General features: G+C 42.2%; 6 protein-coding genes and 1 long non-coding RNA gene across 7 annotated transcripts; 3 read left to right on the top strand and 4 right to left on the bottom strand.

The window, feature by feature from the left end:
* Window positions 1-25,371: 25,371 nt before the first annotated feature.
* On the top strand, window positions 25,372-67,923 carry CEP295 (centrosomal protein 295; the record flags this gene model as incomplete). Its single annotated transcript, XM_080613802.1, has 29 exons — window positions 25,372-25,396; window positions 27,453-27,586; window positions 29,310-29,510; window positions 30,718-30,842; window positions 31,734-31,827; window positions 35,527-35,640; window positions 36,992-37,132; window positions 37,913-38,096; window positions 38,986-39,159; window positions 40,088-40,309; window positions 40,400-40,503; window positions 42,055-42,267; window positions 43,078-43,175; window positions 43,302-44,331; window positions 45,300-45,471; window positions 45,599-45,751; window positions 47,258-47,458; window positions 50,933-51,039; window positions 52,541-52,679; window positions 54,133-54,357; window positions 55,679-55,833; window positions 58,607-58,769; window positions 61,218-61,843; window positions 62,601-62,774; window positions 64,117-64,234; window positions 65,505-65,708; window positions 66,668-66,767; window positions 67,237-67,336; window positions 67,876-67,923. Exons 2-29 carry the CDS (start codon window positions 27,479-27,481, stop codon window positions 67,921-67,923), a joined length of 5,493 nt encoding a protein of 1,830 aa, XP_080469928.1. The 5' UTR covers window positions 25,372-25,396; window positions 27,453-27,478.
* Window positions 67,924-69,182: 1,259 nt separating this feature from the next.
* On the bottom strand, window positions 69,183-71,219 carry LOC308219239. The gene is made up of 3 exons (XR_013956466.1): window positions 71,144-71,219; window positions 70,127-70,182; window positions 69,183-69,308 (listed from the first exon to the last, which is right to left on the bottom strand). It is a non-coding gene; the product is annotated as an uncharacterized lncRNA (long non-coding RNA).
* Window positions 71,220-76,027: 4,808 nt separating this feature from the next.
* TAF1D (TATA-box binding protein associated factor, RNA polymerase I subunit D) lies at window positions 76,028-81,118 on the bottom strand (the record flags this gene model as incomplete). The annotated part of the gene is made up of 6 exons (XM_080612992.1): window positions 76,028-76,153; window positions 78,050-78,254; window positions 78,594-78,651; window positions 79,910-80,085; window positions 80,316-80,781; window positions 80,886-81,118. 5 exons carry the CDS (start codon window positions 81,116-81,118, stop codon window positions 78,135-78,137), a joined length of 1,053 nt encoding a protein of 350 aa, XP_080469118.1. The 3' UTR covers window positions 76,028-76,153; window positions 78,050-78,134.
* A 1,936-nt stretch (window positions 81,119-83,054) lies between these two features.
* On the top strand, window positions 83,055-94,036 carry LOC308219093 (ester hydrolase C11orf54 homolog; the record flags this gene model as incomplete). The annotated part of the gene is made up of 9 exons (XM_080613644.1): window positions 83,055-83,094; window positions 85,767-85,890; window positions 87,963-88,061; window positions 89,118-89,191; window positions 89,953-90,054; window positions 90,989-91,165; window positions 91,889-92,038; window positions 92,868-92,984; window positions 93,863-94,036. Exons 2-9 carry the CDS (start codon window positions 85,833-85,835, stop codon window positions 94,034-94,036), a joined length of 951 nt encoding a protein of 316 aa, XP_080469770.1. The 5' UTR covers window positions 83,055-83,094; window positions 85,767-85,832.
* A 485-nt stretch (window positions 94,037-94,521) lies between these two features.
* MED17 (mediator complex subunit 17) lies at window positions 94,522-106,619 on the top strand (the record flags this gene model as incomplete). Its single annotated transcript, XM_080613113.1, has 12 exons — window positions 94,522-94,753; window positions 95,071-95,237; window positions 95,948-96,167; window positions 97,387-97,523; window positions 97,625-97,709; window positions 98,650-98,802; window positions 99,710-99,840; window positions 101,218-101,402; window positions 101,958-102,095; window positions 103,135-103,252; window positions 104,404-104,563; window positions 106,414-106,619. The coding sequence occupies 12 exons, from the start codon at window positions 94,522-94,524 to the stop codon at window positions 106,617-106,619; spliced, it is 1,932 nt and encodes a 643-aa protein (XP_080469239.1).
* Window positions 106,620-111,414: 4,795 nt separating this feature from the next.
* On the bottom strand, window positions 111,415-116,308 carry VSTM5 (V-set and transmembrane domain containing 5; the record flags this gene model as incomplete). Its single annotated transcript, XM_080613471.1, has 4 exons — window positions 111,415-111,458; window positions 112,988-113,128; window positions 113,229-113,558; window positions 116,224-116,308. The coding sequence occupies 4 exons, from the start codon at window positions 116,306-116,308 to the stop codon at window positions 111,415-111,417; spliced, it is 600 nt and encodes a 199-aa protein (XP_080469597.1).
* A 13,435-nt stretch (window positions 116,309-129,743) lies between these two features.
* Window positions 129,744-137,215, bottom strand: LOC308219036 (high affinity choline transporter 1-like; the record flags this gene model as incomplete). The annotated part of the gene is made up of 8 exons (XM_080613573.1): window positions 129,744-130,265; window positions 130,706-130,923; window positions 131,813-131,966; window positions 132,949-133,092; window positions 133,594-133,742; window positions 134,215-134,370; window positions 135,917-136,030; window positions 137,038-137,215. 8 exons carry the CDS (start codon window positions 137,213-137,215, stop codon window positions 129,744-129,746), a joined length of 1,635 nt encoding a protein of 544 aa, XP_080469699.1.
* Window positions 137,216-144,179: the final 6,964 nt, after the last annotated feature.

Here is a 144,179-nt window from a genome sequence, read left to right as displayed (position 1 = left end):
GTATATTAAATTCCTCCTTGGGCTGACTCAAGGTATGAAAAAGCAGCCCAGGAAATGTAAGGTTAAAGTGAATGTGTGACTCTGCTATATATTCCAGTAAAGCTGCTACACTTATAAAGTACATACATTTTTTGTTATTATGTATTTATGCTGAAGTGCTTCAACAAAAAACTATACCTAAACTTAAATTTGAGCAATAGATCATCTCACACGGGCTGGCATACTGTTAATTGCTACTGTATTCACTCCAGCTTCGGCAATGCTCTCACAGCAGGACATTGCCATTTAGGAAACACAGCTTCATTTCTAAGCTTTAAGCAGAAGGCAATATGTGGACTGTGTAGGATTTTCCAATCTGCATCTGTCCAGAGGAGATATTATTAAGTGCATTTTTGTTTAGATATTGATTTCTTCACCTGGCTTCCTCAAATGTCAGATATGTGTAGGGGTTTTGTCCAAGAAAAATAGGGCTGTTTGGAGTATTGATTGCAGCAGTGGAGTCTGCAGTGCAGCTCAGTAAAAAGGTTTGGTTCACATTTTAAGACATTGCACTGTTCTTTAATAATCCTGCACATCCTTTGGATGTAGATGTAAAATCTGCTGCCAGGATTATATTATAATCTTTATTATGTTATTTGTAATCTAGAAAAGAAGTCTTTTCAGGTTGAGCTATCAGGTTGTGCAGTAATCTTCCCTTAAACCTGCCCAGAATTTATAGGGGTTTTTATGTGGTACTGCAAAAGGATAGGAAATGCTATTACGGAATTCAGTATTTTTTCCTTTTGATATATCCTACTTTTGTGATGGTAGCAGCTTGGTCTTTTAATGAATACAGATGTTTTCACATGTGTGTGTTCGGAGAGAAAGATGAAACATCACACGTAAACAGTAATTGAAGTGCAGCAACTGTGGGAGGAGTTACAAGTTCAAGTATACAATGTAATTGTATGGGTGCCAATAGGTATATGCTACAAGGGCCTTTCCCTGGAGAATTTTTCCTTCCATAAGAACCTGCAGTGGTAAAACCTGCCAGACAGTATCATTCCCAACTGTCAAAATATTTCCTTATAGTAAGAAACAAATGTTGCTTGCCAAGGCTCTTTGGATTCGTGATTTTTCACAGACTCCAGCAGTTCTGGACCTCTTTTTCTCCAAAGGGTGTTGGAGCCACAGCACTCATACAGCAAATACTTCCCACCTGTGTGCAGTTCCACCTCTGGGGTTTGCTGTGAACTCCTGTGCTTTTGATTTCTTTTTGGTTCCACACTTTCAGATTTACTCTAGGCTCTTGTTTCCCTTATGCTCTGTTCATGTCGTACTCCTGTGTGACCTCCCCTGAATCACATCATTACAGTCATCTTTCTGTCATGTTAAATGGAGAGATTTAACATGGAAATATCCCATATAGTTATCTGAAATGTTGAAGCTAGGTAACATTCAGCTGTCAAGTTCTGGATGGGAGGGATGTGCCATAGAAGTGACTATTTATCTTTTACTGACTATAAAAAGTACATAAAAAGTAAATCAGAGTTAGACATTTAAAGCAGGGTGAGATAAACTCATCTTACGAGACTTCTCTGTTGCCAGTGAAGTCAAAGACAAACTCTGAGTAATTTCAGTACTGAAAGATAAGGCCCAGAACTTTTTTGTCCTGGTAACAATAGTACCTGAGGTGATGGATAACGAATGCCTTCTTTTCTAGCTCAGCAGCTACCTCAGGACACAAGTGAACATTAGTTATTACTATCTGAAAGTAGTTTGGTAGTGTCAGAAAAATGAGACTCTTAATCTCAATTCTCAGAGATGACTTCATGATAGATGTCCCAGAGACTATAGTTCTCTTTGTCTTCTGGAGAGGAGATCTTCAGAGCTCAATCTAACAGTGGTAGAACAAGTGCATGAAAGAGATGCTTTCAGGAGTGAATCAGCTGTGAAGTGGAAGTACCTGTGTGGGGACCAACATTTCAGGAACAGACTTTTCAGGCTCCCAGGTTAACATTAAAGCTCAACAGTCACCCTAAGAATGGGATTTAAAACATGCAAGTAAATAAATCAGTGGAGTAATATACACCTGGTATGACTTTTAATGTGTCAATACTGGTAATGTCTAAATTGAGACAGGATGCTTTCCTTAAAAAATTCATACAAGAATTGAGCCCAGAAATCGTGATGACCTCTATATATACAGAAAATCAGAGTAAGTGATGACAGTGCTTTCTTCTGACTTTACAAACTATGGGATAAGTCCTTCAAACAGAAAGCCAGTCCCTATTGTCAAGGTAACAGAAGTGGTTTGCACTGTCACCATTCTGCAGAACAATTTTTTCATGAACTCTGGGTAGCAGTTTTACAGTCGAAACTGTTCGGTCAGGGTAGAATCTAAAATAGCTTTTAGAAGAATATGTGAATTGTGATAGAAAACAAAAGACTGGATTCATCTGCTGGTATTGTCAGGGAAATTACATTGATTTACAAAAGGAAACATTCTGGTCTATGAACATTTGAAGCTAAGACTGAAACACACCAAGATCCTATCCTTTTTCCCTAGAGCTCCATGGCACAGCAGGACTCTTGGACTTCAGAATTCCTCTTTCAGCAGGAAGCAATGTGTGATATTCTGAAAGGTATTATAGAAGTATGCTGTCACCAGAACTTTGGCTGATCTTATCTGAAAAGCATAAAAACGTTATTCAAAACTGGCAGATAATTTACATTTGGTATGTTGGATACACTACAATAACTCTTACATTTTTCAGGCTAATTCTGTAGTGCATGTTTAGTCTTTCTACATTTCATTTGCTGTCACAAGTGATCAAATGACAGATAAAAAATTTACTTGATAATAATTGAGTATGTCATCTGCTTTCAAAGGCTCACAGTTCCAAAGCTGAGAAAGACTGAAAGAAGATGTATCTATAGTGTTACATTATACTTTATCTTTCACGTAGCTAAATATTGTGACTAAAAGTCAGATTAGACAGTTACATCTGCACCATGTTTTACAGAAGTGGAAAGATAAGTCATGGACATTGACAAAGGTTTTTTCAATACCCGCTATTGATATAAGTGCTTTAATATATCTGCTTATAATTTTTCATGCTGTCTCCTCTTTTGGCAGTGAACTATATGGGATTTACAAAAGCCACACCTGCAGCTCTCTAAATCACAACTGTTCTGAAAGTTGATGTCTACGTATAACATTTTAACATTCAATCAACATAAATATATTAATAGTTACGTGACTTACAGTGAGTCCCTGAAGATGTACACTTGAGAAAAGATTTTCTTTGCTTCAAGATGCCTTTCTCTCTGAAGAACCTGTCATACCAGCCAGACCTTCAAAATCTCACTATAAACACCATGGTGTAGTGCTGAGCAACTTCCTGCAAGTTACGAAATGCTTTCAAGTCCTATTGATCTTTTAGGAATTGAAGGAAGTGGACTACTTACAGGAAGAGCTGAGACTTTTAAAGAATCAAATGCAAATTAATTCCATTAGCTTGCACATTTGTAGTTACTTTTAGGTATAGTTTGACATTTTCTATTTTTTATTCTTGACATAAAAATATACTTAACTGGCAAACACTTACTGTCACTTCCTTTAAGATTCTCACACCAGCCATCAACTTCTGTTGCTGTTGATGCTATCTTCAGTGTTAGAGGACAAAATGTTTTGGAGAAACTTGAAGTGTAAAAAGCTTTTAGTTCTCAAAGTTCATGTGCAGTTCCATGACTTTCAGCAGATAATTTGCCTCCCTTAGGAGTATAAAGATACTGATGCTGGGAGCTCTTCTATAATTTGCCTAAATCATAACAGCCAGATATCCAAATGGCTGATTCAGTTATGGACTTTTCTCTAAACAGTCAGCCTAATTCCATACCAGAGCTGTTACTGCTCAATGATCTGTTGAAAGAGTCAGTAGCATTTGGCACATAGATATTATTTACAGCATGTTCTTTATTCTTTCTGGCACATAAAAGTGCCTTCTGCTTCCTTCTGTTTCCCTGATGATCACCTTATTGTGACTGGGGAAGCAAAATAGTGGAATTAAAGGGAGCGTAGGTATCCCCAGGTGACATTAGAAAATCACACAGCAGTATTAGACCTCTTTGAGCTTTGCATGTTCAGCAGAGATGGGTCCTGTGCTTTTTTGACATAGATGTCACTATAATTCTTTGTGATGGGTCTTCACATTTGATGACACTGCAAAATCCAAAAGCTTTAAGTCAGAGTGGGATAGAGTCAACCTTGAAATACAGTGCAGTCTGTGAGAATAATTAAGCAGTGGGTGCCTTAACAAGGCAGTGTACATCAGTATAAATTAAAAGGCTTAAAGTAGGACTTAATATCTTTTTTTACAAAATACACATTAATCATGGAAGAAATTTGCAGCCTGTGCTGAGGTTATGGGCTGGAGACATTGCAGTTCCTTTGAGTCTCAGGAACTATGAATCTGTGAAGCGTTTCCTTTCTTCATGGGTCATGGTATAGTAAGCAGAATTGTGTCCATAGTCCTTGCACTGCTCATAGTACTTGCAGCTCTGTATTAGGCCAATGTCTGTAATTAAATCTCATCTCTCAGGACTTAAGATGATTAGGGGATTACACTCAGGTTTGTGTAGAGGATTCTGGCTGTATGTCCGATGGATCCAGTAATATCACAGATTATGTCACTATAAGATGTTTCCATACATAACATGATAAAAAGTTTGGTTCCTGTTTACCTGCTACTGAAAAGAGATTTGTAACTGAACAATAAAGACCTTTCCAGCTACCACACTTCTGAAAAGCTTGGGCAGAGCCTGAGAGTTATATGGTCACAGAAATTGAACTACGTGGTAAAGACCTGTCCCTTATAAAATTGTGCAAGTTTACTCCCAGCCTAAACCCCTTTTCATTTATTAATACCAGACTTTGAGATTTCAGGAGAAGTGTGAGAAACTCTGTCTTGTATCAGCAGTTCTTTCTGGGCTCAATTCCAAAGTCCTTCTCCACTTGTATCCGTGGATATAATATCTAATACTGTATCTCTGGATGTTCTTATCAGTTCAGTCCTGTAGATCCCAAAGGCCAAGTCCATAAACTTTCTTTTCTTTCCCCCAAGGTTTTAGATTTATAATGAAAAGATATATATTGCACTTTTTTTGCAGTATTGCAAGAAGTGAAGGGGGGAGATACTCTTATCCTCTGCTCCTTCAGTATAACGTGCTTGAGTAGGTGCTACTCAGCACGAGCAGTGACTAGAAGCGCAATCTCGCAGTGACTAGAGGCGCAATCTCACAGTGATGAGGTGGGCATAAAATTCTGTTTCAAAACTGGACCCACACAGAAGCTCACAGTTGGAGGTGGTAGGTATTTGAAACAGTACGTTCCTGATGGCTTCAGATTCCAAGTTCTGGTTTCGGATCTTTTTCTGGTAGAGATAAGTGTGATTATGCACCCTAGCAATTCCAGTAATCTCTAGTTACATTTGGACTCACTGATTTGTATGTTTCCTCTCATATAAAATATTAGGGATTAGTTCTCTTTGCTTCCATCTATGTAGTTGTGGGGTTTTTTTCTATCAAATTCAATAACAAGAAAAAATCCAGTGCATTTATACTCAGAGAAAACCAGTCATGCAAAGCATTCATTTATGAAAGAGAGATGGTTACACTGAGTCAATACTAATACAATTACCTACTTGAACAAGCTCAGCTACTCTATGCATTACCTAATTCTGGCTCTTGAGAGTCTTCTCTTTTTTTTTTTTGCTGTAAGGTTTTCTTTCTGTATTCTCTTTGCCTTGTGTTTTCAAGAGCCACCACAAGCTGGAAATGTAGAAGTACACACTGTTGTAATGGAAAACCTGGCTTACCTATACAGATATCGTACCATCACTGTAAACAAAAAACAGATGCCAGATCAGCAAGCTGTGTTTACAGCTCTGAGACGCAGTATTCTATTGGGTAGGGTTGGCTGGGAAATATTCTTTTCAGGCTGGGAAAATCTTAAAATAAGCTTTTCTCATCCCAATGGATCAGAAGTTTTCCATTCCAAGTGGGACAAACGCTTCTTCTCCTTTTTTTGAAGGGCAGGGAGGTGAATGGGATGAGAATTTTCTCTGTTAAATTGTTAATTAAAAATGAATTAATTTGACATGAGTACCTTACCTGCTCCAATATTTTGTTTCAGTTTAGATTTCTTTTGTATGAGCTCTGCAACTAAATGGTGAACACTATTAAAGTTAAACATTTCTTATTTGAAGAATACTGAAAGAGGAAGATTTTCACTATTTCTTAATAGAAATAGATAACTTTGCATAAACCTCCACTTCTATAGAAATAGTGATTTCCAAAGAAAATTATTTAGATTAAAAACTGCGACTGATCTAGTTTATCACTGACTTAAAGGTGAAGACTGGTGGTTTGGAATGAGTAACTTTTGTGATCCGATGAAATCAATGGGAATCTTCTTTCTGAAGATTGAATCAATCATTTTTGCTAAGTGTTATGTGTCAGATCATTTTAAAAATCCTCAGAACAACTGGAAATAGGCTTCACTTCATCTTAGAGACCTACTGAAGATTGCTATATCCTGACATTGCCCAGCAGTATAATGGGAACTGACGTAAATGATTGAACAAACCCTCTGTGCATCCAAGGAGCATGTAGCTGCCTGATTCTTCTCTAGTTGTAGTTACAGGAAGTTACTCCACTGCGCTACAGCTGTGTGGCTGCATATGATTTGATCCTATAAAATTGTAGATTAACCTGGAGTGTTGCACTGAGCACAGTTTGAAGTCACTTCATAAGGCACCAGAATCCAATTGTGATTGACACTGGAGAAGCAGGTGGTAAGGATGGTCCTTTATCACAGCAGTTCACCTCTGAGTTGTGTTATGACCAAATCTAAGTCTGTGTCATTGTGCATTGCCTGTCTAGCATTCATCTGAAATTTTCAATCACGTACTTAGTAAATTAAGGCTCATTACTCCCTGGAGATCAGAGAAGAACCCCCATCCCCTCTCCAGGTTCCTACCTTAAGACACAAGCCATATTCTCTCAGGTCCCTGTGGATATTAATTATTCTATGCAGAGTGGAACAATGTCAGCAAAGGTGGTTAAGAGAGACATTCAGAGTGCTCTGTAACTTGGACATTATGGCACTTTCACTAGAAAACAAGCTCAAACCCTTAAGGCAAAAGAAGCAGCTGGGGCACTTGTGTCCTGGGCTGCATTCAAACTCAGATCCTTATCAGTGAGCTGTTAGATAAAACACTTATCAGAAGCATCCAGCAGGCCCAGCAGAGCTTAGCCATGAACATAAGCTAAGCAGCCTCCTAGCAGAACACTAGGCACAGGACCACTGCTGATATTAACATGCTTTACTTTGGTGTTAATCATTATTTAGAAGTGATCGCTGCAATATCTTTTCTTTCCACACAGAAGGAATGAGGGTGAAGCATCCTTAATGCATGCTGTGCTGCGAGGGGAATGTGAAGGAGTGGCTCTTTAGGCAAGCGTGCTGCTGGAAGTCTACATCGGCTCAATCACTGCAGCTCACAACTGTGAAATGGCCTGTTTTGTCGAGCTTGTCAGCAATGTGCATCCTTCAGTTGACAATACAGAAAGCTGTGGTTGGCTCACGCACAGCAATTTCCAGTTGACGAGTTGGTTCAATGGATACATTCACTTGGGGAAATGAAGTAGGAATATTCCCAGTTTGAGCAAGACTACACTGCATGAATATCTCCCTCATCTGAGAGAGAGATGATGATTCCGTACAAGATGAGGCACGATTAGCAGGAGGGAAAAGAAAGAAACAATGTATGTTTTGGAGAGAATTGTTTCATTCATTTTTTCCTTTATCTTTTTGAAGGAAATTTTATTTCCCTGATTGGTTATATATCTCATTCGGAGCCAGTGGGAATCTGTACTTCCACCCTTTCCCATGTACACTCCACAGCTATGGGTTCAAGTCATGCATGAACTGTATTTCTTCTCCCAAGGAAAGGATTCACTGCTTTGTAAATACAGAATTAAAGGCTCAGGAATTAATGACTCTCTTTGACAGTGAAGAAATTGCAGCTGGCCACAGTAAGGATGGAGGGTATGGAGGGCAAATGTAATCTCTAAAAGGGATTCAAAAGATCAGGAGTTATGGATCAGATACCCAGCAGTAAGTTTCACTCCACTGCATGGATTCTGGTACCTTGGGAGCAAAGAGGGTTGTTTTTGAAGTTGGCTGATATAGCATTAATAAGAGCAATTCATGGTTCAGCACTGCTCTCCTAGACAGTACTTCATCATGTTTTTGGTGCAGGGAAAGAAGGAGCTCTTGGCTTTGTGTAAAAATATGTGGCTCACACAGGAGGAATTCCTCATGTTTTATGTAGTCAGTTGCTGCTAGCTTTTTAGGGCACTGGCATTCAGTCTCCTTCATTACTGCTACGTTTGCCACAGGTCTAAGCACGTAATAACAAGGCAGTACATGTTAGCAAAAGGATCAGAGTGGCCTCCTGCTATATAACTTGCTGCTAGAACTGCTGCAAGAACCATTTTCTATTCCTGTTTCTGCTCAGAGGAGAATCTTTCCTGAAAACATTGAAATAAATGTTCCCAGTGCACACCATTTAGTGTTAAACTTTCCCATTTTAAGATGATTTTTCTCCTTCCACTTTGTATACAGAGTGTGTGTCATCGGCAGCCTTACAATCCTGCAATATTAATCAAACCATCCAAACTGTGGGCTTATTTTGTTTCTAGGATGGATACCAATCCTTAATTACTCCGGGCCTGTTTTAACTACCTCAGCACATCCTTATCTGTTTTGCTGCACTTCATTTCATATTACACATTTCCAGTTGGAGACTTGACAGGAGGCAGAAGCAATCAAACCATATTGTCTGGCATAACAGTGGGGAAACTGCCATGTCTCTCATGCAAAAGATTAATAATAGACTGTGTGCTGTCTTTGTAAAACAAAAACATGTCTCGCTTAAGCAGCTTAAAAGTTACATCCTGTGTGATGCTGTCAGTGTGGGGGCCCAATGTCAGACATCTAAAGGAGTTTTAATCTTTGAAGAAGCAGCTTTTTTTTCCCCCCTTGTAAATCATACCGTACGTTGCTGCTGCTGATCTCAGGGCAAGATGCTTACATTAAACTGTTGCTGCAGATAGGAAGCAACAAACTGTTGCTGGGCAGATGAGCGTGGAAAGCCACAAATACCTTAGTGGAGAGGGAATAGCCTGCTATTGCCAGGCGAGGGAGCTGTTTAGGTGCAAGCTTGGAGTTTAGATCCACACGTTATCTCTGGAATCTAAGGAGCCTGATAGCATTACTGCTGCCTTAAAATACGTGTGAGAGCCAGGCACTTAATTAACCAGGTCTGAAAACAGCTTGGAGAAACCTACACAGGTGCTCTCTCCCTCTTTGCTGTGTTTGATCTGAGGAGGCAGGGATATGTCTGGAATTATTAACAGGAAAAAAACCGGAGGAGTAGCAAGATTTTAGATTGGGGTTTAAAATCCCTATTGTCACAATTTCTGTGGAAGTCCAAGGGTATGTGGGTGGTGGAAACCCCTTGCAACCTGCAGGACTGGACTAAATGACTTTAAAGGTCCCTTCCAACCCAAACCATTCTGTGACCGGGTGTGTGTGATTTAAGAGGAGGCAAGAAAAGTTTAGTTGGGAGTCTTCCTCACAGAGCTGTTAAGAAAGGTTTCAGAAATGCATGAAGTCATTCTAGGGATTGATTTTCAATCCAGGAGTGTAACTACTCCATATTGCCTTTGCTGTGATCCATCTTGTCCTGAATACCTGAATTAAAGGTAATGCAGCACAGAAACACAGGATTTTATTTATGTCACCAGAGTACAGAGAAATGGCTGAACATAAAGAAACCTGCAGGTGGTGGGGAGGAGGTAAATGCAAAGTCCTGGTGATCTGCTTGCAGGAACATATAATCTGCACTAGAAAATTCAGAGCCTGTCTGCTTGGCGTGGATCCTAGCTGTGTAGCAGTTTGTTTAGTGATGATGGAAAGCTCACTCTACATTAATTCCTAATGGATTATTGCAAAATGTCCTGTAATGATGACGTGCTTGAGCTGTTAATTGATTATGAAATGCCTTAAGAGCTTTATGAAAAGCATAAGATACAATTATTATTGGATCATGCTACTCATTAACTTTAAAGAAAATAAATGTGCTGTAACTCCAACTGGCCCATGTATCTCTTTTGTTTGGAAATAGATTCATGTCACCCTTTTTCCCTGGTAATATCAATGTCTGCTGCTTGTTCAAATGGAAATACATTTAGGGAGATTAAGGGCCTGAACCAATGTGACTGAAGTCAACTGGAGCTGTTCCTATTGACTACAGAAGGAGTGGGAGCACCTTTTTGGTCTGTCCACGTCCAAAGGAAAGGAAGGTCTGTGGAAGAGCACAGCAGCCACAAGACTCTCTGAAGAGAGGGGACCTGTGAGGATTCTTATTTCTGAAGTGGGAGCATTACTTTATCCTGGAAGTGTTTCAGGCTCCTGGCCATCTTTTGTTGTCAATATAATTTTGGTTTTGAATTGTGAGGTATAGGAGATTTGGGCCATATTTGCGGTGGTAACGCTGTGCACATTCATTTAGCTGCTACTACAATACTTGCACAAACTACTCTTACAGCACTTCACATTCTGTTTTGTAAGGAACTTGTGAAGTAAATCCTGGGTGTAAGCTCAGCTTGACAGCATCCATTTTCCTCTGTGCTTTTGAGAGCTGCAAATGCAACTAAGAGAGTGCAATTCTGAAGGAATCAGAAGCCTGTATCTCGGTTGAGAATGGGCCTGATCCTGCCATATCCCGGATTGACTTGTCACTTTATATTATGACAAGCCTCTGCTTGGAAGCAAGCTCAACAAGAGGCTGAGTGCTTTAAATGTGGGTGAATGTAACCCCTGGGTAAGTTATTCATGCTGTGGGTCTGGTGGTACACCAACCCTGAAAAAGAACACTGTCACCCTGTGACTCTGTGACCGGTGTCGGGGAGAAGGCAGAGAAGGACAGAAGATCCATATGCAAGTTATAGATTTTCCCTAAGGAGAATGTATCTCATTCTCGGTATCTCTGCTTTTAGCATCTAACCCCCTTTGTGTTTTACTAGTGCAGATAATTAAAAATGAAGGTGAATATGCCTTAAATAATGAAACATCGGCCAGTGAAACAATTCACCTTCAGGGCTGTTTTGTACTACAGTTCAAGAACCAGGAAATCCATAGGTTTTCTAATTTATTGTACAGAAAGGTTGTTATTACTGTTCACAAAGGCAAAGTTTCCCACACAAAAGCTGTTAGACTTGCCAGCATCTCTCACACATTCAAGTGCTGCCATATGAGACAGAGAAAAATCCCACCTGATGATAAACTGTATTAGGAAAGAGGCATCTCTGAGGCATCGCTGTAGTTTCTAAAATGCTGCCTTTGATTTTGGGGATTAGTAGGGTTTTCTCAACCTCTCATTCTTGTCTCTGCACATTTTTGGAAATGGACTACAATCTCCAGAGATCTGCTAACATCTGAACGGATTTAATTTTCTGGCTCAAAATAGGTCTTGCATAACTGGTTTTCTTATACACTCAGCTTTGGAAGGTGTTGCATGTGAATAACAATTTGGGAAGAAGTAAATGTTTTATTTCTATTTAGATTTTCAGATTTTAAACACTAAAGTATTTTATATCTTCAGAAGCCTGTTAAATCCTATTGGAATATTAGTTCTAATTTCAGCAGACCAGAGGCTGTATGAACTTGCAGTGTCAGTGATATCACTGAATTGGCTCATAGGTTTTGGCCTCCATGTTGGTCTCAGACCCAGAAAGCAGTTTTTCAGTCAGCAGATCTGATATTATTTCACCTGGAATACTCAAGATTTAGTTACAGTTACCTTCTCACCTGATTTCAAGGAGTTTGAATTCTTAGCATACTGTTCAGCCATGGAAGGGAACACTGGCTGATACATAAGGGCCACTCGGAGCAAGGAGTTACTGACTGGGACTTCAACCTTATTTTCAGTGGGGCTTATACAGAAAGCTTCATACTGATCCTCTGTGTAAGGCCAAATTTCAGCTCTAGTTCCCAGACTTGCAGTGAGTATATTATAACTGACAGTTAAGCATTTTATAATGGATTCAACACATGATAGTTGTATTTGTGTTTTCAAGTCATCCTGCTTCAGGAATGTTGCTGTTGCACTTACCTGCGAATGAACACGAACCTTGCAAAAGATTTTCTGGTTTTGCAGCAATAGTGTAGACCCCTCATTTCTGCAGAGCACTCTGACTTGAGAAGTCAGCAGAATCCCACTTTACTCCAGACCTCAAATGCTGACAGGAACCACCAGGACTTTGGAATAACTGTAAGTGGAAATTGAATTCTGGGTATTCATATGTAAATGGAAATAACTGATGTCCCATTGTGCTTTTGCTTTCCAAAAAAAATGAGGAAAAAAGGAGAAGAAAACCCCCAAACATAATGAAGTATTTGCATATAAAAAGGCTTTTAACTCACATTCTTTGCTCATTGGCAGTCTCTGGAAGCCCATTATTCTTTTCTGCTATAAAATTTTACCGAGAAAAACATTCACATTTCTGGACAAGTTGAAGTTCATAAAAATAATTTATTCTCATTCATTTATTTCCATCGGATGCAGACCTTTCTAGACAGGGCAATTATTTCTAGACACCAGTGGGAGAACAATGTAAGCTTCTGTGGTGGTGTGGGGATTTTTTTTACATTACCCTAGCTAAAGGTTTAGAGATGCTATTTCAGTAGACAGTCTTATTGTAACAGCAAAGGAAATGAGGATGTCTTCAGTTTCTAATCCTGAGTGTGCGGGTTTGTGACTGGATAAGCAGGAGCAAACGGCTTATTCTTTTGAGGACTAATATTAGTCTTATTTTGTCTGCTGTAAATCTGGAGTAACTCCACAGATGCCAGTGGAGTTTCAATGCTAATCCGATGTTGTTTCCTCATCTGTAAAAGAAGTTAATGAGCTGCTTCTTTCTCGGGGGAATCTGGCAAGGATATTTAGTTAATGTTTGACTTCACTCTGTAGAATGTTAATGTATTGTTCTTGTTAGTCCAAACTTTGTTCTGTGCAGGTGAAAGAAACAGTTAACACACAAGGTACTCATGCTTAACACACTCTGCCAAAGACACATCACAATATATTGGCTTTTATTACATCTCAAACAATTTTCCCATTACTACTTTCATTAGGTAAGGAAGCCTGGTCTGTTCTATTAGGAAAGCAACCAGATGCATGTAAATAAATTAACACCGAAAGATTACTAAGTGTAAAATGTGCATATGTCCTCCACTGTGCTGCTTGTTTACGGACAGGTCAAAAGGGAGCATTGCAAATATAAAATGAATGGCTTTGATTCTGCCAAGTAATTTGTTGTTATATGTACCCTGAGAGAAAAAATGGTGGACAGATAAATAACTATTGGCAGAAGTGATGTGCAGCTTTCAAGCAATCCTTTTAACATTTTTCTGTCTCATTATTTCTGTATATAAATGAGAAACGTCTCTGTAAGAAGTAGGAAGGATAGCAGGGCAGGAAAACCTTAATACATGTCTAAGCAAACAGGAATGTAACTGTTTAATCCTTAGTAACTCAGAACTAGCAATTTATGAAGTGATCATGGCGTGGGACACTGTCACAAAGCAAATAGAGGCCAGTAAAACTGCAATAACAATATTTCCACTCCTGTTCTGGGGCATATGGTGATAGTTCTCAATGTGTTTTTCCAAAATGGGTTCGTTATTCCCATTTTGCAGCTGTGAAAGTGATCCCAGTACGAAAAGTGCCTCGCCTAAATGTATCAGCAGGTGACAGGGTAGAAGGAAGCCATGCAGCTGAGCACAGGGAAGAAGAGGGTGGGAGTGGGGCTGCCATTTCCAGCTGCTCCCATACCTGCTCTTGCAGTTGGAAAGAGAACCTTGGCCTACCAGCTTCCATCAGCCATCCACTGACATTAGATGGAAGATAGAAAACAGAAGGATACCACATAAAATAGCTTCAGCTTATTACAGAACCCTTCCTTGTGAAAGACTGTCTCATGTTTGGATCTTCCTTTTTTTCCCCAAATACCACTCTTCTCAACTGTGTTTCAACACATTTTGCATTGTGCCTCCAACTGACAACTTACCAGTTTGCTTTTTTATCCCTTCTGCTAGTGCTGCAGTGATGAGGAGGCCAAATGAAATCCTTCCTCTGTGTTGTTCTCCTTGCTCTAATCTTTCCGGGGGGTCAGCTATGTTCTCTTGAATTACATCTGCAGTACACAGCTTTCCATTGTGGACCAGCTCAGGTTTGTGCAGCTTGCAAGGTCTAGTACATGGTTAAAGCTTCCTTCTCTCCTAGCCAGCATGACTGTGTTCCAGAGAAAAACATGCTAAACCAGCTCTGTATTAACCAAGAATGTTTTTACACTGAACTCTTGAGCTGGCAGTGTTGCTGGAGTAGCTTAGGCACCAGCTGCCAAGTATTTACATGGCATTTCCAGCTGGCTTGTTCAATTCACGCTATGATAGCTACATTGCTGCTGGCTCCTCAGTCATCATGCTACTTACCTTGGTTTTCTTAACATGATATAAGAATGTGCTAGACTTATCTTTGTTGCCAAAGCATTTGCAAGAAAAAACAAAGATCATAGAATCATAGAATAGTTAGGGTTGGAAAGGACCTTAAGATCATCCAGTTCCAACCCCCCTGCCATGGGCAGGGACACCTCACACTAAACCATGTCACACAAGGCTCTGTCCAACCTGGCCTTGAACACCACCAGGGATGGAGCATTCACAACTTCCTTGGGCAACCCATTCCAGTGCCTCACCACCCTCACAGTAAAGAACTTCTTCCTTAGATCCAATCTAAACTTCCCCTGTTTAAGTTTTAACCCATAAATATTACCCGTGATATTACAACCATCACTGGAAATTACACACTGGGGAAATATTTTAGTTCCAAAATAAGGCTTTTGTATATTCACGTGCTAAAAGGAAAAGAAGCAACAATATTTCTTCGGAAGTTTTGATTTAGGAAGGAAATCAATAAAGTAACTTTTTCTGTAGCTTCTGTAAATCAGCAGTAGCAGTGTTTTGGCCCACTTGTCCTGAAACTGAGCTCATTAAATCTAATTGGACACGCTGTACAGCAAAGAATCATATTATAAACCTATGAATTTTATGTCCAATTAGAAGGATACACTGATTCCAGTGGTGGATGTCTGCCAAGATACATTTAACTGAAGTGTACATGTGGGTTAGATTAATACATTTTGAGATAGACTCAGCCCTGACAACAAGGAAGTCATCTATTATAGGCAACAACTCAAGATCACAGCAAAATTGCTTGGTAAAAGAAATCATAAACTCTGGAAAATACCAATGTTTATTAACACTTACTAGCTCTGATTTAAATACATGGCTTAATAGAAGAGATGAGGATTTTCCTAAGATTTTGTAACTTTACTGCAGTGAATCAAAATGAACGAGCACATGCCTTGCAAGTGGGAAATAAGGCTCATGTTGAAAAGCAAAGGGAAAATGCACACTTAAATGCTGAAAGATGAGATCCAGAGTGCCTGTTCATGCACTTGCAGGCATCACAAAGCCTGGTCTCAGCAGGGTGAATCAAAGAACTGAAACTACATATATAAGGTCCATGTTCTCAAAGGAAAGAATCAGACACTTCCCAGGGTAGCCAAGAATGCCACACAAGGGCTTGGTGGCTGGCCAGTATGAAATCCTGAGAGTAACATGTCTGATCACTTCTCTTTTCCTGGACTTTGGAGCATCTGCCCACCCAGGATACATAGCACAGAGCCTTATCCCCACTGTAATGGCCTAATCGAGCAGGGCTCATTCTTTCTAGAGGAATGTAATGGCTGAAGGACAAGCCTAACTTGGTGTCTCAACTCCCTCATTAGCTTTGAATGTTCATCTCATGATTACCTAATGTAAAATGTATTGATAGTTCAGAGATCAGGCAAGAAGAATTCAGTCTTTGCCTGACTTCCAGGTCCCTCCACCTTTCCTCCAGAGCCTGGCATTGCCCTGTCTGCTTTCCTTCCAGTCTCATTCCTGGGTGCACAGCAGCCCAGATAGGACAGGATGTGCCTCAGAGAGACTTTCCTAGCCTTAGGACATTTTCAGGCTAAGGCTCAACCCCAAACCTCCACTGCCCTGGGTAACTGCTTTGACCACTAAGCAACAGCACTGAAAAAGCAACAGTAATATCACATTTAAATAGGGTAACTTGGCTGCCGTGCTTTACACTGAAAAAATACAGTCCTTGTGTGATATAAGTTTATAGCTTACTTAGTCATTTGTGGTTGCATCATCCCAACTTATTGTCTCTAGGCACTGAAGGAATGTCCCTAGAACTCCTCCTGGCTGCAAGGCATGGAATGTCCTAACAGCCCAGGATGTGTTTGCACACTGTGTTGGCTAAAAAGAAATAGTTTCTTGAGACCTTGGCACAGGGTAATGCTTGTGTGGAGAATTAGATCTCTCAAACATGATGGATGGTTGTTGAGATGGCAATGGAGTGACCATTGCAAGGAGTCCTTGCAAGAGCACCTTAACTGGATCATGGGATCCAGCTTCTTAAACCACTGTTTTGCTCAATTCTTAGATAATTTAACTGGCCAGTGGTGCTCCAGCACGTATAGGATCCATTCCTATAGGGGATCTTAAACTCCATACAAAACATTTCCTAACTGTCATAAGTATTACAAAGATCCTATGTGACTTGTTTTGTATATGTAAGAACAGTTTCTACTACCTGTGTACAAATGTCTATGTAAAGTTTGGTCAGTTCTGCAGCAAGAACCATGTAAGGGAGCCTCTTGACCACACTTTCCACTCAGAATGTCAATCAACACATGTAGGCATATAAATTGATTTAGGGACAGCAGGAGCTGTCTGGGGAAATCTCTAGGAATGTCCAAAATACCTACTGGGAGAGCTGCTGTGAAAGCCCGATTTTAACTGTGAAGGTTGCTAGAAGTCCAGTCAATCACCTTGTCTCATGTCAGTCCGTTGTTTCAAATCTGTCTAAATCATAGAGACAGATGACTGGCTGGGGAGCTCCTAGGGATTTCATGATTGAAGAGCAATGGGTGTGCATACAGGAACAGCCCTGATACCCAGCTATAGCACAGTTGCAACTGAAGGACAAACCTGCGTTTCATACTTAAAACTTCAGCTCTGTAACTCTTGCCCTATTTCATTAGGCCCAGGCTGTATGGTCAGAAACTCTTCAATATGCTGCTTCAAATGCCTCCCTTCTCTGGATCAGGATTTCTCAGAACAAAACCTCATATTAAATGTTTAGTAGGGGAACAGAGTATTAGAATAGAGATTAAAATACCATATCTAATATGAAAGCTAGCAAACAAACAAGAAACATACATTTTCAGTAAACCTAGAGACTTGTACAATTCCATCACTACAATATCTGAAAGAGTCATTGCCTTTATACCTGATTAGTATTAACATCAATTTATATTTGGGCAACTGAGGCTCAGGGTTTTTGAGTGTCTTCCACTAGCTCAGGCATTCTGCTCTTAATTATTACTTTTTCTACTACTGTTGCTTTTACAGATAAGAAAAGAAATGAAAAAGAATTTCAAACACATAAACCTTGTCTAATTCTGTCTCCTTTATTCTTCAACCACTTTTCATTCACACGGAATAAAATGTAACATTTAGCAGAGGACTGAGCAATAGACCTGAGCACTCTGGCAAGTGCTGACTGGTCTTGCGTGCATAGAATTCAACCTTGGTCAGTCTTTTTCATCCCAACAATACCACTGTCTGGCAGTGATTCGTTTCTAGCTGTTCTCTGCCACCTGCAGTGGAATGAGATGCCTGACCAGCCACCCCAGCCTGCGTGAGAGGAAGCTAACAGATAATGTGCAGTAGAGCTTTATTTTGTCCCCAGTATGTGTTTACTCTGCATCACAGCAAAACCATTTGTCAAATATTAATTGAATTCTCCAACATTTGGTGTATTTGCATAACTATTATGAAATGGAGTATTATCTCCCTTGGTATTATACCCATTTCCCTTAGCTGGTGTCTCTTTGATCCATTAATCATGTTTCCTGTATCCTCCCACAGAAGCTTAATTGCTCACATCCTGTAGAACCCACTCACAAAGAAAGAAATTAGCTCTATGTAAATCTGAGGCTATTACCTTGCCTCTATAAATGTGAAACAATGAAATTATCCCCAACAAAGGACAGTGATAAAATTCCAGATGAGCATTGATCACCCAAGGAAGCAGATGGAGGCAATTTTATCAAGCCAGTGGGAAAAAAATGGTTCTGCACTACCAAGGACGTTACTGGGGCAAATGATGTTCGTGTCTTCCTTCACAATGTCTGCTGTCCCCTTTACTGACTTCAGTATTACTTTAATACCTGAAGCAAAGGGTCAGATTTGACCCGCAGGTGTAAGTCTTTCTAGGAAGATGGGATCATCTGCCTCTTCCTCTTAAGTCATGCCGCTGCGTGAAACATAATTCATTACTCATTTCACCATAGAGAGAGTGAGCAGATGACTGTCGGGCTGGTCTCCAAGTGCCTCTTCTCTCCCATCACAAAAGAAAGTAGTAGCGTGTTTTGGTCATTCCCCTGTGCAGCTGATGTGTTGGATGTACTTTGAGTACACTGGATGTTGACTTGTATTAAAAAAAAATGTAATTCCTGAATTTTACTCAGGTTTAGATTCTGAACCATTCAGTCCTGTCAACAATAGAGCAACTTGAGCATGGAAAGCCAGCAAGTCTAGAGGCTCATGGATCCTTAGGAGTAAAAAACGCTAACTAACTTCCTCTAGACTTTAGTAGCTTAGCAAGGCTTTTCAGGATCAGGAACTGGGACTTAGTTCCATTTATCAGATCAGTCACAAAGAGACTAAGCCAAGATCTCAAGCACAAAAATCTATGACCTTGCGAAAACCTGAAACTCAGACTGCAGTTTACCAAACTAGCACCAAGTCATTGATCAGCTTCCCTTCCATTCTCTTCTCTCAGACTTCAGTTTACCTCTTTCCTCATCACTAAAGACCCTTTGGTTTTTTCACCCCTCCTTGGTTTCTATAATACTTAGTAAAATTCTGTCAGAAAATGTCTCCATGTCTGTAGACTGATTTCTGTTAAAAACAGTAAAATGGGAGCAGTAAGAACCAGTATATCACTGCTCCATGTTCACTGCTTTCTTCTAAACACAGTTGTTCACTTTGGAGCTTTTCCGAGTTCCTCCTCTTGGTGCAAATTCAGTCTCATTCCTGTAAAATTTCTTCACCATTCGTTCTTTTTGTAAGGTTCTTTTGGAAACATTTCCTCCATAAAGCTTTTTAATGACTCCGTCTATCTAATCAGTTTCTTTCTCCTAAAGAAAACATCAAAGCTAATTTGTGGTAGAAGTGTAATGGGGTATATCACAGGTCTGATCATACAGTCTGTTTGATTTACACTGTGGAGGTCTTGATCAAACCAGGATCCACTCTTTTTACACTAGGGACATTTTGCTGGTATTTCATAAACAATATGCAGATATTCTAACAGATATCCAAGGATAATGACATGTGCTTTCCTGAAAGGAGACCTGCATTCTGGATCTTACCCTGTATGTCACTGTCGTGGTTTAAGCCCAGGCCGTAAATCAGAACCACGCAGTCCACTTCCCCCCCCACCTTTCTTCCCCCCGCTTCTGGAGGGACAGGGAGGAGAATCGAAAGAATGCAACTCCCACGGGTTGAGATAAGAACAGTTTAATAACTAAGGTATAACACAAATCACTACTGCTACCACTAATAGTAATAATGATAAAGGAAATAACAAGGAAGAGAATACAACCGCTCACCAACTGGTACCTTGCCCCCACCCTGCCATGATCCAGCCCTTCCGGGGACTCTCAGTTCTACATCCTGGGCATGACATGCTGTGGTATGGAATACCTCTTTGGCTAGTTTGGGTCAGGCGTCCTGTCCCTGATTCCTCCTGGCTTCTCCTCCTCCCTGGCAGAGCATGAGACTCACAAAGTCCTTGGTCAGGGTAAACATTCTGACCCACAACTGAAAACATCGGCTTTATCAGTATTATTCCCAGGTCAAAAGTCAAAACACAGCACTGCACCAGTAGAAAAAATGACTGCTACTGCTAAACCAGGACAGTCACCCACTGTAGAAGTCATCAGAGAGACAGCAGAAGCAGTAAGGAAGGACCTAGCACACATTTTTAGTTGCTTTATTTCAAGTCCAAGTTCAATGGGGCTTTGAGCAACCTGGTCTTTTGGAGGGCTAGAATGAGAAGATCTTTAAGGTCCCTTCCAACCCTAACTATTCTATGATTCTATGTACAAATAACTATTAAGACATCAAAAGGGATTCTGAGATTCTATGATTGAATCAGTCATTCAGTTGGCAGGACCTGACCATTTACTTCTTTATGATTTCATCCAGAACCTTTAACCTCTTCCGTGACAATCTGTAGACTTAAAGCCCTAAGCTATTCTTCAGGATGTTCTTACATTGATTTAATGCTTGTAACACAGCATTTGGATGTACATGTGAGGAAAACTGAAGCTTGTGAAACCCCAGCACCTCCTGTACACAATGTAATAAACATGAGCAATCAAGAGGAGGCAAATACAAAACAGGACAATTCAGATGGGTGAAAAGGTAATGATTTTAAAATCGGGAAAACCAATCATTTTCTCCCAGTTTCATTTGTACCACATGCTGAAAATATGATGCTTACTACTAATGTAGGACTAAACTAAAAAGGCATTTTTAATCACATAAGGAGGTCTTTTTCTACATGGTGAAATATTAAGCCATTTGAGAGACCTTGCTGGAGAAGAATCTGTTATTGAAAGGAAATACCAGAAAATCCACCAGAAAAGTCTGTGTTCTGCCTGAAACTACCTGCAATAAAGCAAGTAATGCTCAGTATAGTTTCTGAAATTGAATAAAAGTAGATATTACAAGAAGAAACGAAGCAAGGTTAGCCAAAGGAGATACGGCACAGTAGCTCAGAGAAGCTGGCAAAGGTCAGCTGTAAATTCACTGGACTGAGAATAATTAGCCTATCTGTGCACATAGTTACTGTGCATATTATAACAATTGGAGAAAGTTCTATGTATGGCTCCAAGGCTGAACAAGAATTCTAGTAAATGAATGTACACACCCCAAGTTTGTGTTGTAGAATTGTGCGTACACTGGCATCAATAGGTAAATAGGCAGAGTGGTTCAGAAGACATGCAGCACTACAGCTATGCAGGGCTCCATTTGTTTGTAAAACCCCAAACCCAGCTCAGTTCTGTTAGTTTTAAGCATTGGGAGTTCATTTGTTTGAGAGTTTGAGAGCCCATTTTAAAATTACCCTATGCAGCACCATGGTTCATGCATGAATAAGAAGTTGTTAAGCACTTGGTGCTGCTCAATCCCAAGGCTGGTTGTTTTCCAGAGATCCAGCCACAAAGCTGGGTTAAGGACGCTGAGTGGAGTCCCAGGGGCATTCCTTACAGAGAATGGGCATTGCTTGAGGTTGGTCTTGGCTCCCTAATAACAGCTTCTGGACCAATGCAATAAGAAAGCATGCAATTTTTTTCTGTAGGACACCACCATTTATATCTTAAACCGGATCTGAATTTACAGCTATTTCTTTGTCTTTCCACAACAGTGATTTTGTATTTCATTTAATTACATGTAATTATCCTTTTACCAGCTCCTTACCTTTCATGCCTTGTATTTTATTTAATTTTTCTTGTTTAACTGTAACATCTTTTTTTCAAATAGAATCTGTACATTGAGAATTTGTCCAGGCACAGCTGTGGATACAGTCGCTTTGGTACTGGAAGGCATAGATTTCTATTACATGACACAGAGTATAATAACAAAGCTACCCTTCCACATCCGTCAAGAAAATTTATCTTCAAATCATTCTCAGGCAGAGACTATTATAGGTTGTGCTCACATGGGCTGACCATAGTAGATTAGTCAGTCTCAAAAGTAAAGCTTAGCCCTTTTTCCTTGTTAGGAAACTCCATACATGTTTGCAAAGCTTACACATAAAAACTGTGCTTAATGCAAACTATTTAACAAAAGCACTTTGCAGCTTTGAGACTGTATGAACTGGAGGATTACAAACCTTTGTAAAACCACATCCTGTTAGTTCCCAGTGGTCATAATAATTAGACATGGGGTGTCAGGTGCTGAAAGAGATAAAACAGCATGGGAGAAGTAATCACAGACCAAACCAAAATGAACCACAGGGAAAGATGCGATAATGTGGTGTGTGACATGGAGGAATATACAGAATGCAGAGAAAGACCTGTTCAAACTGAGAGAAGCTGTCATTTCATTCCAATACGTCAGTGATCAGCAAGAAGGAGACAAGAAACTGAAAACTGCATTACTGTCTGATGAGGTGTTAAGAGGACTTGGGGTGGGAGTTTAGCATCTGAACATGACACTTTCTTTAAAGCTCTCCTTTCAGAGGTTTTCAAGGAGAATACTTAATTCACACAGGGTGCCAAGTCCTGCACAAGGGTCAGCTGTCTGGTGGTTGCACTGTTCCATTACGGGATCTCAGGAAACCTATGAAACCAGCACTTCCCTGCTGAAGATGCAGAAAAGCCTGCAAGGTTATTCTTCCCTTGTGAGACTGAGAGACATGAGTGAATTTCTAATGAAGAAAGAAGCAAGTGCTCCTGTGTGGCACGAAGAGGTACAGGTTGTATATATGCTGGTCTACTCGGCCTGCCTGTGAGACAGGGAATCTTTTCTCTCAGGGCACACAAAGGCAACTCCAGTCTTGCTAATCTTACATTCAGACTAAACGTTCCCACAAAGCACACGAAGGTAACCTGCCTGTGCCAACACCTCCTGCTAGTAGTTCATCAGCTGATGGAATAAACATCTTCTGTGTTAGGGGAGTACGGACAGTCCTACTCTGAAAAGCCATTTCTTGGGACAGCAGAAGGCTGGTACTGTGATTTTTGCACTGCAGGCCACCTCAGCAGCAGGCTTCACAGTCATACAAGCCCTTGGCAACTTCAAACCCATGAAAACGAAAATGATTTCTTTTAAATCTAGGTTTTCACATAGATTCACACTGCAAGACATTTTTTATGTATGGGAAGTGTTCTGTTCCTGAAAAGAAATTCAGATTTCCCCCAGCTATCTTGGGAATTTGTAGATAACTCCTCCATGTATCATTCTTGTCCCCCAGGAGAAATGTGACTATGAACTGAAGCACAGGGGAGCCATTATCTCCGGTTTTATATATGCCTGGCTAGATGCACTGATACTGCAGCATCGCTATTCACCTTTTATCAAAGGAACACCATCTACTTCACAAGGGGAAAGAATTAATGCAAGCCTGTGGCACTGTAATTCAAACAGGTGTAGTAAGAAGTAGAAAACATTCCAGTATTAAAATGACTGTTTACTAAATCCCCTTTTTTTTTCAGTATATGTAAATTAAGTGGTAGCAGAAGTAATTCTGCAATACATTGACCAGTAAACACCCTTAAAAAAAATTCTTACCCAGCACATGTAGGTTTCATAACATCCCTTTTTTCAATAGTATAATTGAAGAGCATATATTTGACCTATTTCACATTTTATAAGTAGAGGATTCTAAAAATCTGTAATCTCAATTACTCTCTTAATAAACTGTCTTAAGGTTTGTTTTTACCTGTTGACCTGCAGGATAAAGCTATTTAGAAGAGATGTTCTTGTGGAGAGCACTGCCATAATGAAAATGCTGAAGGACAAAAAAATCCAATAAAGGGACTGGAAAACCCATTTGGAAGTGCAGTGCTCAAGTTTAATTTATGCAGTATGCATACTGTGAAACATCTGGGTGTCTTTAACGTACAATCCGGTATTAACTTGGTACCAGCAAGTTGCAAGCACTTGACAGACAGGAGGAGTCTGTGAATAAGACAGCAGTTTAGTATGAAAATGTGGAAGGCAGGGAAGAAACCCCATTCAGCTGCTGTTGCCTCTTCTTCCTGCGCTTATGTCTTTCATTTTGCAGTTCTGTGTTTTTTCAGCGTATTTCATTATCATTTGGTGCATCCACATACACCATATCACCAAGTCTTACCAAGTGATCTCAGCCTTCCTGGTTTTGGCCCCTTGGGGCACAACATAGGGGGTTACTACAGCAGTTAGCTCCTAGTATAAAGTTATTTTTCCCCTTTTCTAGAAGAAACTGCTTTAGAAAGTAGCTATACTTTGCACTCCCATTTCTGCTTAAGACAACCGCTCATCTCCTTTGTACCTGACACGTTCTAAGTATTTCTTCCATTTTTCAGCAGCAAATGGGAACATACTCAATACAAAGAAACCATCTATCACAGCCTCTGTTGCTTCATCCATAACCGCAGAATTGCTTCTCCCCACATGAACATAACAAGTTTTTGCTCAGCATTATGTTCCTCGTGAATCCAAGATACCATGACCCCACATTCAAACCCCAGCTGCTGCAGGTCTGGCACATTTAGAAAGAATGTCTGGTCCTGTTTAGAAAGAAAACTAAAACACGAGGACAAAGCAAAGAAGCAGACAAGTATTGTTGCAGACGTTAGTTAAAAAAAGAGGTTTATAAAAGAAAGATCAGCACTGGTTACAAGGCTGAGGCAGCAGCACAGATACGCTCATTTATCTAAATTTACTCCTACTCATAGAGTGCATCCAGAAGAGGTTGAATACGAAGTTGCATAGAGGTAGAACTAGTGACGTAAAAGCGTTGAGCTTTATTCTGCTCCCTCACCATGTGCAGTTTAGCCCAGAGCCCTCCCACAGAAGCTTTGGCACTTAGAAACCCTGACTGAGGAGGGCTGCGGATGCAGTGGTGAGAAACTGACAGTGATAAGCCCCTTTAAGCACATATAGCAAATCCCGATTAAGTGTGCAAAACATTAACCCTATTTAAATTAGCCCTTACAAAGGGGCTAACCAACCGACGAAATCTGGCCAGAAAACAGCTGCGGCCTTCCAGGTCCTCCCAGAGCCCCTTTTATAGCCGCAAGCTTCCGGCTGTGGCCGCTTTCCCCAGTTCCCATTGGTCACCTATGGCATCTTTCCCCTGTTTCCATTGGTCACCAGAGGGTAGGGGCGGGGCTCGGCCGCCTTGAGAGGCAGGAAAGCACGGCCCATGCGCATGCGCGCTGCTCTGACGCGCTGGGACTGGTGGCGGAGCGGCGAGGGTAGCACTGCGCATGTGTGGAGGCTGATTCCGCCGCGACTCTTAGTTTCCCGCTGCGCCTGTAGCTATTGGTTGCTGAAGGTGAGGTAGCGGCAGGAGGCGGTCGTTGGTGGCGGCCGTGAGGCGCGCGGGTAGGTGCTGGCAGCCGCGCGGTGGGGTTGCTCTCTTGCCGTCCCTTCCCCCGCTCCCGGGGCTAGGTGAGGCCGTGCCTTCCCTTCTGTCCGCATAGTCCTCCTCAGCTCGATCTGGTCCAGCAGCCGTGGCCCCGCGGCGGTTCCCCAGAGATCGGGCCTCCAGGGCAGAGCTGCTGGGCGTGGGGGCTCCGTCCCGGTCATCGCCACTGAGGCGGGTGCCTGAGGGCTGAGCCCCGGCGGGGGCTGCCTTTCCCGGCTCTGGGGAGCTGATCTGGGCAGGAATGTGAGAGGTGTTAATGGTGCTCACGAACTTCTCTAGGTTCCGGGAAAGGCTGACTTAGTTTCACCTGTTGTGAGTTTACTGATGGCTTTGTGCTGCAACTGAATCTGGGCAAATGTTGGCTGCTTTACTGTGGCGTTCGCGTTATCTGCTTTTGGTTTTATCCTTTAAGTGTTAGATCTAGAGTTTGTATTGTTCATCCTCTTAATTTTTTCTTTCGTTATGGGAGGGGGGAGGGAGGTGGTCATTTGCTCCTTAACTGTGTGTATTGATAAGCTTCTGTTTTCTTACCTAATGACCTGAATAAGGGAAAGCCAGCAGGAAATATAATCTTCTATCCCTGTTTATCCTGTAATGAACTTGGGATTCATTGGCTTAATAACCCTTTACTGAAAGTATCTTGTGGATAATTAGAAGATGCTCCGAGGGCTGGAGCACTTCTCCTGTGGAGACATGCTGAGAGCGCTGGGCTTGTTCGGCCTGGAGAAGAGAAGGCACTGAGGAGACCTTAGGACAGCTTCTAATACCTAAAGGGTATTGGAAGGGTATCTGGAGAGGGGCTTTTTACAAGGACATGTAGTGACAGGACAAGAGGGAATGGCTTTAAACTGAAAGAGGGTAGATTCATGTTAGATACGAGGAAGAAGTTCTTCACTGTGAGGGTGCTGAGACGCTGGCACAGGTTGCCCAGAGAAGCTGTAGCTGCCCCATCCCTGGCAGTGTTCAAGGCCGGGTTGGATGGGGCTTGGAGCAACCTGCTCTAGTGGAAGGTGTCCCTGCCCATGGCAGGGGGTTGGAACTGGGTGAGCTTTAAAGTCTCTTCCAACCCAAACTAGTCGGTGATAATTATTTTGGTTTTACAACTGACCTGATTTCTTTAGAATGTGTTTGTGGGATTTGTTTGTTTAAATTTATTTACTGAAGAGAACTCTTTCCAAGTGTAACATGTTGGTTAAATTCTTAGTGTTACGTGGATTGTTCAGTTTTGTTCATAAGCTTTTGATTTTCAGAACTGAACAGTGGCTTTTGAAAGTTTTGCTGGTTTGTTTTGGGAGAGTATTTTCAGGGAATGCATATTTAAACATCAAATAGATTCTTGAGGGAAGGGAGAAAATTTGAACTAGGCTGCTTATCAGACTGAGAAAGTATTTTTTCTTTCTCCTTGAACCAGTAGATCCTGGTTCCACAGCAAAATTTACAAGGAAACAATGTTTGAAAAGGTTGCTTAAGAAAACTTCAGTTACGGTTTTTAGTGTTCTAGTGAAATGCTTGGCATGCAGACTGTTGGAGTTTCACATCTTCAAGGTAGAAAACCTTGGACTGCAGTCAAAAACGTCAACAAACACAGTATCTTGAAATTGCTATGAGAACATTTCAGTACGAAACACCTACGTGCCCACCTTGCTTTCCTGTGTGATAGCTTTTTGTTGGGTTTTTTTCTTGTTTTGTTTAATCTTCCCACATGTTGGATGATGTTCAGTATTCACTTTGCAGTTTTACCTGTCAGGTCCACAGTGTAGAATGAGAATGTAAAGCTGTTGCAGTTTGCTATATAGCATAATAATCAAAAGCAGTATGTTTGTGACTGTTGACAAAGACAGTGCCAATGTCCTTGAGTATATTTGAAACAGACTTGAACAGTTGTAGCTCATGCTCTTAGAGGCTGTGATAGGTTTGTAAGATGATGGCAGTGTTGGTTTGGTTTTTTTTTTTTTTACCTGGTTTACCTATATAATTCATGCACAATTTTTGGTCTTCATGTTGTTCTCTCAGAAGCTGATTATTCAGCGTTTCCAAAAATGAAGAGGAAAGTTGCGAAAGTTGGGCAATTGAGGCTTAGTCCTAATGAAGAAACCATGCTGCTGAAAGAAGAATATGAAAGGAGAAGAAAGCTGAGGCTGCAGCAGGTGTGTCTGTGGTTTTGCGTGTTATTTTATTTAGTGGTGTAACAAATAATTTAGGAAAAGGAACTGAATATTTTATTTCATGTAAACTAAATCTCATGGTTGTAATATTCTAGAATCATAGAATCATTTAGCTTGGAAAAAACCTTTAAGATCATGCAGTCCAACTGTTAACCCAGTACTGCTAAGTCCACCACTAAACCGTTTTCCTAAGTGCTACATCTGTATGTCTTTTAAATACCTCCAGGGATGGTAACACCAGTGCTTCCCTGGGCAGCCTGTTCCAATGCTTGATAACCGTTTCAGTGAAGAAACTTTTTCTGATCTCCAGTCTAAACCTCCCATGGCACTGCCTGAGGCCATTGCTTCTTGTCCTATCACTTGTTACTTGGGATAAGAGACCAGCACTCACCTCACTACAGCCTCCTTTCAGGTAGTTGTAAGAGAGCAGTAAGAGCTCCCCTGAGCCTGCTTTTCTCCAGGCTGAGCAACCTGTTTCCTCAGCTGCTCCTCATCACCCTTCTGCTCCAGACTCTTCACCAGCTTTGTTGCCCTTCTCTGAACACACTCCAGCACCTCAATGTGAGGTTCCCAGAACTGAACATAGGATTCAAGGTGCAGCCTCACCAGTGCCCAGTACAGGGAGACAATCATTGCCCTGGCCCTCCTGGCTGTGCTAGTGCTGATGCAGGCCAGGATGCCATTGGCCTTCTTAGCTTCCTGGGCACACAGGTGGCCAACATCCTCAAGAACTTTTCCTCTGTGACAGCTTTCCAGGCACTCTTCCACTAGTCCCACCCCCAATATTGTATATTAGATTTCTATTTAGTTTGTCAGTAACTTTTGTTTTTCTCATGTTTATTTACTACTAAGTGCATATTTTGCTCATGAAATGTCCATTTGTTAGATTTGCTGGAACAAATGTTCCAGAATTTCTTCTTCCCTACTAGCTTCCCAGTATCCACCATTTTTATTTGGCTGTGAACATGCAGTTGTCTCTCTTCTGCTGGTGTGTCACTTGTGTGTCACCTTCTACAGTGTTCCAGGAGTTTTCACAGTGATCACACAGAAGCAATAAGACAACAGCTGTTAATATGGAACTTCAGAGCTTTCCTCTAGATGAACTGAATTGCTGCAATATGTCATAGCTCAAAATGCTTTAGGTATAGCTCCTTTTAGGATGTCTGAGCAGAGTACTTTAATGTTCTGAAGAACATGCCTGTTCATCTCATCTTCCTACTGTTTCTGTTCTGCTGTCCTGCTGTTGCACCACAGGGCTATTTCTCCATTTCTCTTACTCTTTTCTTAGCCTTCCTCTGCCTTATCCCACACAAGCTGTTCAGGTCTTTCATGTCCTCAAAAGATACATCTTAAAGATGTTTACTATGTACTAATTTTTCACCCTCTTGGGCTTTTTTATATGTTGCATTGTAATAGAAATCTTAAAAAATTATTGTGTTGTGTTTTTGGGGAGAAGGATATTTCAAGCAGTTTTTGCATTTTATTTATCAGTTGTATGTTGCCTTTGGACTTTGAGTGAGACATTTAACTACAATTAAATTTATTATTTAACATACAGAGTTTGGGAAAAGGTAACAGTACTTTCTGAACAGATTGTCAATAGAATAATAGATGAGATGGAAAGCTGAAAAGAGGATAGAGTATATTGTGGAAAGACCTGCAGTAAAAAGTAAGTTGATTGACAAAATAAATGCTGTTTCTGCAGGTTAGAGAGCAACAGAAGTATATCGCCTTGCAGATAAGACAGAAGGTAAAGCAGAGGAGAGAAGAACAACTGCATCAGTTAGAAGAGGCACTGAGAGCTGAGTGGCAGAAAGCGCAGGATGAAAAGATGAAAGCCTTAGAAGAATTTTATTTATCAAGCCTAAGGGCAATTGGTGAGGGTCACCGACAAGCCAAGGAAAATGTAAGTGAAACAGCTTAATAGTCTTGTCAGAGAAATTCTGGATGCTCTAGAAATACCAAGATTGCAGGTTTTTATATTCTTTATCTTACGGCCCTAATACCCAAACCAGCAGCTTTAAGAATGGAAGCTTCTTGGAAATCTTTATGTTCTTTTTTGCAGGTATCATTCCGTAAGACCAAGATTTAAATGGTCTGGCAGGCCCATTTGCTGAGGCTTTTGCTATGCAAACTCTTCAAGTTATTTATGTTAGATTGTATACATATATGATAGTGTATATTTGTACTTGACTAAATTGCACATGGTGAATCATTGTCTCAAGTATGTCAGCCATATAATAACTTTTTTCTCTACCATGTAACAGTGTCTTTTCTGTGCTTAGGAAAATACAGGCTTTTTTCTTCATTTCTCAAGTGACTTGGAAAGTCTTGGTAAGGGCTTACGAGGCCTTTGCTGTCAACTGGTTCACTTCTTAATTCTGCACCTATAACGTATTTACACTTCCTTAAAAATCCTGTAACTTGTGTAGGCTGTCTTTGAGAGATCATTGAGGTTGTTAGGTAGAAATTTTCCACAGATCTGATGCTGAACCAGATTTATAGAAATCAGTGCCACAGATTTCTTGCATGGATTTTGCAGGCTAGCTTACTTGTTGAATTAGTTGAGCTTTTAACCCAGGTCAAATAGCATTATACCTTTCCATACTCCAGTGTCTCTAAAAAACAAAAAAAAGGAGTCCTAAAAAAGGAGTTTTGAAAACTCCTTTCTGATGCTAGGAGGGATGAGTTTGTGGAAAACTGTGGTACCAATGGCATAGAGAACTAATCATAAATGTTTCTGTTGAGACACGGTTGTTGTAGTTTATGACTGAAAGGTAGTAACATGTTTTCTCTTGTACAACATTTGCTAAAATGGATAAGTATATTTATATTACCATCTTCACCAGAGATGCAGAGAAAAGCTGAGGTTTCCACATTAATATTTTGTTACATTGTCTGAGGAATGTGGTAAATTTGCTGCTGTTGGTGGTAGAAAAGAGAATGAAGATAGCAGAGAAGGAAAAGCTATTATTTAGGTTATTTTTGCTCTAGTACTGTAGAAAGTGATTTTGAGCTTGTGATTCTTACAGCAGAACTTAATTTGAAATACCACGCTGGTAGTTTGAGGAGTAAAACCCTGTATTAAGTGCTTGTGATATTTTATTGTTAAGGAACCTGACTTAGAAGCTCTGGCAAAAAAAGCAGAGGAAAGGAGACAACGAGCAGAGAAGAGGCATAGGGAAGCCTTGAAAGAACAGAAGTACCAAAAAGAAAACTTACTTCGTGAGCAAGCCCGGTATGCAGTAACTCCCTGGTTTCATTAAGCACAGAGTGCATTTTACAATGTCCCAAGGTGAAAGGCAGAAGTGCTTCTTGCATTGAGCTTTTTGAATCTTGAAATTGTATGGGTTAGAGAATTCATGCTGGTGGCCAAAGCTTGTGGATTTTGATAAGAACTAGTTTTAAGAACAAGCTGGCCTTGCAGGCTCTCAAGGAACAGGGGCCTTTCATTTTTCTATTGCTGTTTTCAGTCGAGATTGTTGGCTGACAGGTATTCAGTGACATACAAAATGCAACATTCTCAGGCCAATACCTGATGGAGAGTTACCTACCTGAAAAAAGGACTTAGCGCATTTGTCATGGTCTTCCTTCTTAGCATGTTTGGTGGTTTTGGGAGGGTTAGGGTCTTTTAGTTTGCTTGGGTTTAAACAGATTGGACCAAACTTGGGCTGGCATGAAAAATGAACTGTGTAGTCTTGTGGACAGTTGCGCTTGAGTAAGAGCTGAGACCTATTGATTAAATACTTAATTTTGTCCACACTTGAGTAATTAAAGTATGTTGAAGTGCTGCAGTGCTTCCTGAAAACCACAGTGAAAGGCAGGGATATATCTTTTTTCTTTAGAAGCTTGTGTGTATTAACATTTTTTCATTGCTGCAATAGATTAATTTTCCAGTGCTGCCTTTCAGCACAAGTTCTGTTGACTTTCCAATGTGCTTGCCTGTTCCTATCTCCCAAACATTCAAGTACATCTGAATCTGTTTATTTTTAGGTTTGCCTTTTATTTGCACAGTCATTTTTTGCACAGTCATTTGCTGTCATTGTTGCTTGAATTATTTTCCTTCTGTCTTTTCTTCTCTTTCTTTTTGGGTGGGGATATATGTGTTCTGATTTTTTTCCTCCCCAAGACGAACAAATGCACGTAAACATGCTCTGGAAGTAGAAAGACAAAGAGCAGCCAAAATTGCAAGCCTGCCACCTCCTCCACCACATCCTCTTGAGGTATGTATCCATGATTCCATAGTAATCACAATTTCAGGATACCATAGAATGTAATGATTATTTATTGCTTCGATATCCAGAATTGCTATTTGCATACATATGAGAGTGGTTCAGCAAAACCCAAGAAAATTACTGACTTATGTGTATTAGTGTAGGGATTGATGCATGGACGGGAAGCTGCTAGGAGGGACAGGAACCAGCTGACTCTGGGGAGGTGCTTGGGTGGCAAATATAAGGAATTCTAACTGCGCAATAAATCGTTGTTGACCCGCATTCCTTGAATGCTCTATGTCTCAGCCCTAGTTCGGAGGGAACTAGTGCTTCCGTCCCTCACCACACAAGTAGCGAGAAACTACATTAGTAGACTTCTTGCTACCAAGCTTTGGTATTGGTTTAGTTCTCTTCTCTTATTATGTGTGGATTTTTATTTCTTGTCTTCTGAGATCCTATTTTTGTGGTTAATACTTCATTTAAACTTTATCATGATTTCATTTTTATTTAATAGCCACAGTAGTGCTAAACTCTACAGTGATCTTTCCCAGCATGGACACATCACCTCAATATTCTAGATGATGTAACAGCTAAAAAGACACAGTACTATGTAATGCTTTTCATCTAATAACCTCAGTAATGCATCTCTCTTTCAATTTTAAAATGTAGAATTTCCTTCTCAGTCTATTTTTTGACCAGGGCAATCAAGAAGACTTTGTTCAGGTTTCTCCAGGTTCTGGTGCATTTGTGATTGTGTTAGATGACAGGTCTGGGTCAGTACCTGGCTAGTTTGGGTCAGGTGTCCTGTCTCTGCTTGCTCCCAGCTTCTTGTGCCCTGCTTCACTGTCAGAGCATGAGACTGAAAAGTCCTTGGTTGGGGTAAATGTTAGTTAGCAACAACTAAAACACTGGTGTGTTATCAGCCTTGTTCTCAGACAAAACCAGCACTGCACCAGCTACTATGAAGGAGGAAAATAACTGTTATAGCTGAACCCAGGACAAAGTATTGCACAATCATAACTTCCTTTCCTGGAAGTCTACAATGTAATGCATTTCCACCCGTGAACACATGTTGTTTACTCACCTTCTCAGCAAACATGATTTTAGCTGGTTTTAAGAGAGTTTGCAAACAGCTGAATTTTCTACAATACCCAGGCTTGCTTTTAATGAATTCATGCTTCGATAATGGCAAATTGAATCAACAATTCTGCAGATATGTTGTATTTTTGTTGAGGAAAGATTGCTTTGTTTAAATGTAGCACAGTAGTCAATGTGATCCATGTAAAGACTAGCTGACTTGGAGCCTTTTTCCTAGTTTTCATATCTGTAAGGATTTTAATCCTTTTGTCATAGGTATATGTTGGTAGAAGGGCAGAGGATGAAGAATAAAGTTATTTTCTTGAAGGAGTAACTGGGTGTCATGTACTGCATGGGGTAAATGCGAAGTAATTGAAAGATCAGAGATGATTAGAGCTGTGGCTTATTCCCAGTTCTATATATAGAGAGAAAACAAAAGATGTTAACTGTCAATTTTAAGGGAGAGGGGGGGAAATCTGGGGCTTTGTCTTGCAAATGTATGACTCAAAAGGCACTGAATTTGAATTGCTTAACTTTAAATCCTATGAATTACAGCAAATTACAAGGTCATCTACATAAGCATGCTTATTTTCTTGAATCAATTTGCATAAAGAGGTTATTAAACATAGTTACAATCATAATCTGATGCTCTGTTGCAATAACAATTGAATAAAATTTCATAAAATGGAGCTCAGACAGTGTTGTTACTTACAACATAAGGAACATTTTCTTAATATACTGCAATTATTGTTACTTTACAAAAGAAGTTTTTTCCTCTAGATATCTTGCCATAAGTTTCATTCTCAGAAGAACGGCTTTTAGGAATAGAGGCCTTATTTAGTTAGCCCAACTGTTAAGTTACTTAATTGAAGTTAAACTGTAAACACCGATTTCTTGGCAAGTGTCACAGACTTTTTATGAACTTAATTTTTTTTATGATCTATAACATTATATATTGGAAATGCAACCCCAAAATGTTACTGTACTCTTTGTAAGTATTCATATTCTTCATTTCATGAGACATTGCTGCTCCAGTTTTGCCAGATTTTAGTATAGAAAGATTTACTTTTCTTGGAGGGGGGATGCTTACAAACCTCTTGATGGAAGTATGTGTGACTTCTTAAGTGCAGTAGTTCCGCCATGAGGTGTCATAATGTTACAAGTACTATTTTTTCAGCCTCCAGTGTAATTCTTGCATCTTCGCAGCTCTTGAATAGAATTCTGGAGATGTGATTGTAGTTATTAATTAGTGATTTGTTAGTTTCACATTTTATTTAATAGTTCTGAAGACTAAGGTTTAATTACACGTTCCGAAAATAACACAGTGTAGGTCAAGCAGTTGGTAGTCTGGCTAATGAGGTTTAGTTAGGGGACTTGTCTGTTATCAGAGCTGAAATTAGTATCTACAAGCATTTATGTTAATTTACTACGATATATTAATTAAGAAAGCAATTTTTAAGTAGCATTTTGTACAAATGAAAGTTAAAATCTGTATGGTTTGCTTTTATTTGTACATATCTTTTTTTCTTTCCTACTAGAATTACATGCATTTGCTTTATAACCATAAAATAAGCTATTGATGTTCTGTTGGTAAGGCTAAAACTTAGTTGCATGTCATAGAATTCTTAATTTAAAGACTTGACTCTCTAAAGTCTTTCTAAAATAACAAGAGATAATCAATGCTAAAATTTGCAATGCCTCATCTTGCATAGAAAGAAGTTTGATTCCTGAGACTTAATGCTGCTCTTTGTATGTGTGCATTTCTTTACAGTCATGTTGGCTTCAAGCCTCTCAGGCTGTGAAGCTTGCTGGTTTAGTTAACGTAAGAATGCTTTTTAAGGAGAAATCTAGGGAGGAGGAAGCTGAGAGAAAATAAATTGAGATGTCAGAAGCACAAAGGGAGCTCCTACATAATACTGCTTCCTAACCTAGCTACCTTACCAGAGAACTTCAGGCTGAGCCAAAGAAGAGGGAAGGTCTGGTTGCTCAGTGTTCAAACTCTTTAGCACAAGAGTTGGAATGTGGTTGTGTACCCAAAACTTTAAAAAGCAAACAAACAAAGCCAAAACAACAAAACCTTATATTATCTGAATAGATACTTTTCAGTGAAGTTATGGAAAATGCTCTTTTCTCTGGTCAAATAATAAATTGGACAGAATAGTTCTGAGTTTTGTGAAGAAAGTCAGTATTTGAGAAGTGTTATTTTGCTGTTAGGTATAATTATATTGTGGGTCTGTGGTTGCCCTGCTTTGAGGTGAGTGTGACAGCTGTTGTAAGTGGGCTTTGTATTAGTGCATCAAACACAAGTGCTTTTAAAGTAAGGTAATGATTTTGAAACATTAAGGTAGAGCTCTTGACTGTCAGTTTTTGTGGAGGAGCTTGCATTAGGCAGTTAGATGCTCTCAGTTATTAAGCCCTCTGGATCTGCCTTGTGCTGATGTCTTTTATTAGTTATTAAATGTATGTAAAATTTTAAACACAGGTATTTTCAGAAGAGAATTCAGGAAAGAATTTGGGGGAGTGGCTTTCTTTTAATACTGGTTTAAGGCTACAGATCATTTATGTTCTGTTCAGTTGCTTTGCTAGTGATACTGTTCTCTGATGCAGCTGTACTTGTACTTTTCGTCCTAGAATTTTGAAGTGAAAAAGGCTCCTGCAGTGAAGCCCTATAGTGCTGACAACTTTTCTGTTACACGTCACCATATTTCTGAACCTTATGTGGACAGAGAAGAGGATGGAGAGCAGGTGATTAACTCCAAGTATTTGTGATACATCCTTCCGTAGATCTTTCTTGATATTGCACACAGTGTCTGGATATCAGCAACTCAGTCTTCTAGAACAGGTTGAAAAATGTGACCTTGTATAAAGCACCCATGTCAAAACTTACTGATCAGAATCTGAGATGGGGAAACTTTGTAAGACCTTTTGTGTGCTCAGTCACTTGTGACTGATTGTCATTGCATGACAATCCCACATGAACAGATCTCTAAGGAGGTAAGTTCACCAGACTGTCATGACATTGGACACCCAAATCTGCTTTGTGGCTTATGCTAAATTAATAGTTACAGTAGCCCTGCTTTTTCTCTCTTTTTAGCTATGTACTCCCAGTTTTGCATAGTATTTGTGTTCATCTGTTCATGCAATCAGTGGTTTTGGCTTGCCAAACTGGCAGAAGTCTAACTGGGGAAAAATAACAATGCCAAATGGGAAAGTTTGCTGAAGTTTACAATAGACACAAACAAAGGCCAAAGTTAGATCAGAAGAAGGGGAGGAGCTGGAAAAGCAAGAGATGGAGCAAGAGCTTAGCTTTTAGAAGTGATTTTTGAATTAAGGCAATACTATTTAAAAGTGAACCAAACAACAGTTTGGCTTACTGTTAGTGTGAGACCACAGTCTGAGTGCCTGTTCTGCATCAGCACTCTCAATAAATTTGGTTTTGTGAGTATTTTCTTAAGTGCATTCATGCAGTTTTAGGTTTTCCTAATATTTGAAGGACTAGACACAAAGTAAGAAGAGGCACTGTAGTTTGCGCAGCTTTGTCATGGAAAAATCTAAAACATTAATTTTTGTGGCCATATTTATGTGCAATGACTTTTTTTCTTACTTAAGTAAATTTAATTGTCATGTGTTAGTAAGGTTTTTCTTATTTAAAACATTTCAGATGCTTCTGGTTTCCCAGAAGGGAATTTAAATGCTTCTGGATTCCTGCTCCCTCCCCACCTTGTTTAAAACAAATCCATGAGGATAGAAGTAGTCAATCTGTAATATGAACCATTTTATTGATTTTTACCTTGTAATGTAGGAAAAATAGCCACTGTGTTATAACAGATCATACAGATGATTGTCCTTAGTACAACTTGAAACTAGAGCACTTTGACACCTACACTTGTGTAAATACACATATTTTTTCCAAAGGCTAAAAGCTAGTTTGGTCCTGCTTGCAACCAAGAACTATAAATTTTCCAGGGTTTTCATATGGCATTCTATGTCTCTTTTAAAGTGCTTTTGCTGCAGGATTATTCCCTTATTTATTGTTACATATGCTTTAAAACTATTACAAAGAACTTCATGCACTAAACTGTTGATTGACTGCCAGCCAGATGCTCGGTCAGCTGCTGAAGAAGAAGGAAAACGTTTGGAGGAACTGCATAAGGAGACAGAAAGGGAGAGAAGAGAGCAGCTTGAAAAGGCACATGTCCGAGGGAGTCACGCCTTGAAGAAGGTCCATTTGGCTCAGGTAGGTGAAGTAGTTGTGCATGTTTTTAATGTCAGAATGACCAGTGTTAAGTAAACTGTATGTAGGTGATTAGTAGAGGAGTTACAATTACAAGAGGCAAATTGATGGGCTAAATGGAGTTCTCAGGATGTATTGAAAACACCATCAAACTCTGCCTAGTTTGACTGTCTGGAAAGAGGCAGAATGAAAGAATATGCTTTAATTATTGTTATTTTCATGTTTGACTGCCCTTAGCCAGTTGGTAATAATCAAGTTAAACTTTTTTTAATAGATGATGAGTTCTACTTTTCCACATAAGCTTTAGTTGGAGTTGGTTATTCTGTGCTTTTTGGGGAAAAAATTAGTTTATTATTAAGAAGGTAACAGTTGGGGTTTATTTTTGGAAAGCTTTTCAAAGTTTGTTTTACTTAGATTGATGTTCTATTAGTGTAGAAGTCTGGAATTACTGAAACTGTTTCCTTTAAGAAGTAAAAGCTGAACTGCTGGGAAAGGTCTTCGTACTCAGAGGTATGCTTTGAAATTTGTTGTATTGTTGTGTTACCTTCCCAAGTATTTTTGGAGGCTAGAGACAGCTAAAGCTTCCTGCTTTTTACTTGATGTGTGTGTTTAAAGGTCAGATACAGCCTTCTTCCGAGGAAGTACCTTCTCCCTAGAATAAAGATAATTTTAAATTAAGGAGTAAACTAACTTCATAGTAACCAAGCAGAAGTGTTTTATCAGTCCTGACGTATGGTTGTCTGAATGTGAACAGTAAAAGTTTGTTATCCTTTATATTTGAAGGACAGGGAAAGGCTACTGAAAGAACTTGAGCAAATGCAGAACATGGATCGGATGCGCAGAAGACAGATTGTAGCGCAGATGCCACCTCAGCTTTTTGTGCCTCCATACAAACGTATGGAAATAAAAGAAGAATGGCAGAGAGAGTTGGAGTTTGCATTTGAAGATATGTATAGTGAAGACAGGAGTAAGTAATCTGTTGGAAGCTGCTGAATCCAGTAGCCTAGTGAAGGAGAGGCTGCTGTGGCTGCCAGATCCCAGGCTGGCTGGTTCCCAGCTGGTAGCAAGGCTGTGTGTGTATTCACAGTAGGCACACACACAAACAGGCTTTCAGTACACATACACCCAGCTGGCCACGCAAGCCCTTATATACCCATATGCACACATGCATACAAAATAGAGGACTTCTCACTCTGGAATACAGCTAGAAATGGATTTAATGAGAAGATGACACAGACTTTCAGGCACAGTGCAGGGACATACATATGTACTGACTGGGCCCTTTTATTCCTGTATTCTGATATTTTTCCTCACACTTGTTCCTCCCCAAGCTAACTCGATCCTTTCCCTGCCTTTCGTTCCTCCCCTAAATATTTATGATAACCATATAAGCTCAAGATCATCTTCCCATGTGTCCCACACCCCTTATAGGCAGTAACCCCCTCAGATCATGGGAGAACTCCTGTTAACTAATCTTTTAGGATTTCATACCCAGACCATGCTGCAATAGCCTTGTGAGCAGCCAGGACAGGGTGTATCTTTTCCCTGACAAAGTTATTGGGATCCTCCTGTGTGTAATTGTTCCTGTGTGCTGCTTTCTGTGTAAAGATGATCCTTTTATCACAAACACCTTAATTTTGAAATACATAGTATATTCTGATGAAAAAATCTGTAGAATTTGTGAATTAATGGATAACTAATGATCTAAACAATCTTGACTCTTCTATTTTGGAAAAAAAAAAAGATAACTAAACTTGTTGTGAAAGAAGCTAATTGTTATTTGAACTTCTAAGGATTTGCAATGTTGTTGGCATTTTATTCCATTTGGTTGTTTTATGTTGTGATCTTTTCATTAGAAATGAAAGAAGACCTCATTTTGCAGTTTGAACCACAACCTCTGCCAGCCCCTTCTGATAGATCTCAAGATAATGACCTTGATATCTCTCTGGAGCAAGAATCAGCTTGTGACACTCAACCAGAATCTGCTGGTGACACTCAGCCAGAAGAGAAGGTCCCCAGTGACTCAGAAGGTAAACCCTTTAAACTTTAGATTTAACTTAAACTTCTGGTTTTATAGTAGAAGAAAGGATACTTAGTTTTAATATATCAAATAAATTAACTTTAGTATTAACTAAAATGTCTGTAGTACATTCCTTGAAGGTTGTGAAGTATTTTAGTATTCAGTGGTTTATGATGTTTATCACAGATGCTTTAATGATTATGAATTTAAAAATTGACTTGTTTTTCTAATATTCTTCAGTTTATTGGTATACTGAGAATAACTTTTTAATTGTAAGAACTACATTGTTAGCCAGAATTATTCCTGTATAATTAGTGTAAATCATTGGATGATGCTGGTATGGGAACTTCAACAGTTTTCATTTTGTGTTTTGAAATATTTCAAGGTTAAAGTTTGATTTTGTATGCAAGTCAGCTTATTGTATGTCTTTTATGTCCAGGTTTGTGATCGGGTTGCTCCATGTTGTGAGTAGGCTGCAGCGAGTATGTGTGTGCATGAACTGTACAGGGTAACACGATGTGAACATGAAACGTGTTGGTGAACTTTGCTGCTTGGCCAAGTGTTTCTACCACATTCCTTTGGTGGCACAGGCCATTTCTTGGTGTTGCATTGTGCCAATACAAAGGAGAGCGCAGCAACATCTAGGTGGGCAGTGGCAGGGGAATGGTACTACTTATTTCTGCAACAGTACGTTTGGTGGTCTGGCTGTGGAACAGTGTAACTAGCTTAGCCCTCCTATTGTAGCATGCAAAGACAAAGTACTGCTTCTCTCTTGCAGGTAAGAGAAAATACTGTTAAGCTTTTGAACTTCGTAATATGAAGCTATTTGTCCAACTGTGCAAGCAATTAAAAACAAAAAAAAAAAAAAGAGGTTTGTTGTTTTTATGATGTAAAGATGCGCATTACCCAAAACTTTCAACAGTATATATTCTTTATAGATCATGAAGAAGCAAAACCTCACCAACTTCAGTCAAAACTTGCCTTAAAGAAATTGCTGAACAAGATTAGAAGCCAAAAAGAGTGGACATCAAAAAGTGAAAAAGATACTCAAAGTGAAGTTGAGACTATTGAATCAGGCACAATTGCTAGTGAAGAGAGACCATTGTGCGATTCAGAACTGAACTATGAGCAACAGAAAAATATAGTTTGTGAAGCCAGAGGTATGTAATACATACTTGCAGCAAAATTTGTTGTGTAGGAGCAAAAAGAGCTGGAAGATTGCAATTACAGTTAAATAATGTGTATTTTAGACTCCGTGAAAACGTTGGGTAAGACAGTTGCAGCTGAAAATTCAGTTCTAATCCATCCTCAAGAGCAAGCAGCTAAAATCAGAATGCAAGAGAGACAAAAGTGGGTAAGTGCATGCATACTCACTCCTATCTCAGTTATGGTGTAAAAATAGTGATTTCCAGAAGTCTAAAAATGCTTCGGGCTGTACAGCAGCTATAGACCCTTTTCACATGCTTGTGGCACTTAAAACTTTTACTGTAACATTTTCTGTACTTATCTTCTATGTATTAACCATTTTTAAATGACAAAGCTGGAATTTAGAATAAAGAGAAAAGAAACAGTTTCTTACTATCTAACAAGTGCTATAGGCAAGGGATGCCACACTGATTAAGTTTGAATCCCAGTTGTAAGTTTATATCTTTGCTTCTAGGAGGATGTAGTCAATAGTATACAACTCTGTGAAAACTTTATGAACACTGTGATAACATAAGAAGGTCTGTGGGACTGTGCTTGGCGTGACAGGAGAAATTTACAAGCCTTGAGTATTTTCTATGGTTTATTGTTGGGGTTTGAGGTGTTTTTTGTTTCTGCATTTTCCTAGTTAATTGCAAGAAACCCAGAATCTTGTGTCTCTACGTCTATTGAGAAAATAATAACTTTGTGTGTTATTATGTATATGTCATTTCAGTATGTCTTTCATGATATTTACAGGTTTTGCTGTATCCTTAGAGACCTATGGGCTCTGCTGTGGTGGTTTATCTATTGACAAAAGAAAAGGAAAGTTGAAATTCAGGTCTTGGTGCAGCCTCAAAGTGTAGAGTTGAAGTTCAGATATTCAGGAAATACAAATTTGACAAAGTAGTATTGTTTTAGGGGAGGGTTAAAAAAAGGCAGGAGATCCTCTATGAAAGTGTGGTTACTTTCTTTTATGTTTTCTCCCACTTTGCATCTGCCCAGGGTTATATAGTGCTGTGTTCACATTAACTCTTCTCAGCTCTGGCTTTTTCTCTGCTTGCTCTTCCTGACATCCCCATTCAGACTGGCTCATTAAAGGCTGTTGTCCACTTCATCTTTGCCAGTACTTGGACATTTTTCCTCGTTTCCATTCTCAAAGTACATTTGCTGTTGCAACACATGGGTCTAAGTGGTTTGTAGCTGACAGGTACATGGGAAGAGAATAAAAATAAACAAACCACTTCAGAGGTTTATGGAGTGCTCTGAAAGTGGTTCTACATTAGCTATTTCAGGAGTTTTGGAAGGTTTGAATTAACATTTAAATGTGGTGAACTCTTGATGAAAAGCTCTATAAAATGCAAAGTAGATTTTGAATTCACTGTAAGAAAAAGGCTTCTTTTGCAGTCTCTGGAAAATTATAATGTACCTTGAATAGTTAGATTCTGATCTTACCCATTCTGTTAATTTGAGAACAGATAATAGTGTGATGGTAAATGGATTCAGGGACTATTAGAAATGTCTAGCCAGTAAAACAAAATTATTCTGGTAAACTTTGGAACTACTTTTAAAGGCCTCTGACAATTCTGAAATGCCTTTCACAAGCAGGAGGATTTCTGCTGTAGTTGGAACCAAGTTTTGTGTATGGTGTTTGTGTGTGAGCAGTCTTTTATTTCATTGTCACTTCATCCTGCAGATTGATCCTCATTTTTCTTCTCAATAGAATGAGCAAATAGAGAAACAGAAACAGGAACAGCTGGCCTTGCTTCAACAAATTGAAGAAGAGAGAGCACGTTTGGAGGCCGATCTTCTTAAGATCCAAATACAAACCTGTGTGGAGAAAGCTAAGAAAAAAAAAGAGGAGGAAGAGCAAGGTCAGCTGGTACAAAGCCACAGTGTTCCTTCTCCAGAGCAGCAGAACAAAGTGGAACATGAGGTGAAGAATGATAGAAAATTGTGTGTAGCTTTTTAATTATCCTTATTCTAAAAATCAAGAGCCATTTGCCGGCTTTAAATCACAGCAATCAGGAAAATCAGTTTTTATTTCTTAGGCTATGAATCAGAGGTTCATACATATAAAAGCTTCCTTTTGTTTGCTGTAGAAGCTTGTATTGCTGGACTTCCAATATTGGATTGTCTTTGCATAGTCCCAAAGGCAGCATGTCTGTTTAAAATACCTGTTAGTAAAATGTGCTTAGAGTCATATAATATCAATGCATGTGCATGTATCCTTTTCCAAGAAGGGAAAAAAAAATGGGGGCATGGAGAGGACGACAAAAAGACCTCACCTCTGTGGTTTTGCCTGTCTAAATCTCAAGCAGCTACTTAAAGGAGATGAATTGATTGAGGATGTTTAAGGAAAGTAATAATTTTTTAAAATCTTGAATCATATGCACAACCTCTACTCATCTAAGGATCTGATTGCCTTGAAAATGCAGCTCTGTTGGATCATTGCTCCGAGTTTACTGCTGGGTACATTTATATCTTTGAGCTAAGCTGCTGTAAGCACCATTGACTTTGATGGTGCACGCTACACTTGCCAAGAGAGACTGTAGCTGAAGGCCATCTGTTCCAGAAACTGCTTTAGCCTTATTGCCTCAGGCTGAAAGCTCACAGACATCAAAGGGCTGTACAAAGTGACTTCTATAAACTTAGGAGAAAGAACATACAGCTGAAGGTTGTTGCTTTAATAGTTTTCTGTGAGTTATTTGTATAAGTGCAATTAAAATTGTTTTATTTTGATTAGGCTGGAAACACTACAGTGTCAGAACCCAGGAGTCCTGGAGAAGACAGCCATTTACAGATGATCCGTAATTACCAACAACGCCTTCTACAGCAGAATAGGTACATTTCTTTAGGAAATGGAAGTCTGAGTTGCCTGTTTTAAAATAATATGAATTGCTTTGATTATTGAAATTGCTGTTTATCTTTACACCACTCTAGAAAGATTTGTGGTTTTGTTCTGTTCAGGCTGCACAGACAGACCATCAAAGAAGGTAGAAAGCATCTACAGGAGTATCAGAATAAACTGAAACAGAGACACTTGTCTGCTGCAGCACCTCCAAGGTCTGTGAACACAAAATCAATTAATTTGAAGCCTGTCCCAGAAGCACTTCTACAGAGGCAAGGACTACAACCCACACAGTGCCAGTCACCTGAACAAGTTCATGCACAAGAGCATGCACGATTGCTACCTGTGTTTTCAGGACCATTGTGTATGTCAGAAAACTCATCTTCACAGCAACATGAAGAGCAAATGCATAACATTTGCACTGGCAGACACGTGCAGTTTTCAGAAGCATTGAAATTGAAGCATGGAGACTGTCACTTGCCTTGTGGCCGTCCTTCACAGGAAGGAGTGGGAATGTTGGAAACCTCCAGCTGTCATGTCAGAGAACCACCTCAGTTCCAGTCACCATCAGGGTTAGTCATGAAAGATGTCCCTGCAGTGAGAACACAACCGGAAGCGCAAGTACAACATGTTAGATTCATATTGCCTGCAGAAGACTCCTCTGAACCTTCAGAAGTGGTGCACTCCAGAGAGTTATCTCACCATCAAACAGAGACAAAAGCTAGAGAAGAATCTCATGTAGTTCAGGCAGCCCCAGTTGATTCTTTGGCATATCAGCAGGGATATGCAAAGAGCACCATCAGAACAAGCTTTGAACAATCCCTCAATCTTTCTGAACCCGTGACTGTATCTCATGAGAAATCTAAAGCCCAGGGTGTTGGGGAATTCTTGGTATCAAAACCAGGAGATGCATCTTTGTTAAATTATTGTGGTATCCTGAATTTAAGGGACAGAGTCTTGGCCTCATCAGAAAGCATCCAAGCTCAGCAGAAGTATTTGCAAGAATTGCAAGAGCAGCTAGATGCACAAAGAGAAGCTCTTCTTTCTAGACAGAAACTACAAGAACAACTACTTTTACAGAAGCAAGATAAACTGAAGGAACAGATGCAGAGACAGCAAGAGGCATTGAAAGAATTACTGAACAAGCAGGTGAGCTTTATGAATGTTTTGCATGGCGAATCATCCAGTAGGTGATCAAACCTGTGAATGCTACCAATTAGCAAAGTACCCCATGGAGTGTTGACAGTTTTAGGTGATTTACCATAATGAAAATTTTAATTAGGACTTGCAATTTGCAATCAGTAGTTCTCTTCTGCGAGCCCCAAGAGCACCATTCTGTTCAGTCTAACAGAAAGAGTATGAACTATGCTTGGTCTCTGAACATAATGCCTGTTGAAATGGTTATGTTGTCTGAAGTATCTGCAGGTAGAGTTTTCCTCAGCCGTGTATTAAAAATACTTAATAATAACTCAAAGGATACCGGCAACATTTTGAATAGATCCTTTTTTAAAGTTTCTCTTTTCATGTGTACCTGTTAGGAATGTGGTTTGGCAGCTGCACTCTTGACGTGTAATCTTGCTTGTTTCTGGGTAACAGAAGAAAAATACAAATATATTTTTAGTTCTAGAGAAGCTTCTTTTGTTCCCTTCCTGTTTTAATTCTGGGTTGGGCTTGATTATTTTTTTTTTGGGGGGAGGGGGTTTAAACAGAAGCCATCTTAGAAAAATGGCTGCTCCCCAGAGTCCCTGTCCATTGCTTTTACAGCCTCCAAGCAGCTAAAATTCCTGAATTCAGGAGCTGAAAGAAACTAAAAGCAAATTTTTCAGGAATTTTTCCTCTTAAAAATGCAAAATATTCAGCTCTAATCTAACAGAGACCTTGAAAATGTACATAATTATGTTTTAGCAGATGAGATTTGTAGAGCTAAATAAAATACCTGTATGTCCAAACATTTGTGTAAGCTAAGCAGTCCATCCAGTGTCTTGCATACTTGAAGTACTTCTCAAAGTGCTCAGTATTGTCCTTCATGGAATGCACATATAAGAAAATGTTGGCTTGATAAATAAGTATAAATATGGTCTTTATATACAGTTGCTTCCTCTTCCTACCTTTCTAAGGTGAGGCATAGCCGTGCAAGTGAAGAAATGACAGAGGCACAAAAACCTGACTGGATTGATAGGACTGACTTTTTCCAAGTGTCAGAAAGCTACCAGCAAGAGAATTGTGGCGGGAGTAAATTTCATGGAAGTGAAATGATTTCACAGTACATGGGTCCAGCTGAGCAGACTGGTAAGGCTGAATAGTATTTCTCATTATAATATTTCTCATTTTGCAGTTGAGATGGAGTTCTCTGCCATCTCCCCAAGTTAACTTGAGATCTGTGCATTATTGCAACTTGCAAAACTTTGTTTTACAGAACAGTCTGAGAAAGTCCTATTTAAAGAACAGAAATGGAGATCTTCCAAACCACCTGTGGCAAAAGTCAAGTTAGGGCTTGTTTTGGAACCACATGAACTTAGTGTTATACCAGAAGTAGACACACCGAAGAGTTGCAGCATTTCTTTTGCCGGTAAAACATATATATGGATATAAAAATATATAATAAATGATGCTGTTCCTGAGAAGTAAAGCTTGGAGGCTGTTTTCTGAGGAGTAATTGAGATGATTAATTATGAAATATTAGCTGTTACTGTTGCCTTGTTTTAAGGTATAATTTTTATAGTAGCAAAGTGAGTTATAGCTGAGAAGAGCTCATTCTATTAATGTCTGGCTAGAGAAACATACGACAAAATTTTGCCAAGAACAGGAAATTCAATGTAATTCCATGACTGAAGTTTCCTCTTGATTTCTCTGTTGTGCAAGGTGTGTTAATAGACAACTGTACAATAATTGGGCAGAGAACCATCAGAGTTGATGGCCCATCACAAGGTTTAGCTTTTGAGCGTACTATGAAAGTGAGTGTGAAATCTTTTGAAGGAGTTAGTATCAAGTTTCTACAGAAATTTTTAGACCAACTTTTTAGGGTTTTTTTTTCCATTCCAGACCAAAACCACTCTTTGTAAAAGTTTTGGGGAGGAACTACACAAGGTAATTGTTGTTTTGTAAGTCTGCGTGCAACACTTCTAATTCTCTGTAAGGCCCATTAATTAAATAGCTACAACAAACTGATGCTTTCTAAATGTAAGCATTTGAATTTAAGTCTCTTTATAGCTAAAATTTAATGCATATTTTACAGAAGTTTTAATATTGTGCCAGTGTTTTGAAAAGGGCAAAGCAGAACAATGCAAGTAATTACAGGCCTGTCAGGCTGCCATTCATCTGGAGTAAAATAATGGAACAGCTGATACGGGGGCTTTTTTAATTAAAGCAAAGTAATTAATGCTGGTCAGCATCACTTTCTACACATTAATTCTTGTTGGAGCAATTTGGTATCTTGATTAGACAAGTTTTGTTGGTGAAGGTTTTGATTGAAGAATATTCTCAAAAGCACTTGGCTTAGTGTTATACACATTAATTAAAAAAAGGATTAAAATCAAAATACCTCCCCAAAAAGTTTTCTGAAATACATCCAGTGGAGTTCTAGAGGGAATACTCATTTTCTGGATAATCCTGTGATGATCCACAGGTGATTTTTTTATTCTTACGGAAGGTGTTAGAAGCTGAACTGGAGTTTTTTATTGGATTGAGTGGCAAAAAAGAGCCATTGTGTAGGGCAAGTTGGGGAGAAATGAAGCCAGAGCAGAGGAGTTCTATTGCCTCTGGATCTGGGAAAAACACTCAAAGTTTTGGTGTGTTTGCAATGTGGAAAAATCTGTTTGAATATTTTTAAAATGAAATATTGTAGTTGAGCTAGGAATTATTTTTGGGAAATCTGTGACGTGTAATTTTTCAACCTGTATAATCCATAGGCTGTAATGCAGAGGTTTGTACTGACCTGGTATGGCTGTTAAAATGAAGCATGGTACAGATTCAGCAGGTTATTTCTGTAGGATAGGATGTGCATCTGAATATTCCTCACACAATGCAAACCACTGCATTTCTATACCTAAACTGATTACAAATGTTTTAAATTCAGATAAAACAGATTCTGTTGGTGGAGAATCTTCTCCCATTTCGACCACTGGGGAGTTTTCATATGTGAAATGTTACAAAGAAGGCAGGAGGTTACCTTCGAGCATAACAAACCCTGAGGAACAAATCTCCAATGGAAGTCCAGGGCACAGTAGATTATTACCAGAGGTGCTGCTGATGACTGCTGAAAGTTCACACAATTCAGGTGAGGAAATCCTCTTTCTTCAAGGAATTTTGTGAATGTCATTCTACACTGCTAGTTTTATTGCTATTTATTTGTAGCATATGACTTGACTTGTTAAAAACCAGGTAGTGCTATTTAAATACTGTTCCAATTTTAAGTACAAAAAAGGGTGTTTTAAGCATGGGTGTGATAAGCATGTGTCTCAGAATGATTGAGTTCTTATCCTTTTTTTGTGATCCATTACTATTCTAGTAACAAAAGACCATGCAGCAGTAAATTTTATTGCTAGTCAGCAGTTTCTCATCCAAGGCATGTGCTTTGTAGAGCTGCCTGTTAAGAGACTTCTTTTGTATTACTCGGTTGCTCTGCCCTTACCAGCAGAATCCTGTGCATGCATAGGGAGCAGACTGCTGTGGAAAGCCATGTGTGTCTTCCTCCTGAGGGTCACACCTTTGAGGATAGGCTGTGTCCGTATGGGACAAAGTTAGTCTGATTCTGTAAATTAAATCAAGTTATTTTGGTTATCGAAAGAAAAAAGATGGTTTCGTTAGTAAGTGTTTTGTGAATGTTTCAGGTTCTGCTGAAACATTCTGCTGAAACCAGGCTGCTGCTGGTTAGGGGAGGATGAAGCCCTATGCTCAGCATTGAGTGGTAACCAGTGCTAAAGCGATGCTGCAGCTCAGTGCCACCAGTGAGGCCACCATTCTGACTGATCTCCCTTACCATGTCACTGATGTGTGAAAAGATGAGATTCGAACTTTGAACGCTGGCATTTTTTCCTCCCAATGCTATTTGGTTAAAACAGGCTACTAGAATGCAAACTGTTAATACGGAATTGCAGAATAACCCTACAGATGAGAGAGGCAGTTTGATAGCATAAACCTGAGATTCCCTTAGAAATTCAGCCTGAAAATAGTGACAAGATTTGAGATATACATCTCTTCCACAGTTCTCCTTCATTACATATTAGCAGGCTTGTCTCTCTTTATTCATCTCTAATGGTGCTGTTCAGCCATGTTCCAGATGTGATTATCTCCATGTATTGCTGCCCTATACAGATGTTATTCCAAGCATCATTATTTTTTGTGATCCAACCTAACCCAAGATTTCAATTCATTTTTAGTAATCCCAAATATTTGTCCGTAGTTCGTTATTTTGACAGACTGTCTTACCCATCACCAAATGTGCAAACTGTATCTTTTTGTTTGCCTACATGGTCGGATTTGGACTAATCCCTGTTTTTATGTTGTCTTCACTGAGTGGTTTGTTCAGTCTCTTTCAAATTGCACCCTAAAATAATTGCTGCTATTTTATTGCGATTCCTGTTGGGAAAAGAAATGCGTTCTGGCTATTACAGGCTCAATTCTTAAATACAAATCCTTTGTCACAGTGTGGTGGCCAGGAGGTTAAAACATGAAAGCCCCATGTGGATGTCAGGAAGCTGGGAGGAACAATAGCCTTGCACTGTTATTTTGGAGGGAGAAGATTGACAAACTTTATGAGTCACTAAATACAGCTTTTAAGGATAGTAATGTAATAAAGTCATGAGATACGAGCATGTTGTGTTTTTAATTAAATAGTTTGGTTTAGAGCATGCAGTTGCTACTGTTCATCCCTTATATTAACATCACATGAACAATGCAGGTTATTACAGTATAGTAATGAAACACTCGTTGCGTGGCTCTCCATAGAATTTATATACAGGAGAGGACTGAAACTCATCTCATATGTATCCTAAATTACTACCTGTCATGCTGATATCCTTTAGAAAAGAATATCTTTTCTGTCAGAAATATATCTAATCTTGATGGAAAGGTATCAGGAAATGGAGGATTCATTGGAAGCTTGTTCCAGCATTTAAGTTTATTATCAACTATAAAAGAAACATCTGACAGCCATTTCTAGCTGCTGCTTCTTGTTATTACTTTGAGTTTAGAAATCTTTTGTACTGTGTGGCTTTTCTCCTATGGAGATATTTAAATACCAGGTGGGGATATGATTGCAGTTTTCATGCTGATTCAAGGAATTTTCTTCAAGACCTTGCTCATTTTCAGATCCTCTGTCTCCTGTATCCTGCTCCAAAGAGGAGGAGCAGACCTGCAGTGTATAATAGGCTCAGTCACGACTGCTGCATCCAGCCAGGAGCTTGTAGCTACCTGGTTCTACTCAAAGCTTAAGAATTCTTTCCTGTGCACCTGAAGATTATAGTCTTAGTCTTACAAATCTAAGAGCACAGTCTAAGCGTTCTGTGCTCTTAGATTTATAATTCTATCTGTGCTGGCACAGTGTTCAACAGATACAGCTTTGCAGGAGGTTGGGATGTTTCTTAATGCTGCAGTGCTACTGTGTTTCTTTACCATTCTTCCAGTCTTCATATAATTTGCAAATTCTATTGCCAACAGCTCTGTGTGGTTACTGCCCAGAAATTATCAGGATCAAGCCTGCTAGAGCTTTTTAGAACAATTGTGAGCTTGAGGGGAAAAGAAGCTGTTTGAGGATTTCTTCAGCATTCAATGTTCTAACATAGTAAATGAGTTAAGAATAAGTTAACTTCTCTTTTAATCCAAATATATTTTAGATATATTTCCTTTCATGTCTTGTACTTTCTTCTAGAAGTCTACTAGATGATAGTAGCTATAGGAAACTCTAGATTTCCCCCTCTCACCTACCCCAAATGAGTTTCAAAATGTTTCATATTTGCCGAGATATGTAAGTATCACATCATGTAGATACTACTGGTGTTGTCTCAGAGGAAAACTTGCCCCCCTTTTTGTGTATAGTAGGAAAAATGGAACAACTCGATTTTTCAACTATTGCATTTTTCTCGTGCTGATACGGTGCTTCCTTTGCACAGAGATACTGATCTTGCGCATAAAAGTAAGAGCATTATGGCAAATGTGATTGAGATCCATGGTACTAGTCATAGGATCATAGAATGGTTTGGGTTGGAAAGGACCTTAAAGCTCATCCAGTTCCAACCCCCTGCCATGGGCAGCAACACCTTCCACTAGACCAAGTTGCTCCAAGCCCTGTCTGACTTGGCCTTGAACGCTGGCCACGCTATAGTTCATTGTTTCTGATGTACTTAGAATGTCTGTTTTTCTTTGTAATCACTGTAATGGTAAAGGCAAAAAGATCCCCTCCAGCCCAGTTAAATGATTGCAGTAACACTACCAAAGCCACGTTTCATACTGCAAAGCCAAAGCATGAGTTTCTAGCTCTTCCTGTGTGCTCTGCAGTGAGCAGTCATGCTTGTTAGAAATTTTAGGAAGTCTGGTCAAGGAGCCACTGGTTGCCGATTTAATTGGTAGTACAGTGGAGCAGGAAGTATGTTGTAAGTGAGAAGAAAGTGGTAAGGATGAGCAAAATCAGTGCCGATAGTGAGGACAGCGGCCGTAGAGTATTGCTGCCATCTGGTGCTCAAATTAAAATTGCCAACTATGAACTCTAAAGGTACTTACCATTCCTTATTGCTTCTATTACATTTGTGTTCAGACCAGTCCCAGGATTCTCAGGTGGCTCAAGATTCACCAGTTCCTGCTGCTGAAGTTGGAGAGGGAGCTACAGAACATTCTGGACCATCGTTCAGACTTGATAATACGGTCAGTCATATCAAAATAATCATATAACATAACTTACTTCCTACTTTGTGGCTAAATCTGTGTCTCATATTGGGGAGATAAGACTGGGTGCAGTATTCTAGAGGCAGACAGAATAACAAAGCACCAAGTGAAGAGATATAATCACTGCATTGGATCTACCACCCACTGTACTCCTGTTCCTACAGCACAGGATGCTGTTACCCTCTTTGCTGCCAGGGCACTCCATGGGTTTATGTTCAGCTTGCTGTCTGCCAAGACTCCTGGGTCCTATTTCAAGGGCTGATCCCCAGGCAGGCCCAAGTTTGGCCTGATGTGTGTGGTTCTTCCTTCCCGGATGCTGGACTTTGCATTGCTCTCACTGAGTTTCAAAACATTCCTGCAGGGCCAGGCTCATGAAGTCCTTCTAGATGTCATCCCTGCCAGTTAGCGTGTCAGATGGTCCTCCCAACTTGGTGTTATCTGCAAACGTGATAAAAGCATGGTGTCCTCTGGGTCATGTCCAAAGATGTTAAAGAGGACAGGTCCTAGGACAGAGCCCTGTCGTACTCTGTTCCCCACCTCCAGGTGTAGTGTAATGCTTTAATCACTGTTCTCTGAGCCTGACCATCCATCCATCCAGATTGTGACATCCAAACTGGGATAAAAGAGTGTTGTGAGAGACAGTGTCAAAAGCTTTGCCAAAATCAACACCAATGATATCCCCTGCTCTTCCCTCACCAAGGATCCCATTGTTTTGTCAGGAGATAAAAATCGTATTAAAAAATGCTGTGTATATATGAAATTACTTTTAAATGTACATGGTTTATGTGTGTGTGGTAAATATATAAGGTGGTACATAATGAAAAATGCAGGGGAAGGGTTGCTTAGATTTTTGTCTTTTGTTTTCTCAGTGCACATTTTAGTTCAGAGTTTGGGAAGAATTATTCACATCTAACCCTCATTCTCTGTTCTGTGACTTTGTAGAGCTTACCTCAGAATTAAAGAAGAGAATGTTCTAGGATGTTTTGTATATTTTTAGTTTACTTTCTTAGAATTATATTTTAAGTGAATCTCCTGCATGCAGAAGGCTCAGTATTGCAAGTACATGTAAAGCTCTTGAGTTTTTCCATGTATTGCATATGTGTCCCTCTGAGACCTACTATTCTACTGAAGTAGGTCTGTGATGAGAAATAGCCAAATCTGACCACCAGAAGATAAACCAATCTTCCAGGTGTCATGATTTGTATGTAGTTCTGAGAGGCTTTATAACCTTGTGTGTGTGTGTGTGTGTGTATGTGTGCGCAAGTGTGTGTGTTGAGGGGAGGGCACTGTTGGGGAGTGATGTGTCTGTGACATGGGGTGTGAATGGTTTGTACTGAGCAATGATGAACCTGTATTTGCCTGACTGTGCAGAACATGAGGGCTTCTACACTTGAACTGAGCTCAGGATAGAATACTTGATTTAAAAGCTTTAATTATGGACATCTGAACTCATGGTAATAGATGTGTTTGTTCATCCTAGGAAGCACTTTCTAAAGTAGGATCCACAAACTTAGGTTCAGAGGCATTGATGCAAGAAATACCCTGTGACTTATCTTCGACTATTTCCACTGGAAGCTTTCTGACTAGTGAAGTGTTGGATGTAACCTCTGTTGACCCTGGTAAGCGTTTGGCTTTTGTTCTTCTTAAAGGAAATGTAAGCGTTGTCTTTATTTTACAGCAGAATGGCTCTAACTCACTGGGTATAAGTTCTTCTGAAATAAGCTAATATGAAGCTTCACTTAAGAATGATTAATACTTCTCACAGTTGAGTGTAACCAGAAGGTTCCATTATGTGCTCATGATTTTTTCACTTTTATAATAACCTTACAACATCTGCTCTGGCAAAGGATATTTGGGGTTTCATGAAGCAGCTGTAACACCAGCAGGTTTTAAGTGGCAAGGTTTTAAAACAACCCGATCCCCAAATGATACACTGATGAAAGTTTTCTAATCAATATGTCAGTAGCACAGAGCTGTGAGTGTTGTCTTGCTGTTGAGAGAACTGTTCCAATATCTGCTTGTCACAGTAGGAATTCTTCATAACTTATTTGTGAAAATGTTGTTTGAATGCCATATTAACTTGTAATAGTTTTCTGGGAAATACGTGTGCACATCCTCCTTTGCTTGCAGTCTGCCTCTTCGTCTTGTTAGTCATAACATTAAAACCAATTCCATTATAATATGTACATAGTTGCTCCTCTATTCCATGTTTATACATCAAAGAGTACAATTTTTACAGCCTGAGATTTTAGCAGCTCATCTTAACCCTCATGTTCTAAACTGGTGTTATTTTGAGTATTAAACTTCGTGACTTGGGTGACAAATCTGGGCTTTATTGACGTAAGAAAGGTAAAGCAAATCCCGAGATCATTTGTTTGTAGATTTTTTTTTTCTGTTGTTGTTTAGTTATGGAAGAAAAATACCGAAGGTTTCGTACTCAGTTGTATGAATGAGTTTTTGAGCATGAAGTCTGGCTGTGTCTTCACCCTCCACTCAGTGCTTAGCAATGACCTTTCCTGAGAGCTTTGAGCAATTTTTCTGTAAGCACAGAGGCAAAGAGAGGTGGGTGCTCTAACCAGGAGCACCATTTTGATTGCCTTAATTTGCTCTGATTTCTTGTGTTAGTATTAGGCAATTTCTATTTAAGCATGAATAAAACTGCTACATGATGCCATAGTGATGGTCAAGATCACATTATATATCATATCTATATGCAGTAGGAGGTAAGAATATGCTGGTTAGCATGAAACCTCTGTATTAATTCTTTTCAGATTTTTCTGTTTCAGTACTTCCTAAGTCTGCATAGCCTGAAAGTGCTAAGCTGTGCTGACTACTACCTAACTAGATAACTATCTAAATAGATAGTGTCAACTTAAATTTGTAGAAATCTGTGGTAAGGTTTATGGCAACATTGACAGGAGACAGTTAAAGAAACAAAACCCCGGAGCTCCTTAGGAGCTTATTTCAGTATTTCAGGATAGGAGTATTTCAGGATATTAAGCAATGCCTTTTCAGATGACTTCATGTAAGTGGTTTATATGCAAACCATGAACATCTAGCTTACTGTTTCAGGATTGTCTTCTGATAGCACAGAAGGTGGGGTTTTGAGAGAAACAGCAAGGCGCCCTTGGAAGCCCTCACTGCCTTTTACCTTGCGGCATAGGCAAGAGAATTTGTCTGGGGCATCTGGAACTCAGCTGCCTGAAGGAGAGATGTACCCCTACAGAGAAAATCAGATCTTGGAGAAATCTACTGGAGACTTGAGCTCCTGCTTAGAGGACAATACACGTTTCCAAGGTATTCACCATTTTAAAGCATTTTTGTGCTGTGCTCTCCTCGTATAGTAGTTTACCCAATGTTACATGTTAGTCTGTAGCATTTATATTCTACTTAAATTTTAAATTCAGCAAGGATTCTACGTGCGCCAACTTTGCTGCTTCGCTGTTCTCTGTGTTTTGCTTTATGTCCATATAGTGTAATGGTGGGGGAAAAAAATAAAGGGTAGTCTGGTCAAGTGTCTGATCATAGTTCTGTGCAGCTTCCTGCTACCATGGCCAGGCTGTTTGTTATCTCTGGCAATCCTACCATTTGTTTATGCACAACTTTCCTTTCAGGAAGGTAGAGACAATGATATCTAATACTTTATTATTCACGTAGGGTCACAGAATTGATGAAACTGATTATCAGACAGGTGGGAGTTCTGTGCTCTCTAGAACAATGTGATGTTTCATGAAAATAAGAACATCTTTCTTGGTTATCATGAAGGTAATGCTAGTATTTGAATGTGAACTGCTTCTTCCTGGAATGTTTGAATACCTAGAATCATAAAATGATAGATTAATCTAGACCAGCAAGGACTTCTGGTTACATGGTCCAAGTTCTTCCTGCTCACAGCAGAGCAAGCTGAGATCAGGTTGCTTACTGCCTTGCCCAGGCAAGTTCTGTGTATCTCTGGGGACAGAGATTCTTACACATCCTGGGCAATATTTTAACAACTTTCTTCTCTCCCTCCTCTCAATTCCCTCTCTTCCAGCCAGAATTTCCTGTGTTCCATTTTGTGTCCATTTTCTCTCTTTCATTCACTGAGTATCTTGAAGAGCCTGGCTGCATCTTCTCTATACTGTATAAGACAACAGAAATTTCTCTGCCCTTTCCCCTACACCCCAAATCCTTTTCTTAAGATTGAACAAACTCAGTCTTTCAGTTTCTCTTTGCACATCATTTGCTTCATCCTTCATTTCTTAAATCATCCTTGTGGCTCCTCACTGGACTTGCTCCTCTGTCACTGTGGGTTTTGTACTGGGAAGCCTATAGTGCTTCTGCTGCAGTCTCACAAGTGCTTAACAGAAAGCTTACAGGCTTCAGCTTTTCATTTAAAAACAAATTGCGTCAGTGCAGCACTTTTCTGCTGCTTTGTACCTGTGTTTTATCAGAGTGAAACAATTGGGTGCTGTAAAGGTTTATTTTTTTCTACAAGCTTATTTGTGTACCTGCAGAACTATACATGCTTTACTTGTTGCATATAGAAGCAAGGTGTGATGTATCCATGAGCTTTTTTTGAGAGGGGTGTTGGGGTGCTAGGGTGTGTTTGTTTTTATAACGACGTCTTTTCTTACAGCTCTAACAGCTGAACTTGATTTTCCTGAAATGGAGAGACCTCTTCCAAACTTCCATCACCAGTTCTTTCAGCCTCTGGAACCAAGTCTTGACTTTGATACTTCATCATTCTGCTCTCAGCGCAGAATTTCACAAGACAGTAGAGAATTTAGCAAGGTACTACAGAAAATCTGTGTGGAGGAAATACTTGAGCTTAAGATTTATGTGGGATTTAAATGTATAACCCCTGTACTGTCTTCTGTTTAGAAGAAACGCAACTGATTTTTAGTACATGTAGAGCCAAAAGCGTTTTTGCTGGTTGTAGCAGAAATGTGATCCCAAAATCAAATACTACCTTTAGCTTTTCATCTTTCATGTTTCTGAGAAACTGAATCTTAAGTCAAAATTCAGTTAGACAGATAGGAACAGCTTCACGCTTGCAGGCCCTTGTTCTTATGGGAGACTTCAACCACCCTGATATCTGTTGGAGGGACAGTACGGCCCAGCACAAACAATCCAGGAGGTTCCTTGATTGTGTGGAAGACAGCTTCCTCCTGCAAGTAATAGAGGAGCCGATAAGGAGAGGTGCCATGCTTGACCTCGTGCTCACCAACAGGGAAGGGCTGGTTGGAAATGTGGTGCTCCAGGGCAGCCTTGGTTACAGCAATCATGAGATGGTCGAGTTTGAGATCCTCGGGACAGTGAGAAGAGCGTGCAGCAAGCTCACTCCCCTGGACTTCGAGAGAGCAGACTTTGGCCTCTTCAGGAGCCTGCTTAGTAAGGTTCCATGGGATACAGCCCTAGAGGACAGGGGGGCCCAAAACTGTTGGTTCTTATTCAAGGATCACCTGCTACAAGCTCAGGAGTGTTGCATCCCAACTAGAAGGAAGTGCAGCAAGAGGGCCAGGAGACCTCCTTGGATGGATAAGGAGGAAAATTCTTTTTTTTTGCTGAGGAAAATTCAAAGGAAAAAAGAGGTTTATAAAAGGTGAAAGCAAGGACAGGTGGCCTGGGAAGAACACAGGGATGTTGTCCGGGAAGCTAGGGACCACGTGAGGAAAGCTAAGGCCCACTTAGAATTAAACTTGGCTAGGGATGTTAAGGATAGCAGGAAAGGATTCTATAGGTATGTAGTGGATAAAAGACAGACTAGGGACAATGTAGGCCTCCTCCGGAAGCTATCGGGAGAACTGGCTACCCAGGATTTGGAGAAGGCTGAGGTTCTTAATAACTTCTTTGCCTCTGTCTTCAATGGCAAAAGCTCTGACCACACCACCCAAGTCTTGGAAGGCAGACGCAGGGACTGTGAGAATGAAGACCTTAGGCCCACTGTAGGAGACGATCTGGTTTGAGACCGTCTCAAGAACCTGAACATTCACAAGTCCATGGGACCTGATGAAATCCATCCGCGGCTCCTGAAGGAGCTGGCGAATGAAGTTGCTAAGCCACTGGCCATCATATTTGAAAAATCATGGCAGTCAGGTGAAGTTCCCGATGACTGGAAAAAGGGAAATATAACCCCCATTTTTAAGAAAGGAAAAATGGATGACCCGGGGAATTACAGACCAGTCAGTCTCACCTCTGTGCGTGGCAAAATCTTAGAGCAGATTCTCCTGGAAGGCATGCTAAGGCACATGAAAAACAAGGAGTTGGTTGATGACAGCCAGCATGGCTTCACTAAGGGGAAATCCTGCCTGACCAATTTGGTGGCCTTCTATGATGGGGCCACGGAGCTGATGGACAGGGGCAGAGCAGTTGACATCATCTACCTTGACTTGTGCAAAGCATTCGACACTGTCCCCACACAACATCCTTGTCTCTAAATTGGAGAGACATCAATTTGATGGGTGGACCACTTGGTGGATAAAGAACTGGCTGCATGGCCGCACGCAAAGAGTTGTGGTCAATGGCTCAATGTCCGGCTGGAGACCAGTAACGAGTGGTGTCCCTCAGGGATCGGTGTTGGGACCGGTCTTGTTCAACATCTTGGTCGGTGACATGGACAGTGGGATTGAGTGTGTCCTCAGCAAGTTTGCCAATGACACCAAGCTGTGTGGTTCGGTTGATACGCTGGAGGGAAGGGATGCCATCCAGAGGGACCTCGACATGCTTGTGAGGTGGGCTGATGCCAACCTTATGAAGTTTAACCATGCCAAGTGCAAGGTCCTACACCTGGGTCGAAGCAATCCCAGGCACAGCTCCAGGTTGGGCAGAGAAGAGATTCAGAGCAGCCCTGCAGAGAAGGACTTGGGGGTGTTGGTCGATGAGAAAATGAACATGAGCCGGCTTCAGTGTGCGCTCGCAGCCCAGAAAGCCAACTGTATCCTGGGCTGCATCAAGAGGAGCGTGACCAGCAGGTCGAAGGAGGTGATCCTGCCCCCTTTACTCTGCTCTCGTGAGACCTCACTTGGAGCATTGTGTGCAGTTCTGGTGTCCTCAACATAGAAAGGACATGGAACTGTTGGAACAAGTGCAGAGGAGGGCCACGAGGATGATCAGGGGACTGGAGCACCTCCCGTGTGAAGAGAGGCTGAGAAAGTTGGGGCTGTTCAGCCTGGAGAAGAGAAGGCTGCGTGGAGACCTCATAGCAGCCTTCCAGTATCTGAAGGGGGCCTACAAGGATGCTGGGGAGGGACTCTTCATCAGGGACTGTAGTGACAGGACAAGGGGTAGTGGGTTCAAACTTAAAGAGGAGAAGTTTCGATTGGATATAAGGAAGAAGTTCTTTAATGTTAGGGTGGTGAGGCACTGGAATGGGTGGCCCAGGGAAGTTGTAAATGCTCCATCCCTGGCGGTGTTCAGAGCCAGGCTGGACAGAGCCTTGGGTGACATGTTTTAGTGTGAGGTGTCCCTGCCCATGGCAAGGGGGTTGGAACTAGATGATCTTAAGGTCCTTTCCAACCCTAACTGTTCTATGATTCTAAGATTGTTTTTGTTTTCCTGCCACTAGACTTCAAAATTTTCAACTCAAAGTAAAGACACTTCTACATCTCTGGAAGTGGGAAACTCCAGTTTGACTAGACAAAGAAGCAGTCTGCCTTCTAGTCTGGAAACAAACAAGCCAAACAACGTTACACCAGAAGAGCAGTCTGTTGAAGAAAACCTTACTCCAGGTATGTGCAGCACAGTCGGATCAGTGCTTTCAGAACCAGCCTGTTGCCAGTATATGTAGACAGCAGCCCTCGAGGTGGGTTTGCTGTGTTGAAACTGGGAAGGAACTCTTCGCTTGTCTGTCAGTCCTGCTTTGAAATGTCTTAACTGTGCTGCTCCTCTCATACACTGTCTTCTCCACTACCTTTAATGGGCAGAACTCCTAAATCTCGTGAAGTTTTATTTCCTCAGTAGTTGTGACTTTAATACAAAAGCAGACCTGCATATGCAAGTCACTGTAATGGATATTGTGTTACTTATTACTTGTGCAGTAATTATGATATTAGTGAAGAAATATCAACTGTGGCTGAAATTGTCAGTTCAAGTACTTTTCCAAATATTTATTCATGCATATCCATCACTGTTCAAGTTTGAGGAAATTAAGGAAGTTCCAAAAATTGATTAAAATTTTGAGGCATATGTGTTAAAATCTCTCACCTGACTCATTTGTCTTTGATCCATTGCATCCTTCAAGAAACCACTGCATTTCCTTCTCCACCCTTAAATCACACAAGGAGTCATTATGTATGGCACACTGTGATCGATACGTGGTCTGATTATGCAGTTGCTTTAACTATCTACAAAATAAAAGGGGGAAGAAAGGAAGGAAATAACTTTTAGATTACAATGTAGTAATTAATTTAGTAGATTAAAAGTTTATGATTTTACAGCAACATTAACTGCAGCTCGTAACAGGAAAAATACTTTTTCATGTTGAATTCAAGTTCAGTTTATGTGTGCTAGAGATAAGAACCAATCTAAAATTCCAAATGCAGCTAGCAGTAATCTTAATATTTTTGAAGCTCTTTTCAGAACAAAACATTTAGAACTTCAAAACATTCTATTTCTAAATTGCTTATACAAACAATCTTTGTGCTTTCAATTTAACTGCACTATCTCCCCATCCCTTAAGTGGTTTTATAATCCCAAACCAATTATTGTTGTGCTTTAAAACAGGGTGGAAAATAACATAGGCAACAGGCTAAGCAAGTCAAAACCGTTTTGGGTTGTCAGTTCAAGGTAGGTTGATACCTAAGTCTATCACTAGGAGAATTGTTTCTTGATGGCTGATGTTGCAGTGTTAATTCCTCGCTCCCTGTGAACAGCTATTATCAGGAGACAATATTATTTATATATGTAGAACTAGGTATTCTGAATGTGTCAAAGAACACAAAAAAAAATCCTTAAAGGAAATTGTTAAAGGTTCATGTGGTGTATTCCTGTGTGTGTAAAAAGCTTATTGCTAGGATGGTGCTGGTGTGTGTGTGCAACCAATGTAATCAAACTTGGGTCAGAAATGAATACATGTAAAGAAGTTCTTGACTGTGAAGGTGCTGAGGCGCTGGCACAGGGTGCCCAGCGAAGCTGGGGCTGCCCCATCCCTGGCAGTGTTCAAGGCCAGGTTGGACAGGGCTTGGAGCAACCTGCTGTAGTGGAAGGTGTCCCTGCCTGTGGCAGGGGGGTTGGAACTGGAGGATCTTAAGGTCCTTTCCAGCCCAAACCACTCTATGATTCTGTGAAACAATCCTGTTGTTTGTTTGGCATATGCTGTACTGCTGAAATGCCTCCTCAATAACGAAAAATGCTGATACCTGGTCTTCCTCTTTTCAGGCCTCTTCTGGAATAGAAATAGTATCTGGGGTTTGTATGCGCAGATCCTAAGGGAAAGGTAATTTAGGGTACAGTCTTGTAACTTGTAGGAACAGCAGTCATGGTTACAATTTGGATGTTTTCAGAGTAGAAACTCTGAAGAGTTTCTGCCCAAGTAAAGGTGTTTTGGTTTGTTTTCTTCCTGTTTTAGACTCTGTTGGAGGCAGAAAAAGACTCAAAGGACTTCCATTTACAGACAATAAATTGTAAAATCCATTGACTTTCAATGTAGTTACGTCAGCACCATCACAAAGTCTGTCCCTAAAAACAGAATCAGATTCATGGAATGGTTTGGGTTGGAAGGGACCTTAAAGCTCATCCAGTTCCAACCCCTGTCACAGGCAGGGACACCTTCTGCTAGAGCAGGTTGCCCCAAGCCCCATCCAACCTGGCCTTGAACACTGCCAGGGGATAGGGCAGCCACAGCTTCTTTGGGCAACCTGTGCCAGTGCCTCACCACTCTCATTAGGAAGAAATTCTTCACTGTAGCTTAAACATATTCTAAGAAGCAGCAGAAAGTATTGTTTCTTGAAATTGCTTTGTGTACAGTGAAGGAATCACTTTATGTAATGTTAACAGTGTTATGTTTGAGGAAACAAGCAGACTGGTTTCAAACAAAATGTTTCTTCTATTTACTATACTTCTTGTTATACATTACTGAAAAGCCACACTAGGGAGGGACTTTTTGAATTTCCACTTTTTTGTCGTGGAAATTCTGTTGTGTTGGCCAGAATTTTGACTCTTGATAATTTTTGTAACAGGATCTCAGGAATCTTTTCACCCATTGCCATTAGAATCTACTCTGAGCAGTCACTGTCAGAACACCAATGAGCCAGGGGACCTTAGTGCTGTGTTACAGAGATGTTCTGACCGAACTCCTGGAATGAGAAAGCAGGGCAATGAGAAGTGTATTTCACCTGCCAGAGAATACAAAGAGCTGGCAAGAAATATGGAATCTATTGATCTCCAGTGTTCAATGGAGGATCTGCAAAATGAAAGCCTGAATCCACTGGAAGAGCAAGAATTTTATCAGCTAGATACCACACGAGGTACAGTGGATGACACTTCCCCTCAGCACTTACTAAAAGAGACCATGTCTTCTGAAAAATCACCTGTGGAGATATTGGATAAGAAGTTTGTTAAGCTTCCTGAAAGATCAGTTCATTTACATGAAGCTGTGGAGCTGGATTCTCAGTGCAACAGAAGTACAGAGAAGCGAGATGGAAGCTTTCCAGATGAACCATCTTTGAGGATTCCCAGAGAAACCAACTTGGAAGACTCAGACGTCCATTTCCAGGCTGTTGTACAACAGAGTAGTTCTCTCCTAAAAAGACATGAGAAGCACTCTCGTTCTGTGCCCAGAAGCTCATGCTGTATTCCAGTCTGGGTAGGTAGAACAGATTTTCAAAACGAGTAATTTGTGCAGGCTTCATTGTTAGCTTTTTTCTGTGTGTGTTGTTGCACCAAGTTATTTTAGACCTTTAATGTTTGAAAGCTTGACAAATGTGGATTTTATGTTTCTAGTTTAAGACCCATGTGTTTCCTGGACTTCTGTCCTACTAGTGCTTTCAGATCATGGCAGTGAAATAATCAGCAGTACCTAAAGTGAGCTGCAGGTCTCATGATTGTTGTGGGAGCCTCATCTCTATTGCATCTCCCTCTCCTAGCACCTGTAGGTACAGCATGTGTATCTGCATTGCATGGCACAGGTACCTCACTGAGCTGCCCCTACCCCCATTTAGAAGCCTGAAGGAGGTAAATAATCAAAGCATAAGCAAACTTAAGGAAACAGCTTTGATGTAGCTTTAAAAGAAGATAGAAAGTTTGCCCTAGAGCTGAGTAATTTAAACTGGAGGTGAGTGGAGGAGAGGGGGAGATTTTCTTGTCCTTTGGGTTATTTGTTTAGGGTTTTTTCACACTGGTCTGCAACATACTTTGCATTGGACTTGGTTTCCAGGGTTTGCACATGTCAAAACCTCAGGCAAAGTGCTCTCTGCCTTTCACTTCCTGCTTGGGGGCAGATTTTCTTCATTCTACACATTGAATGAGCCACCTCTTTCTGACAAGATAACAGCTGTTGCTGTTGCTGGGAATAGTGATTTTATGTCCTTTTTTGTTACACTGATGTGTAATTTGTTTTCTAGGAGACTGAGTCAGGGTGTGGTATTATGGAAGAGCCTGAGCTCACTCTGATAAGCTCAAATGACATCAGTATTGCAGAATCAGACATTGAACACAGTAACCAAGGGAAGATTAAGGAGGATAAAATAAGCAGCCCAGCTTCTGTGGATCAGTCTGAATTTCATGTTTTTACTGAGGTGAGTCTTTATTATCTAATGTAATTATGATTTTAACTTAGGCTTAATCCTAATAAGGAGAGGCCCCACTGTAGCAGTTAATCCACTGTTGCAAAGCGATGTTAGGGTTATCTGTGCTTAGTAATTGCTTGGATCATCTTTGTTTGATGCTGTTCTCCACACAGATCTAATAGATCTTAAATTTGGGCTATTCCTTAAAATCACTACTTTGTCATATCGGTGTAGTTAGAGTTTGGGAAGACTTCTGCTGAGAAATGAAACTGTCTTGCTGGCAAGACTAACTTGTATCCCACTAGTTGAAGACTTGAATGAGAGGAGAAGGTGGGACAAAACTACAAACTAAACAGGTTAAAAAAGGACAAATCCCTTCCCTTGTGGATGGAGCTAACCAGGCCCACACAGCAGTTTGAGGTCTATGGGGAAAACATGGTCAGCTCATCATCCTGCCATGCTTCATGTGCCTATGGCATGCTTGTGCTTATGTAAAGCAAAGGCAGTGAATCATAGTGGGACTGGTTTGTAATGAGAGTAGTTTGGGTGCTGAAGCAGTAACGTAGACCCAAGTCATCTCTGTCTGTTAGATGAAACCACGTTTCAGTTGTGTGAGGCATCTAGAAAAGATCATAGAATCATGGAATCATAGAATAGTTAGGGTTGGAAAGGACCTTAAGATCATCTAGTTCAACCCCCCCTGCCATGGGCAGGGACACCCCACACTAAACCATGTCACCCAAGGCTTCATCCAACCTGGCCTTGAACACCACCAAGGATGAGCACTCACAACTTCCCTGGGCAACCCATTCCAGTGTCTCACCACCCTAACAGTAAAGAACTTCTTCCTTAGATCCAATCTAAACTTCCCCTGTGTAAGTTTGAACCCGTTACCCATTGTCCTAAAGGTGCTCAGGGATGGGTCTGTAAAGTAACCAAAGTGTGGGCAAGGTGGAGGTGAGTGGCTGGAGGCTGTGTTTGGGTAGTAGGCATCACCTTCAGCTGCGAATGGGGCAAACAGACAGAGCAGTGTAGTAGTGGGAAGAACCACAGGGAAGAAAAACACATCCCTTGGGATGGAATTACACAGCCCTGTGTTAAGAACCAGCAGGTGAAATCTGGTGGGCAAAGGATCTTTAATGGATTCTTTTAAGTTTTAAAATGTTTTCTAGAAAGTAGCTTTTGAATGCTTACCACCAGGATCCCTTTCTGGTGTTCTTGCATCTGCTATCAAGGCAAAAGAGTACCTCTTTTATCTGCATTGGGTCTGTGCTACTGGGACAGCACTGCCACTTCACTCAAATTTGCTGCGTATTTTAAGCATTTCCATCACCGATTCCTTCTGAAACAGGAGAGAGAATTTCTACCACTAGTTCCAGATGCAGATTATTCGGTGTTTGCAAGGCCTGACAGTTCTTCCAAAGCTCAGAGTCCCAATGACTCTCACCTCCCATCACGTCAGACTGCAGGTAAGTGTCAATCGTAGAATCACAGACTGGTTTGGGTTGGAAGGGACCTTAAGATGATCCAGTTCGAACCCCCCTGCCACAGGCAGGGACACCTTCCACTACAGCAGCTTGCTCCAAGCCCCGTCCAACCTGGCCTTGAACACTGCCAGGGATGGGGCAGCCACAGCTTCTCTGGGCAACCTGTGCCAGTGCCTCAGCACCCTCACAGGGAAGAATTTCTTCCTCATATCTAATGTAAATGTACCCTCTTTCAGTTTAAACCCATTGCCCCTTGTCCTGTCACTACACGCCCTTGTAAAAAGTCCCTCTCCAGATTTCTTGCAGGCCCCTTTAGGCACTGCTCAAGGTCTCCCCAGAGCCTTCTCTTCTCTAGGCTGGACAAGCCCAACTCTCTCAGCCTGTCTCCACAGGAGAGGTGCTCCAGCCCTCTGAGCATCGTCATGGCTTCCTCTGGACTCTTGAGCAGGTCCACATCCTTCTTGTGTTGGGGGCTCCAGAGCTGAATGCAATATACTGAATACAGTGAAGTATATTCAGTGTACTGAATATATACTTCACTGTACTATACTATACTGAAGTTGAGATAGACAAGGTCTTTATATTATTAAAATTGTTAATTATATACACCTCTCCTTTAGAAAATGTGAAGAAGCATCTTTTACTTAGGCATGTGCTTCTCGCTGCTCAGGCTTGGGCTGTAGTATGTTTGCGTCAGGTTTAATGTGTCTTACACCTACAATACGCTGGGGTTTTTTTGTGTTATAACGACTTAATTTTGAAAAATTCTGTTGTGTGTTGTCGTTACTATCCTATTTTGTTACTTGGTTTTGATTTCCTTCCAGTCCCAAGCTCCGTCGGCAAAGAATGTCTGTTTTTAACTATTCTGATGATAGCATGGGACATCAGTAAAACACTGAAGTGTGTTTTGTCCCAGATGAACAGTAGTAACATGAAAGACAGGAATTGACAGAACTTAACTGTGTCAAGGACTTCTTAGGTCCTTGATTATGTTTTGAGGCATCAAGATGCTTTTATTTGTCCGAGTTTTCCTGGCAGAACCACTTCGTTATTAGATTCCATAGGCCTGAACTGCTGCTCATCACTCACAATGTCACTCTCTGAGTGTGATTTACCAAAATAGTCATGTTCAGCATTTTAGGAGAAATACATTAACTTGCACAACTTGCTAGAGGTGTTGCTGACTTGCTAGAGGTGATACTGCTCATGGCTACAAGTGAGGAATATTCAGCCTGTTCACTTCCTCTCACAGTGATGGTGTTGGAGTTTGTGGCTACACCCGGAAGCCTGCAAGAATCTTTCTTAAAACGGAAGCAGAACTTCATCCAGAAATCCCTGAAAAGAGTAGAAGGAATAAAAACTAAAGAGAGAGCAAATGAGAAACCAGAAGCCAGGCGGTCTCAAAGAGGAAAGTCTGAGAAGTTAAGCAGGCAAAAGGAGTCTTCTCCTATCTCTGGTAGGTTTATCTGGGGACAAAAGCATCATTGGATATCCTTTCAGGTGCTGTTTTGCATCGAAGAACAGCAAAATTTCACAGTTGTTGCATCTTTACTACTGCAGACTGGGCTATTCTTTAGTTTGTCTTCTCAGGGATGTGGGGAGCTTTTTCCCCACTGCCTGGCCACCTCCTCAGTGTCACAGAGGCCCTTATGGGTCTTCATCCTATTTGCACCTTCTGTCTGCATGTCTGTAGTCATGTCTCTGCAAATCACAGTCGTTTATCAAAGAGCAACCACGTTAAGGGAACTGATGGGCAACAAAGCTGGTGAAGGGGCTGGAGCACAAGTCTGCTGAAGAATGGCTGAGGGAATTGCAGGGGGGTTTCGTCTGGAGAAAAGGAGGAAAATCAGTGGGGACCTTATCACTCTCTACAAGGAGGATGTAGCGAGGTTTGGGTGCAAGTCTCTTCTCCCAGGTAACAAGTGATGGGAGGAGAGGTTATGCCTCAAGTTGCACCGGGGAGGTTTAGACTGGAGATCAAGAAAAATTTCTTCACTGAAAGGGTTGTCAAGCATTGGAACAGGCTGCCCAGGGAAGTGGTGGGGTCACCATCCCTGGAAGTGTTCAAAATCCATGTATATGAGGCCCTTAGTAATATGAGGTGATAGTCCTGGAAGTCCTAGGGTAATGGTTGGTCTTGAAGATCTTCTCGAACCTGGTTGATTCTATGATGCATCTGTGAAAATGGGGAGCTGGAAGGCAGCTGATGGGAAGCACAGCTGGTGGCTTGAAGTGCAGGCAGCAGCCCCATGAGGGAGACTGTGAGGATTTATTTTTAACACATCACCTCCATCAGGTCCATCCTGCATTCTGCTGGCTTATCTTCTTTGTAATGTCCTTTAAAACCCTTGGAAAACCTCTCAGCTTTTGTATTAACTGGACTAAAGGTGTAAATTTGTCTTTTTTCTTTGTTAGGAAGAAAAGGTGCAGTTGCCAGTCAGCTGAAAAAAGTAGAAGTGTCTTCTCCAGGGGACAGGAAGTCTGGAGAAACTGGAATGCACCAGCGTACTTCAGGGTATGAACACAAGTGGAAGAAGTGTGGATTAAAACTCAGCAGTTCATCTGCGTGTTGTGAAGGTTACCACTCAGAGCAGTTTGTGATCTCCCAGTGCTGTGTAACACAGAACTGGGAGAAAGGCTGAGTGTGTTTTCCTGCTGGGAAACCCTCTCACAGTGCTGGCTGTAAGAAACCTGCTTCCTCTGTCCTGCTGAGGCAGCTCATGTAGAACTAGATTAAAGCTGAAGCCAAGGTCACAATTGCACCTTGGCACTAAGGGCAATGTGCAGCAACTGCATCCCTGAACTGGGGGTTAGGAGTAGCCAAAAAGGAATTTGATGTGACTCTGGATTATGGGAGAGTGAAGTCAGAATTTCCTTTCTTAATTTCTAGCAACTGAGACAATATAAACCTTTAAAAATGTTAACTTACTGCAGCTTTGCCACTTGCTTCTGACAAACCAATTTTTTCCCTACTGTTTGTGCAGACTTTATGATCAACTTGCAGAAGTAAAAATGAGAAAGGAAGAAAAAACAAGGCAAGAAACTTATGCTAAGAACAGAGAAAAGGCTAAAGAGTTTCAAAAGGTAATACAGTTTGTACAACACTGTCCCACCTGGTCAGTTCTCATTTCACCAGGCTTCTACTCAGAGTAATCTGACATAGGTGTGGTGTGAATACAGCTGAAACAGTGATCATCAAACCAGTTTGGATTTTAAGGGATATCCCAGTTCAGAATTTCCCTGTCAGCACTGTGACCAGCCTCAGGTTGGTTTTCTGGCGACTTGACTGTCCCCTTGCTGAGCCTTACACAGATGGAAGGAAATGCTTTACAGTCCCAACAGGCTGAGGCTGCTCCTGAGGCTCCAGACCCATATCCTGCCTCTGGCACTGACCACCTCAACTTCTCTGTGGGGAAACACATCAGTGCTGTCCTTGCATTGTTTTACAGATCCTGTCATTAACAGGAAAGAAGAGCAATAAGCACACCTTCCCCCTGACATGTAGGAGTTTTGGAGCAGTAGCTGGACTCACTGCCCTGCTGTTACTGATGTCCAGGTTACATGTTTTAGTCCTGTCACTCAAGCTACACTACAGTAGTATGACAGTTTGTTTTTATTTGCAGAAGATGCTGGAAAAACTACGAGCCAAGAAGGCTGGGAAAGCACCATGACTGGCTGAACACTTCACACAACTGTCCTGGTACAGTCTAGGAACCAACAAAGTACTGCACTTACATTAAGTTCATTGTGGAGCCATGAGGAATCCTCAGCTTTAAGCTGTAGGAAGACTGTGAGTAAACAAACTCACTTTTCCCAAGATCACTACAGCAGCAGACCAACTATTGCTGTAATTGTGGTTTGTCTCAGATTGAGCAGATGGACACTGGATGGGCATTTGTATTTTAAAGACAGATCATACTAACTCTTTTAATATACATGTATAAAACATTTTCTAATAAAGCTTTTTAAGACGACTTGACACCTCAGGATGAAAGACATTTCCTCTGTGAAGTTTAACATTTATCTGTTCTCTGCACTATGTGATTTAAGATGAGGACGTGAGCTCCTGCAGTCAAGAGGTGTATCTTAAAGCACATGGAGGGAAGAAAATAAACCCTTTACCCTGTTACTACTTCCAAATTCCATCTTTCTATCCACATTTCCCAAGCTCCTGATTCAGAGCCAAGGAATTACATCATGAGGACAAATGCAAAGCTCAACTCCTGCTATGTGGCCACAACCAGGTGGAAGAGCAGGGCCACTTCATATTTAAAATACCAAACAGTTTGAGCTTATTTTTGATAAGCCATCAACTACACTTCAGCCTTGTTTTCACTGAGCTTTTCAGTCCCTGGTACAGTTGCTTGTACTGCAGTTGCTGAAGCAATTTAAGAGCAAAAACCAAAATCAGCTTGTCATTCCATGGTGAGGAGCGGTGGAGGCTTGCAACACAACGATTAGCAGCACAATTAATAGTCTCATTTTGGCTGTAATGGTTCTGCAAGGGCTGCTCAGGCTTTCATGCAAAAATACTCTTGCTCCATCCTCAGGGAAGAGGTTGAGCCTACACTTGCCAGGGGATCAGCTGTCATGATTTATTCACACACTCCCATGTGCTTACACCAGAGCAACAGGAACTAATCCCAGGCTGCAGCTCTCTGGCATTGATTTTATTTAAACATTCTGATATTCTGCACATTCTCTCCCGAGGTTCAGGACATAACTGAGAGAAAACAGCTGATAAAGCCTTTTCCACCCAAATTAAAACTTGAGTTATAACTCTTAGTTGGGTCTTCTGCAACAGCAAGCTGGCAGCTTCACATCTTACACAAGGGCAATGCAGACAAGTTGTGACAGAGGGTAAAGACAAAGGCTCCTGTGCTTCTCAACCAGTTTCCAAACACTGCACACTACTTCAGTCTCCAAAGCAGTGAGGGGAGTTAGGCTGAGTGGTTAATAATAAATTACTGCAAGAAACACTCTGGGTGTAAGGTTCTTTGTTTTTAGAAGAGCCATGCAGCTCTTTGCAGCAGACTTGGAGCAACATCACCAGGACCTGAGAGAGAAAAAACATCTGTTAGCACTTTTAGCTCACTGAGTCCAAGCTTTCACCCAGCACTGCCAAATCCACCACTAAACCATGTCCCTATACACCACATCTACACATCCTTTAAATACCTCACCAGGGATGGTGGCTCCAGAACTGCCCTGGGCAGTCTGTTCCAATGCTTGACAACCTTCTTGGGAAAGGATTTTTTTTCTAGTATCTAAATCTAATCTAAACCTCCCCTGGCACAATTTGAGGCCATTTCCTCTCTTTCTATCCCTTGGTATTTGGGAGAAAAGACCAGCACCTGCATCTCTCCATCCTCCTTTCAAGTAGCTGTAGAGAGCAATAAAATCTCCCCTGAGCCTCCTTCTCTCCAGGCTGAACAACCCCAGTTCCCTCAGCTGCTCCTAATAAGATTGTGCTCCAGACCCTTCACCAGCTTCACTGTCCTTCCAAGGACACATAAACAGCAAAGAAGTTACAAGACTGCTCATGCCACAACTGGATCAATGTGTTCTTCAGTTTTCCAGGCTGTGGAAGTGAACTGGTTTCAGCATTAAACTGATCAGCCTCTTCCTACATCAACATCTCAAAAACCCCAAGGGCAGTAGATAAACATCCTTTTTTACTCCAAAAGCCCCAACTACATCAGGTTTATCTCCTCATAAATAGACCATAGCACACACCACGTGTCCATGGCATCCTGCAGAGGATTTCAATGTGCGGTCACCGCGTTAAGAGCTGCTGGTTTCTCAGCCATGCAAACCCTCTTTGAAGTGACCTCGAGTTTCTCTGTAGCACCAGCCACTCTGCTAAGCACTCACCTTCAGACTCACTCTGATGGCAACTCAGGGTTCCTCAGGCCTCCCACATGCAGACACTATGGGTTAAGGAGTCAGATTTGGTTAGTGAAGAGTTCACAAGTTGGGTGTAAATTGCATGGAGAAGCTTTTTCACTCCTGTGTGCACAACAACCATCCTCTCAACAGCAGTTTCTGGAGCCCAAGTTACAACCTTTCTAACTAGAGCTTTTGCTTCTCTGTAGCTTCAGTGTTGGAGGTGCCCAAGGATACAGCCACACACATGCACCTCAGCAAGAACTTGTTTTTAGCAGCAGGGGGGGAGCAGCACGTCTGTGACCTACAGAAAAGCTTTATTCCCAGCAGACTTAGTGCCACATGATGTGGCAGTTCAGGAGTCTGATGGCTTTGCTTTATGGTCATGTCCACAGCTCACCAGAAACAGCAACATCCCAGCAGCCTTGGTAATGACCAGATCTTCTCCTCACTGCTGTTAGGTTGGTGATAACCTAAATCTGGGGCTTACATCAATATTCCAGCTGCCCATCCCTTCCTATTAGGGCAAATCAGTCCTGCCAATATATAAGCCAAGTTGTGTACCAACAAGCCTAAAAATCACAGGATGGTTTGGGTTGGAAGGAACCTTAAAGCTCATCCAGTTCCAATCTCCTGCCACAAGCAGGGAACCTTCCACTACAGCAGGTTACTCCAAGCCCTATCCAACCTCTTAAAAACTCCACGTCCAGAGGAACTCCTCACAACCAACAGCAATCTAATTCAGAAATCAGTACAAACTGCTGCACAACTGTGACATCCATTTAAAGTATACAGGCACACGCAGTGACTTGCAGATAAGCAGCCTGCTCAATACTGCCAAAATCTGGGCTGACAACTGCCCAGTTCTCTCTACTACGAGACAATCACTTCCACACTTCTCAAGAATAGTTTACTGAGGTTTCCATGTTCGGAGTCACACAAGTTAGCACACAAACTGTGAAGTAGCATGAAAGCATCTGAACTGACTGGTATCTTAGTGCTTACCTGTCACACAGGTTATCTTCTGCAGCTCATCCCTTCAACACAGCAACACCCACTTCACTCTGTATCCTAAAGCACCTGTTAGAAAGAACAGACAGAATGCACTTTCCGAGTTCCAGAAACAGGTATCCAGTTCTCATGCTGAACATGCAACTAGAAAGTGAGTATACTCAAATCCCAGAGCAGGACAAAAACTGTATCAGCAATAATACCAGGTTTAACAAACACAGCAGAATGAAAACCAATGATGCCAATGCTGACCTCCTGTAGCACTGATCTTTGAACATCCCAGCAGAGAATGCTGCTGGGTGCAGATACCATTCAGTGCAACACCCACAGTGCTTTTTCATCCACAGCTGCTCGTGTAACAGTAAAGCTTGTATGCACCAGTTAGTGCCTACTGACAGACTACACTGATGTAGTTGCCATGCAACCCTGAGGGAAAACACACCGTGGATTTCACCTAATGGAAACAGCAACTTCAGAATTCTTCCACATTTTTGGCATGGAATTTATTAGAATCCTTCTTACTGTGAAGGATTTATATTTCTTTTAAAGTACTTTGCTTGGTTTCCTTTAAACACTCCACTTTACAGACCAGAAGCCAGAAATTTTAACTGCATACAGTAAACTGGCTGAGCTGCTCAGAAATTAAACTCTAAACCCCTAGCTTAAAAATATAACCCAAGTATTGCTGCTCAGTATGAAACTATCACGCATCTCTTGATATCTTAGTCATATCTCAGAGATATGGTTTAGTGGTGGTCTTGGTAGTCCTGGGGTAATGGTTGGACTTGATCTTAAAGGTCTTTCCCAACCAAGTTGAATCTGTGATTCTAAATGCAGGAGAACACACCATGTTTATGAAGTTACCTGAAGTTCAAGAGAGATGCCATAGTGCTGCCTCTTTACCTACAGCCACCAAAACAATTCTCATGCTTTCATAATGGAAGGGGGAATAAGCCACCCAGAAAACTGAAACCACAAGAAGTGTTAGCAATCAGGTACCTGCACAAAAACCCCATGTTAATTACACCTCAACTCCCAAAACCCACCATCTCTTGACTCTTACCAAGCTTTTCCGCTTGAATCATCTTTGCTATTTGTATCAAAACACAAGTCAGTACCTAAAGGAGAACATGATGTGTTATTACAGCTCTCTGGATGCTACATTAACATCTGTCTTGCAGTTTTATCCCACAGAACTAACAGGTAGTTCAATGGGTAAAGCGAAACCACAAGTTTATTCTGTGAGGCATTTCCAACGACACGAACCTACAGAAAAGATTCTATCGGGATAGACCTCAGCACTTCTGGTACCCTAAACTAAAGCAACAGGTAAAAATCAAGCAGATAGACTGTCATCTCATACAGAACCTATTGTCTTTTTAACTGGTATCGAGACATCTGGGGAAAGAAAGAGGGTGATATTTCATCTTCCCCCTTTATTAGCGTAACTCCTTCATAGCATTAAAAGTTAATGTTACCTGAAAGGCAAACAAAGGGAATGAACTACAAAATTGTATTCAAACAGAATCCTCTAACATTCCTGCTAAGCATAACTTGCTTGTAGAAACAAAACTATCAGTGTAAGAAGTCAAGCTGATCAGCTCCTTTTTGACTGAGACATTTCTATGAATGATTTTGGACAAATCAAAGTTAAAATCAATTCTAAACAGAGTACATGCTACATTACAACACAGCAACAGTGTAGAAACAAGTCCCTGAAACCCCCCAAAAGTCACACAGACCTCCCACCACTAAAAACCAGAGCCCTTTCACCATTAAGGAATACTCAGAACCTCACGTCATACTAACCAATTCCAGAAGAGCCTTCAGATTCCCATGAAATGGCATCCTGCGTTTCTTCTGTCATCTTCTCTAATCACACCATCTGTAAAGGCAAGATCAGGTCACAAACTGACATATGCGTGCACACAAGCCAGCAAAACCTAGAGCAGGGCTTGGTACTCAAGTGGTTCTAACCATCACAAGCATTCCTGATAGCCACTATGCGGAATCACGCTTAACGTCTGAGTATTCTCCTATTTCACCTGACAGCACTTCTTCATTTCTGTTTATTTTAAATAAAGACACATAGTCACCATCTTTGCTCATACAAAACACTGCATGTTAAATATTCAAGATGCCCAGAATAAGTGCTATGAAAAGGACACTTGTGGGTTTGTTCAGAAAGGCCATTCTCACTCACTCTCTTCAGAGCAGTTGAACATTTTGCCAATCATCACAACAAGTTTTCTCATGGCATTCTCAAGTTTAGGGGGAGAGAAACTGATGTTTTCTAAAGCAACAGCATCTTCTCAACTAAGAAGAAAACAGCAATTTTACAGGCTCACCAAGCTATAGCCAGCTAAACTGCAACAGGCAAGGGTTAAAAAGCAATCTGTCCACCAACTTACCTAGATGCTGCTTCAGACTGGACTATCAGGTGGACTCCCTAAAAAGTAAATTGTGGCATCTGAGTAACAGTTCGAAGTGTAAGTCTTAGTAAGTTAGTAAAATACTGAATGAAGTATATCTATCATAGAATCACAGAATGGTTTGGGTGGGAAAGGACCTTAAGATCATCAAGTTCCAACCCCCTGCCATGGCCAGGGACGCCTCACCCTAAACCATGTTGTCCAAGGCTCTGTCCAGCCTGGCCTTGAACACCACCAGGGATGGAGCATTCACCACTTCTTTGGGCTGCCTGTTCCACTGCCTCACCACCCGCACAGTAAAGAACTTCTTCCTAATATCTAACCTGAACTTCCTCCCAGTATGAAGCAGAGAGACTGTGGTCCAGTTACACTGTCTGAATGCTAATGCCAAAACAAAGTGGGTTATTGAAATCAGAGCCATCGCCCAGACTGTCACACAACTGCCAACAGCATCTATCCACTATGTGAGAAACTGGTTATGGCACGGAGGTACAGCTAAGGGAGATACCTGACAAAGGAAATCCCTATGACATCACATTTTAAAGCTTACAAATATGCTCTAACAAACCATCTACAAGAATGCAGCACTGCAAGTGTTCTTCCCCCACCTGCTAATTCTACTTCCTCTAGTAGGCAGGATGCAGAATCTAAACAAGCTCATCCTTGGGATTCTGCAGTAGCTGCATTTTCAACTACATTTGCATAGCTGTCCCACTAAGTGAACCTGTTACAGGTCTCATTGTCACCACTGCAATTAACTATACAGTGAGGAAAGCACAACCTGTTTCTTTTCTAGCCACATTTTTCAATTCAGACACACAGTGAGTTGTGTCTATTTGTTGAATAATGTGGCATAACAACTCTTCACAATGGCTGCAGAACAGCTTCTGGTCTGGAAGCCCAGCCAGTTAACTTCAGCAGAAACTTGTCACTTAACTGCCATCTGGTGCTTGGAATTTGTGTTTCAAAATCAAATCCTGCTTCCTTGTAAAAAGGCAACCAAAACCTAAGACTTGAGCTTTTATGATCCTCATCCAACTACCTCCACCTAGGAAAAAACAACTATTTCCTCAGTACTTACCCCTCAAGTAGATGCTTTCCACTGTGTTCCAGACATCACAGGAATGCCCTTTTAAGAAGAAATATTTTGAAATAACATCATTGATTTAACTATACTTTAATCCCACAATATTTTTTTCAATGTAGCATTTGACAAGCTTTCCAATATGAAACTTTTAATGTACTTGTTTCAACAGAAATACCAAGTTTAACCAGCACATCAGCATGGAAACCAACGATGCCAGCTGCTGAAATACTGTAGCACTGCTTTTTGAACATCCCACCAGGAAGACACTGCTGGGTGCAGATACCATCCAGTGCACAAGTCAGTCTGGTTACTCGCTATGGAAATAGTACTTGCCTGAAGAAATCTGATACCCTTATGCTGAAGTTCAGCAGAAATACAAAACTAACCTCTTTCATCAATGTGCTCCACAGGAGTCCAGTCAAGTAACAGAGCTGTACATCAGAAACCAGATGTAAGAACTGAAGCACTCAAAAGCTGCTGTGCTCAATCTGCAAAGCCTGGAAAGAAACAGATGTAACTGCACTACACTTCTGCAGATCTGTGACATGGAACCCATGCCCTAGGTTCATCAGTATTTGAAAGAATTGCTGTTTGAACACATGCAAATATTGTCCCTTCATATATGTAACACAACCAATATGTTCATCAGCTGTGGGTTGCAAAAGAAGGGTTTTTTCTAAGCACTAGGTTCCAGGCTTTTGTCTACAGCAACAGACAAAAACTGAACACGTGCTGGAACAGATTGAATGCAGCAGCTTTTAGTTTTCCACTACTTTTGAAACTACAATTGAAGCTATGTCTCAGTTTCCTACACAGTGACCATTAGTAACTGTCACCTTCCACTACCATCTCTTCTATTTTGAGACACAGATGCAGTTTGGACCAACATGTTCATTTTCTCATCGACCAACACCCCCAAGTCCTTCTCTGCAGGGCTGCTCTGAATCTCTTCTCTGCCCAACCTGGAGCCGTGCCTGGGATAGCTTCGACCCAGGTGTAGGACCTTGCACTTGGCATGGTTAAACTTCATCAGGTTGGCATCAGCCCACCTCACAAGCGTGTCGAGGTCCCTCTGGATGGCATCCCTTCCCTCCGGCGTATCAACCGAACCACACAGCTTGGTGTCATCGGCAAACTTGCTGAGGGTGCACTCAATCCCACTGTCCATGTCACCGACAAAGATGTTGAACAAGATCGGTCCCAACACTGATCCCTGAGAGACACCACTCGTTACCGGTCTCCAGCCGGACATCGAGCCATTGACCACAACTCTTTGCGTGCGGCCATCCAGCCAGTTCTTTATCCACCGAGTGGTCCACCCATCAAATTGATGTCTCTCCAACTTAGAGACAAGGATGTCATGTGGGACAGTGTCGAACGCAAGACTAAGATCTTCTCTCTGCTGTCCCCCTGTTAACCAGTTAACAGCTTACCTTTTACATTAGGAAAAACAAGTGGCATTTCCTCTTCCAAAAGCACCATGAACTAGAAGAAAAGCAAAGGAATATAAACTATCAGATACAGTCAAGCAAGTGAGATTCCTAAAGCCAAAGGCTAAGTTTCAGCAAGCAATGTAACAGTTGTGACAAGCCTGATTTTCATGTGATTTATCCAGTTCTAATCAGAATTGAAATTTAGTTCATTTGTGAGTCACTCAGCAGTTGAACAGAAAAATTCATCACATGAACTGCAGAATGAGCAGGACCCCACATAACACCTTGCTACACCTTACCCTGCAAGAACCCCACTCCTAGATCCAGGATGAGTCTTTCAAGCCAGAGTATCTCTCAGGTAGATCCCTAAAAGAGTTACATTTAGCCATTAATTTTGGACCAGTATTAAATGTCATCTTCCAACAACTGAAGAGTAGTTTTTACAGTCTTACTCCCTGGAGCTACTAAGCTGCAAATGGAAAACTCCCAACTTTATTTACAAAGATCTGGGACCTTAACTGAAGCACACAGGGAATGCAACTTGACCTGCTCTAATAATCATCCTGAGCACCTACTGTAAATTTCCTCCCACTGTCAACTGTGTTTTGAAGGAAATTAAACAAGCAGATATTAAGCCTTTTTCTGACAACATCCCTGTTTGGCACAGACTGTTTTTAACTGCTGACCAGCCTTACTGCCAACAATGATTTGTTACTAAGAGTGACGCAGATCAGCTTTGCTTTTTAAATCTTGTTGATTCAAAAGTAAACTTCTTAAACACTTTTTTATTGACACTGCTACGAAGACAGCCTTGTCATCAAGTCAGCCATCCTCAGACATTACTAAACATTCACTAGTCATGTTCCCAACTGTTTAAAACACCCCTAGGAGAGTTATGTGCAACTGGGGCAATGCTTGTTAAGTACAGTCATTTTAGAAAGAGTTTTCATCTTGTGCTTAGTCATGTTCACATCAGAACTCATTCAGGACAGAGGAGGGAGAGGGAAGAATCTTCTAATCCAAGATTCACTGTGCTGCTACAGGTATTTTAAGGTAACTTCTAATTCCAGATTATTGGATTAGATTCAGGAGCACACAAGTTTTCTGAGAAGTTATTCCACATAAAACAGACAATCTCAATCATACGAGTCCATTTTATCATCACTTGAACGCATCAACCATCTTCTCCAAGAAACTTTTGTCTCAGTTGACTAACCACTTTGCACTTTTACTGTTGGCACTTGATCTGCACAAAGCTTCATCTTCAACCTTGACTTAGCTCTTGTATTTCACAGCATATCCTGCATTTGCTCAAGACAGAAAAAATAATCTTAAGTACCACAAGTCAGCTATGAAAGGGTCCAAACTGCCCCTTGTAACTTGAGTAGATGTATGTGTGCATGTAAACATAGAACCATAGAATCAACTAGGGTGGAAAAGACCTTTAAAATCATCAAGTCCAACCATTACTCCAGCACTGCCAAGACCACCACTGAACCATGTCACTGAAAGCCTCATCTACGTGATTTCTGAATGTACTTTTCCACACTGTGCTGCTGCTGTGTACAGTATCTGGGACTTCTTTTCACAGAATCATAGAATGGTTTGGGTTGGAAAGGACCTTAAGATGACCTAGTTCCAAACCCCCATGCTATGGGCAGGGACACCTCACCCTAAACCGTGTAACCAAAGGCTCTGTCCAACCTGGCCTTGAATACTGCCAGGGATGGAGCATTTACCACTTCTTTGGGCTGCATGTGCACAAGTCCTGTGAATCACTGGTTAACAGAATCTGAGCTGCAGAAGCATTTCAGCACGATTAGCAGCCACTGAGGCAAAGATATCACACACTTGACACAGGACAGCACAGAAGACACTTATAACCTGGCTTTTGCTAAGCTTTTATTTGTTTTGTAACTGTCTCAAGACACAACCTTAATATACTTACCTTAAACTGAATGTGACTAGGTTGAGAGGTCACTGCAATCTCATTTGCCTGTTCACCAAGGTGAACCTGCAGAAGCCCGAAGTTCTCAGCAGCCGTCATATTCCTCCTCTACTTCAATCACTTCCGTTAATTTTGCATGTTTCTTTTCTGACTTTGATTTTTTCTTACTGGGAATTTTGCTGCTTAGAATAAAAGAGCTGTTCTCCTAGGAACACAGAAGACAGAAGGAATCAGAAGTCTAGTTCCGAGATGCTTAAAAGATAAGATTTTGGCAGTAACTTTGCAAACTTTAAGAACTCTTCAGAGAATTCTGGATTTCCTACGCATTCCAGCATTATTTCAAAGAGGTTAGAGTGTGGGCTCTCAATGCAATTTCCTTACAGATTACCGATCAAGATTCACAGGTTTCACACAGTTAACTCTGGATCTAAGATCAAGGATCTAAGATCAAGATTTAAGTACTTAAAGCATCATTTACTAGTTCTTTAACCTCTGAAGAAAAAGAAGGTTAGACAGTTTCTGAAATGAAGGAATATTTACTCACCACTACTCTGACATCATGGTCTTCTTGATTATCAGAATTCAAGCTGTCATCATTATCACTGAAATAAAAATTCAAATCAAGCTCTGGACTTTAATAGTAGTCTAAAAATCTGTCAACTATTTTCCTACTACAACCCCTCTATTAAGAGAAACCTCTTAATACGTACGGCAGTGCTACAGCTTATCAGTGTACAATACTACTACTTCTACGTAAGATTGGTTTCAAATGACAGTTTCTGACAGCAGAATTGCAGCCTCACAAACAGCACTGGCAGGACAGCAGCAGTGCTTAGCAGCAGAATAAAGATTAAGTGGCAGACATCAGCAGTAGTATAGAGATATTTAGGCCTGCACTGGCAAACAGGCTAGGATGTCAACAAGCCAGAAAACAAGCAAAATACAATCAGGAAAACAAGGGGATGGTACCCAGCTAACAACACTACACAGCTTTCTTAATGATATTATTATGATATTTCTTAATATCTTAATGATATCTCCATACTGCCATGAAACAAGATTAAATTCCACTATCATGCACAAGTTTCTCTCAACATAGAGATAAAATAATTTTGCACAATTGTTTCAACAAGTGGCACAGGAAGGACTGGTTCACTAGCACTCATCTCATATAAAGAATTCAGTGTCCGAATGAGCTCACTTGCATTTATTCTACAGAACTTTGCTACTTCTGGAGATTGTAGTGAGGTGGGGGTTGGTCTCTTCTCACAACAGCAGTAGAACAAAAGGAAACAACCGCAAGTTGCGCCAGGGGAGGTTTAGATTGGATATTAGGAAATATTTCTTCATCAAAAGGGTGATCAGGCATTTGAACAGGCTGCCCAGGCTAGTGATGGAATCATCATCCCCAAAATATTCAAAAAACACGTAGATGAAGCCCTCAGTGACACAGTTTAGCAGTGGCCTTGGCAGTGCTGGGGTAATGGTTGGACTTGATTATCTTAAAGGTCTTTTCCAACCTAGCTGATTCCATGATAAAGGACAGGATAGTAGGAACTGAATTTGATATACCTCCTATAACTGTCCCAACATCATATGCTACGGCAAGCAACTGTACTACCTCCTGAATTCCTCAACTGTGCTAAGTAGTGGGTTGTACTGGCTTGGCTAGGACAGAGTTAGCTTCAGGATGCTGTTCTGGAGATGCGTCAACTAAAAGCAAACTGATGCCCTCCCCACACTAGTGAACACCAGGTAGACCAACAGTGAGGAGGGGCTGAGCTGAAGTGTCATGCATCTATATTAAAGTATAAAAACCCAGAAGTCTTACACCACCTAAAAATATAAAACCAAACTTACTTTGTCTCCTGAATAGGGGAAATGGGGCCTTCATCATCCAAGTATTTGTGTTTCCGTTCCATCAGACATTCTCTTTCCAAGTCTTCACTAGCCTGAAGAGCTTTTAAGGCTTTCTTAAGATGTTCTTCATATTTAAGCATTTCAATGTACCGGAAATATCCCTTTAGAGCTGCTTGCTGAAGAAAAAAATAACAAACACATCAGTTGAGATCTTAAAAACACCACTACTGGGCAACCTGGTCTAGTGGAAGGTGTCCCTGCCCATGGCAGGGGCGTGGAACTACATGATCTTAAGGTCCTTTCCAACCCAAACCATTCTATGGCTCTACGACTGCAAATTTAAACTTGCTACTTTTAGACTAAATAAAGAAATAATACACCTATCCCACGAAATAAGAGGACTCACCTCATAGCCAAGAGCCATCTTCAGGGGAATATCTTTCTTCCCATAGTATTTTTCAAAAAAAGGGAATTGAACACCTCTGTCTAGAAGCCTTCTCTTTCGCTCCTGAGGTGAGGCAGTCAGTGGTGGCCTCCCCACAGGCATCTGTGTGCTCACATACTTTGTCTTCTTCCTCTTCTTCTCTGCACCATCCATGTATTTTCGGCGTGCAGCAGCCTTAAACTTTTTCCCCCTGAAGTGATAGTCAAAAATGGCTTTCAAATTGAATTTTGACTTGGGCCTGTTTGGAGTTTCTGATGGTTTTGGTGGGCTTTGAGGGGACAGAGAAGAATCTGAGGAGCTTTCATTGTCAGGCACTCCTGCAACAGCTTCAGCTTGTTGCCTTGAAGACTCAGATTTCCTTTTTCGTTTTGCAGGGGCAGTGGAACATTTGGGATGGTAGCCACTGCCACCAGCAACAGAGACATCACTGAGAGCAAGAAAAAATACTTAGTTTCAATACAATGTATACTTTTGTGATACATGACACAGGTTCTTCACATGAAAAATTCTAAACTAGAGATAAAACCTCACATTTCTGAATCACTGCTGTCCAGTAAAACCTCAGGTGAAGCAGCTGACAATTTACGTATGTTAAGCTCATCTGAAGATTCATCAGAAGAAGCATTCCTTTGCCTTGAACACTCCACCTGTGTATTTGTTTCACATGCATGTATTTTATGACGTTCTTCCTGCCAACTGCTGATTAGCTCTTGGGCATCAGGGTAATCAGAGCCAGAAGCCTGGGATCCATCTGTATCAGTCATGTTTCTGTTTGCCCTAAAAAACAATTCAAGGCATTAAAGAATAGCATTCCCACAACATTCTCCTGCAGAAACTAGCTGCCTACAACTTGGATGGGTACACTCTTCCCTGGTTAAAGACTCGGCTGGATGGCTGAGCCCAAAGAGTGGTGGTGAATGGAGTTAAACCCAGCTGGCAGCTGGTCACAGTGGCGCTCCCCAGGGCTCAGTACTGGGGCCCCTTCAGCTTAATATTTTTATCAATTATTTGGATAAGGGGATTTAGTGCACCCTCATAAGTGCACCAGTAAATCTGCAGCCAACATCAAGTTGGGTGGGAGTGCTGATCCACTGGAGGGTAGGAAGACTCTGCAGAGGGATCTGGAAAGGCTGGATCAATGGGCCAAGGCCAATTGTATAAGGTTTAACAAGGCTCAGTGTTGGGTCCTGCACTTGGGACATGGCAATCCATGCAATGCTATAGTGGCTGAAAAGCTGCTTGGTAGGAAAGGACCTGGGGTGCTTGTCAACAGCAGCTGAACATCAGCCAGCTTGTGCCCAGGTGGTCAAGAAGGCCAAAAGCATCCTGGCCTGTATCAGATAGTTGCCAACAGGGCCCAGGGCAAAGATTGTCCCCTTCTACTCAGCACTGGTGAGGCTGCACCTAGAATGTTCAGTTCTAGGCCCCTCATTACAAGAGGGATACCAAGTTGCTGCAGCACGTCCCATGAAGGGCATCAAAAGTGGCCAAGAGTGGAACACAAGTCTTACGAGGAGCAGCTGATGGAACTGCGGTTGTTTAGCCTGGAGAAAAGGAGGCTCAGGAGAGCTCTTATTGCTCTCTTCAGCTACCTGAAAGGAGGTTGTAGCAAGCTGCACTCCCGTCTCTTCTGCCAAACAACAAGCAATAGGACAAGAGGCAATGCCTCGAGCTGCACCAGGGGAGGTTAAGTTTGGATACTGGGAAAAATTTCTTCACTGAAAGGGCTGTCACGGGCACAGGCTGCCCAGGGAATTGATGGATTCACCACCCTAGAAGTATTTAAGACACGTAGGTGGGGCATTGAAGGCCATGGTTCAGTGGTGGACTTGGTAGTGCTGTTTGTGCATGGCAGTAGTTAACAAGATCTTAAAGGTCTTTTCCTAGCTAAACAAACTGCAGACAACTGATAGCACTGGTTCACCCAAAGCCTGACAAACACAACACTGAGTAATGTAACAGCCTAACATCAAAGAAGGTATACAAGCAGCAACAGCACTCTAGCTACCCAGACTGTGGCTAGTTCTGATGCGAGGCCGTATCAGTACTTACAGTCAGCAGCTCAGTATCATCCACCGCCTCTACTACAGCTCTGTTCTTAACATCTGGCACCACACAGTCCCTTAGTAAAGAAGCACAATATATAACTGCCTGAGTATTCCAAACACCTCTCAAAAGAGCAACGATCACTTCTCCACTACATCAGGTTAACACACAGCTCGCTTCCCCCCACCTCGCCCACCGCGACTGCCCTCGGCACGCTGAGGCCGGCACCATGGCAGGCACTCTGTCCGGGAGCACCCGCTGGGTTACCACAGGGCTCGGACATCCTCACCCCGCACCATCCCCACACTGCCCGCTCCCGAGAGTACCCCTGCCGGGGAAGGCCGCACCCGGCCCGGCCCCACAAACGAAGAGGTCGACAAGCGGGCACGACTTAATACCACTCTTCACCCTCACCCGTATCACCCGTTCTGCCCGCTCCCATCGCCCCAGCGCCGCGGATGGCGGCGGATGACGGACAAACTCCTTACCCACACCCTCACCTCGCGTACCTCCGCCACAAAGGGCGCGAAAGGGGCGCCCGGGAGCTTAAATAGCGCCGGGAACCTCGCGAGAGCCGCGCGGGCTGGCGGGAGGAAGGGAATGGAGAGAGGGCGCCACCATGCTGGGGGTGGCAGGGCGGGCGCTCTCCGCTCGGGGCGGGCAGAGGCAGGGAGCAGCTCGGGCGGCGGGGCAGGTACGTGCGGCCGGGTGCGGAGCTGGGGATCCTCGGGCAGTGCTTTTGCAGACTCGAGCGGTGTGGGGCGGCTCTGGCCATCTTCCCCTTCAGCCGCTCCCCGCCTGGTCCAGGGGGGTCCGGGCTTTCCTTCAGTTCCCCCGCTTCCCGGTCGGTGCGGGACCGCTGCCCGGGTCTGCCTCCCCTTACTGCTGCGTTCCCTCGCTCCAGCGCTCCGTGCTGCCCCTGGCTGCCTTGGCGCCCTCCCGAAGGACCGCGGTCTCGCCTATTCTTGCCCTTCCCCAGATCCCAGCCGCTTGAGCTGATGCCCCGGCTATCCTGCCGTGAACGGGATCTCCTCCCATCGCCCCAGTTGAGGAACACAAACTCTGCGGCTGCGTCTGTGCGTGTTTTGCTCTTGGTGGCATCGCTAAATTTGTCTTCTCTCACTGACTGTCATTTTCCAGTTTTCCTCTCTTCGTTGTTTCCCTTCCCATTTTGACTCATCTCCAGCCTGAACATAACTCCTCCTTTCCGGCTTCTACCCTCCAAACTAGTTTTAATTCAGGTTTTGATACCCTTTCCCGCCTTAATATGGTTCCCATTTCATCTGCACTCTCCCAGCCCTTAACTACTCTTTGATGTCTTCTTCCTCAAAAAGACAGACTTTTAAAGTCTTTTTAGATGCCTGTCCTCTCCATTCTTGTTGCACCATCCCAGATCTAATAATCTTACTGTCCTTTTACCATTTATGCTCTGTCTTTGAAAGTCTTCTGTAGTAATTCAATGTCGCTCCACTCCTCCAAGATGGATCATAATTGTTGTCTCCTTTCAGGTTCTCTGTCTCCCACACCACAAACTCCCTTGTGAATGCTTGCTTGGGTGGCTGCACTTCTGTTCTGTGTCCTTCCCAGTAAGGACTAATGTCTAGCAATCAGATCAGGTTTATTACGGTACTTCAAGCTTTTCCTATAGTCTTTCCCTCCTTTCTTGATTGTGGTGAACTGACTGCTATCCTTTAAACAGCAGATGATGGTCTAGGTGTTGTTGTATTTGAGCCTACCTATGTGAACTATGTCAAAGTCTTGCCTCTGCCTCTTATACCACAGCAGTTCTAGCCTGTTTTCTTGATCTGTTTCAGACTTTTTCAACCAGTTATCTTGTCACCTCCTTTCTCTAACTAATTGCTCTCGTTCTTGTGTGCACGCTTCAAGTCTTGCAGTAGGGTTCACTCCATCTTATGGCAGGCTTCTACAAGAGGCATCAATCCAGCCTGTTACTTTCCCCTTCACAGCCAGAGAAGGGTGGGACCTGTGGAGAGGGATAAGACCAGCTAAGATGAGAATTACTATACACAGATAGTTGTGTTTCTGTCTTTCTCTGCTGCTTGCTACAGCAGTAACTGGGGTGGCTGAACTTAGTGCTTAAAGACTCAACGTAAGTGACTGCTCTGATCTCCCACCTCCATTTCTTTTTTTCAGCAGGGTTTTTTTCCTTTATGCAGACTTGAGAGGCCAGTGGTGTAAGGACAGTTATGATTTTTGACAGTCGTAACATAGAATCATAGAATAGTTAGGGTTGGAAAGGACCTTAAGATCATCTAGTTCAAACCCCCTGCCATGGGCAGGGACACCCCACACTAAACCATGCCACCCAAGGCTCTGTCCAACCTGGCCTTGAACACCGCCAGGGATGGAGCATTCACAACTTCCTTGGGCAACCCATTCCAGTGCCTCACCACCCTTACAATAAAGAGCTGCTTCCTTATGTCTAACCTAACTAGGATTTCTTTAATAATAGAAACTAAAAGCATACAGGAACAGCTATCTCATATCACAACCCTTTCTAAGAAAATCTCTGTCAGATCTGGGTTTGTAATTGGGGTTTTGGCTTTTTCCTCCAGGGCCTGAGATCTGGATAAGTGGGACCCATTTTATTTTTCCGTTGTGCGCAGCAAGCGTGTACCTGAGGAGTTAATGATTGCTGTGGCTGGTTTATAGGTAGTGTATAATCAGCTGTTCTGCCCTAAGCTAGTGGTTGGCCCTACTAGCTGACTTTGCTGCTGCCAGGCTGACTGTAATATAGTTCATTTGTAAATAGGTTCCTAAAGTTATAATCAAACAAAACTTTTTGTTAAAGGCTCTGTAGCCATACACAACCTGATACTGCAGGTCTTGGTGCTGTTGTTTTCTATTTTGCTACTAGCCTGTTCCCTTCTGAAGGGGGAAACACATGCCTAGAATCAATTTCAGACCATGGCACAGCTAAGGTTGAAAGTTCACTATAGCCAGTGCTGGAAAAGTAACTATTAACTTAGGGAAGACCTGAGGAGGCAGCCAATGTGCCAGAAAGGCCCAGTTTTATTTCAAAACCACTCTAGCTCTAGGCTTGCGAAGGACACAAGATGAATCTGACCTGTCTTTGTGAACTGGATTCAATATAAGGTGTGTTTTGCCTACACCCACTTGTAAGCTTGAGGGCTAGCATGTGTAATGCTCTGGGACAGCTATAGAGCTGACAGACACCTCTTCTTCCAAAGCATGTAAGAAAATTAACATTAATATTGAAGCTGTTAGTCTTTGCTTTGATGGCAGAACTACATTTCTACTGTTGTCTATTCTTGTGTGAAATTGAAAAATAGGTAACATTGAAAACAGCCTGTTTTAATCATTAAACTATTATCCTTGTTGCAGATCAGCTGCTCCTGCAGTGTGGTAGATTGTAATTAGTTTCCTGAAGAAATCAGCACCCATTAGGAAATGGCCAAAGTCGAAAGGTTTGCTTTTCATGTTCCAAGTCTGGAGGAGCTTGCGGGGGGTAAGTCATGCAGTGTGTAACTTTCAGCCAACATTTAATGTACTCTTCAAACTTATCTTATCAAAACCTCTCCACAGCGAGTACATGCAGAATGTTCCTGCTCTTACATACTGCGATGTAAAAAGCACTATATTTGTATATACTATTATTTCCTTAAAGCAAGCATTGACTTCTCCCCAAGACCCAAATGATATTCAAGCACACAAACAACCTTTCAAACCCTGTAAAACTGTCTGTGTATTTACAGCTTTGGGAAAGTTTAACAGTTACAGACTGAACTCATTTACATGCGTGGGATCATCTGCCCTCCTCTACCCTCCTGTATTTCTTTTTCAGGACTACCCAAAACACAGCTGACAAGATGCAGTATAGCACATCAGGTCCTCTTGCTTGAACCTAGTTGACTCCTCTCTTGTAGATTGCCTTAGAGTCGGGCTGCAGGAAACATTTTGTTCAGTTTTTCTTTCCAAAACCACCTCAAAGTGTGCTCAGAAGAACAGAATGGTTGAGATTGGAAGAGATCTCTGGAGGTGACTTGGTCCAACCCACCTGCCCATGAACTTCTTTCCTTGCCCTAGTAGAAAGTCATTGTTCCTCTGTAAGTCTGTCTCCTGCAGCAGATGTACAAAAGGATTTGTTTCTTTCAGGATTGGTCCTCAAGTTCAGTGTGCCACTCTCCCAACTCCATGTCAGTTTAACATTTCCATGCTTTATGGGAATTGTAGGTCCAGCAGTACCCTGGGTGGTTCTCAGTGCTTTTCCCACCCACCAGCAATCAGGCTGTGCCAATAGGCCAGGGTTGCTATAGACCTGTGGGGTCTGCAGAGAACAGCAGGTACTTGCAGTAGAACAGCTTAAAACAGTAGAGGAAAAAAATGAGTCACAAAGTAGAATTTTCCTTTTTTTCCCTGAGTTTGTCCCGAGGACCTCCTGTAAGCTGTGAATTTTGCTGCTGTCCCGCTCTTGAGGAGCATTTGAGGAGTGAGTGCCCTTTTATTGTCCTTTTCCATTTGCCAGAAGGTAGTGAGGTATATTTGAGAGACCTGCCAAGTACCTTCTACTGACCCTTGTGGTCAACAGCTTGGTAAATCTGCTCCCAAGAAGTAAAGTGTGGCTGAAATCCTGATTAGAGAAAAAAAAATCACAGGAGAGTCCTGACTAAACAAGGAACTGCCTGATTTGAGACAACAGACTGGATTTTCTGTTCCTTAGTTCGAGACATCTGTCAAAGCAGACCCCCAGGCATGAAAGAACTCAGACCTGTTGACACGATATTTGAAGCAGTGGATGTGAAGGCATTCCCACACTCAATTAAGGTTTGGAAGTTGTTTCCAAAGAGTGCACTTGTCTAAGTCAGAATCCTCCCTGTTGCTTGAGTGACTTTGCAGGTTCTGAGCCTTAAAAACATTGATATGAAGCAAAACCAGAAGTTCAGATTTGAAGCTGTTCATTATCATCAGCACCATTCATTATCTGTCTTGTCCAGACAGTGGCACCTGCCAGAAAAATCTCCACATGAATGTAAATGTGACAGACCTGTGATGGCAAAAGTTTCCTGACAGCAGAGACAACTTGAGGTTATAATCAAGCTACTGCAAACAGTCTAGTTAGTATATTTAAAGAACTGATTGTCACTTCAGCTAAAACTTACTGCCTCCTTTGCTCTTGCATGATATTTGACTGTGGTTACAACTGTTTGCTCCTGTGAAGCAAAACCACTGTTGAATGTGGTTTAAGTTTACCCGTGTTACTTCACACTGTGTTGTTCCTAGTGCTACTGGGAGTAGTCAGTCATTGTATTTCAATTAAAAGGTCTTTAAAATTCTTAAAATGAATTAGTGTGGTAGCTACACAATTATCTCTACAAGCTTTTGCTCTTCTCGAAGCTTTGATTCAGGCAACAAGTGCCTACGGACAGTAACACTTAGTGGAGTTACTTAGGGTCAGTATAAGTCCTTTAATGTATCTTGCTGAAATAATCTCTAAACAAGTGTATTTATTATTGTCAGCAACTTGTCAAACTCTTGGTAATTTTTCATTGTCAATAACTTTGCCATTATTCTTTATTATAGTTTTGCAAAAAGGGCTCAAAGAAAACTTTGCTGATGCTCAAGTGTCTGTTGTAGACTGCCCTGATCTGACTCAGGAACCCTTCAACTTTCCTGCCAAAGGTAACCACGCATTCCTGTCTTCCATGAAGACTTCTCCAGTTCTTTCTACCTGATCCTACTTGGTTTTGATCTTCTAAAGATGTTGGGAAAGCTTAAATTGTTTTTCAGATAAAGAATATGCATGAGAGGAGAGCTACATTTTATTTCTGGATTTGATTCCTAGTTATGTATGAACAAGGACAAGGCATTACCAAGTACTTGTTGTAATTTTCTTAACCTATGATTGCAATACTCACTGATTTCATAAGCTTTATTTAGTGTACTGAAAAGGTTTTGAAATTAAGTTGTTATCCTCCAGATGGAGAAATTCTTTAGGTCCATGCCAATCACTGTCTGAATCTAAGGAGTTACACTTCCAGGCATTTTTAAATTCCTGACATTCACCTATGCTAGTGAAGTAAAACCATCTTATTCTGAGTGGTGTTCATCTTCTCTGACATTAGCTGCCTGGAAGACAGACATGTCAGCTGTGCTACTCATCTGAGTTCCCTCTGTCATCAATGTATTGAAAGAAACACCTCCAGAAGGTGATTCATCACTTCTTAAAATACACGTCCAAATAAGTGGGATGAATTGTCCCGAAAGCTGGACATCCAGCTTTGCTGGAATTTTGCAAGTGGAGTGTCAGTGGGGATATCCATTGTGTGGTGAGGACGTCTTAATGGAGAACTGGTGAATAGAAGTTGTTGCCCACTGTAATAAAGTTTTTGTGCTTAACAGAACATTAATAACAGGTATTAAATTGAATCCTACTGTGAAGCATTTTATGACTTAATGTCATAGAATCATAGAATCCTAGAATAGTTAGGGTTGGAAAGGACCTTAAGATCATCAAGTTCCAACCCTCTGCAGGGCATCTCACACTAAAATGTGTCACCCAAGGCTCTGTCCAACCCGGCCTTAGTGTAACACTTTATGTACGTAAGCTATGGAAATAGTGTTCTCAAAAGGTTTTGGAAGCTTGAGGAAGCAGTTCTTTGGTGGGTTAGACTGCGCACTCATTTAAGATTATTAGGAAAAGTATTTTTACAAAGCTATCTGGCTGTATCTTTCCAGGAATCTGCGGAAAACCTAGGATAGCAGATGTGGGAGGTGTTCCTTACCTCATACCTGTTGCACAGAAAGAAAAAGTGAGTTTTTCCTGTGGCTGTGGGGTTTAATACATTTGTCAAAAGAAAAGCAATATTTTGTTGAAATATAAACAAAACTAAGGTCTAATGAATACAATAAGACTTACTTTCAATGGTTTATGAGATTGATTCTGACGTGTGTTAAACATAGACTCTGTCACGAAATCTTACACATCGTAGCAAAAGTAGCAAAAATGGTTGGTGGTTCATCTTCTCCTGCCCTCAAATACAAGAGAGTTTTGGAAACATACCACCTGTGATAGCAGCCATGGAAGGAGCTACTAAACAAGAGGCTTGTCTGCATGTTTATATGTGGTTTGCTGCATGGCTGTGATCTCAAGTCACAGCCAAGATTCCCTCTAAAAACTGGCTGTGTTTACATTTTCAGGCCAACATTGGATTGGCATTACTGTCCTTTTCTAAAAATATCATGCCTCCTTTCTGAGACCTCACCCCATCTGTCTCTCTATGATATTTCCTTCCATTTGACTTATTTTACACAAATACGAATTCCAATAAAAACAATAGTTCAGGTTTCGGGTGAAATGGCAGGGGAACATACAGGCAGACTCCACCTTTCCAGAAAACAAATGGACATGTACCTGATTTGTTACTACCAAATGTTGTGTTGTTCAACCTAATTATCCAAAAAACTAATGAGTGCCTTGTGAATTAAATGCATCCAGAGGTTACAGTGAACAGAATGACAATTCCTAATCAGAACACCGCACCAAAATCAAAGGAGTGTTTCTCTTTTGCAGGTTTATGATCTAAATACAGTTGCAAAGGACATAGAGCTGCCTGGAGCTTTCATTCTTGGAGCTGGAGCTACTTCATTTAAGATTCTTGGAATAAATGCTGAGGTCAGTAAATGAGTGTGATGGTTCTCAATGAATTAATGGAAGTATCATAATAGTAAAATACCATGATGGACGTTTCCCATTTACAACAAAACATTTAATAAACACCATTCATGCCAAAAGCACATAAAACACATTAGCAGGAATTCAGATGAAGGCCACCCAATGAGATGCATGCTATTGAGATAATAAAGCTTAATTTTTAACTTCTAATTCCCCAGAAGCATGGGATTGCTGTGAAGAGTGCAAGAAATGTGGTTTTTTGAAACTGATTGACAAAGACCTGACCAGAGGATTTAAAGACAAGATTTAGAAGTGCTTTGTCAAAGTTGCTGGTAAATGCCTTTGAAATACTCCCTGGTTTTTGCCCTCTTGGATGGCTTTGTTCTACCTTGTAAATTTTAAAGATGCCACAAACAAAACAGTCAGCTGCAGGAGAGGTGGGAGACAAAAACTCCTGCTGTCAGAGTCTTTCCAAACATAAACCTCTGGTCTTGCCATCTCCTTGTGATGCATTTATTGGTGGATGGGATAGTCCATCTCAGCATTAAATTTGGGCCATTATAATAGTGGCTGTTACTGTACACTTAGAAAGTACTATGTAGAATTCCAGTGCTTGCGTGCAGGCCTCACATCTCAATTGTTAGACTTCTTCCTTTCTTTACCAGTACTGTTAATCTTCACATAACTTTAAATGTAACTGTCCAGAAAAGGTAAGACTGTTTTCTGGAGTTTTCAATTATATTACAATATTAGTGCAGTTTTCTTACCTGTACAGACCCCATTCTCAGAGACAGATCTAGGTGACAAAGGATATTATTTCTTGGGATCATGGTCCAAAGCTTAAATTGCATTTATGTGAGTTCTGTTCATTTGGCTGACTCTTTACATGTTCTTATTGACTTACACTTACATGGTCTTTTTTTTTTTTTTTCAGCTTATCCCTATTGTTCAAACTAAGAGTGAAAAAAAGCCTGCTGTAAATGGGAGCTATTTTGCTCAGATAAATCCTGCAGATAAAGGGTGCCTGCTTGAGAAGTACAGCAGTAAATACACTGACTGTGAGTTTGGGCTCTTGGCCAACCTTTATGCCAGTGAAGGCCAACCTGGTAAGGTGTGTACTTGGATCAAAGGTGACTTTGCTTGTGGAGCTTTGTGGCTGAAGGGAAACTCACAATTCAATGTTCTCCTATTGGTTGTCTGTGATAATAATAAAGTAGTAATTTCATAAAATGAGTATCCAAATACAAGGAACTGATGTCAGTGAACAAGAGGAAGAATTGGTGGAGAGAGAGAGGAGTTTGGAATTTTTATAAGTATTGTTTTACTGAACTCTTCCATCATAAATCATCGATCCAAATCCAGTCCAATGTAGCAGTGATTTAAGATAATGGTTGTACAATGCACTTGTCTAGTTTGTTGGAGAAGTGCTTTCCTCAACACAGCTAGTGCAAAGAGGTTTGAGCAGAGTCAGAAACCTGACAGCTGCATGGAAACCGAGCAGTGTTCCCTGTTCCCAAAAGTTTCTTTATAACTCTTGAGAACAGAGTGGAAATCAGCTGGTGGACAGAAAGGAGTTGCTTGTATCATTGTCTCATGTAAGGGTGCTGGGCAGTAAGTCATTTACTCAAACACAGGCAAAGCTAGCATTGAACAGACAGGAAGGAGAGTTGGTCAGGTGCTGGAAGGATGCAAGTAGAGCAGCACTTGCAGGGAAACACATTCTCAACAAGTCCTCTTGGTTTATAAGCTTGAAAGAACTTCAGAGCAGCTTTCACAGACCTTTGCAGACTGTTGCAGCATGAGACAGCAGTGACAAATTAACTTTATTTTCCAGGTCATTGAAGTGAAAGCCAACGGAAGAACTGGGGAACTGAACTTTGTGTCTTGTCTGAGACAAATTTTAGAGAAACAGTATGGAGAAAAGCCAGTTGGGATGGGTGGTACATTTATCATTCAGAAGGGGAAAGCCAAGATTCACATTATGGTATGTTGTTCTCAATTCAGATAACATTCCTTATCCATTAGAAAACAGATGTGTAAATCAGCGTATAACATCTTAGTGCCTTGACTTTTTCTTTCTATTTTTAAATGGATGCATAAACTGTTAGGATAAGCAGTGCATTAAAGTAAGGAGTTGATGTTGCAAAAGTATTACTCGGTCTTAATACTATCATCTTTTCTTTTGAAATCTGTGGGCACCTAAAGAACTGCAGAACTACTGTAAAAAATGAACTGAAATTAAATACATGAAATTGTACTTATAAGAAGCAATAGACTTTTTTTTTTATCAAGTAACCAAGCTTTTAAAATGTACCAGGAGGAGAATCCTCACTTCAGTAGTTCTGTGCAATGAAAGAAACAATATTCTGGTCACTTCTATTTCTAGCAGAAACACAGTAACAGCCACTGCTGAGCTGCTTTTAGTCAAGAATCAGGGACTGTAGCAATAGGACAAGGGGTAATGGGCTTAAACTTAAACAGGGGGAGTATTAGATATAAGGAAGAAGTTCTTTACTGTGAGGGTGGTGAGGCACTGGAACAGGTTGCCCAAAGAAGTGATAAATGCTCCATCCCTGGCAGTGTTCCAAGGCCAGGTTGGGCAGAGCCTTGGGCAACATGGTCTAGTGGGAGGCATCCTTGAGCACGGAAGGGGGATTAGAACTAGATGATCTTAAGGTCTTTTCCAGCCCAAACCATTCTGTGATTCTATAAGAACAAATGCAAGCAGAATTGTGGAAAGGGGAAAAGTGAGGGAAAGTTGTTAGAGAAAAGGTATCTTTCCTTTCACTTACAAACCTTTTATTTTGCTGTAGCCTCCAGAATTTTCTGCCTGTCCTCTGAATACTGATGAAGACGTGAACAACTGGCTCAAATTCTTTGAAATGAAGGCTCCACTGATTTGTCAGCCAGTAATAGTTTCCAGAGATCCAGTGAGTCTTTCTCATTTCTGAGTGTAAACTGAGACTTGTAATGAATTTTGTCTTGAATGTGATTTTTCCTTTTAAGAACAAGAGTGTGTATATGTTGCGTATATATTGTATACACATTGTATATATATAAGAGAGGTGGTGTAATGAAATGGAAGCTTATCATTTCTATCACTGGGCAGAGCCATGAAAATGGACTAGACAGCTGGAGCACTTCTATGAAGACAGGCTGAGAGATCTGGGGTTTTTCAGCCTGGAGAAGAGAAGGCTGAGGGGAGACCTTAGAGCAGTCTTCCAATAGCTAAAGTGAACCTACAGGACAGCTGGAGAGCAGTATTTTACACGGGCAGGTGGGGATAGGGCAAAGGGGAATGGCTTTAAACTGACAGAGGGTAGATTTAGATTAGACATCAGGAAGAAATTTTTTCCTGTGAGGGTGCTGAGGCACTGGCACAGGTTGCCCAAAGAAGCTGTGGCTGCCCCATCCCTGGCAGTGTTCAAGGCCGGGTTGGATGGGGCTTGGAGCAACCTGCGCTAGTGGAAGGTGTCCTTGTCTGTGGCAGAGGGCTGGAACTGGATGAGCTTTAAGGTCCTTTCCAACCCAAACCATTCTGTGATGAAAAAAGTAATTTCTGCAAGATTTGACACCAAAAGTTGGGTGCTGTCAGGGTTTCTAAAGTCTTTGATGTCCTATGGTAAGGCTTTGTACAGCTCCTCTTCTTTTGTCTCATTAGTTTCACAAGCATCTTGCAGATTTTCAGTGCTTAATAATTGGAGCAGGCTCTGAGCGCTGTGGAAATCTGCACCTAGGAGAGGCCATCCCAGGACTTTCGAATACTGTTCACATGGATATGTGTTCACGGGCCTTTCTGTGGTGACAGGGCTTCGACCTGCGTGTGGAGCACACCCACTGCTTCAGCCACCACGGGGAAGGAGGGCACTACCATGAGGACACCAGCCCCGACAGCGTGCAGTACCTGGGGTACTTCCTGCCTGCCGAGCTGCTCTTCCGCATCGACAGGCCCCAGGAGACCCACCTCATCGGGAGAGACTGAAGCTGTGGTGACAATCGGATCAATTGAATCTTTCTAAAATACAAATGCTGATTTTATTTTTTTTTTAACGCTTTTAATTATGTACAATTATCAGAGTCAAGAATAAATATGGCAGCAGTAAAGAGATGACTTCCTCATTTTGTGAAAGAGAGAAATTTGGGGTGTATCTGTCAGGGCAGTTAGGACTGTTAATGGCCCCAAGAAGGACGCAGACCTGTTAAGAGTGGGTCTGGAGCAGGGAGTGAAGGCGGCCGCTCTTGTACTGCTCCGTGCTAATGAGTATCAGCAGAGCGGGGCAGCTCCACGGGTGCCGGTGCTCATAGCGACCGTGCCCCCGGGTGCGGCGCCGTCTTCTCCCGAGCGCCCTCCGGAGAGAGCCGAGCCCGCCCGGCGCTGCCCCCGCCCCCTCATCGGCCCCGCCCCCGCTCGGCACCCGTAGTCAGCGCGGGGGTCGCGCCTGCCCCGCGGTCGGAGGTCGCAGCAAGATGGCGGGCGTGCCGGCCGTGCGCATCAGTATCGAGTCGGCGTGCGAGAAGCAGGTGCAGGAGGTGGGGCTGGATGGCAGCGAGACCTACCTCCAGCCGCTCTCCATGTCCCAGAACCTGGCGCGCCTGGCGCAGCGCATCGACTTCAGCCAGGGCTCTGGCTCCGAGGAGGACGAGCCGGGTTCGGCGGGCCGCGCCTGGGCCGAGCCTGGCGAGGCGGAGGATGAGGAAGGTGAGGGGCGACGGGCCCAAGGCTCCCAGTCAGTCGGCCTGCGGCCTGAGCTCTCCCACCGGGCTGTGGCTGATGCCTGGCCTGCAGCCCACTGGTGCTTGGGCCTGGCGTCTTCCCGTGGGTGCCCGCGATTGGCCGTGGATCGCGGTATTCGTGGCCGAGTCCCAGCAAATCACTGTGGTAGAGTGGAAAAGGGTAGATGCGGGTATTGTGCTGTAAAGTTGTATTTCATCTCATTATGATCTCTCTGTGGTGTAAGAACAAGCCTTGCACTGTATGTTTTTAAAGTCTTTTGTGTCGTTCTGTTCTGCTTTCAGGGTTGGTGAAGTTTCAGCCATCCCTCTGGCCTTGGGATTCGGTGAGGAACAACTTGAGAAGCGCCTTGACTGAGATGTGTGTGTTGTATGATGTGCTGAGCATTGTGAAGGATAAAAAATTCATGACTCTAGATCCAGTTGTGCAAGATCCCCTTCCTCCAAAACAGGTATGTTGTACCTAGTTGTATAGCTTGTATGGCTTGATGCTGAAGGTTTTATTTCAGAGGGTATTTTTTCATGTATGATGCACACACGGTTTAGTCGAATGGGCGCTGTGTTGTGCTGGCACAGTGCTGTATGGGTGAGGATGAGGCTGAATGGGAGGTGAGGCTGATTTCAAAGCCGTCTTTGCTGAAACTGTAAGTCCAAATGTGACTTATGGGTGTATAATGCGGGTGTGAAAGTAATCATAAATAAGTTACTGAACATCCATCAAAAGAAGTTATTAGTCACAGGATCATAGAATGGTTTGTGTTGGAAAGGACCTTAAAGAGCATCCAGTTCCAGCTCTCTGCCATGTGTAGGGACACCTCACACTAGATCATGTCACGGAAGACTGTCCAGCCTGCCTTGAGCACTGCCAGGGATGGAGCATCCGCAGCTTCCTTGGGCAATCTGTTCCAGTGGCTCACCACTCTCACAGTAAAGAACTTCTTCCTTACATCTAACCGAAGCCTCCCTTGTCAGAAGTTTGAACCCATTACCTCTTGTCCTATTACAATAGTCCTTGAGGAAGAGTCCCTCTCCGGTATTCTGGTAGGCCCCCTTCAGATCCTGGAAGGCTGCTAAGACATCAGTGTCAATGAGCTTTCACTGACAATAGTTTTTTGAGATGTAAGGTGCAAGTGGCTTATTCTTTCTTTTTTTCTGTTACTAGAATCCTCAGTTTCTACAGTTGATTTCAAAAAAGAAGTCCTTAGCTGGAGCAGCTCAAATCCTCTTGAAAGGCGCAGAAAGATTATCCAAATCAGTAGCAGAGAACCAGGAAAATAAGCGACAAAGAGACTTCAACTCTGAACTGCTGAGACTGAGACAACACTGGAAGCTGAGGAAAGTAGGAGACAAAATTCTTGGTGATCTGAGCTACAGAAGTGCAGGTAAACAAGCAGAACAAGCAGAAGGGTCTTTTGTTTTTCTCGAGAATGGATATTTATACTTTCTGGATTTTTTTAACTGGAAAACCAGATTGAATATCCGTAATAATAAATAACATAATTTAACATAAGTTTATTATAATCATGAGACAAGATTGTAAGAGGAGGAAACTTGTTTTATTATCAAGAAAAATTTTGTGTCATCTGGATAGAAAGTGATTTCAAAGGCTGTGTAGCTTTCTAGTAAAGATTGCTTTACAGAAACTCTGTATTATATATATTATTATATATTATTATTATATATATATTATCCTGTCCTATCCCTTTGGCCCTTGTGAAAAGTCCAGCTTTCTTGTAGTCCTTTTTAGGCACTGGAAGCTGCTCTAAGGTCTCCCCAGAGCCGCCTTTTCTCCAGGCTGAACAAGCCGAGCTCTCTGAGCCTGTCTTCTTAGCAGAGCTGCTCCAGCCTTCTGAGCATCTTTGTGACTTCTTCTGGACTTGCTTCAGCAGGTTCACGTCCTTCTTATTTTGGTAGGATTTCATGAACTGAGTAGAGAGGTAGAATCACCTCCCTCGACCTGCTGGTCATGATGCAGCCCACCATGTGGTTGTCTTTCTTGACTGCAAGTGCACGCTGCCATCTCATGTTGAGCTTCTCATCAGCCAACACTACCAAGTCCTTCTCCTTAGGGCTGCTCTCAGTCTGTTCTCTGCCCAGCCTGTATTTGTGTTTGGGATTGTGGGGACCCAGGTGTAGGACCTTGCACTTGGCTTGGTTGAACTTCATGAGGTTGGCATCTGCCCGCCTAACAAGCGTGTCGAGGTCCCTCTGGATGGCATTCCTTCCCTACCGTGTATCAACTGAACCACACAGCTTGGTGTCATTGGCAGACTTGCTGAGGGCACACTCAATCCCACTGTCCATGTTAACAACAAAGATGTTAAACAGCACTGGTCCCAATACCAAGCTATGCAGAATGCCACTTGTCACTGGTCTCCACTTGAACATCAAGCCATTGACCGTAACTCTTTTGGAGTGTGACTGTCCAGCTAATTCTTTATCCACCAAGTGCTCCATCCATTGAATCCATGCCTCTGAAGCACAACTATGGAGTTTTGGAGACTTAGAAAATACATAGTCTTCCAAAACAGAGGTATGAGCTTCATTATTTGCAGAAAATGCTTTATACAGAGTATGTGTGTTCTTGTCTTTCCTTCTTAGGTTCGCTTTTCCTTCATCATGGCACATTTGAGGTGATAAAGAACACTGACATTGACCTGGATAAAAAGATACCTGAGGATTACTGTCCTTTGGATGTTCAAATTCCAAGTGATTTAGAGGGATCAGCTTATATCAAGGTTTGCCAGAGAGACTTTAATAATGTAGTGTGGATTTTGTTTTGGTATTTTTGTACTTGCAACAAAGAACAAACATCAAATAACGTTCTCTTTTCACCCAGGTTTCTATTCAGAAACAAGCTCCAGACATTGGTGACCTTGGGACAGTCAACCTCTTTAAAAGACCCATGCTAAAACCGAAACCAGGTATAACTAGCTGTATGTTGTTTTTTGAACATGTTCTCAAGAAATGGGTTTGTGTATGGTGTTTATTTGAAAATCTTAGCATATAGCTGAAACAAAATTACTAGGATTGTATTTTAAGTATTCTGGAGCACCTCTTGTTAGACATTGGAAGTTAGAGCACAAAACCAAAAGCAAACCAAGGTATTGTGTTTCAGTCAGTTACATCCCATTAGTTCAACAGAACTGAATGTCTGATTATTCACTCTTAACTTTGGCCAAAACGTAGAATTTGTTTCTGTGCCTCATTTGTTTTCTCTGGATCTGAAACTCTGCTGGCATTATGTGCACTCGTTACCAATACCTCACCTGGCAGGTGAGGATTGAGTCATTTGCTATGTACCCTTATTGAAAGCTGTACGGGTTTTGGATTCAAATTTCATCCTTTTTAGGATTAAAAAGAACTGACAGGGTTTTATTTCACAATGGTCTGTGACACAGATACTTGTGCTGTCTTGACCATAGACAGGATGCTGTACTATATAGATGTTTCATATGGTATTGAGGGTACAGCATAGAGTAATGTGCTTACCCAGACCAGAATCTTCCAAGAATTTGGGCCCTATAACTCCTATGAAATCACGTACATGCCCTTACCGTTATTTGGTGGTTCACTGTAGGGTGAATTTAATAAAGCTAGAAGTATCATTGAAAGTAAATTGCAACTTAAGCAGAGTTCACAAAAGGTCTGGAAATGTAATGGGCAGTTCCAGTTGGGAGCTGCAATTTACAGTATACATATATGTAAGGTGACACTAATGCATTTTTCTGCTCCATTTGGACAGAAGCTACTGACTGCCTTACCTTAGCAGTTACTCATAGCTACTGAAGTGTCTGGTATCTGAACAAAAAGGTAGCTTTTTCTTACCCTTTCCTTCTACAAACATTGGTTTATATTTTTCAGGCTCTCCCCACTGGCAGACAAAGTTGGAGGCTGCACAAAATGTTCTTTTGTGTAAGGAAATCTTTGCCCAGCTCTCACGAGAAGCTGTTCAAATTAAATCCCAGATTCCTCACATTGTTGTGAAAAATCAGATCATCTCCCAGCCTTTCCCAGGTAGGAAACTTTGTGAGACTTCTTAACCTATTATTTGCTTAAACATGAACTGAAATTCTGATTGATGAGACCTTTTTAAACACTCTGCTCTTAACGACAACTTAAAAAAGGAACCCTGTTTTTCAAAAGTTTTGAAAAACCAGAATTTCCGAGAATTGGAGTTTTGGTTGCTAATTATACAAACATCCAATTAATGCACTTCTGTTTGTAATTTACTCACATTTTATTGTATGGAGTTTGAATTGTTTTACTTTGTGATTGGTTTTTGTCAGTAGCACTTAAAAGCTGTCAACTGTATTACAAGGAGGGGGTGAGCAGGCAGCTGTGTGGTGCTGGATTTAAACCACAACGTGTGCACATTGCAGTTTGGAGCTGTGCAGAAATCAGTGCTGCTGGACTGGGTGCAGATGTAATTTAAGACTTGAGTTAATGGGTCTTCAAAAGAAGAGGGGCCGATACTTTTCAGTGAGGATAATGTAAACCGCATGAAGGTGGCTTAGAGTTGGCTGGTGAATCCTCTGTTCTTACAAGGGGTGCACAACTGATGATATCATGGGAAGAATATGTTTCTGGATTGCCTCAAATTTATAGGATGGTAAATCGTTCATTCTTTGGGGAAGGAATGGGGTCCTGAAGACTCTCCTTTTTCTTTGGGATTGAGTCATAGAAATTGATGTGAAACATATCTAGTAGTTAATAGTTGCCCTGTCAACACTTCAGTCAGTGGCAAGTCTTACTTGCCTTTGTTACTGTGCTCTCCAACATCATTCTTTGATTTTCTGATTATGGTGAATACTGGTTGTAGAAATACTGATTATAATACATGAAGAAAAGCAGTTCTCAGTAGCCTCCTTGAAAATTGTCTGTGTCCTTATTTGTTTTGTGTTATTTAATCTGCTTTGTACAGGTTTACAGTTGTCTATTTCTCTGTGTCACTCTTCCAATGACAAAAAGTCACAAAAGTCTACTTCTGAGAAACAGAATCCTGATGATCATCTTTATGTTCTGGAACATAATTTACATCAGCTTATCAGAGAGGTAATGCATTTATGGTGAGGTACTGAAGAGGTTTTGTGCTTTTGTAGTCTTCTACATGGCATGCAGCACTGTTATAACATCAGGGTGCCAGTAGAGGCCAGTCGCTTTCTATCCATTGCTGTGAGGCAGCATTCTGTTCAGTTCTAGTGCGTAGAGGTAGTTACGGAGTTCCAGTTAATGCTTTCATGCAATGCTGGTTCCTTACTTAAACTCAGGCCTGGTGTTCCTTCCAGAAAAGCTGTGCAAGGTTTTTCCAGTACAGCTCATCAGTTTCCCTTTTTCCTTTGTTTCTAATTAGTGCTTGTCGAGTACTTTAAGTGAGCATCTGTTCAGCCCATACTTCCATGAAGGAAGAACAATCAATTACTATAGTAACTTTGCTTCTTTTGAGGTCCACTTCTCTGCTTCAGTGTCTTAGATTCAGAAGGATGTGGGGTAGGAGGTTGAGCTTGCATCTGTTCAGGAAAGGAGCATAATCATAGAATAGTTAGGGTTGAGAAGGACCTTAAGATCATCTAGTTCCAACCCCCCTGCTATGGGCAGGGACACCTCACACTAAACCATGCCACCCAAGGCCTCATCCAACCTGGCCTTGAACACCGCCAAGGATGGAGCACTCACAACCTCCCTGGGCAACCCATTCCAGTGCCTCACGACCCTCACAGCAAAGAATTTCTTCCTTATGTCCAATCTAAACTTCCCCTGTTTAAGTTTTAATCCATTACCCCTTGTACTGTCACTACAGTCCCTGATGAATAGTCCATCCTCGTAGGCCCCCCTCAGATACTGGAAGGCTGCTATGAGGTCTCCACACAGCCTTCTCTTAACCTTAATCTTAGATGCAATTGTGAAACCATGTTCCAGAGAGCGTTCATCTCCTTAGAGGCACAAGTCATGCAGTCATGTGGAATAGTCCAGTGTCTTAAGCACTGAACTGGGATTCCTGAGCCCAGTGCCCATCTCTGTGAGTTTCCTTTCTTAACTTGGAACCAGATGTTAATTTTTTTGTACCCCTTTTTATTTCTAAAATACTTCCTTTATTTTCGTTTGACCACCCTGTCTGTCTCCAGAGATGCGTATGAGGCAGACTTACTAGTAGGAGCTACTGCCATACTAGCAAATCTTTGTTAGCTAGCACATGTTTTTAAAAATCACTTTCCATAGGGTTTGAAAGAGCTGCATAAACAGGGGAGGCAAAGTATGAGTGGAATGTTGCTTTAAAGTGCTGTCAAATTTATAAAGTAAAAAAGCTGCACTTTTGGAAAGTATGTGTATGTAAAACACCTGATGTGAAGCAGCATATTATAGTATGTATATTACTTCTTGCAGATACATCATTTGGGCACTTCCTTTTATAACGTTTTTTGTTTGTTGCAGTGTCACAAGCAAACCCTGAGCTCAACAGTGATGCCACATCCAGCTAGTGCGCCTTTTGGTCATAAGAGAATGAGACTTGCAGGACCCCAGGCTTTTGATAAAAATGATATCAGTTCTTTACAGTCGAATGAAGGCCTTCTGGAAAAGATAATAAAGCAGGCAAAGCACATCTTTCTGAGACGCAGGTAGGTCACAAGCTGTTCCTGTTACAATTAAATGTACCATTATGTAGAATACAATTGATCTTTTTTCAGTGTTCTTAGAACTAGCAGCTACTTCCTTCACTGTTAAAATAGTCTATTTTTAAGTACTGAGAACCAATAACACATCAGGAAATATGAGCAATAAGCAGTTGGCTAGTAAAAAAGAAAAGAAATGGGGTTTCTTAGAGATCTATGTGACAGCTCTGACGTAGGCTGCTGATAATTGTCCCTACTTTTCTGAAGCTGCATAAGTCTTTTTTAGTATTCTTTTCTGTGCAGTAGCTCATTCTAAGTAATACCACTTCAGTACTGCTGCAGAGTGTATGTGACGTATCAAGTAAAAACAGGTGCTCCATTAGCACCAGTGGTGCTGAAATAGAACTTTGTTTCACATGGTTTATTAAATTTCCCTTTTTATCTTTTTGATGTGCCACCAAAAGAAAACCTAACAGACTAATAACTTCCTCACTTCCTTTAATCAAGATAAGAGCTCAGGCTGTCTAGATTACTGTACATGATTATGTCTTTATCTTCCAGAACTGCTCGAACCATAGACAGTTTGGCCAGTCGTATTGAGGATCCCCAGATTCAGGCCCACTGGTCCAATATAAATGATGTTTATGAATCCAGTGTTAAAGTTCTTATAACTTCTCAAGGATACGAACAAATATGCAAGTATGTGTGAAAGTGCCTGTGTCTTTCTAGTTGTAGAAGCATGCAGCAGTGTCAGAGTGTATTCAGGTTGGGTTTTACAGCTTTAGATTATCTTCAGGCATACAAGTAGGAGCCCCTTATTTGTGTGTGCATGTTTGGTTTTGAGTTGTGGGGGAACAGCCACCCTAAGAATATCTTCACCCATTTTAAACTTTAATGAAGAAACTTAAGTTGTTAAGCAGCATATTTCCCTTTCAAAGAAGGAATTGAATGTGAAACTGGCTGTTTAAGGGGGGTGTGTGTGCTTTGGATAGAGATAGATGAATATACAGTATCTTTGTATGTGCTGGACTCTGAGCTTGCAGTCTGGTCATGGATGGCTAGTCAATGCTCAGTCCTAGCTCCATTGCATAGGTACTGAAATGTGGAACTTATGTAATTCATCCCCTTAGTTACACACCGTGTCTTCAAAATAAGAGATTTCATATGCCAGAAATGAATGTCTGCATGCTGACCAGCAGTGAATGATCCAATGTGTTCACAGTGGATGATGCAGCTGGTTTTTGGACTTTTTCTACTTTGAGCTTTTCTACTTTGACCCAGCTGTTTTTTCTACTTTTCTACAGTCCTTTCTGGCTGTGTCCTCACTGTGGAGCAGACTGTGGTCATTGGTGTGATTTGCAGTCTTACTTCCAGAGTGTCTGTGCTGCCCAAGTCTTGGCTGTAGATTAGAACAAGCCCCAGGTACACACCATTTTCCTCTGCCCCTCTGCAAGGAAACTTGGGCACAGTGCCAGGCAGGAGCTGTGAGGCACCTCAGGAGGTTCCTTGACATGAGCAAGCAGTGGGCCAGGTCTGGGAACACACCACAGAAGATGTTCCCTGCAGTAGAGGGAGCTGTCATGAGGGGTGAAATTGAAACGTTTGGAGTTGCAGTCTTATTCCATAGGCTTTGTACTATCCTCATCTTAAGAGTTGTTGGGAGTTCTGTGCTCTTAGTTTCCTGTTTTCTTGATGAAATGTAATGCATTTTGAACAAATGTGCATCTTGTCTTCAAAGATCCATTCAACTACAGCTGAACATTGGAGTTGAACAAATCAGAGTTGTGCATAGAGATGGAAGAGTTATTACACTATCCCATCAAGAGCAGGAACTGCAGGATTTCCTTTTATCTCAGGTAGATTCATATACATTCTTTTCCCTTCTTGTAATGTTCAGGAAACAGAAGAAGTTAGAATCTTACCTTTATCTCTGTAGAAAAACTTTAGTTAAAGATAGTGGAAGTAGGAAGGTGAGTGACTGAATTTTTCAGTATGTTTGTATAGAGTCTTTAGCAACTGTAGCTAAAATACAGTGCCAGGTTTTACTAAGGTCAGTAGTAATAATAATTTTTCTCCTCCCATTTAAAATACATTTCTTTATGCTATTCATTATGGGAACGCTAGGATTTTTGCTTACTTCAGAACAAGTCAGTGAGAGTCATAGCAGACAAGAAGGTACTCAATATGTGAAACTTACTGCAACCAAGACCTGTCTAGAGATCTTAATGAGCCCACAATTACTGCGGTTTCAACACTGTCTTGTTAATGTTCACTTTGCATCAGCCATTACTAAATCAGCTGATATTTGAATGAACTGTGTTTTCTTAATTGCTTAGAGCAAGGTGCTGGTTTTAGTCAGAAGTGACAGTGTCCCTACTATGCATTATAAATAGTCCAAGTACAGGTCTTTAATAACAGTGGTTGGACTGTTGCAGTTAGTGAAACTCCTCGACACAGAAAACAAGTTGAAACAGATTCTGCTGAAGGTATCTTTTTGGTCAAGTGTTTTCAGACTTGTTCACAGAGAACTGCTGAACAGTGCTAGCTATTTCTTTGTTACAAGCGTTAAGTCATGATACAGAAAAACGTTAGCATTTAACTTCTAAGCTGTTAAAGCTCAGTGCTTGCACTTGAGCATTAGTGGGGATAATCATGCACCTGAGAACCACAACTTTTCTTTCCCAGTGTGCTGTTAGCATAATCTCACAGATCTTATATATTTTTCCAGCAGAAGTCTCATTTCCATTCAAAGAAAGAATTATTTCCAAGCCTTGTTTGTATCACTTGAATTAGTTCTTGAGACCTAAATAAAGGCTTTTGTAACTTGAAAGCAATACTTAAATAAATTGCAGAAGCCCATATAGCTGTGAAAGGTTCATCTAACTGCGTAGTGTACTTAATACAGTGGTCTTCTCTGTGTGCGGAAGAAGTTTGGTAAAACCAGGAAGCAATTATTTCTGTGGTGTGCAAATACTGACCAGAAGATGAACCTCTTGTTACCTTTCAGATGTCACAGCACCAAGTCCATGCAGTTCAGCAACTTGCGAAAGTTATGGGATGGCATGTGCTGAGTTTCAGTAATCACGTTGGTCTGGGGCCAGTGGAGAGCATTGGCAATGCATCAGCAATAACTGTAGCATCACCAAATGGAGACTATGCCATTTCAGGTAGTGTCTTCTCTTACAAATGTATGGAAAATCTTAACATTAAGTGAATTCTACAGGGTTTGTATGTCTCTTTCTGAGAGAGTCTCTAGAATTTCATTGAATAATGTCAATTTATAGCAAAATATTCTAGAAACAATCTCTTTTGTGTATGCAGTTGACACCTAAATAGAATCAATACTTTGCTCAGTAAGCCATGTAATATAAATTTGATTTAGTTTACAAAGGCTTGAAACTGTTTCCTAGAATTAGCATTGAAAAACCGGATTACAGAAACCATCAAGGTCGTGAGAGAAGGGAACAAGGCAAACTACACCATCACAACTGTGGACTTAATGAGAACAAATTTTGGTCTCTCCAGGGGTCTTCTTGGAAGAATCCTATGGAATGCCGTCCTATGGGATGGAGAGAAAAGGGGTCCAAGAGAGTTGGTTGTTTTTTTTTTCCTAAGTATCACATCTTTCAAGTTCAAGAATGGTCATTTCTTTGTGCAGGAAGTTGTGCAAAGGTGACCAAAGATCTGTGTGTGTGAACGGGGAGCTTATGACTAAACTCATGGCATAAAGAGGAAGCTACAAGTGATTATAAGCAGGACCAGTTGATCTGGAAGATAGGCTGTCCAAACATGCATTGATGGGGATAGGAAGGCTAAAGCCCATCTGGAGTTGAATCTGGTGGGGGACTTAGAGGGCAACAAGAACTTTAAAGGTAGGTCTGCAGCAAAAGGAAGACTAGAAGAAATATGGGCCTGCTGGTAAATGGAGAGAGGACGTGGTGGCACAGGACATGGAGAAGACCAAGGTATACAATGCCTTCTTTGCTTTCGTCTTAAGACTGGCCTTCAGGAATTCCAGGTCCCTGAGACCAATGGGAAATTTTGGAGCAAAGAGGACATACACAAGTTCATGGGACCAGGTGGGATGTATCCATGAGGGCTGAGGGAGCCGACTTATGTCACTGTAAGGCCATTCTTGATGACCTTTGAAAGGTCATAGTGATCAGGAATGATTTCCAAGGACTGGAAGAAGACAGGTGTCACATCCTGTGTTCAAGAAGGAGAATCTGGGAACTGGTCTGGTCAGCCTCACTGCAATTCCTGGGGAGATGAGGCAAAAGCCAGTCCTGTAAGCAGTTTACAAACTATTAAGGAAAAGGTGATGATAATGATGGGGAGTAATCACCATTGATTTATGAAGGAGAAATTATGTTCAATCAGCCTGATAGTCATCTCTTTGTAGAAGGTTGGCTTAGTAAGTGAGGGAAGAGCTAAGTGTTATCTCCCTAACTGCTTATTTAAAACACAAACACAGACACACACCACCGCCCAACATCACAGCACAAAAACCCATCCAAGCCAAGAGAACTCCACCACCCTACACCAGTCTTGCGGATTTTTGTGATTAAAAGCAACAGCTGTCCTGAGTGACTCCATTGCTGCCCATTTGATGTAAATCCACTAGAAACAATACCTTTTTGATCATGGTTTTCAACAGAATGGTGGGAATACATCCAAGGTAAGATTGGCCAAAAAGCCCTTTGCCCTTCCTAGCATCATTAGGGAAAAATAAAGCATTTGTAAACTGAGGGAGGGGGGGAGTGTGTGTCAAATGTTTCTCTGGTGCGCTCTAACCAGAACATGCAGTGCTAAAGCAACAAAATCATGTAGAAATGGGAGACCAGAAGGAGAAAATTCAAAGAGAAAACATTAATGATAATTAAAAGGTAATTTCCCTTACTTGCTTTCAGCATATTTGGAATTGAGTAGGAGTAATGTATAACATACATGAGGAAGGATATTTAATATGAGGAATCTTACAGTATAAAAGTGCTCATACAATCTCTGCTCATTACAGTGCGTAATGGCCCAGAAAGCGGCAGCAAAGTTATGGTTCAGTTTCCACGGAGTCAGTGCAAGGATCTTCCCAAAGGCGATGTGCTGCAGGACAACAAGTGGAATCATCTTCGAGGGCCCTTCAAGGAAGTACAATGGAATAAAATGGAAGGGCGGAACTTTGTCTATAAAATGGAACTCCTCATGGCTGCCCTAACTCCGTGTTAATAGTACATCTGCCTCTGCTGCGGCTTGGAATCATCACTGAGCTGCATACAATCACTGCTGAGCAGCATAGGGAAATGGGAGCTATAACACAATGCAAGAAAGCAAACCCAAATGTATTTCCTGTACAGATCTGTTCATTGTACTGTTTCTAATAAAACTTTTTTCAATAACATCTAAAATAAACTTCTGGGAAAGTTCCTTTCAGCTGTTTCTTTGCAGATTGCTGTATCTAAAGTAGCAGAGCTGAGTCACTGATGTATTTTTCTTTTATTAAATCAATTTAGTAGTTATTTGCTATATGAGAGGTGTCTGCTCAGAGTCATTCCCTTCCCTCTCATGCTCCTACTTTTCTCAATAGATCTTTGTAAGTATTACTGAGAGATGAAAATTACTAGAATGGAATTGTGCTATGGCAAAGCCTTTTAGCGGCTGTGAGACCACAGGGAATGGCTGTCTGGGGGGGAAGCTGATGGACTTGTTTGATAAGAAGGGGGTCAGCAGAGGAGAAACAGAGCTCCCTTGTCAAGAATTAAGGCTAAAGAAAGCTTAAGGAACTGTCTTCACTGGGTGACATTCTTGAGCTAGAGTTTGAACATGGATGTGGCTTCTGGGTGATCAATTTCTTTTTTGAGAGATATATTTGGTGGCAATTCTTGAGAGTGCTACGAAGCTGCAGCTTATGGCAAACATCTTTGCTTTCTGATGGCTACAGGTGAGCCTGTGTGGTTGTTGGTTACTTTGCTTGTGTTTTCTGTCCTTGTTTTTTGCAGGTATGTAGAAGAAAGAGTCTTACTCTGCTTGCAAGACACTGACAATTTGAGTTTGGGGGTGACGTTTCTAAATTCATGTCCAGATAGAAGCAGGTGACTCATGCAGTAGACCTTGCATCCCCACAGATTGGTTTGTTTGCTTGTTTGGGTTTTTTCATGCACTGTCATTTATTGTCATCCAGGGAAACACTGATATCCTGAAGATCAGCTCTTTTGAGTTCTTTGAAAATAAAAGTAGTCCCATTTTGTCTCTCTTGGTTGTGCTTGTATCCTTCTTGAAGCTTCTAGTAAGGTATTGCACAAAGCTCTTTTTTGATGATTAATTGCTAAAGATCTTTCTGAAACCTGTCTGTATGAAGTGGTTCAGACTTACGTCCATATTATGCATTACAAAGTATGGGCAAATATATATACGAGAGAACATTTCACCCATAGAACGTGTTTGCATTGAGCATCATGCTTTGTGACAGTTGTTATTTTGCTGTATTCTTGAGCAATAAGGAGTAGTAGTAGGAAATAATATATTAAGCAACTGCTTGTGGCAAGCTGCTGCTCAGTGTGTCTCCTAAGCAGCTATTGTGCTACCGTTGGTGTCTGCCGCTGTGGAGCATCTTGTTATTTCAGTTCCTTGAAGTACTTGCTTCTGTGTGACTGAGCTATGAGAAAGAGTTTTCCTCCCAGGTTTTGATGAGTTTCTCAAGAGATCTTATAGAAAATGAAAAAGTGCTGGTTGAAAATACTCTGTTTATTGTCTTGAAAGATGGGTGAATCTCTCACACAACCCCCGTGATGCCAGGTCTCATATTGCTTGACTAGCCTATGATTACAGGTGGAGAGGGGGTTCTTTGATGAACAGTTCAGCCAGCAGCCTGATGCATCTGATTATATGAGGCTGTTTGGACTCAGCAACACAACAAATCTTCTCTTACTAATAATTAGAAGATGAGTGTTTGAAACTTCAATGTGTCTTTGCACTTCACTGTTCTTAAGCTAATTGACAGGTCTGCATATAGTGATAGCCTTCTCTTCAAACAAGCTCTTCATTACCAAGCAATAGGATCACTTTGGGGCTATTAGGATCTCATGCTTGCAGGATTTGACTCCTGAAAAGAAGCAATGGATGCAAGAGGACTTGTGTTGCTGAAGTACAAGCACTGAACATTAACAGTGAAGACATTCGTCAGGGTTTCCAGGCCTAGATGAAAAATAAATAAATAATAAAGAACTATTAGGGACCTGGAGAGTCTGTGTTTTAGTGTTGAATGCACAGTTTTGGAATGGAAAATGGACTGATTAGGCTTCTAACAGAGGGTCAGTCTTGAAATGCTGGGTAGTGCATCTTTGAACATGAAATGAAGGCATTAGTGGCTGATTAAGACCTTTGAAATTGATTGCCAAAGCAATCTTGTCAGAGCAACTTTGACATCTCTTTAATTAACATGTAAAAACAAAATGCCTTACTCCCTTTGATCATTTGGGATGCTCTAAATATTCAATTTGCTGCTGTTCTGCATGGAGTTTACAAGTGAAGTAAGAATAGCTATTAGTTTCTAAACTTCCACTTTAACAGCTTGGCCTAAGACTTTCAATACTTCAGTTACCTCCAGTGCAGCAAGAAACTGCTACAGACAGCTTAGCCTCGTGGTCTGTATGTTAAATATTGCTGACATTAATAATGCATATTGACAGACATCAGTTTCAGAAAATGGGAGTATTTTATAAGTGATCCTACCTACATAGTAAGCATGCTAAATTCTGGGTAAAATCTATGGGTGAGGAATTGTCTATAGGAAAGGAGTACACAGGCAACTGTACTGTATGCCCTCACTGAATGAACTTAAATGCCTGTTGTTCATCTAGGGTATTACTACCTAAAATTGAGGCTGGCACCAGCGTCAGTAGCCAAGGGTGGGCATCTGAAGTTGTATCCTTAGCTAAGCTGAGAGAGGTAGAACAACAGTGCTAGTGGGAAACCTCTTGCTGCTGTTACAGTGCATCTTCAGTTGAAGATTTTTAAATGGTTATTTCCTACTTTGATCCCAGCTTTCAAATTTTGGAGTTTAAAAGTGACCTCTCCAATTCCAGCAATGCATTCAGATGGTCATTCATGTCTGTATGCATTTCCTGACTTTGCCTTTGGCAAGTACGGTATTCAAGTCAGCATTAGTAGATAGTAGTGATGTTACATGTAAGCTGTACTTTGCATGCTTTCTAAATAAGTCTAGAAAAGCACCTGCTATATCCTCAGCTTAATGAATAACTTCATATTCAAGTGCTAACACTTAGTGATTTAAAATGTAGATAAACAGAAAAAATACTAATGTTTTCCATATGCTATATGGATATTTCACAAGTACTTCAAGCTTAGGGATTGAAACAGATGCACTTGCAACTTCTTTTGTGTTGTCAAATCTTAGTTCAAAGATACAGAAGATCAGTAGCACATACTTAAAGTGAGGAATTAGAGCAAACTGCTACTTTGTCAGGCTGTGCTGTAGCCTTCTATTCTTTGATTTCCCACCTTTTGTGACCTGCTCTCAAACAGGAAGGATGCAGGAAGCAGCAACCAGCTGAATCTGGTACCTGAGTTTATGAGTGAGTGAGAGGCCCTTTGTACTACGAAAGGCCAGTTAATCCAGGGATGACTTTTTGAAGGTATTGTGTACAGAGTGCTTTGGAAAAAGCCTGCTTGGTGCCTTCCTCCATCATTATTCACTCCGTGAGAAATTCTCTGGCTTCCCATATCTAACCCTTAGTACTTCTGCATTATAGTCCCTGCCTAGAGGGGAAGCTCTATCAGCCTGCCCTGTGAAAGGTTTGTCGTGAGCTGAAGCGTGAGAGGCAGTAGCAGCAGTCTGGCTCAAGAAGCCATTGGCAATCAGACTAGTCTGTGGTCTCTTATGTTTTCGAGGTTTATTTCACCCTGCAAAATTCTTCTCATTACAAAAGCAAACCAGGATAATTTGAAGCTCGGTCAGGTCAGTGCTTTCTCACTCACAAAACCAAATGTTATTCCACCCAGCAGGTCTGCAGGTGGAGAATATAAGTGCAATATGCAGCTTCAAGAAGACAATAGTTCAATCACTTCATGTTTTCTTACAACATAGGAAAGCAAAGGCGGCTTCTCAACAAGAGCACCTTCAGAACTCTATTTGTAAATAACAAATCTGTAATGCTGTATCATTTTTCTTCCCAGATGGAGTATTTGACAGTAAGTTTGCAAAGGACTTGACATCTTTCACAATGAAACTGCTTCGTGTTTTGCCACCCCTCGCATGTGATGTGTCAGCATTTCCTCTGACCCCTCTAATCACTGTAGGCAGCGTCCTCTTCAGTGCCTGTGCGTGGCTCCTTGTTTAACAACTTTCTATAGTCATGTCATAAAATGTGTGTTAATATCCTGGAGCAGTGCAAACACTGGGAAACGTAAGTGGGGAACTTTGACCAGCTTGGCATTGTTTCAAAGGCAGTTTTGTCTTGTGAAGAATTGGGGGTTTTGTTCATTCAGGAAATTCCGTATGCCCAAAACTAGCAGCAGAGGCACAATAAACAGGATTCAGTCCTTGCAATTAATTTTTTAATATGATACTGTAATTAGACATTAAATTTGTTACGTTGAGGGATGCTAATGGCTGCTCTGTCTGTAATAGGAGACTTGCTGTAGCCAAAATACAGGTGTCGTTCAAGACTATGATCATTTCCTTTCTGGGTTGCTCTTGGAGGCTTAGTAGGTTGGTTTTAAGAGTGGTAGAGGCTGTAGATTTTATGAGTGAGCCACAAAAATGTGTTCTTGCTCAGCATGAAAGCATATTCTTCCTTACTTTGACCTTGGTTAGCAGAGCCGAAAACCTTACAGGTCAAAACAGCTCCGTCAGACACTGCTGGTTTAAAGTCTAATGAGTTTGCAAGTCAGGATGTTTCTACAGCAGTCACAAACATGTTACCTTTAGGGTTTCTTCTCCCTTTCTTTGCTAGTGCTTTTTCCTGAGGTAGAATTGTTATTTTTGCTATGAGGCAGTCCTTGGCTAACACTCGATGGTTTCCAATTCAATCTCTTCAGTTGTACTTGCTGCAAAGAAAAGGATATTATTATTGATTGGCAAATGCATTGGAAGGCCAGCGTTCCAAAATTAACAACGCCATGTTAATAGCTGAGACATTTTGAACTTTTTAATATTAGCTCAAGCTTACTTGTCTGCAATTAGGTTTTAAATATACCATTTCAAAACATTTAGAGTCCCTCACAGTGACACTGGTTTCTTCTGATACAAGACTAAAGGCACTATGAAAAGTCCTTATACCTCTCTTCATGACTTCTGAAAGGAGGGCTCTGATAAGGTGAAACTGGGGCAGACGTTGGGTCCCTGCTTCAGATCGTGTTCTGGGAGATGACAGAGCAAGTCTCCAGAGCTGTGGTTTTCCTGAACTCTGCCAAGTAACTGTGTTTGATTGGGCTCTGTAGGAAGATTGGCTTCAACTGAAGGAAGAGGCTTTATCCAAACCAGAGCTGGTGTATTCTGGCACGATAGCAAAAGTTTCAGTAGCTACAGAAGCTTGTGAGCAGTGTGTGCACTGTGAAAACAGCAGCAGCCCTAACATCTGTGGGTGAGCAGCAGAAAGGAAGAGACAGCTTGAGTCGAATTCATCTCTTCTCATACCAGGCTTTGCAGAGTTGACACAAAGTCATGAAGCTTAAGACTCTTGAGTACCTGCACTGGTCTTGTAAAATACTGATGCTTAGGCTGCTTGTTGTAATGTAACAGCTTAAACAGCACTTAGAGAAGAAATACAGACCTTTTACCTATAGGGCAAGAAACCACTAATGGATCTGCACTTACAAAGAAAGGAGGTGAATGCCTGAAATGTTTTGAAGTGGTAAAAGAAACCCCATGTTCCAAAGATGAGCCCAAAGCTTGAGCCCAGGCCTGTAGCTTGGCACCTGGTCTTGCTGCCTGGGCCAAATATCCCAGCTTGTGGCTTGGAAATGTCTTCCTAATATGTGAATCTTCCTTTCTGTGCAACCGTGGTGTTCCCTTGATCTGCTTTTCATGATGGGTGTCTTTGGCATGCATTAAGAGTCTGGGTTTGATATTAGTCAGTGTTCATTGGAGTCCACAACTGGATCAAATGTGAGGACAGATGAAAGGGGTGGTTTGAGAGCAGAGGGATGGGTGCAGTCCTCCATGAAGTGAGGCGGGGCCACTCTGAAGGGCCTAGGAGATACCCTTCAGTGCAGACCCTGAGAGCACTACTGACACTCTTGACTTTGTCTCCTCCTCTGTGATGGGGGGTTATTGCAGCTCTGGCCTTTTCTCCCTAAATTTCGCAGTTAGCAATGTTGGGAAGTGTTTTATAGTTTCTGATGTAAAATGTATAAGGTGGGTATCCAGTGGATTGTTCTGCAACTAAATACCTAAACAACTAAATTCAGTCACCTCAGCTAGTAAAGAATTGAGCAGGGTAACTGAGCTGAGCCCTTCCAGGCTTGTTTCTCAGTGTCCCTGCTTAGAACCTTTATGGCTCAAATCACAAGTGAACTTTGGCCTCAAAATTCAGACTTCAAAGCCATATACCTTGACTGTATTGTTAGAGAGATACCTGTTAGTTTGTGTGTCATCTTCTTCTGAAATAGATGCAGAGATTTATTACACAGCCACATGAAGCAGACCAAAATGGCAGATACAGCAGCAAGAAATGCAAAGAGAACTGCTACAAAATGTAAATCTTCATAGATAATCTCTGCAGGGAGGAGAGAAAAAAGGTCATATTATTAAATTGATTATGAGCAGATTCATGTTTAAACACGGGGTAAAGCCCAGAACTCCCATCTAGTTTGTACCGTAAACGTTAACTATGATGGTGCCGTAGGTGCTGGTTCCATGCTCCTCTGTTACAGTGATAAAATAGTAGCCAGCATCTCTCATGCCAACATTCAGGAGCTGTATAGAGCCATTCTCAAAAGTCGTCACTCTGTCCTTGTAGGCTGTGGATATGTTGACGTAATTCCCACTTTTCCACTCAACAATTTTGGTGGTGCCCCAGGTTGACACATGCTTCCACTCAATGGTGGCAACACCTCTGCAAGAGTATTCAACTGAGAGGAGGATGTTCTGTGCCACTGTTGCGTTGATGTTGGGTTGTGGGACAACTAACGATACCCCTCCAGGAGCTGAAAGAGAAAACAGGGTAATGAATATGGAGATGATGCTGCACCAATCGTCCAGTGCAGGATGGAACCTACCTATCTTGGTGGCCGTTTTAAGAGAGGATGGATTATGCTTTACATATTTCCTTTCTGCTGATCATAAAAGGAAGAGACACACTTAAATTAAAGACTAAATACAGATTTTAATCAGTGATAATCATAAGAAACTTTTCCATTTTATAGGACAGGTAATTGTATGTATTCCAGTGTTTGGATACCCAAGCAGAGACAGTTTGGAAGAATCTTTTTGGGTAAGGGAACATAACATTGAAAATTGAGCAATGCTTTTGTATTTATCAGTAACTGGCTTTCCTTTAAAATCCTGCATTTAAATGTGAAGTTTAATCACCAGCCTTCATAAAGACAGCCAGTTACATGCCAGTGCAGATGAACCACATGCAATCAAAGGTGCCCATTTCATGTGAAGTCAGGGACTTCATGTTCCGGATGATTTCCAGACAGAAATGCACTTGAAAGAATATTTTATTCTCCTCTAGCTCTTACTGATGTGATTATGGAACGTTTCATAACACTATGAAACTCAACTGACCATTTAGATTAATGTGTAACTGCAATACTTTCTGCTTCTGTGGGGGTATTTCTCCGTGAAACTCAGTATCACACCAAACATTTGAGTTCCAATTGGCACTAATATATATATATTTAAATAAATAGTGGCTTGTTTGAGACACTTGGCTAGAGACTGAAATCCTGTTATCTACATGCAGAAATCAAACCAGACAGAAGGCAGATAAAGCACAGAGCAAGCTGAATGCCTTTTCCTGGGTTGTCTTGGAGCAGCTCACTCACTCTCCTCTTGTGCTGTGGGGACTGCATGATGGCAAGAGCAGAAGTGGGAAAGTAATGCAAATGTCTGAGACCCAGTGGAGAGGGAGGATGAGAATGTCAGCTGTGCTGAAGGGACCCCTGGGGATGGTCCTGGAGGTTCTGCGGAGTCTTCAGGGAAAAGAATGGTTAAAAAGGCAATGAAAGAAGAATTTCAAATGGAAAGAAATTGTCTTTAAAAATCTTATCCAAAAATAAGCCCCCCCCCCCCCCCCCCCGCCAAAACCGCAAACCAACCACAAGTGAGGAGAGATGGATACATGAACTACAAGCTGACTTCATTCTATTTGGGATCTGTAGCAGAAGTCAGAAGCTCTGTTTGTCAAGGTGAGGCAGGGAAGCTGCAGAAGCCAGTCTGATTCCCAGGTCCTCACCTATGGGACCAGCCTAAAGCTATAGCCACTCTTATTTTTGTAACTGTAGAGGACCTAGGCTCTTTCCAAGATAACACTCCTGGGATTTGCCCTTCATGGGCATCTTGTGCTCATGCTGGCCAGGCCTCTTGCAGGGACACGATGCCTTCCAGGAAGCCCAGAGCATCCTCAGCTAAGCTGCGGCTCAGCCTGTGTGCAGGAGAGACTTACCAGAGCCCTGAAAAAGGGCTTGTGCCAGCCACAGAAACAGAACAGATGGGAACTTCTGGTAATCACTGCAAACTGATCTAATTGTTTTCTGCTCCATGTGTTTGTTTGGAGGCCTTTTGCACTGTTTCTGACCAGCCAGGAGCTGAGTGGCTCACCACAGCGACCCTTTTATGTTTTGATAAAGGCAAGGATTTGTTCTGGATAGGTGATTGCAAGGTAAAAGCAAAAAAAAGACACAAATAGAAATCCTTCCATCCCTGTCTAGCTCACGAAGCCAAACAAGGCAGTGCAATATCTAACCGTTCTAAAACGGTTTTAATACACAGTCTGCCCGGATCACCTGAACCGGTCTGATCCAAACCGAGCTGCACAGCCTGGAGAGCAAACATCCCCCCGGCAGCGCCCTGGCTTGCGCAACCAGCCCCTTTTCAGCCGGTAAAACACGCACCGAGGAGAAGCGGTGAGTTTGGAGCCCCTGCACGCTGCTCCTGCGCTCCAGAGCATCGGCCTGGCCCGGAGCCGGAGCGGGAAGAGTGGAAAGAGTGGGAAGCGCGGCTCCGTGTGCCTGCCGGGGGCGGGTGGGGAGGGCCGGCAGCTTTGTGCAGGAGCCCGAGCATGGGGGAACAGCGCTAAAATTGAGCTCTGTTCCTCCACCTTTTGGTGTCCTGCTACTGTGTCACCTTGATGATGAAGAGGACGCGGTGTCAAACCAGACCCACCGGTGGCACTGCCCAGCCTGGTCTTCCCATGGACCTCGCTGGGAGCTGCCCCGGCCACGCTCTGCCCCTGGGGGTGCAGGGTTGAAATCCACCTCCCTGCCACCTTTCCAGAGCCAACCGAAGCCCTTCGGGCTGGTCAATCGGGACGTGCTGCCTCCTCCATTCCTTATCCCCTCCGCTCTTGGGAAACCGGGAAGGGGTGGCGGCTGCTCGGGATCTCGTCCCGCTTCCCCGACCACTTCCAGCATGAGGAGAGCAGCGTTGCCAGCCTGACACCCGTACCTCGTCCCCGTCCCCTTTCCCGGTAGATATTCCCAGACGCTCCCGGCAGGGTTGGGAAGAGCCCTCTCTGGGCTCTGCACCGCCCCGCGCCAGCGCTGGGGCTGAGCCGGCGGTAGTGCGGAGAGGAGGAGGAAGAGGAGGAGGAGGGAAGGGCCGGGGAGGAAGCGGAGGGGAGAAGGAACGGAGACGGACACTTACTCTGCAGAGCCCACCCGGCGGCCAGGCAGAGGGTGACGGTCCCCACGACGATGCCCCGTCCCCGGCAGCCCTGGAGCGGTCTCATCAGACAGAAGCCGGTGCCCCAGGGGTTGCATTTAAGCGGCTGGGCCGGCCAGCGCGGCCCGACCCCGAGGGCTGCCCGCCCCAGGCCTCTTCCTCGCTCCTTTCCCTCCTCTTCCTCCCTCTCCTGCTCCCGGCTCCCCCCCCTGCGCCTGCCGCACCGGCCGGGCTCTCCCACGCCTCACACCCCGCGATCCTCCGATACGGATTGAAGATGCAATTGGCTGAGGAAGGGAAAGCGCTGCCCGGCCGCCTGCCATCGCCCAGCCAGGAAATGAGCGGTGATGGGCGGCCGCGGGGGACGAGCCCAGCGCTGGGGCACTCGGCCGAGGATGCCCTTTTGTGTGTGATTGCCAAGGAAACACGCACCCGCGAGGGAAATGTCCCTTCAGGATGTTAGAAATGACTTCATTGCCCCGGGGAGTCTGGTGATGCTGCGGGCGAGATGGCTGCGCTGGGCAGCAGCTCTGTGGCCTCAGGGTCCATCCCTCATGAAAATGAGCCTGATCTCCATCCCACCATACCCAGCACAAGCACTGAGTGCTCCTCTCTCCCTTCAATCGTCTTCCAGAGAAGGTGTCCAAAAAGGCCTGTCCTGATTTCAGGAAGGCACAGGACAGCGTGAGTGAGGGGGAAATGTGATTAGAAAACATATGAGTGCCCTGATCCTGAGTATCCATCCTCAGAATCCACCCTTGCTCAGGAGTGAATGCTATTGCCCAGAAGCCATATGCACCCCAGGAGAGCCACCCCCCTGACTGGGAGAGGGCTACACACTGGGGTGGCCCTTCTGCAGATCTTCCATGCTCTTCTTCCTCCCATTTCCCGCTCCTCAAGTTCTCTTTAGTAGAGTACGGATAAAGGAGACACCTTGGTGCGCTGGTCAGTACAGGCTGCTCTGGGTGGGTGGGTGAGAGGAGAGGGCAATGACCCACGTGAGGAGGGATGGATGGGGTCTGCCAGAGCCCTGCATGGAATGGTGCAGGTTTCCCTCTGTGCTGCCTGTCTGTGAGGATGACGGGGGGTCCCATGGGGGTTCTGGGTGGCCGAAGCATGGCCCTGGGCAGGGGACCCAGCAGAAGAGGGGCTCAACACTGGGGCTTCAGAAGTGTGTCACCATCATGTGCAGCCAGGCCAAAATCTCTGCTTGACATTAGAGCTTCCTACGTTCTCACCTTAGAGGGGACTTCTAGGACTTGGGTCAGGCCTTGGCAAGAGAGGGTGAGGTCTGCTTGGACACCAGGGCCCATCTTTTATTCAGGGTGCAATAAAATCTCCAGCTTCTCTGACTTATGGCGCATCTCTTGAAGCTTCAGCAAGGGGAATCAGAGGCAGAGACAGCAGGAGAGTCTGCAGGGGCCACCTATGAAGTGCTTTCCTTCCACTCCATCTATCTGATCTGCTCCTGTGCTTTGCCAAATCCCCTCTGCTGTATCAGGCCAGCCCTGTGCCTGGGTGTCCCTTAAGAACATGAGATTACAGGAAAAAGCAGTGCAGCCCTGTCCCTGGGAGAGATCTCCACTGGGAAAGTTTCTTCCTGATCCCATCACTTCATGACAGTTTTATTCCTCAAAGCATTAAAGGTGTTACTGTGCTGTGACTTAATGTTTTTTCCTTTTAAATTTCTTTTAACTTCTATTTAGGTTATTTTAGAGCTCTTGGCCCAGTGAGCTGTTTTGGCAGCACAACATAGGGGGTATATGCTCTTATAAAATGAATTGAGCTTTGAGTGATTTCAGATACATCACACTGGTTGCACTGATTTAATCCACCCTATTGGAAAGACAGATGTTAGTCATGAAATTGAAATCCAAATCTGAAGCTCTTCCCAAATATTGACTGTTTTGGCTTTGCAGTATAGGTCAAATGATCAGTCCTGGAATAAGAAATGAATATTTGTTTTCAGCATCAATAATTAACAGCAAAGAACTTTCAGATTCCATCTCTTTAAGGGGAAGATTGTAAAATGACCAGAGGATTGTTTTATTTTATAGGTACACTGCACCTCAAGAGGTAGTGACACAAATGACAAAATGCCCAGTATTAGGAAAGCATTTAATCAGATTTTTATAAACCCTATTTATCTGAGAGGAGCTGGTTCCTCTCTCCCTGACAGCCCATTGCAAGCAAAGCTTTCTCCTGCTCTGCTGCAAACATCCTTCTACAAGGGAGGATGTGTCTCTGGAGCAGGAACGTGCTCAGGTATGAAATGGACAGCACTGGGTGAGTGCTTTGGGCTGGATGGGAGCTCCTTGGCAGGCAGTGGAGCAGCAGGGGGGATTTTAGGGGCAGGCTTCTTGCTATCAGCCTGCAGGGGAGCGGCTGTGGTGAGCAGCACCATAGGGGCTGGTGTTGAGGACCATGGGGTGCAGCCCCACCAACATGTGGCTGCAGAGTGGATCACTTGACTACACACAGTACTGATGCTAGCTGTATTGTTGACCAGCAGCCAGTCTACCCAAATCTAACCATTATGCTTGGCCCCTCTGTGTACTCCCAGCACCTGCCTGCCTCCCAGCACCCCACATGCAACGAGGGATGAGCTTCCACAGATGTCTCCTGCTGTTGGGATGAGGTTTGAAGAGGATGCTGCTGGTGGTGGACCCTAAGCTGCGGCACTTGGTGTGAGGCTTTAGCAGCACAGTTGTTTCTGTCAGGTGGGAGCAAAGGGGCTCTTCTGCAGGGATGCTGATGTGAAAGCTAACTCAGGGTAACTTAACAGGAAAGCCAGACTGGAGTGTTAACCCTGAGATTCCTTGCCTTGGCGTATTCGTGATGTATGCTCCTAACAAAGCTTGTTATTGAAATCCTGTCCAACCACATTCAGATGAAGCTAATGATAACACAGCTCAGGGTTATAGACATTTCATCCATTACTGCTGCTTCCTGTTTTTAGTTTTCTCTCCTTGTCAAACAGCAGCTCTAGGAAACATGAGTTTATCAAGCAATGTAGTGCAGGCTGTACAAAATCAGTTTTTCCTTGCTTAATTACAAAGTGCCCTTAAAGTAGTAGACTCTGGGAATGATTTACGAGCTTTGTAAAAGATTTGATTCACCATCCCTACACTGCTATAAACATCTGCAGGTTTTTATTGCTGCTTTCTCTGTATATTAAGTTTCCCTTCCTTTTGCTTATTTCTATTGTTTTGTTTTCTTTCTCTCCCTTCTCTTTGCTGTCTGAGAGTCTCTCAAGTTTGTCTGGAAGGCCTGATTTCTCTTTCTTGTTTCATTAATAATGGAACAAAACCACATTAACAATTGCAACAACAGCCAGATAGGAGCCAGAAAGCTCCTTTTGCTCTCTAATATGCTGCATGAGTACTCTGAAATGCTTTGCACAGAGGGCTTGCTTTTTTTTCCCCCTTGCCCTTTTCCTTTGATGTCTTTTTGGACTCAGCAAGATGCTTGACCTTGTCTTTCATTGAAGAGAAGATGAAAACCACCAGAGTTAAAGATTCACAGAGATTCCAGACCTGCAATAGACCTTTAGAGGTAATTTCACCCTGTGAGAAACCACGGGAGTCTATTCAGCAAAGGAACATTAACAGGGACTGGAGGTACTTGCATCTGCAGGCTCAGAGGGCTGCAGGGGCTGCTCACCACAACCTTGAGATGCTTCTGGTTGATGCAGTGAGCTGGCAAACAGCTGGTAAACAGCAGGCAGAGAGCAGGAGAGGGCTGCGGGCAACAGAAATGTGCACAGGGATTGAAGAAAACGGGTAACATCCGGCTGGACCTCGCTCTTTCACATGAGGTTGGTGGTCCAGGCTTACCTTATGTGGTCTTCTGGAAGTGAGAAGAACATTCACTTGGAGGCTTCAGTATAAAAACAATCCTTCCATCCAAGTCTTTTGCAGCACCTGAAATAGAACCTGGCCAAACCCACACTTTGTCAGTGGTTTCTTTTTGCCCTTTATTTCTTTTTGTCAGAGGCACAGTGGAAAAATCCCTTCTCTTATTCCAAATCAATCAATTTGAGGAGAGTAAGAGGAGAGACCATGGCTTGTCCGGGTCTGTCAGCATTCCTTCACTTTCTAACTATCTAGACTGCCTGAGTCTGTGGTTTTGGTCTGTGGGTTTGGGGGTTAGGATGAAGTGATGATGCAGAAATGTGCATCTGAGGATGCAGAGATGCTCAGTAGAAGGGAGACAGGTACTGAATGCCTCGTGGGTGAATGCAATCACCTGGCTGTCCCCACTCAGTGTCAGAAAGGACACAGGCTTTTGCTACACGGCATTAAAAGTCTCCCAAAATGTTACATCCTCCTGTATTTACAGAGGGTGCAGTACCCCTGTTTTCTTCCAATGGGAAAAAAAACACAAAGTTGTTTCTTTCTAGGGAACTTGTGGCAAAGCAGAGCAAAAGAATTAGTTGTTTTCTTGAGTCTCTGAGGTGGCCTTTATCCCTTCCAGATGGAGTGACAACAGCACAGAGCACAGTCAGCACAGGGACAGTGGCTGCAAGCTTGCACTACTATGGTAGCAGGACAATTCATATGACCATTGCAAGTCATTGAGCTCTTGATTAGCGTTTGTCTCGCGCTGTCTTCCTTCCTCCCTTTGTGTCCAGTTCATCATACTCAATGCACCTGCCTGCAGATGATGCCCTTGAACTATGTGTTGCAGCAAAAATAACAGCAAAATAATAACACACTTCTGATTAAATCAAAATATTTATGTTCCAGTTGCACCAGGACACCAGGAGATTTATAACCCTTCACCTCACATCAGTGTCCAAAGTTATTGTCTAGAAAAGGGCTTGGTTAGCGTTACATCATACAAAGAAAATATAAGAGCTTTTATCACATGTAAGGATCATCTGACCACTTTCCAAGGTACACTAATCCTACTTTGCTGACCCATGGTACATTTCACTGTTGATCATAGCAGTGTGAATAATTTCAATTGCATAATTCAGCAATCGACACATCTATCCACCCTGAGCAGAATGAAAACAACCTCAGAAAGGGGCAAATACAAATGGTGTCTTCCCTTTTTTCCCTTGAGTTTCAGTTCTGTCCTCTCCATTACCACAGTAGCACAAGCTTTTGCCATCTCAAATGTTGGGATGCCCCAGACACTGCAGCCTGTCTCCCTTCTCCAGTGCAGTCACTGTCCTAAGGGGCAGGAGTAGTGATATGTTAGTGATATTTAAGGTGAGAACTTAAGTAGAATTAAGCATGAGTAATAATCAAGCAAAGCAATAATTACACATGATTAAGCTGGTCTAGCTGAAATGGACCATTTAAATATCTACACTTTAGTCTCAACAGCTCTTTTTATGTGGATCACCTGTGCATCTCTCCATTTCATTTGGTGTGAATTTGGTACAAACAATTTACTCTGACCTGCCCTGTCAGCACAGCCGTGTCCTCACACGGTCTACTTGAGCTGCTGAATCCAGAACCCTCTTTTGCTACCACAGATTTAGGCTCACTCTGGGTTTGCAGAAGGGCTGAGCAGGGGCTGCCCACAGGGTCTCTCCCCAGAGCCAGGCTGGGTGCTCCTTGCTGTGGGCAGCATCACTGCCCCTGTTGGATCCCATGTATGGACATGGTGCCTGCAGGGCAGCTGGGAATACGCAGCACTGAAGTAAATCAAGTCAAGCCCATCCAGCCCTGCAGAATGACTGCTGAAACATGTCAGCTGTGTTGCCTTCCAAGTAACAACCGTGATTGAGCAATGGTGGAGCAATTATGGTGTCTCCCATGGAAACAACTACGGGTAACTCAGGGCACTCACAACCCAGACCCTTGCACATGAACAATGGATGGTTTCCACCTGAAGCATCACAGATGTCACAACAGTAACTGTAGCCTTGGCCCCACTCCCCACCTTACCCTTTGTGTGTGGAGGACTTAGGAAAAGCTCCAAACATATCAGAGATGGAAACCTCATTTAGTTTTGCCTGCAATTTGCAGGAGTGCAGTGTGAGTAAGTGGCTGGTGGAGGAGGTCCTTCAGCACCATCACTGACAGCGGACCTCCCAACAACTTTAACAGAGGCACCTAGTGCACGATGACCTGGGCCAGGCTGTGGGTGCCTTGCCAGGACCAAAGACCGCTTTGGGAGGTGTATGTCGGACTGACAAGTGGCAAACGATGGTGCTCGGTGACAGTCTGCATCTCCCGGTGCGGACATTCCTGGTGGCACAGGGAGAGCCCTGTTCAGGTCCCATGGAGAGGTGTGCTCCTAAAGGGAAGCACTGATTTGTATTACTTAGGGCTGCACTTAGGTGGTGCTAGAGAGTAAGTATTCGAAACCTCTGCAGTTTGGGTGTCTGAATGGGGAGTTCGATGACATTTGTCCCTAAAACGTCTTGTGAAGAATGCTGCCCAATAAGGCACATCCCACAGGACATAGCAAGCCTGCAACGTGTAAGCAAAAGGAATCTTACATTGTCTTAGCATTTTAGCACTTTCTCTAAACGTGATTGGAAGACCAGGAGGCCCTCCAGTTTTACCCAGGGGCAAGCTCCTTGCCTGACATTCCTACCAGAGGGATATTTAGAGTGATGCAGTCCAAATAATCTGCTTAAAACAGAAGAAAACTTCCAGTTTAGCATATTCAGTGATGAAGGATTCACCTCAGTCCTTGGCAAATTGTTCTAACACTTAATGGACCTTACATTCAAAATGCTGAGCCTCATTTGTAGTCTGAGTTTGTCTAGTTTTAACTTTAACTTACACCACGACACTGCTGGATAGTCATAAGCCCAGCCTGTGAGAGAAAGGAGACATTATCAAAACAGCAGAAACATACTCAGGGCATGATTCATCTCATCTAAATTTCAACTCTATAATGCATAACATCACTCCGGGCTTCCTTTCAGGACAGCACAGCCAACAGTTGCTTTTAGTCTGTGATTCACCTGCTCTGTCTATAGAGATCTGTGTTAGATTGTCCATTAGCTTGTATTGAAGTGCATCTCATTTGACCAGCTGAGCACACTCTGCAGACTGCTCCTCATTGCCTACCCAGTCACTGATAAGTGCAGTTCAATAGCATGATGTCAAAAATCAGCCTCATTAGAGATTCAGATACTGGTTGATAATTTCCTACTAGTAATTACATTTCAGGACCTGTCAGTAAGCCAGCTGTTAATACACCTAATGCACATGCATTGATTCTGTATTGTTCTTGGTTCTTAATCAGATTCCTGTCTGATACATCTCAGATCTCCACAGGAGATGAAGTCTAAAAATGTCAAGGAAAACCAAGACGATGGAAGCTTCAGGGTACCTCAATGATCCTGCCAGCCCAGGAGTCAGCAGAGTGCTGCCAAGATGCTGGTGTTTGCTGCTTTAAGTCTGTTACTGCAAATATTTTATCCTCTCACTTCAGTCCAGGCCCAGGGCCATTGACTGTCCACTTTGCAGGAATGCCAGTGCATTACTTGGATCTTCAAAAGCAAAACTCAGGTGCTATTCTGGAGATGGTTCATTTCAGATCACTCCAGAGGACTGAGGCTGGACTAGATTTAGCTCAGCTGGACTTCTGTTATCATGGACAATTTTCTGTCACACAGACCACGATATGGCAATAAAAAAAGGGCATAGTTTTATGGTAACTTTAAAACGAAAATTGCTCATTATTACCAAGGACTGAGGTGAAAACCTATCCGAAAGAAGCCCCAGTCCAGCCTTCCAAAAGGATGTTGCTACTGAAGGCATTTATCCTCTAGATCATACTGTGAGTGTCATTGCGTTCCTTCAGGGTCACAAAGTCACACAGTGGCTGAGGTGGAAAGGCTCCTCTGGAAACTGTTTAGTCCAACCCCCTGCTCACAGCAGGGTCAGTAAAAGTGGGTCGCTCTGACCTGTGTCCAGCTGGCTTTGAATATCTCTAAGGATGGCAACTGCACAACCTCTCTGAGTGACCTGTTTCAATGCATGACCACACTTATAGTGAAAAAGACTTTTCTTATGATTATCCTGTGTTTCAGTTTGTGCCCATCACCTCTTGTCCTCTCACTGGGCACCATTGACAAGAGTCAGGGTCTGTCTTCCCCTCACCTTTCAGGTTCCAACCCTAACCACTCTATGATTGATAAGATCCTCCTGAGCCTTTTCTTCTTCAGGCTGGACAGTCCCAGCTCCCTCAGACTCTCATTTTATGACAGATGCTCCAAACCCTTAATAATCTTTATGGTTCTTCACTGGACTCTCTCTAACCAGGGCTAAGCAGATGGTAAGGATCACCTCCCTCACTCTGCTGGCCATGCTCTGCCTGTTGCAGCCCAGGAGGCTGTTGGTGTTATTTCTCTCAGGGACACATTGCTGGCTCAGCGTCCAGCCTTCAGCCTCCTTTGCTGAACTTCATGAGGTTCTTGTCAGCCCACTTTTCCAGCCTATCTGGGTTCATGTGGATGGCAGCACATCCATCCACTGTATCAGACACTCCTTGTTTTGTATTATCTGCAAACTCACTGTGTGTTGTGCCTCAACACCGAGGCCACCAGTGAAGATGTGAAACACTAGTGGTCAAACCCTGGGGTACACCACTAGCGATTGGTATCCAGCTGGACCCTGGGCTGCGTATCACATCCCCTGAGCCTGCATTTCCGTCCCTTTTCACTCTACTTCACTGTCCACTTGCACTTCTTCAGTTTGTCCGTGAGGATTTTGTTAGAGGCAGTGTCAAAAGCCTTGAGAAAGCAAAGACAAACAACCTCCACCGGGCCAGGGCTGTGAATTAAACTGAGCAGGAAAACTGCCCTTCAGCTACGAGAAGTTCTCAACTCATGCAAAAAGAGTGTTATGTATAACAAAGCATTCTTCCAAAGATCTCAAAGTCCTTCCTGGAGTTAATTAAGATGTCCCTCTTTGAGGTAATGAGAAAAGGAAGCATGAGTGTGTCAGATGAGTTGCCTAAGGTAGATTTGCAAAGTCTAACTTGTGCAGCAAGGGTCAAGTATGATAGCTGGTGGAGAGAAACTGAGGAGGGGAGGAGGAAAAGGGACACCTCTGCCAAGGCAGATCATATATAACATCAAGAGACCTGGCAAAAGATTAAACAAACAAGCAAACATGAAAACAAAACAATCAAAACCCACAAAACAATCATTTGGCCAAAGAACTGAAACAAAACACCGTCCGTTCTTGAGGTTTAATGGTGAAGACAGACATTTCCCAGCAAACTTAAGGAAAAGTCTGGCTATACATCATTTGTGATGTTCATACTTTTGTGTCTGATAATGGAAATGTTACTCCAGTTCACATTATTATCCTTCTTTGGATTATTATGGTCAATTCAAATTCCAGCCACAGAACTGATCCTGGCCCCTAATTGCAGTGCTGTGCAGCAGCCTTCCCATCCCTGGAGAGGATGGATTGCCTCAAAGTTCTAAGGATCAGCAAAGCAAGCTGGCTTTTTTCCTGGGTTTGCAAATGTCCTACTCTGAGGGATTAATGCCATCCAAATATTCCCTTGCAATAGGAGCTCAAAAGTCAGTGGGAAGTTATCAGAAGACAAAAGGCTCTGCTAGCTGGGCTGATGCATTCTCCAGCAGAGGTGGTAGTGAAGTCTGAGAACTGCAAGGGAAGACTGGTGTGCAGCATGTGGGGTAAAACCAGAGAACATGAAATTTGCATGGAAACAATGAAAGGATCATCCTGGCCCCATGCAGCCCATAGCACATGTGGAAATATTTCCTGCCAGTGCTAGAAATGTCTGGCAAACCTGCAAGTGTTTCTTTGCTTTCCTGCTGGACTCCAGGTGTTATTCCAGTGAGGACACACTTAGGAAATCCTAAAAATGAGCATAAGTGGAAAGGGAAAGAGATGCAGATTTCTCTTCAAGTTCTTATGTTCCTATTGTTTCTCATCTGTGTAAACCAGGCACCCGAAGATGCCGAGAACTCACTGCAAACCAAATGCTTCCCAAATTGCTGGCCTTTTCTTTTGTTTGTAATTAGACATGACAGATAGGGTATTATTAACCTCAAAAATGCCAGAAACAGGTAGCAGCTGTCTAGGCTGAGAAAAAGTTAATGACAACTGGAACGGTACAGAGTCATTGCCATGGACACCTGCAAGGGGCAAAGGAGGTAAATCCACAAGTGCAGAGGTAAACTGGGGCCATCCAGTAAGTGAATTCTTTATGAAGAGGGGGCAAGGAAAAGAAAGGAATACTGAACTGGAAGCAGTAACCTGTAAGAGGAATGATTTCGTGGGAGCTGGGTCATTATCCTCCATGCTGGCAACACCTCAAGGACTTTGGGTGTGCTGGACTGGAACAACGAGACATTTTGTCATTAAGTATAGGCTAGAATTGCTTTTCTATTTATTTTACTTGCAGCTAATTGCTTTCAAAACTTTGTCTGACCTTGATGAATGTTTTCTTTTTGAGCTTGCTGAGGGATGTTCTGAGGAGGGAGTCATATAAGGATGGAAAATGGTAAACGTTCAGGAGAGTTACAGTAATTGTGCCTTTGCTATTTTCATCTCTCCACGCAAAGCAGAGTGTGTGTTAGTGGTATGAAATGCAGAGAAGCTTTGTAAGGGCAAGTGTCTCTGCTGAGTATGCCAGATACCCGCTGGAACACGAAGACTTTCCTATTTGAAGTCGCACGGAGTTTTCTGTGGTGATGCTTGGTGGTGACATGATGGTGATGCTTTTCAGCAGGGTCCTACACCAGAGTGCTGTCTTAGGAAGCTGTGGATCTATGCCCGACAGGCCAAGTGTGTGAGCATGGAAGGGCTTTAATGTCAAACTTTGGGAGTCTTCAGGGAAACAGCATGGTGGTGTGGGGAAAAGATGTCTTCAGATGTTGTTATTTGCTTTTCAGAGCTGTTGGATGGGATGATCAATGAGTGGGATGGTCGATGAGTGGGATAGTCAATGAGTGGGATGCTGACCTTGACATGAGGACGTCAGAGTTTCACTCTCATCTGGGCCATGCAGCACGTCTGTGCTCTTGTGCAAGTGCAGTATGTCAGCTTTAGTCTGGTCCTCATAGAGGGCCCTCCAGGTCCCCAAACTAGGTCATCTCTAAATCCTGCAGGGGCGTATGCTTCTGGTGCTACGGTAATGATAGCTTTCATGTCTCCCTTAGTTAAGCACGACCTCACATGCTCCCACTAAAATCACTGGGGTGTGAAAGGCTTGAGTGGGTGACTGCCCAGGGCCATAGTTAATGGTAATGCTTTTAATTTTCAAAACATTTTTTCCCCCTTTTCTAGACACATGTTATAATTAGCATTTCATAACTCTAGAATACTCTAGAGATACAGGAAAGAATTTCTGGTCTTGCTTTAACAAAGCATATCAACAGGACTGCTGTGCATAGGAGGTTAAGTGTGCCCAGGTGTTTACTAACACTAGGGCAAAGCATAAAGTTGTGTGATATTTTCCTGATGAGCATCAGAATGCCCACCTTGTTGAGGATGGGTACTTTAGAGAAGATGGATGGTCCCTTTGGGTAGCAGAGTCATCAAACCATATCTAGAGCTTAGGGCTGCCTTGGTACAGTTCAGAGTGACTTGTGGTTCCTCACTGAGCTTGCTGTGGCCATGCATGGTGACACTGGCGGAGTTTCTCACCTTGTGCATACACAGTCAGTGTTCAGCACGTGCTGGAAGCAATTCACCAAGCAGCAGATTGTTTTCACTCTCAGCAGCTAAGTTGGCTGTCAAGGTTGCTCTGGTGTGGGGCATTTTGGATACGTCAGCAATCATCCTCCCTCCAACAGTGCCAGCTATTTCCATGCACAGCAACTTCCACAACCACTTTGTAAAGGTTTTGTGGTGAGGGGCTGCCTAGAGCACAGTTCCTGCTCTTCGGAAAGATTGCAACTGACCCCTGGTGAGCCAATGTTTAAAACAGCAGCGACCTATGAGCCATTACTGAATACGGGAGCACCTCCCATATGAAGACAGGCTGAGAAAGTTGGGGCTGTTCAGCCTGGAGAAGAGAAGGCTGCGTGGAGACCTCATAGCAGCCTTCCAGTATCTGAAGGGGGCCTACAAGGATGCTGGAGAGGGACTCTTCATTAGGGACTGGAGTGATAGGACAAGGGGTAACGGGTTCAAACTTAAACAGGGGAAGTTTAGATTGGATGTAAGGAAGAAATTCTTCATTGTAAGGGTGGTGAGGCACTGGAATGAGTTACCCAAGGAAGTTGTGAATTCTCCATCCCTGGTGGTGTTCAAGGCCAGGTTGGATGGAGTCTTAGGTGACATCGTTTAGTGTGAGGTGTTCCTGTCCATGGGAGGCGGGTTGGAACTTGATGATCTTAAGGTCCTTTCCAACTCTAACTATTCTATGATTCTATCTTCCTTCTGAATCTTTGTTTCAGCTCCCATCTTAATGACCCATCCCACTATAGGATGGTCTTGGTCCGTCAGACTTCAGGCTAGAAGCCAAACTCACTAGTTAGCTGGGTTGCTTTTCTTCTGACCCATTGAGAATTTAAGCAGACAAGGTGTCAGGGGCTTTTCTGTACAGACCTGGGGGCTTCAATCTTTTGGGATCTTGCTCTCAGGATTTCGAGTCCCTGCAGCAAGGTCAGGATCTGTTTCCAGCACCTTTCTGTCATCACAGTCCTCTGAGTTCTCACACCCCAGTCTGTTTGTGTCCCACGCCATCACATAGCTGTGCTTGGGTAACACCTTCACACAAGTGATTTAACCAGGTGTTTTAGAGGAAACTCATTCAGGAGTCTCTCTGGCACCTCCATTTTTGCAACCGGTTGAGTTTTTAAGAGTGGTGGCTATGTAAATCTTTCTTATCCAGTAATTAAGAGCTGTTCCTTCATCTTGCTCATCTACTTTCACCCTACCAGGTCATATGAGAGGGGATGTCCTCTCCTCAGCCGCGTGGCAGCACACTGGCTGTGTGACCTGAGACCATGGCTGGGGAGAAGTGTATGCAAAAGCTTTTGTGGTATCAAGGAAAGCTTTGTAAAGCACACAAGGAATGATGCAGAACTGATATTACTGCTGGACTGCTGTGGCGGTTGCATTGCATTCAGTAATCTGTGTTTTTATAGGCCTCATGCACTTCCCAAGGATAATTATGCTAAAACTCTAGCTGTTGTAATGGGAACAGGTTTGCTCAACTGTTTTTTAATCAAGAATCCCCAATCTATTAAACATTAATTTGTTTCCTTTGTGGTGAGAGAAGTATGTGACTAGAGAATGCCATAAATGTTTGGATTTACAGTCCTGCTTTCAGGTGGGGAACCAGGGGTACGCCAAAGCAAGCACTGCTGGGGCCTGGGGTGCCCCGTGATCACCACCACAAGATCATACTCCGTCACCCAAACCTTTAATCACTGCAGACTTCAAGCTCACACATTCTGCTTGCACAGAGTGCATCTTTATTACTCTGTGAGGACTTTAAATATTTCATTGCTGTAGAAATCAAACAGAAAAGCGACGCTGTTTGTGCCATATGATTGCTGAATGCACTGTGTCCTTTCAAACGAGGGCCCACATTTAAGCCCAATTCTTTTCTCGTGCAACCACTGGTGAACCCATCTGTTTCTCCATCTGCTGCAGGGGGATGAGGGTGCTGGCTCCCCCCATGATATTGCAAACATCCCACCTGCGGGGAAGGAGGTTCCTCTGAAACAAGACTGTAGCCAGGTATGAAACAGCCATGATCATCCCCAGGGTGAGAAGCATGGTGAATGTTTTAAAGGGGAAGAGCTGAGTGTAGGTCCCTTCCACCAGGCAGCAGGCTGGGTAGCAGATGATGGGGGGGATGCTCAGGGCAGGCTCCCCTGCCAGCAGCCTCAGGAGGAGCCCAAACAAGAAGCCAGCAGCAGAGCCATAAGTGTTGGTGCTGGCAGCGAAGAGGGCACAGCAGAGCTGGGGGAAGAGCAGGGCATACACCAGCTCCCCGCTGAGGAACCAGAGGTCATAAACAGAGCTGGAGTAAAAAGCCAGACCTGCAGCACCAGCCCCAAACACCAGCATGGAGATCCTCATGGCCCATAAGACCTCTTTGTCTGTAGCCTGTAAAACAGAGATTGTAATATTACAGACATGGCTTAATGGTGGGGTAACCAGCACTGCTCTGGGCTGGCTCTCACCAAGCCATCACTGCTTTCAGATAGTGTTTGCCATCAGCAGCTGCCCAAGGCAGGCACCCCGGCAGATGGAGCTGCCCTTTGTAATTTCAAGAATCACGTTTTTATTCAGTCTCCATAAATATCCTAGTCCAAACTTTATAACAGTCATTTTATAAAGAGCAAAGCTCACCAGTGTGGGTATTTGTATCCCTACCATGGATATGAACACCCATGACCTATGCCTGAAGTGCTGGCTCCAGAAGTCATTTCAACAGCTGAAGGACAGACACCTCTAATTGCAGACCACACAGACTGGATTTGAAACAGTCTTGTAACCAGGCACCATTCCTGACACCAAAGCTATCAAATGCTGTAACCAAATACCTCTTTCCTCAGGATTTTCCTGTAGATATTGTGAGCAAACATGGAGCCGGCAGAGAGAAGAGCCGAATCTGCAGAAGACATTGCAGCCGCAGCGATGGCTCCCAAACCCACGATGGAGATGTATGCTGGGCAGAGATAGTGTAAAACAAGTGGCAGTACCATCGCTGATTCCCCTCTCTCAAGTGGGCTCGGAAGACCATAGCTTGTCTGGTTCCAGTCTTTAAAACGCAACAAGGAAAACACAACAAATCCTTCATGGACATTTCTGCTGTCTTTCCACAGGGACCGGTCACTGCAGGGCTAAGGGCTGAGATCCACTTGGCATTTTTAGGACTTGGATCAATATTTTGGATTCTCTTATGATCTCTTGTGATTCCCCTTAACATGCTGCAGCTGTCATTAGATTGAAGATTTTCCTTTTCCCCAGTAGCATCCATAGAAATAGCCTTGCTTTGTGTCTTTACACAGTTGAATGTCAACGTGCTAGACCCTGCTCATGGGGAGAAGGGAGTTTTGCTCTGATGCCCTTAGTGACAGTGAATTACTGATTTCAAATGATTTCTTTATATATTCGGTGACCTAGCTACTCTTTAACCCTTGCTCCCAGCTAACACAGGACTGATCCCCTGAGTGAGTGCCATGAGTTCACCAGAATGAACTTCTTGATTCCTTCAAGCAGGTTTTCTTCAGAACCTTATTAACAGTCTGTAGTAATATTGCCAGATCTTACATGCAGAAGGCATTAACAGAAGCAAGCATGAGGTTTCTCGGAAAATAGGATTTTACAGGGATTTAGAGGGTCTGCTTTCATCTTTCCTCAACACAAGTGTCCCTGAAAAGCCATTTCATTGTAATGAAATAGCTTTAAACAGGTCTTGGGGCTGCTTAAATGTCTCTGAGTAGTTATGCACTGAACCTCAGAGGGCATCACATTGCTGGTACAGACCATCTAGCTTGGTGACCAGGGTTACACTTCTAGGTACACAAGACTAGTTAATGTGAAGTCAGGACTTCTTTGGATCCTGTTCCACTCAGCTTTGACAAAAACATATTCATTATTCAGAGACAAACAATTAGTTTTACCCAGAGACAAACAATTAGTTTTACCTGTTGATGCTGCAACTGCACCAATGATCACAGAGGGAATGGCCATTGAAAAGCATCCAAGTCCAGAGAGGTAGGAGATGAGCCTCGCCTGTCCTGGTGAGGCAGCGGAGAGCACTCTTTGGAAGTAAGTTTGCCATGGGATGCTCCCAAGCACCTGAAACATTCAGATGTTACCAGTGGTACCCCGCCAGGCTGCTGATTGTTGTACGGCATCATCCATCCATTCAGGTGGATGATAATATTTACTGTTATAAAACTCTTATTTCAAATGCATAAACATTGCCTAGGTTTAGCTACTGAGGATGATATTTCTGATGGTTGAGGGTCTCTGTTTCCTTTGTTTTCATTGCGCTGGATGTGAAATATTGACCAAAACATGTTATTGCTTTGGCAGACTGAGAAAAGTAGAAACCATATTGCTTGGCATAGTGAAACAGGCACAGGGGAAGGAAAAGAGAAGGTTTTCAGGAATGCAGCTTTTGCAGAAATCTTCCCCACACTCAGCTGCAATATAATCTAATATCAAATAAAATAAAATAAAATCAACATTTTCACTTTCTTGCCAGATGAATTTCATCAGAGAAAATCTGAAGATTCTGTCCTCACCAAACAAGCTCAAGCTCCTGTGTGTCCCTATTGCCAGCCTAGCAAGAGCATAACAACCCCCCTGTAGTCTTGGCTATACTGGTAGCTCAAAATGTGAGTTGTGCAGTGGAGCCAATGACACCATGCCGGCCGATGATCTGCAGTCATGTCATTTTAGTTTTTTTTTTTGTTTCAAATAGAGTGGATTTTACATAATTATGTTAAAAGCACACTATAAGGCTGCAAGACCAACCTCTCAAAAGGTAGGAAATGCCTCATTTAGGTGACAGGAGTGGAACTAGCTGCTTGGATGGTCTTACTCAAGAGGTACATTACTTCCTGTGGGTAAAGGAGTGTCCCTACTGCTACTTCCCTTCCCTGAGCCCTGGATCTTCCCAGTCCATTCAGTGTGTGGCAGGGAGGTTTTATACATCAACCTGCATCTGCCAGCTGTGCAATGTAGGGCTCCTGGCTGGAAGAACAAGTTTTCCAGGCAGAAAGACCCAGAACAATCTCTTCTCCCAACCACCTTCCCAAGAAATGCTCCATACCAGGTAGAAGAAGTCATCCAGCCACCTTCCAAGGTACTGTTTTTCTACCTTGCCAATCCAAGGGTCTTGGTGAGACTGATGAGTTGCAGTGTAATAAATACTTTCTGTTGCAGAGTTCATCAGGGCAAAGGGGATACAGACCCACTAGAAAAGAAAAGGAAACAGTTGGCCATTTCCCCTGTTCTTGGACACTGTATTTAGATAATGAAATCAAGGTAAATGTAGAACATAAAATTACATAAGATTAAACCCAGATTAAGAATTTTCCTTTCTCCTCCTTTCTTACTTAAAATCTACATGTTTCTGGTTCATGGCGTCATCAAGAACATGAGACTATAATTCAGGTCAGTTGGTACCTTCCATAGACAGATCCCTTTCCTTCCCAGCCAAGATCACTTTGAACAGGTTCTGCAGAACTTACTTGTGAGCAGCCACGTCCACCCAACAGGGCCAATAGCTTGTTTGAGCACTGCCTGAAATGCGTAAGGACTGTAAGATGTTTCAGGAGACTTGTTCTCCTGAAGAGGAACTGTAGGGCAAGGACCAGTATTGGAGTTTATTTTGGCCTGAGACATACTGAAAAGAAGAGCAGGTTTTCTTTGCCTTAGTTAGGAAAATGGTTACAAAGGAATGCACAGGACTTGCCAGGCTGAGGGTAATGAAAACCAGCTGGATGACATCTGTGTATGCAACAGAGTAGAGGCCTCCCAGTAGAGTATAGAGTATGACAGTGCAGGCTGAGACGATGATGGCCAAAGAGCTGCTGATATTCAAGATGACCCTCATTGTTGCTCCTGCAGACAAGGACAGTGGTAAGGTATTTTAAGACCAATTTCATATGTGTAGAATGCAGAATAAATAAGGATAATCTATCCCCTTGATGCCAGCACACCACGCCGAATTAGTAGTGCATGGTCTACAGGGAGTGGGCAGAGTGACGACTCAGGAGAGCCCATGTTCCCTTTCTGCTTTTCTGCTACCTTACAGTATGGCCTTTGCAAGGCATTTCACCCTTTTGCATCTGCTCTCCCACAGGCAAGAGGAGGGTACTTACTCATGTTACCAGACCTCTCTATTATATTATAACTTGTTTTAACCCTAAAACCGTATTTTCCCCAAATGAGAAATGCTTGTGTTCCTCTCACAAAAGGAAACATGAAACACAACTTTCCACAGCTTAGTCCAACACAATTCCCAAATGTCTTTTATACTCTGATAGTTGTGCCTCATGTCTTTAACAAGTATGACATCAAAATAAGTATTTACCCAGGGACGCCAGGATAGCTGCAAACCAGAACACCTCTCCTAGAAGTGGTGGAATAAAGAGTAAGCTTCCCATCACATTCCCATAAGTTTCTTGAAGGGGATCCATCACTGTCACATAATTCTTGGATCTCATTGGATTTATGAAGAAGAAGCCACCTGTCAGAAGTAATGACATTTTGGTGGAATTTTGCATGTATTATATTCCAGGAAAATAAGTAAGAATACTGTGGTATTTGGTTATCAGACCTGTATAGCAAGTGTGGTATTTGTACATAACAGACCCTAGAGACAACCAGACACGAGGACCTCAATTTACTTGCCTAAATGTGGGCTTTCATCCACCTGAGAGGTCCTAGATTCTTAAGGGCATCTGCCTACAGCTGACAGATGTGACTCTCCCCTTTTGGCAGATGTACGTATTTCCAGAAGGCCAGATAGCACTTCTAGGGAACCCCAAATGGCGTAAGATACCTGTGTGACTGGAATTCAGCTTAGAGGACACCTACATATACTCTCCTCTCCATCTCCAATGACCTACCAACCTAAGACACAATGTTTTCTGAAATGCTTCAATCCCAACATGTCAGTAGACAGAATGAGACACTGAAGGCTCCTATTTGGCTAAAAAAGAGGCAAACATTTGCCCTTGACCATGTGGTGCAACCTGTTGATATACGTTCCTTTCCTGGTTATATTTTCATTTTGGTGGCTTCATTGTCTCTTCCCAGAACAATATTGTTTTAATCTGCGTGTTGAGCTGAGTCCCACCCTCCTTCATCTAAATATTAGACTTCAGATGTACAGCTGTCTCATTAAAACCAAAGAATACGTATTGTGCCTAACCCTGAAGCCAACAGGACTGCTTGTCTGGGCACTGCTGACCTGAGCAAAGATTGCAGGATCAGACCTGCACTCTTCAATTTCATTAGTAAGAATTACTCACATACATAAGAAATGCTGGCAGTTTATTTCCAAGCCTGATTCATATTCACATCAGTTGGACTCTTTTCTCTGACTTGAGTATAAAGGTTATTGTTCTTTCAGAAATTCCTGTGCAAGGTCTGCACAGTTCTTGCTTTAATCATCCTGTGTCCCTAGAGAGTTATGGTATAACTCAGTGAAAGAAACTGTGGTTTTGGCAAGACAACTGAACCTCAGCGTGAGTCCATTAATTCTTGGAGTTAGATATGGTGACTTAGGTATAGCACACTGCAAACCTAGCTTAGTTTCAACCAAATAGTGACTGGTTGCAAAGAGGGATATGCTGGATGCACTACGAATTCATCCTGAGATGAGACTACTTAGAAGAATGCATTTTAGTGGAAAAATCAAGACAGTTTAATCACACAAATATTATGAAGAAAAAATAAAATTATACCAATACCCTCAATAGCGAATATGAATAAAAGACCATGATAATACAGCAATATGCACATAGCCACATGCTTCTAAAGTTCTCAGGTAAGATTTTCGTCCTATAAATTGTTCCAAGCAGGCAAAACTCTACACTAGCTCCAAGCTACACTAATTTCTTATGTTTCAGTTTAGAGGACAGCATTATAAATGCTTATTCTGGATCTATGGGATACTGAAGAAACGAAATCACCTTTAGAATGTGCTCTGTACTCTGTTACACATCTTCATATACTCATATGATTATTTCTTTTAAAGCTTTTGTGTCCTGATTATGTAAATTATTTACCAATAACAAGGGACAAGGCAAATCCCATGGGTGCCTGAACCCACAATAGTCCTTTTGAAGGCAGGTAGACAATCTCAGCTGTGCCATTGATATAGGCTCCTCCAACCCAGGTGGCTGTAAACACGGAAGATGGAAAAGTAAGAATTGCAATACATATTCTCAATTGTCTTGTAGAATATTTTGAGAACTTGTAAACCTTTTCATAACACAAATATTTAATCACACTTCTATTTTCTTTACAGAGTTCTCTCCCATAGTGAGATGTGCTGCTGAGTACATGTAACAGTATTGGAATCTCAGCCTAAATAATTTCCCAGGTTTAAGAGTGAATATCAATGAGTGCATGGAAAAGCTGAGTGTTTCAACATTTCGAGGCAATTTGAATATACTAATTTCATTTTTCTCAGTGCAAGACTTTTGCTAGAGCCAGCAGAATTGCCTCTGTTATATTGTCAAGACTGAAAGACCACCCTTAACGAACATCACTTACACAGCCTAAGAAAATAGACATTAGGAAAAAGGATGCAAGCAGACATTGCAGCCAGAATCCAAACCTGTAACAAGGCTTAAGTGCTTTAGCTATGCAAATACCACTCAGGAAAACCTTCACAAAGAGTGGGTCAGAGAAGCTAATTTCAGATGATGCCAGGCAGCAAGGAGAGAAAAGGAAAGCGGAGGTCAGCAGTTAGTGGGGAAACATTTTCCCTTTAGAAGACAGCCCAGTGCTGCAATTTATTCCACACAGAACTGGATTGTTCCAAGAGTAAAATTATTCTGTTACGTGGATAACAAAAACTGGTTAAGATTAAGACCACAGCCCTCCTTAATGAAAAGTGTCATATTTTCCAGTCTATTAAATTAAACTCTTTAACTCTTAACTCTTAAATTAATCTCTTTAATTTAAAAGAATCTACATAAACATTAAGTTCTGTTCAGTGTGAAGAGGTTTAGAAGAATTCATCCCAAAATGATTCATGAACCCATGCTCCTTTAAAGCCACACTTAGGTAAAATCTGCCCTGACATTAAAGGAGTTCACCTGCTTTGAAAGCAAAGTCCCCCAGATCTAACAGATGCATGTCTTTTAAGAAGGCTTTTTGAAGGTCTTTTAAGAAAACTTACCTGTTGCAGTAAACAATCCAATGAAAACATTTATATTCCTGCCTCCAACTATGGCCATTTCGGTTGGGTTTCTGTTCTGCTGATCCTTTCTATTTTTCCAAGAAGCCCAAATTCCAGTAGCTAAAGTTAACATAAAAAACACACTCAAAGATACTAAGCCGGGTATATTTAGAGCCATTTTCTGTCGCTTAATTTAGAGCATAGAAAGGAATAATGGCTTGATGATAATATTCTATGATCAAGTCCACAGAAAAATATAGAAAACAAATCAGAATAAATAGTGTTGCCTTGTAGAGAAACTGCTATTTATTAGTTTGCTGTATTTTGTGAGGAAAGAGGCAGTACAAAATGCCACACGCCAAAAGTCCTGTGAACTGGATGCAGAGTCTGTTTTGGAGGATACTACTGGCAATTCTTTAGTCTTCCCCCTTCTTCAGAAGATAACCAATCTTCTTTTTCAGGGGAGCAGAGATTAAGAGGGTAGGAATTAGTGTTGATAAAAGCAATGGAGCAATGATGTGATGGGTAATACTAGCTTGGCTTAAAGGAGGGGAAATGTTATGTTTTGTCTGATATGCAGTGATATGAAAATAATTCGTCTTTAGGTTCTAGACCCAAGGGTAACACAGAAGACAGGGCTAAGACTTTTTCTGTTTAAAGTTGACTGAACTAAACCTACAACAGTCTTCAAAATAAACCTAGGAAACAGTAAAAGAATATTTAATACAGCAATTGAAGGAGCCTCAGGCTGACATTCAAAGCAAGTGCATTATCATTTCACTGCTGGAAAACAGGCAGGAAAGCAAGGCGGTGTTAGACTCCGCAATATAGCTACAGGAAAGATACAGACTTTTTAAAGCTACTTTGTGAAGCTCCCTTTAAACATATGTAATTCTAAGAAAAAATCAGCTATGTATTAAGGAATTAAACTGATTACATTTAGTATAGAGTTGTCATACTGATATCTTCTCAGTTGCTCTATGAATCTTCTTCATTTGCCCATCTATGATTCTTCATCACCAATTCAATGTAAAACTTCCTAACTTAGGGCACTTGTTTGGCTATCTTGGACACTCGTGTAGCTCCTTTTACATGGAAATCACAGATTTCTTCTTCACACATGTACGCTGAGCAGGAGTTTGAAAGCCCAAATGTTTAGGAAGGTTTTCTGCAGTGTGCCATCTCCTGCAGACAGCCAGAGCTAGCTGTGCATGGAAATGACAGTGGCACAGGTTACGCGTGTGCTATGGGCAGGACATGGTAGGAATGAACACACAGGCACATGGACGATGGCTGTGGGAAGATGGGGGGACAAGTGCAGGAACTCCGTGTTTTCTGTGACATCTCTGTCCAGGGGAAAATAAGGGTTTGGGTACAATAGGCAGTGATCTGGTGGGAACACTCTATGGAAGTGTTTAAAAAAATGTGAAAAAAGATGAAAAGGTTGACATTCAGATGATGATTTCTCCTGCCTTAGGAGGAATATTCCTTTATATTTATAATGAAATGCTGTTTTAATTGAGTAAGGGGTTTAAACTTTGACTCAACTATTTATGTACAAAAAGGGGCACTGTGCACTATAAAGGCACATTTTCTGGTGGGTGATTTGTAACACTCTAATCTTAAATGTACCCACTACAGAGTCACAGAAACTGCAGCTGTTGGTGGCAACAGAACCACTGCTCTCTCTGGGTTGCCTTCCTTGCTCTGAATTGGATGTTCCAAAAACTTTTAACTGAAGGTGCACACAGTCAAGTGTGAGCCCTCTCTGCAGCCAGGCAATCCTGGGATGAAATACCTAGCATTGCATCCTTCATGTAGGGGTCAACCGAATTCAGCATGTCCAAAGCAAGACTTGAATTCGTTCTTTGATATCTGCAGAGGATGTCTGGACTGACTGCTTTTTATCATCTCTTGAAAAACAGACCAGGCATGAAAACCTGCAGAGAAACTTCATTTAAAAACCCAGAGGGATGGAGGGAAGATGTGGCGAGGCAAAATGCAACTGAAAACATGTAATGGGACAAAGGAGACTTAGAGATAACTATGTGTAAGGTAGTTCATCTGAAGCTGGATGATGGAATACAGTGCATGGAAGGACTGTAAAAGCACGAGATGATACCAAGATCAATTCTTCACTGAAACTCTTGTGCTTTTTTGCCATTAGAGGACTCTCAGCTAACACATCTATTTTACAAACAAAGAAGTCTCACTAAGGGAGAGATGCTTGAGGAGGCTTCACCTCCCTGCTCATGATGGACGGCTGCAGCTTTGGGTGCCAGCTGCTGTGCTGCTCACTTCAAGCTCCCTGCGTAACCCATGGGGACAAATATGCAATTTTAGGTGATTCACTGACCTGTTTTAGGTCCTGTGAGGCAGGACAGAGTGAGGGCAGATCTCAGCCTGCTGGACTCAGGGCTGCTTTTAGGAGCAGTGTCACTATACCCAGTAGGCATTTCAGGGCTTGATTTGGATGCTCACACAGAGATGGCTGATGCCACCTGAGATGCTCTAAAGCTTCTGAGTTGTCCACATGGTCAAGCAGACGTTACAGAGACCCTGTGGGAGACACGTGCCCTTCTGGAGTAGCAGCTAGGATATTCTGGTGTATCTCCAATGGCTCTGAGTGTCTACTTGGGGGATTCTCAGATGTGCTCTTTCTCTCTCCTTATCACTTGATCTTGATGGAGCAAACTGTGAGAGATGGTTGATAAAAACAGAGGAGTGCCTGGAAGAAAGGAGGAGTGCTGTGTGCTAGGGATGTTTTCTGTCTATGGTGGGAATGATCTACACGGTAGTGAGATCTACACTGTAGTGAGATCTACACTTACGGCTACTCAGCTTTGAAGCTAACCCACAGGAAGAAATAAAGATGGACAAAACAGTGGCATCTGCGCCTAGGATAAAGCTATAGCCCTGCTTTTCTGGGTTGAATGTGCTACATTATTGATGATGAACTTTAGCTGGTCCTTTGAGCCCCATGGGCATGAGAAGTGCCACAAGGAAGGGTCTTTCTGAAGGGTGGCTGTCCCCTGTCACTCCTCTGGAAAGGGACAAGTCCAAAGATCTGGTGCTCTGTAGGAAATGAAATAAAATACTTCGAGAATCTGCAAACTTCTGGGTTTTTTTTCATTTCCTTTGCTTTTTAAGTTGGTTGCAAAGAAGTGGTTACCTGTGAGGAGCTCCCAGGGAGGAGAGACGCAGGGCTGAAGCTGGGGCAGTAGAGCAGAGGCCGTGGTACAGGGAGGTATGCAGGGACCAACCTCTCACTGGTTTGCTTTGCTCTTTGTGCCAAGAAAAACTCAGCACTGGGCCTGAGGCATCTGAGCTATTTGCATCAAAATGATCTGACAGTTCCTCTTGAAATGAGATGGTATGAACAGGTCTGTGGTTTCCAACCCAGCTATTTGAATCATGTCCTTGATCCTGGAAGCTGAAACACTGGGCAATTGGTCTCCAAACATTTGCAGTTTCTCAGATGATGTTCTTGGTCTAAAATTTTATTCCTATCCCAAGCTAAACCGAGGCACAATTTTTTCTCTTTCAACCAACACGAATTTGCAGGTGGCTGATCTACGTGAGTTTCAAATGCAGAAGATAGAGGGATCATTTGATTGGAAAGTAGCACATTTTTACTCCTCCTGTGAGAACCTGTGTGGTGATACTGCAGAGTAATCAATGTAAATTATTATGCCTGTGTGAGTTTCTGACCAGTAGTTATTTAAGATTGGTAGATATAGAGAAGACAGACTGATAAGTAGACAGAAAGAGAGAAAGAAAGAAAGTGAAAGGAGGAAAGGGAGGGAGGGAGGAAAGGGAGGGAGGGAGGGAGAAAAGGGAGGGAGAAAAGGGAGGGAGGGAGGGAGGAAAAGGAAGGAAGGAAGGAAGGAAGGAAGGAAGGAAGGAAGGAAGGAAGGAAGGAAGGAAGGAAGGAAGGAAGGAAGGAAGGGAGGGAGGGAGGGAGGGAGGGAGGGAGGGAGGGAGGGAGGAAGGAAGATGATTAAAGATAGATATAGAAGTATATTATGAGTTCCTTAGTTTTACTAAATTCTTCATGTGTACAATACATGAAACATTTCAGAGACAAAATGCCTCTTCCTTTTTTAGGAGATTTCCCTGAAATAATTCCATTTTGGAAATAAACCCAAACCAAACCCAAACCCAACACCACCAACAAACACCCTTAAAACCTGTAGTAACCCCAATTCTGAAACATGTTATCTTTATTCCACCCAACTCTGTCCAAATTGAATTTATTAGTAGTAGTATTATGTAGCCATTTTCTTCTGAAGCCAAGCCCAGAAAAGGCTGGGTTTGCTGGTCTCCCTGCAGTGCTTGATGTGAGCAGCTGCCCCTGTTGTAATGTGCTGGCCAGCTCCCAGAGAAGGCTTTTGTGATACTTCTGGGCAGTCAGCCTTTGACTCATGCAAAAGGTGAATAAGGCGATCAAAACCCAGGAAGATTTCACCAAATTTTAGCCACCTTTAGGCATCTTGACTAAGTGAATTTTTAGCTTCCAAGAGAGGCATTTGCCTTGGTCACTCACACCCCTGTGTTGGTAGCTCCACCTGAGATACTTGGGTCTCTAGACATCTGCAAGTGGCTCTCAGGTATGACAGGGGACATGTACCACATTGCACCTGGATGGTTTGCTATATTTCAAATGGCACCAAATGCTGCTGTCTAGGGTAGACAACTGGATCTTCGTAGAATCATAGAATGGTAAGTGTTGGAAAGCACCTTAAGATCATCTAGTTCCAACCCGCAGATCTAGTTCCAATCTTGCCCAGAAAGGCAATGCCTCCCACCTGCCTCAGTCATCTCTTTCAGTGTGGGCTGGCGGAAGGCTGGCTGTCTCCATGGACTACGTAGCTTGATGCCTGTCCCAGAAAAGACTGCTTTTTGGTGGTTCAAGCTAGATACTTTAACTCTGTTTTCTGTATTGTTCCATGTCTCTTCCTACTGGAGCTAGTTTGAAGTCCTTTAGGTCACACAAATCGAGACTGAAAAATCACTTCAGAATGACAATATTTAATATTTACATATAACAGAGAGGCCAGTGATCGCACAGTTGGCAGGACAGAGGTGTCCCTGTAAGCATGCAGACATGGCACTGAACATCCCCAGGGCAGAACAGCTTGGAGCAAGCAGATGGCAGCAGTACAATGCATGTACTTTTCCACGCTGGAGGTGGCGTGTGCCATTGGGTACCGCTTCCTCTCCCAGTGCTGGCACAGCTCAAACTGGCTCTATCATTTAGATGAGAGTCAGGGAGGCAAGACTAAAGGATGAGGGCAAAGCTGGTGTTTAGGGATCATGAGGAGCTCATAGAGCACCTCTGCTGATGAAGGAGTCTGTCTGCGCCTGACTGCATGATGAATATCCTTGCTTCTAGCTGCCTCCTTGAGTCTTTTCCTGGTTGAATCAGTTGGCTTTATTTTGATGTCTGCTTTATATCATAGCACTGCCCAGGCTTCACTGCTGACAATGGGCATGAGCTATTTAAGCCACCTGGCAGGTTTGGATGCTCCTAGCTATGACTGCAAACTTTGACAAGTCTTACGCATCTTTTTCTTTTACAAAAGGTACTTTTAAGTTTTATAGGTCAAATTTCCTGCTTTAGGGGTGAAGTGATGCTCCAAGGCAGTATACTTGTGCTCCTCATCTAGCGCAGCTGACATTTTCTGCCCCATTTTATGTAAAGTGGACACTAATACAAAGCATTTTGTGTGCTGCGTTAGAGGACAGCACAACCACGTGTGTCTGCATTAACTGCGCTCAAATAACTTGCTCCTATGCTACAATGCAGAAATGTGAACTTTTGACTGAGAAAACATCTGTGTTTCTCTGTGAAAAATGGACTCCAAGTGCTTTAAATATATTCAGATTTTCACAACTGTGTACATGCATTCAGGATGGATAAAGATTATCTTTCACTTTGGCTGACTCAGGGAAGTCAGTGGCATGTCCAGGAATAAACCTTTGAGGAAGTCACTGAAATGATGGGGCTTCTGAAATTTGCTGGTCATGGACTTTAGCATCAAGGGCTTTATCTTGAGTGGTGATGGCGAATTACGCAGTTCCCGGTTGGGATTACTGTTGCTGTAACACCAAGACTGATGCAATTTATTGCCTTTCAGATTGTGTCTCTTATTTGCTACCAAGCTGCACATAATTACTACCTTTATCGATTTAAAGTTTATCTTTACCAGTTAATTGCTTTGTCCATGTGATCTATTCTAGAACAGCCCTACAGACCTTTGTGGAAATCAGTGAAATTCCTATGCAGTCTCCTGTGGGCAAAACGGGTGGTGAGGTTCTCCACTGTTTCATGAAACCAGACATTTCTAAACTCTTGCTGCAACCCCTATTGTCTATATAGACTCAAATACCACATCTCTTAGATGCTTCTGAAGAACTGATTTAGAAGTGCACTGACTTTGTCAAGCATGACAACAAGCTACTGAATGGGCACAAGGGGATTTAGCTCCAGAGTGGCTGAAAACTGTGCTTCAACTGCCTGCCTCTGTGGTGTCACATATGCCACCCAATACATTCCATGCACATCCTTATTTAAATCTGGAAGTGCCCAGTTAGCAAGTTGATAGCAACAGACAGGAGCTCATGGTGGGATTTTTCGGGGACGGGAGGTTATTTGCATTCAGCAAGAGAGCTCCTGCTTGGTGAAGCTGATGAATGTGTACATTAACAATGGTTCAGTTTCCCATATACACAAGGGGCAAATGGTGAGATTTATATGGGGACTGTTGTGTTTTATGTGCAAGTATGGCTGGCAGTCAGGACCAGACAGATTGGTGTTTTTGCCAATACCTACTGAGATCTAGTAGATATATTTAGAGAGATGAAAAGCTGCAGTCTCAGATCTAAGTGATCCAGACCTTTTCCACCCTGACTTCTTTATGAAAAAATCATTTTCCCCCAGGAAACTCCTGACATTTTAGGTTTTCTTTGTTGCTCCCTTATAAATACATCACAGTGCACTATCCTTATTGTATGTGAATCGGCAGCTCAGTGCTTGTCCTGTAGGTCATTCACATTCCAGAAATATTTGTCTGAAAGGCAATGAATGAAAGATAATTAATTAATATTCCAGGGGGATATCAGACTTACTGCAAGCATCT

The sequence above is a fragment of the Psittacula echo genome (assembly GCF_963264785.1).
Source record: "Psittacula echo genome assembly, chromosome: 3".
Lineage (NCBI taxonomy): Eukaryota > Metazoa > Chordata > Aves > Psittaciformes > Psittacidae > Psittacula > Psittacula echo.
This window is presented reverse-complemented; position numbering and strand designations above follow the sequence as displayed.